The sequence below is a fragment of the Carassius gibelio genome, chromosome B20 (genome assembly GCF_023724105.1).
Source record: "Carassius gibelio isolate Cgi1373 ecotype wild population from Czech Republic chromosome B20, carGib1.2-hapl.c, whole genome shotgun sequence".
Lineage (NCBI taxonomy): Eukaryota > Metazoa > Chordata > Actinopteri > Cypriniformes > Cyprinidae > Carassius > Carassius gibelio.
Window position 1 is genome coordinate 8,458,751 of NC_068415.1, and position 117,157 is coordinate 8,575,907.

Consider the following 117,157-nt stretch of genomic DNA (forward strand, 5'->3'; position numbering starts at 1 on the left):
GAATAATAAATCCTAAAATGTTTTATTCATGGCAACCCTCAATCTTCTGTCCCGCAGAGAAAAAGGACACGGTGCTGCGGCAGGTACGTCTGGACCCCTGCGACCTGCAGCCCATCTTTGACGATATGTTGCACATTCTCAACCCCGAGGAGCTGCATGTTATTGAGGAGATTCCGATGGCGGAGGACAAGCTGGACCGCTTGTTTGAGATAGCAGGGGTGAAGAGTCAAGAAGCAAGCCAGACGCTGCTCGACTCAGTCTACAGTCACTTGCCTGACCTTCTTTAGATCTTTACAACATCTCACTATTGTCAGCTACAGAAACAAAGTGACGGACACACAGATGTGCACTCACTCTGTTCCATTGTGCCATTCGGTGACATGCGCGTAATATTAAAACCTCTTGAATGCTCAGACAGGAGTTTTTCTGCAATCGAAGCCGTTCCTTGCGCTAGAATTCACAAAGTGTGGATGAAGCGTTCTCTTGTTTGTGAGCTCTTGACCGGATACAGCTGGTGTCAATGCTATAACCTCTCTAACATGCAGCATATTCTTGCACACACCTCAGCATGATGTCTTACTCAAAGCTATATGATGTAATTTATGAACCGATTTTGTAAATTGTTAAATCAAGCATTTAGTCCTTTGATGTTATGTTCAAAATGTGTTTTTTTTATTACTACTTACAGATTAACGCATCCTAATCAGCAAAGTATTTTTGTTCCCTTTGTTTGTCTTTTTTATGTTTTCAAGTATTACCACTGTAGCTTTTTTAGGCACTAATTTAGTGTTCTATGTGATTTCAAGGGCATTGAAAACCATTCCAACTAGTTATGATACAAATCATGACTGTGGATTATGTGCATTCACTATACAACTCTCCAAATAAGCTCCATTCCCATGTGCTTTTCCGATAAAAGAGGACAAGAAGCAAGTATGATTGTGAAGTAATTTCACACAGTCTAGAGTACCAGTCTATTTCACATTTAAATGTAGCATTTCAGTATTGATATTGCAGATGATGATATGTAGTACAGAGAGAATGTCTCTGTTAAATCAAGTCACTCTGGTGCTAGACGTGAAACTATGGGATAGTGGTCAATTTTATCCCAATGACAGGGTGTTTATGGTCATATGACCACTGAACTTGAACTGAAAAATAAAAAGTTGGCCAAGACGAAACAGAAAGCTGCATCGACTCTTGGATCTGAGGAAGAACGTCAGATGAGTGGTTTGGAAACAAACAAGGACAGAATCATGGAGTGGAATGCTCATGTGTATTCTAATGGCTGTTTTAAAATGTAACACATGTAACCAAGACATTTATTATTATTGGTAATTATCATGTAACCTGGGAAATCAACAGATTAAAGTTTTTTGTCATAACTTGTGGTTGTATTCATGTTGTGTTTTTATAAACACATTGGTTATTGTGAATCTTCATTTTTGTTTTGTCCATACACTAATTTCTGAGTGACAAACGTGCTTGAGAATTAAGTTTGTGCAGACGTGCACATTTTATTTGAACATGGTTTCCTTCAGAGTAACTCATTTCTATCCATCTACCAATCTCAGGTAAGCATATCAGATGCATGGTAACTATCTGACATGAAACCCTTGTTGCTGATATGAAACATATAACAGTGTCCTTCTTCATTCTTATTTTACTTTTTGACAATATTTTGCACATTTTCAACTGGGGAGACTGAGTGTGCTGGAAGGGCTGCCCATATTTTGTGTTGGCTATTTAATAATCTTTTGAAACTTGGCAAACTAGCTCTTGACTTGTAGTAATGAAGATGAACGCTGAAAATGTATAAATCTTAATTAATAAAATGTTTAATAATAAGTTAAAAATAAATGTATACCTGTGCGATATTACTGTACCCATACTGGACCAGCAGTTTGGATGCAGAAAATGGAAGGATGTATGATTTAGCTACAGACGCCATCTTCTGGTGAGATGCGGTAATTCATTCCGCACGAAACCCACTGTGCAGCACTATGAATATTCTCTAGCTCAGTGGTTCTCAAACCTGTCCTGGAGGACCACTAGCCCTGCACATTTTGTATGACAAGGGGTCCTCCAGGACGGGTTTGAGAACCACTGCTATAGCCGTTGATTGTACATCAGTTGTACACAAGGACTTACTGTAATTAGCTGGATCAGGTGCGCTTAATTAAAGTCGAGTCTTCAAGAGATTTCCACCCCTGGTCTACAGCAGGAGTGTCAAAAAAATCGAATTTCGAATATTCGTAAAAAAAAAAAAAAAAAAGATAGCTGCGCTGTTTTGTTGCTTTGAAGAAACGTGCATAATATTTTACTCTATGCGCCCTCTTGTGGTCTCAAGAGAGAAGCCAAAAGTTTTTTTCCCATAACTGAAATTATACATTTTAAATTCCAATATAATTCGAATTTGAATAATATTTAAGTAGAAAATTCCAATTTAGATTTTCAGTCATTTTGACAGCCCTAGTCTATAGCCACTTGCCTGTCCTTTAGACAAATCTTAGCTACTATCATCAGCTACAGAAACCACGTGACGGACACAAAAATTGGCACTGACTCTGTTTCATTGTGTCATTCATAGATACGTACTGTAGGCTATGTAATTCTGGAAGCTTTGGAATGCTGACACAGTAGTTTATCTGCACATCAAAAGCCGCTCCTTGCATAAGATTTCACATAGCGTGAATGAAGCGTTTTCCTGATTCCACTGGAACTTGGTCTGATTCTATTTTGTGTTTTACTGCATTAATGTATTTATGTATGTCCAGTGTCAGCCATCATTTATTAATGTGTATTTAGTTAACAACTATTGGGAGTTAATAAATAATATGTTAGAGAACCCAATAATAATGAAAAAAAAAAATGATTAAGGCCATATATAGCACTTCTAAAGTAGGCCTATGGTTCTTTATAGAACTGTATAAATATGGTTAGTGTAGCACCAAGAAGGGCTCTTCTGCTACACACCTGAACCAGCTAATCCACCCTATGCTGTGTTTAATTGCCTCATATACCCTCATTCACTATTCCCTTCATTAATCCATTAATAAAGTCTACTTGAAGGAGTGAATGAAAACAAGTGAGCGAATCTGGAAACGGAAGGGCTGCTGTTTTTGCATATAGTTTGTGCTTGCTGTTTAATGATCATTTGAAACTTAGCAAACTAGCGCTGGTAGTAATGAAGAAATTTAAATTGAACTCTATCATGGAGACTAGCATAGATAAACGTTAATTAAACTTTAATAATCAAATATGATTATATTCTGTGCCCATAATGGGCAAGCTGTTTGGAAATGGATTCAGTTGCAGGCGTCATCTTCTGGCAAGATGCGGGAATTGATTCAGAATGAACTTAACAGTGCATTATAGGCATTCTCTAGCCGTTCAGTGTACTGTCCATTGGGGACCGTTCTTCTGGTTTCTTACTTGTGCATCCTCGTTTCGTTTCCTCGCGTCTAGCTCCACCCCCTAGGATGAGAGGGAAGGCACAGGATAGGAGGAAGCATGAGAAGCATCCTGGTGTACAATTGTTATTGCAGTGCATTGTGGGATTGATGAGTGATAACGGCCACTATAGTTTTAGACAACACCACAAATGGCTGTCCACAATAGTGCAGTATGATAGGCTATAGGGTACGATTTCAGACACAGCCTCTAGAACTTCTAAGCAGTTGTGTTGGCACTGATTGGAGCTAGGATCTGCAAGACAGTTTGGCCCTCCAGGGGAAGGATTGGACACCTTTCGTTTAGAACCATTTAGAACCATGCTTACTCCCTGCTGCATGCTCCAACTCATCCAAATACTAACCAACACACCTGCATTTCATCAATCTGCTCATCAGGACTCTCAGAAGCACTGCGCTCTCCCACAGTCAGGGTCTGGCCATGTTTAAAGATTCAAAGACTCTTGGTGTAATTTATCTGTTTTGTTAGACTAATGTCTCTAGTGTGTAATCTGGTTTCTCCTGAGGAATTACTTTATTTTACAGTATCTCCAGTATACGATCTGTGAAATCTGTTACTTACCTGCTACTTCTGCGAAAGAACAAAACTTACCACTATCCTGTTACACTTGTAATCAAGACATTTGTTATTGTTGATTACCACACAGTTGTTTTTTGTCATAATTTGTGGTTTTCATGTGGTGTTCTTACTGTACAAATAATTCATTGTACGTCTTAATTTTTATCTTTGTCCATGAGCTGCACTCATTTTTGAGTGACATAAAAACAGCAAAATATCAGTCAATTTAGTAGCAAATTTTCAACATTAAGAGTAAGTCATTTTTTCTACTCATCTCATGACATGTTTTTTGTTTTTTAAGGCACATTTGTCCCCTATCACATGGAAGGAGTAAGCCTATGACCATGATGATGACTAATAGATGCAAGCCTTGTTGCTGATATGTTGCATGTCCTTTACATTCTTATTTTAATATCTGAAAAAGGCATTTTTTATGTATTTCCCACATGCTTTTTTTTTTTTCAAAAAAAAAAGTAAATAAAAATTGGGCTCAAGCTCACAAGTGTGTCCGTTTTTTTTCCCCAAGATATTTTAATTGTTATTCCTAATTACGATGGTTATAAGATACATATTATTACACATAATATAGCTGATATGCTACCCTAAATATATTAATGTAATAAAACAGGAAAATAAATAGCTTATAAAAATACCTGCCTGGAGTATCAGATTCTTGAACCTTCACTTTCAACCTTAACAAACCCGAGAAAGAAAGAAAAAAAACATGCACAGAGGAATATAATCAGTCGAGAACTAAATCACTTGCCCGTTTTCTTCAGTTGTCACTTCTCTTTCTCGTGTTACATTTAAAGTCATCCTCTTATCAAAACACACAAATTTTACAAAGAAACAAACACTCTTACATGCTAAATCCACCCTGCTCAAAACTGCAAGGAATGCATTTATAAAGACACGGAAACCGGCTTATTTCTTTGCATCTTCATCAGACCTTTCAGACATGCACTTCAGCTTGGCCTCAGTGCCAGGCACGAGTCAAATGAGTACATAAAAGGTACAGCAGCAAAAATAGCTTCAGCAGAACAACACTGAACTGAAGTGTGATGAGATGTTGTTAGGCTGTATGTCTGTAAAACAAACTTTCCTGACCTGTCAACCATCTTACTGTGCTGACAGCTCACACTCCTCAACTGTATTTGTGTCATAAATAAGCGCACAAGAAACTATGAGCATACAACGTAGTTTTGTCATCAGTTAAGCCATGAAATTACCAAAAATGTGAAAAGCTGCACACTGCATGCATGTATGCATTACATTTCAGAACGTCTCTCAAATGTATTTACTAAAATATATTCTGCAATTCCAGATCACAATATAAGGCGCAAGCTGATATGTATTTTTTCATTAATGTGAAAAGTACAAATGAAAATGAAACCATTTAAAAGCACAAAATAACTCATTTTACATTCTGGTATTTATTTGTTGTTGACTTCCAGCCTTTCTCACATTCTTATCACTATCTGCATGTCTCATCCATGAGTATGCAATGCTGTAGAACAAGCTTTTGGGGGTTTTGAGAACCAGAACCATGCTGACTGAGCAATAAAGCTATAGTGAGCCCCTTTATTTAAATACCTGGAGGTGAGGAATAACACAAAAACACACTCAGTTTACTTGATATAATAATTCACAAATATCTCAATTACAATTAAATAGAAATGAATTGTATGCAGTTGTGTTTTAGTCACTAAAATAGTCTAGTACTTAGTCTAGTATAGTCAAAGACATTTTTATTTTGAAATAATTAAGATATGATTAACTGGTTGCTGGCCCCTCCCTCACCACCCCATTTGAAAACATCCTGGCTCCGCCACTGTACTCTCACTCTAAACTTAGCCTAATGTGAATAGAGTGACCTACCTTGGTAAATTAGTTGGCCAGGGCCAAGTGAGCCCTGTGCAAGCGAAGGTAGACACTATTGTAGAGTTTAAAAGTCCAAGTAACAAGCAGGAGTTATGCTGTTTTCTGGGGATGTTTGAATACTGTGGGTTTTATAAGAATTTTGATACTGTTGTCACACCCTTGACTGATATTCTTAAAGCAGAAGTTTGTTTGGAATGTTGAGTGTAAAGCTGCATTTAATTCTGCAAAAAATCTGTTATGTCATGCTCCTGTGTTGTCTGCTCCAAATTCTGATGTGCCTATTAAACTATAGGTGGATGCTAGTGAGGTGGCGGGACAATAGTGCTAGAGGACAACATGGCAATTGAACACCCAGTATGCTTCTTTTCAAAGAAATTCACCAGGTGCCAAATAAACTACAATTTTGAGGTCTACTTGTGTAACGGTAATATGGCCGCTATTAATATATATAGTGACCACAACCATTTCTCTCTCGCATGACAAACCAGAGATTAATGATATGGTCTCTGATTCTACAAGAGTTTATTCTTGATATAAAGTATAAAAAAGGAGTGGACAATGTAGTAGCAGATGCTTTGTTTTATTACAAACTAAGATTTTTTGCAAGTTCATAGTTCATACCCCCACTATGGGTGGGAGTGTTAGATCTAGAGATGCAGTCCTTATTGTTATGATTTATCAGAAAAGCTGTGTTCCTCTTCGGGAACTCGAGCTGCGTCGAGCGCTTTTGGGGAACGCCTTTGGCAAGAACAACTCTGAATATCGTGTGCAATCAGTCCAATGGAAGAGCGTGGCGTCACGGGCGGGGTGACGCAGCGACCAGGAAGCTATAAAGGCACTTGCCACACAGCTGACTTCAGCTTCGCGTCTTTCAGCAAGCGCTCTGTGTGTGCATGTCTAAAGTCTGTCTTGTGAGTCTTATTTATTGTTGTCTGTCCCAATAAACAACATAATGCCTAAGAGCAAAGCAAAGACACGACAATTGGAGGGCGATTCCAGATTGCGCTATGGATTGTTTGTTCCTCCCTGCCCACGTACATCACGAGTGGGGATACAAACAGTCTATGCGTGGTTTGCCTGGGATCGAAGCACGCTGAGTCGGCTCTCGAGGGAGCCGACTGCCCGGCCGTTGTGTACGCTTCGATCCCGGAGGGCTCTCTTCGAGGAGAGAGCCTTCGCCAGCGTTCCTCGCGATGCCGGTCCCGTTTTCGCCGAGGCGGAACGGCGCCGGCATTCGTTGGGTTCGCAGATCGATCTGTTGGAGGGAATGGAGACGGGCACGTCCTTATCTCCTACCTTACCCATCAGATCTGCCTGATTCCGGGATTCGGAAGCCCGAGCTTCGGTTCTTCCCCCCGAGCATCGGGCTTGACGCTCCACCTTTCTTTCTCCGAGGAGATTGATACGGAGGGCGTCGGCGAGCTTTTAGTTGCACAAACATAAAGTTGCATAAGCATATACAATAAACAGTGTTATGCCTAACATTATATAAGCAGCTATTTAAGTCTCCGAGGGGATTAATATTGTTTGTGTGACTAATTATTCGCGCGCTGTCGAGGCAACGCGTGTATTACATCATTTTCAGTTTTGATGTGAATTTTCCATACCCGACCGTTTGTCTGGTTGTTTAAACTCCGTTTAAAAAAAGTAGGAGTTAGTTCTATCACTTCAATGTGTACTTTGTCACAATCTAGACCGTGTTCACTTGTCTGATTGTTTAAAAATTCTAAGAAATATAATGACTTTGAGAAGTCAGCACTTCAATGTGTACTTTATCCCAATCTAGACCGTGTTTACTTGTCTGATTGTTTAAAATATAATGACTTTGAGAAGTCAGCACTTCAATGTGTACTTTATCTCAATCTAGACCGTGTTTACTTGTCTGATTGTTGAATTTCATTTGATTCTGAGGAATCTAATGACCGTTATCTAACTTCAAGAAGTTCAATATATCACTTCAATGTGAATTGTATCACAATCCAGACCGTGTTTACTTGTCTGATTGTTTGATTGCATTAAATTCTGAGGAATATAATGACAGTTATTGAACATGTGAAGTTAGATGTACTGGAGGGACTGCTGGGCGGGAGCTGCCCCTCCATGTACAGACAGAGCAAAGCTCTGGGCCGACGACTTCTCAGCCTAATCTAAGATGTCAGGCTGGGAGGTCCACGGCCAAGAAGTCATGACGCATTTCAGTCACGACTACAGAGGGCGGCCCCTACTGGGGTAGAGCGGTGTCCACCTCATTATACGGTGCCTGTCTCACCTCGGTGCCCTCGGGAGGTGGGTCTGCCAACCCTGCCAGAGTTTCAGGGTGCAGCCGCTTCCAGCGAGCACTGCTCTCAGTTATTTCCGCTCGTGAGCGTAGCGGAGCTGAGACGCTCGCCGCCCCTTCGGGGGCCTCTTACACCAGAGGTCAGTCTCGAGGGACTGATTCCCTTAGTACATCAGTTAGCAGCGTGAAAACTACTGCCAAATGTATCTCAATGGGTCCTGCACACGGTAGAAAGAGGCTATCGCATTCAGTTCGGCCATCCACCGCCGACATTCAATGGGGTTACATCGACAGTAGTCGGCCCCCAGCAGGCTCTGGTGATGGAACAAGAAGTGAATACCCTAATAAGGAAGGCGGCCATCGAGGTGGTCCCTCCTCTAGACAGGGAATCCGGGTTTTACAACCGGTATTTCATAGTTCCAAAGAAGGATGGGGGGTTGCGTCCGATCTTAGACTTACGTCATCTAAACCTCTCAGTTATGTCACTGAAGTTCAAAATGCTCACTGTCAAACAGGATGTAGCTCAAATCAGATCCGAGGACTGGTTTGTCACAATAGATCTCAAAGACGCATACTTCCACATATCCATCCTTCCACAACACAGGAAGTCTCTGAGGTTCGCTTTCAGGGGCAAAGCCTACCAATATCGAGTACTTCCCTTTGGCCTTGCACTTTCACCCCGCACGTTCACGTAATGTGTAGATGCGGCTCTGGTATCCCTCCGTATGCAGGGCATCCGCATTCTAAATTACATCGACGATTGGTTGATTCTAGCTCAATCAGAGCAGATGGCGGTTCGACATCGAGGTGTCGTTCTCGCCCATATGGGGGAGCTGGGTTTGAGACTGAATGCCAAGAAGAGTGTACTTTCTCCACTTTAGAGAACCACCTATCTAGGCGTAGTATGGGATTCGACCACGATGCAGGCACGTATGTCTCCTGCTCGGATCGAGTCGATCCTCACATCAGTCAAGAGAGTCAAAGAAGGCCAGTCACTCACTGTGAAGCAGTTTCAGAGACTGTTAGGGCTCATGGCAGCTGCGTCCAACGTGATACCTTTTGGTCTCCTGCACATGAGGCCCCTTCAGTGGTGGCTCAAGACCAAGGGGTTTTCCCCGAGGGGAAATCCTTTCCGAACTATTCAGGTCACGCGGCGATGCCTTCGTGCCTTAGACATATGGAAGAAACCTTGGTTCTTGAATCAGGGCCCGGTGTTGGGAGCTCTTGGTCGCCGTGTAACGCTAGCGACAGACGCGTCCCTCACCGGTTGGGGTGCGGTCATGAGTGGCCACCCTGCCCGCGGTCTGTGGAGCGGTCGCCATCTGACATGGCATACCAGTTGTCTAAAGATGCTACCTGTGCATCGATCATTGAAATATTTCCTCCCAGACCTGAGAGGTCACCATGTGTTGGTGCGCACCGACAACACATTGGCGATCTCTTATATCAGTCACCAGAGAGATCGGCATCCGTGCCCCTTGTACAAGCTGGCACACCAGATCCTTCTGTGGTCCCAGGACAAACTCCTCTCGTTCGGAGCAGTGTATATTCCTGGGAGATTGACTGTGGGAGCAGACATACTGTCGAGACAGGGGTCGAGACCCGGGGGCTTCACCCTAAGGTGAAGTAGATATGGAGAGTTTTTGGACCTCTTTGCGACTCAAGAGATATCGCAATGTCCCCTCTGTTTCTCTCTAGTTCATCCAGCTCCTTTGGGACTGGACGCTATGGTACAGACCTGGCCGAGGCTTCGTCCGTACGCTTTTCCCCCTATCGCTCTGCTCCCGGGAGTTCTGGCGAGAGTACGCCGGGACGGGGTCCGTCTGTTGTTAGTAGCCCCGTTCTGGCCGAGCCCAGTATGGCTCGCAGATCTAATCTCTCCTCGACGGCTCTCCATGGGTGATTCCGATCAGGACAGATCTGCTCTCTCAGGCGTAGGGCAAAATATTCACCCTCGCCCGGAGTTGTGGAAGTTGTCTGTGTAGCCCCTGAGGGGGCACAGCTCATAGTTTCCAGTCTCCCAACCGAGGTTGTTGAGACCCCCACACTCCAATCCAGAGCTCCCTCTACGAGGAAACTGTACGCCCTGAGGTTGAAACCCTTCTCCTCATGGTGCAGAGACCGCCAGCTTGACCCTGCTAACTGCCCAGTTGGTACAGTTCTGGAGTTTCTCCAAGCTAGGCTCTCTGCGGGGTTAACTCACTCCACCTTAAAGGTGTACGTGGCGGTCATAGCTGCTTACCACGTCCCTTTCAATGGTCAGTCAGTGGGTAGACACCCCCCTAGTTACACGTTTCCTCCACGGTGCGCTGAGGCTGAGACCTCCAGTACGGTCCCGTGTTCCCCCTGGGACTTGGTTGTGGTGTTAGAGGCTCTTTGTAAAGCTCCATTTGAGCCGATTCATGAATATTACTGTCAGGCCCCCTCGGTGGCCCCTACCTACTTAGACTTTGCCCCTGGTATGGCCAAAGCATTTTTATACCCTCGAGCGGGTTACATTCCTAAAGTTCCCTCTGTTACGCCACAACCCATAGTACTGCAGGCCTTCTGTCCTCCTCCCTTTCGGGAGCCAGACCAGGTGAAGCTAAACTGTATGAGTCCAGTTCGAGGACTGGACACATACGTCCACAGAGCTGCTGTGGAGAAAACCTGACCAATTGCTTGTTTGCTACGGTCCTCCTAAAAAGGGTTCCCCTGCCTCTAAGCAGACCCTTAGTCGTTGGATAGTCGAGGCTATCAACGAGTCCTATGAGTCCTCTGGTCTTCCCCTTTCTTTGGGAGCCAAGGCTCACTCTACACGGAGTATGGCTGCCTCTAAGGCCTTTCTAGCAGGTGTGTCCCTCTTGGACATCTGCAACGCTGCGGGGTGGTCCACGCCCTCTACATTCGCCAGATTTTACAATCTTGATATGCAGGCCGCTCCTGGCTCTTCTGTCCTCTCGCCTTAGCTGTGCTCTTCGGATACACACTAGGCAGGGGTTTGGTAGTCTGGCAGCGTTGGCACATCGTTCCCCAAAAGCGCTCGACGCAGCTCGAGTTCCCGAAGAGGAACGTCCCTAGGTTACGTATGTAACCCTAGTTCCTCGAGGGAACGAGACGCTGCGTCGCAGAGCCATACTCCCGGCACCCTGCCTGCGCTTGCTTCCCTACTCGAAGCTGAAGTCAGCTGTGTGGCAAGTGCCTTTATAGCTTCCTGGTCGCTGCGTCACCCCGCCCGTGACGCCACGCTCTTCCATTGGACTGATTGCACACGATATTCAGAGTTGTTCTTGCCAAAGGCGTTCCCCAAAAGCGCTCGACGCAGCGTCTCGTTCCCTCGAGGAACTAGGGTTACATACGTAACCTAGGGACGTTTTCTTTGATGTGTGTTTGTGCCTTTTCTGTTTCTTTCTGGGTTTCCCATTTGGCTCCTCCTACTCAGTCTGTCTGGCAGGTAGCTGATGGTCCCCAGCTGCAGCTGCTCACCAGTTAAGAGTGAGCCAGCGTAAAAGCAGAGCAGTAAATACCAAAGTTTGAGGAAATGTTCCCTCAAGTGTTTTCTTTAGAGAGCTGTCTTTGTCCTGCCCAGCCTGCTGCTGCAGTAGTTTATGAACTTCTTGTTGCATTTAACTGCTTAATATCTAACTCTGGTATCATATTATTTTGCTTAGTTTTGTTGTGAGTGTCTCTAATATTTATTTTTGCAGTTTAAGTGGGGAGCTCATACTACCCCTTCCCTTTATCAGTCTGGTGGTTTATCTTTTTGGGTTATTGTTGCTTCTGTGAACATCAAGCTTATGATTGTTTGGTTTATTTGTTTTATTTGGAAGTTTAAGGGAGGTGGGTGCCATTTTTTTTGAATCCGGTTTTCTCCTGTTTTGAGGCCAGGGAGGGAGTTGGGATACAATTGGTTTTCTTTTCTTTGTTAAATTTAGAGGCTTAAATCTATCCAGTTAGACTTGTTTAGTTTGTTATTGGCCTTGTCCTCTCCTGAAGCTATTGCTTCATGTGTGTGTGTAAAATTTTTGTATATGTTCCATGAGCTGTCAAACAAAGAATCTGTATGCTAATTTGTTGCTTGTGGCGCTGTGGCAGGACTCAGACCAGCATTCTTTAAAACTTTTGTTGGGTCCGCTTCTACCCCTGGATTCAGACTTACCCATTTATTTAAATTCCCCTCACACCCAATTGTTTCTTTTTTCACCAGACATTTTTCACTACAAAATAATCAGTTCACAATGTTGTTATAATTACAACATACCACACACACAAACTGGTGACATGAGCTGTGTTTCACATTTGAGGGAGGGCTGTTAAGATCTATCAGCATACAACATACAGTACTTATAGAATGGATAGTTATTAGATATGGAGCCAACACTCATATCATAACAAATAGGGAGGCATGATACTGGACTGTGTGAGGGTTGTCAGGAAGAGGAGTCAGTAGAATTTGTAGTTTTGAGATTCAATATGGAGCATAGAGAGAGATGATGAGGACTGATAAGTGACACATCACATTAAAAGTATTATTGAGCACAGGGCACAGACCAGAATTCTTTTAAGAGTTACTGTTTTTTTATATAAGATATGAAGAGTAAAAGGAATAGTGAGGAAGGTTAAAGTATTATTATTATTATTATTATTAATATAAAGCAGGGCAGGGATGAGGTGTGTGTGCGGGTATGTGTGTGTCAGGATGAAGGTGGGAGAACAGGTGATTTACGGTAGTCTGTAAACCTATTTTCTGATCCACACTCCGGAGCAGAAGGTGGCGGTAATGCACCAATTCGCTGGATGCCAACTGCAGGAAACATATAAGAAGAAGAAGAAGTAGATGAGGAGCCCAGAGCTGTTCCTGGTTTTGGTCTTGTTTAATCCCACCATGAAGAAAACCCTCTCAGCATAGGCATTTGAATGAGGGAGCACTAAAACCAATGCAGCTATTTTAGAAAGCCTCCCTGCTTATGTCCCTCACACCTTGATGGACACAGGAGTTCTCTTGTCTGCAGACTAAGCACCAGTAAAAAGAGCTAGTGGTTCCCTTTGTGATGAATGGCCATCGGTTGACCACTCTTTCTTAAAGGAACACCTATAGGTGGTTGCTCTACTTAACCCTCTCTTTTTCCCTGTTTCCAGTGGGTTCTCCACTGTTTCCTCAGTCTCTTCCATGGACCTATCCTCTACTGGCACCCTAATTGCCTCCTCCACTGTCTTCTCCACAGTCTTCTCCTCTGACCTAGCCACCTTTTTAGGGAGCTGATCTTAGAGCAAAGCATGAAAGAATGCTCCTTTGCCTCTTCCCTGACATCTTTGAAATAGACGAATGCAATAATCAATATTATACATTGGATAAAATATAATAAAATAGCTTAGGCAAAACGTTTTCAAAATGGGGACCAGTTGTGCAGTAAAAATAAAAGGAAAGAAAAAACTAAAAATAATTCAAACTACATGCCATACAAGTATTATGGATAGCCCTATTATAGAAGTCTCTTATATAAAACTGTCAGAGTAGCCCCGCATCCTCTTCAACGTATAACGTTAACTATAAAAATAATAGTGGGCTAATAATAGGCGCAAAAGCTACGGCTGACCACGTACGATGGCCAAAATTGCGTGGGGGTCGGGGTCATAATAACCATCAGACCAAAAAATATCTTAGACTGTTTTGAAAAAATAGAAAATTCATATATTGATTAAAAAAAAATCATATAACATTAGTGAAAATCGGGGTCATTGTCTTGTCAAGTCAATGGAGTTGGACAAAACTGGGGGGGGGGGGGGGGGGTCACATCATATATGTCTGAACACATATATTCCCCAGCAATGGTGAGATGACTTACTAGGATGCTTTCTGTTCTCTTCTGTAACCGTTACGTTACGTTGGTGGGCATTATTATCCTTGTAATGTCTCTGCGTGAGAAATACAAGGTGTGGCGTCGTGTGGACGAGTTGAAATGCGTGAGTCTCACGCCCAATGCGTGAGACTTGAGAGCCCTTTTTGCAATGCTTATATGTTCATAATAATTAAATGCTATTACAATAACGTGCTGAGAACCAAAATAAACACACATAAATAAGTTCATAATTATGTATTTATTATTTTTAGTATCTTGAAACTCGCTCAAGCAGCGTTTTGAGCTCAGATGAGCGTCCTCAGGCATCGTTAATTTTACAACAGAATACGCTACCTTTTATTAACGAAAAAATTTAAATTATGCACCAAATTATCATCAGTTTTGTAAGTTAACAACGATGCCACCTCAGTAAATTTGTCAAATATTAAACTGGGTTATTGCCTACATAACATATTTTAATATAAATAATGTAGGAAAAACGTTAAAACAGAAATAATAAAGATGTAAACTTAATCTCTCATTCAAACTCGCTTGGTCCCGCTCTCGCGTTCCAGCTTGACGCTACTCCGCATTGGATTGTGGGAAATAGTGCTTCAGCGAGTGTACATCGGTTGTACACTCGAAATCAGAATGAATTGTGGGTAAAAAGTAGTTCACTCGGAATTCGGACAGCACTACAAAATGGCTGACACCCCATATAGTGCACTATATAGTGGATAGGGAGCAGTTTCAGACACAGCACTGGACACTTCATCTACTGTTCAATTTAGAAAATTTGGTCTTCTTTTGCTCAACTGGAAAGGAAATTTCCAAAATACACATTAAGGTGTTTGTTTAAAGCCTACTACCCTCGTCTGTTTGTTTTGTAGATTTCTTCTAAATTGACCAAAACAAATACGTATATTTCATCATAATTTTTCAGGGGAAAAGACTCTTGATCTAAGACATTAAATTCACTTTAAATCATTTTTGAGGACAATCTCAATTTTATTACCACTGGAATAAAATACAAAGATAACAGAACAGATTAAATTGTTATTTTGGATTCTAAACTAGGAAATGTTCCTTTTTCAGAAATTTTGTCACCTATTCAGAGAATCATGAATATTTGTTTACAAAACAAACTGCCAATTTAAAATACACTTAACCTTTTCTTTTATTTTTATTTTTGGCAAACCTTCTTGCTCATTTGGGTTGGGCACATACTTTCCTTGGGAATTTTTAGGGGTTCAAGCACGCAGTGCTGAAACCCTATTGTAATTGTTAAGATTTTTATTATTAGGGGTTCAAGCACGCAGTGCTGAAACCCTATTGTAATTGTTAGGATTTTTATTATTATTATTATTATTATTCTTCCGCCCTAGAACTGAAAGTGCAGCCCAAACCGTAAGGCCTAGAGAGCTGAAATTTGGACAGATCATAGAGCTCATTTTGGGGAGAACTTATCAAAGTCTCAGCCCAATCGGCCATACGGGGGCGCTACAGCGCAAAAAACAAAAATTTTGGACATTTTTGGCCGTGAATCGTAAACCGTTAGCCATAAACTCAAAAACATGGCATCGTAGCAATCCTTGGGTTAGCCCGAACAAAAGTGTATGGCGCCTTTTTGGGGTCTACGACGCACCGTTTTCTCGCAAAATCGAGCTATATCCGAAACCTACTTTTGCGAACTAGTCCTAGGATTTTCAACCAATCAGAACCAAACCACTTCATAAATAATCCCTGGACACTCAATATCAATAATTATCAAAAAAAAGTTGAAATTTCAATTCTTACACGAAACAGCACGCCAAAAAGCGTCCATGCTAACGTTAGCCAAATGCTATTTTGACTATAACTCTTGAACGGAATGAGATATCTTCACCAAACTCGGTACACATATGTATGAGCTCAATCTTTGGTCAAATAAAAAAAATTGCGCATCTCTGCCACTTGGGGGCGCTATAAGATAGAAAAAACACATAAATTATTATAACTAGGCAACCGTTGGCTCGATCTACTTGAAAATCGGAATGCAGTGTCTTGGTCTGAAGGGGCACAAGTACTTATGAGGACATTTGCATATCTCAAAAAACATGGCCGCCATTGGCCAAACAAATTTAAGCACCTATTTGAAAGGGTTAACGGATGTTAATCGGAACGAAACTCGCTGGGTACGTTCGACTCATGAACCTTAAGGTCTGTAAGAATTTTGAAAGAAATCGGCCACTAGTTGGCGCTAACGAGTTTTATGGCTCTGTAATCACGTGGTGTTTCATATATCAACACAATATGCATATCATTTGATAGATCTCCTCGTAATGCACAACTTTGCCTAAAGAACCATTGCTGTCAATCAAATCGTTCAATTGTTATTCACAAATATGTTAAAAACCTACTTTTGCGAACTAGTCCTAGGTTTTTTGCCCGATCGGAACCAAACCACTGCAGTAATATTCTGTGGACTCTCTAGATCAATAATTATTAAAAACATGTTGAATTTTGTCCTTTGGTTAGCTGCAACGGGGTAATTTAGAAAAAGGGGTGTGGCCAAACATACCCCAAAGCCTATAAAACCTAAAGGAAAACTCAAAACTTTATGAAACTCAGTGAAATCATGTATCAGGTGACTCTTAACAAGCATGCAAGGTTTCATGGAGATCAGACCATAGGTGGCGCTATAACAGTAGAAAAGGTCTCAAAACACAAGATTTATATGGTAAATGGCCTCAAATTGTTTGAAAATGTTCATATATTCACTCAAAAACACTAAATCTTCATATCATATGATAAATCTCCTCATTCTGAACAACTTTGCCTCTGGGACCAATGTTGTCAATAAAGCTGTTAATTAAATATTCAAGATTATTTTAAAAAGTTACTTTGGCATACTTGTGATACGGTTTAAGATGAAAATCAATAAAACCACTGAAGTACAATTCTCTAGACTCTGAAGGTCAATAATTATCAAAAACATGTTGAACAATTGCATTTGGGCAACTATAAACCAATAATTTTATAATATGTTATTTGCATAGTGTACACAAAGGCCTATTTATACAAACAGAAAGCCCACAAATTATCAAAACTGTGTAAAATAATGCATGATTTCATTCTAAACAAGCATGCAAAATTTAAGAGAGATTGGGCAAAAAAAAATTACAACACTATAACAGTTATGTTTTAAAACACAGTGTTGTTTGAGTAAATGCGATTTATAACCACTAGATGGCAGCGGAAGACCACTAATGGGCTCATTCAGCTAGTTAAACAGTACTGTTTTCATGAATTCATGCCAAAACATTAATAAATTAACTGTTATAACATTTTAAATCTCATTGAATTGATGTTTTCCATTTTGTTTATACAGATGTATCAGTTTTTACAATTTTGCCACATTATGATTACAGTTTAACCTGAAAATGACATCTAAACTCTGAAAAAGAGAAGACTTGCAATAATTTTATGTCACCTATCACTTATTTCAAATACCTATATCTGCAACAAAATGTTTGTGCATGTATATGTGTGTCTTTGTGTGTGTGTGTGTGCATATGCTTATAGAGTATACATATATTAGTCTAATCATTTACTTTCAGTGTGTGTGTCTGTCTGTTAACCTGTTCTCCATTTTGGATGTGTTTAAATGTCATCCAAACATCCAGGTTGGCTCTGACCACCTCAGATGCCTTAAATGCTTGAACCCCGGTAAAATGCTGCTTGCAGCTTTAATTATTATTATTTTTCCGCCTTAAAACTGAACGTGCAGCCCAAACCGTAAGGCCTAGAGAGCTGAAACTTGGTCAGATGGTAGTAGTCTTGCTCGCTACTCAGATACAAAGAACCGGCCCAATCGGCCTAACGGGGGCGCTACAGCGCAAAAAACTAAAATTTTTGACATTTTTGGCCGCAGGTCGTAAACCGTTAGCCGTAGACTCAAAAACAAGGCATCGTTGCAATCCTTGGGTTAGCCCGAACAAAAGTGCACAGCTGCATTTTTTGCTCTACGACGCACCGTTTTCTCGCAAAATCGAGCTATATCCGAAACCTACTTTTGCGAACTAGTCCTAGGATTTTCAACCAATCGGAACGAAACCACTGCAGAAATATTCCCTGGACACTCAATATAAATAATTATCAAAAAAAAGTTGAAATTTCGATTCTTACGCGAAACAGTACGCCAAAAAGCGTCTATGCTAACGTTAGCCAAATGTTATTTTGACTATAACTCTTGAACGGAATGAGATATCTTGACCAAACTTGGTACACATATGTATGAGCTCAATCTTTGGTCAAATAAAAAAAATGCGCATCTCTGCCACTTGGGGGCGCAATAAGATTTAAAAAACACATAAATGGCTATAACTAGGCAACCGTTGGCTCGATCGACTTGAAAATTGGTATGCAGTGTCTTGGTCTGAAGGGGCACAAGTACCTATGAGGACATTTGCATATCTCAAAAAACATGGCTGCCATTGGCCAAACAATTTTAAGCACCTATTTGAAAGGGTTAACGGATGTTGTTCGGAACGAAACTCGCTGGGTACGTTCGACTCATGAACCTTAAGGTCTGTAAGAATTTTGAAAGAAATCGGCCACTAGTTGGCGCTAACGAGTTTTATGGCTCTGTAATCACGTGGTGTTTCACATATCAACACAATATGCATATCATTTGATAGATCTCCTCATAATGCACAACTTTGCCTCAAGAACCATTGCTGTCAATCAAATCGTTCAATTGTTATTCACAAATATGTTAAAAAACTACTTTTGCGAACTAGTCCTAGGTTTTTTGTCCGATCGGAACCAAACCACTGCAGTAATATTCTGTGGACTGTCTAGATCAATAATTATCAAAAAAATGTTCAATTTTGTACTTTGGTTAGCGTTAAATGGGTAATTAAGAAAAGGGGTGTGGCCAAACATACCCCAAAGCCTATAAAACCTAAACGAAAACTCAAAACTTTATGAAACGTGGTGAGAACATGTAACAGGTAACTCTTAACAAGCATGCAAAGTTTCATGGAGATCGCACCATAGGTGGCGCTATAACAGTAGAAAAGGTCTCAAAACACAAGATTTATATGGTAAATGGCCTCAAATTGTTTGAAAATGCTCATATATTCACTCAAAAACACTAGATCTTCATATCATATGATAGATCTCCTCATTCTGAACAACTTTGCCTCTGGGACCAATGTTGTCAATAAAGCTGTTAATTAAATATTCAAGATTATTTCAAAATTTACTTTGGCAAACTAGTGATAGGGTATAAGCTGAAAATCAATAAAACCACTGAAGTACAATTCTCTAGACTCTGAAGGTCAATAATTATCAAAAACATGTTGAACAGTTGCATTTGGACAACTTTAAACCAGTAATTTTATAATATGTTATTTGCATAGTGTACACTAAGGCCTATTAATACAAACAGAAAGCCCACAAATTATCAAAACTGTGTAAAATAATGCATAATTTCATTCTAAACAAGCATGCAAAATTTAAGAGAGATTGGTCAAAAAAAATAACAACACTATAACAGTTATATTTAAAAACACAGTGTTGCTTGAGTAAATGCAATTTAGAACCACTAGATGGCAGCGGGAGACCACTAATGGGCTCATTCAGCAAAGTTGAACAGTACTGTTGAAAGGATTCATTAATTCATGCCAAAACATAAAAAAAATTAACTGTTATAACATTTTAAATCTCATTGAGTCAATGTTTTCCATTTTGTTCATACAGATATATCAGTTTTTACAATTTTGCCACATTGTGATTACAGTTTAACCTGAAAATGACATCTAAACTGTTAAAAACTAGTTTAATCATTTAATTTCAGTGTTTGTGTCTGTCTGCCAGCCTATTCTTCATTTTGGATGTCTTTAACTGTCATCCATGCATCCAGGTTAGCCAAGACCACCTCAGAGGCCTTAAATGCTTGAACCCCGTAAAATGCTGCTTGCAGCTTTAATTCATTTTGTTCTTGCATGTTACAAAATCAAAGTTAAATCACTTTACAGTGTTTGTTGTGTTGTTATGCCAGTCAGTGCAGGCCTGCTTATTTTTGCTCTGCTATCTGGGAAATCAATTTCTTATAATTTTAGGTATTTAAGTTGATTTTAGGACCTTGTTATACCATTTCCCCTGTGTACAGACTGTATAGTCTTTATTTAAACACCTCACTACTTGAATTTCCCAGAAAAGCGTTGCGTTTTAAAACATAGATGCTACTTGGTGTCAGAAGAATATCCGTCAAGCTCTTTTCAGTCCACTGTTATAGAATGATTTTCTATTTTCTTGATATTTCACTGCATGAAAAAGAAAACAAATGCTATTGTGGTCTGCTCTGCATCTGTTAAAATAACAGAGAGCACTGGTCAATTTCTATCAATGATTCAGTTAATGATGGGACATAACTATTAAATAATATAGACGTAAATGAATTACATTAATAATTAACATGTGTAATATTTTTACTGCTCAAAAAAACTTTATTGTTATTCATGGTTATTCATGGTCTGTTGATAGCAATTTATTAATGGCATATGTAATTTTTAATAGTTATTGCATTTATAGAGCGAATCTTTAAACTTGTTGGCAGTTGACAGAAGACAACCCCTTAATTCGATATATAAAATTATATAATATGTGTGTTAGATATAAATAGTTTTCAGTGAGCTTACATTAATCTGATGAATCATAGGAAACAAATCTTAAACACTCCCATTCCGATTTTGAATAAAAGCTTTAAGGTGTGTTCATACGGTTATGCAATGACAATAATAATCACATGTTGTTATTGTTATACTCTGCCCATTGAAGTAGTGCATTTTATAAATATATACAAATGTATAAAATGTATACATTTTTAGCAATTTATATATAAAATGTAATGATATATGATTTGATAATGTGATCCACAGTGTTTCTGATCAAATGCAGCCCTTTTGTCTGTTCACACAAGAGAACATAATAGAGGGAACCAGACTTGTCTAGCAGGTGATCCAAAGACAATTGGTGACCCGGATAAAGACAAATCTATTCCAGTAAACTTTTAGAGGTGAATCATTTGACATAGAAACTAAATCTCAGATCATAAAGCTCAGCATCTCTTAACAGTTGTTTCCAGAGACACGGTAAGAGTGTTTATTCCTTTAAATGTGTAACTGCTGTAAACTGCCTTTCTGAAGTATGTACCTTGACTTTGAAATGTGCCATTAAAACATTTATAATAATAATTGTATATATATATCCTTATTTTTTTACTACATTTATACATTTAATTATATCATTGTTCTCCGATTCTATAAGAATTTCCAATTTTACAGAAGTACGGTGTCTGGATGAATCATATAATTGCCTTTTGTTCTGAAGAAATAGATTGAAGTTATTTTGACTGACAGTCATCAGTGAGAAACATGGCCGATCAAGGTATAATAAGATACAAATAAGCTTTTTTTTTTCTATCTGTCTTTCTTTACACCTGTTATCGTACCCTTGTCCTTCAAGTTAACTGTCAAAATATCTATTTACATGGGGGATGTTTGTTAGAATACTAGTGATAGAAAAGTAAAAATATCAGTACTCCTAAAAAGTACTGATTGAACCATTTATTTATTAAATCCATCTCTAATCAATAAATAAAGTTAATGAAGATGTTTATGTAAACATACAATTTACAGATGTTACATGGGACAGAATTTTGACATTTTATTAAGAATGTTATGCCAACATACTTTTTTCTATCATTTCCAACAGCTATGGCAGTGGGGTAGATAAATGGGTATTAATTATGGTTATTTTTTATGTTAATTAGAGCTTTTACCTAAATTACCTGCCAGTAACAGGCAAACTTGAAGTTGTCCACATTGAAGCATTTCATGCAATGGACAAAGACAGACAGTCCTAAGTTTTTGCACCATTAGTCACACGCCAAAAAGTTTTCCTGGTTGTTGGCTGTAGATTCAAGTTCAGATATTTGCATTGTAGAAGTCATGCAGCACTTATGTATACACATGTATTTTCTTTTCTGCGACCCTTAATTTCTGGACTAAATGTTAATGAATGATTTGTTTTCCTACTACTAGTATTTCCTCCTGTTGTTTAATTTCTCAATTCCCAAGATACAGGACAAATATTAAAGTACTTGATGTTAATCATCATGGCTGTCCTGCTGACCCATGGATGTGGAATGAGGAATGTATTTACGAATGCGCATTCTGATTTCCCAGAAACAAGTATCGAGGTACAGGTAGGGGAACTACTATAGGAACAAATACAGGAATTTTTTTACAAGAACAATTCATCCGATATGAAAAACAACAGATTTCTGTCATTATCAGAACTGTCAATAAGATATTCATTTACATTATGAATTAAATGTGTTGTACCCATTAAAATTACATTTAAAATATTTAACAAAATGATTATAGCAATAAAACATCACAATAAGAGGTTGCATAACTAATATGATACAATTTTATATGTAAAATAAATGTGTATTTGTGTTAATTTATTCCAGTTTAGCAACACAGATGGGCAACTGCATCATAGAAGACCAAGAAGCACAGGTACTGAATGTGTCACAGTTTGTCGTCTACTCATACACATTATTCTATTAAAGAAGTCATTATGATGCTTTTTTAAAGATAATTATTTTGTGTATTTGGTGTAACAGAATATGTAGACATGCTTCAATGTTCAAAAAACACATTCTTTTTCAAATACTGTCCATTATTGTAAGTCCTCTTTCAAACGCGTTGTTTTATACAAAGTCCTTCCTTCCAAGAAGTGCTGTCTGGTCTGATCGGCCAACTGACCCAGAGCCTTATTACTGGCCGATCACTTGTTGGAAATGTAATGCCCCTTTCCTTAATCGCGAGCGTCATCTTTCAAAATAAATGTAAAAACAGTTGATAATGTCCTTAGTTTTACCATCAGTTCCACCCAAAAGGTGAACAGAGTGAAGGAACAGACAGTGATTATGCTCCTATGTGTTTGCTCTCCCTCTCTCTCTCTCTCTCTCTCACACACACACACACACACACACACACACACATTCGCGTGGGCAAAACTCAGCATTTGAAAATTCAATAGCAAATATTTAAACTAATAACAAAACATACTTACAGTAGTTGATTCAATAGCACCAGATTGTGTTAGCAAAGTCAGAATTACCTAATCTCTAAGGTTCATGAAACACTCGTCCATAAAGTGCGTTGCTGTTCTCTTGTAAGTAATCTTAAAGATTTCTAAACAAATCTACTTTTGGAAGGCCAAATAAAGTGCTTTTGCTTTCACCTCGATACACACCGCATCTGCCTGACATGGCTGCTCCAACGCTAACTGCAGTTACTGAAACAATTGGGAGGCATTACGCACATATTTCCACATAGTGATGTAGACGTGTGGGGGCGTGTTTAAACGAGGCATTTTAGAAGAACTTTACAGATCTTCTTCATGTAACAAGAGCTTGTAGCACTACAAAGAAAAAGGAAAACTTGAAATTGCATCATATGACCCCTTTAAAAGAGTGTTGTTATTCATATTAAGAAGATACATTAACATAACATACTTTTACATTTTTGGTGGAAGGATTTTGTCTGTCAGTGGTTTTATTTTGCACTTTACTATCTGTCTGCATAATTATTAAAGTCACATTAATTTTCCTGTATCTATAGATCTATTTGAATACTTTACGGTTGTGGAAATGAATGTATCCCAAGTTGTGGTGATTGAACAGATCAAAACATCATTGGCCTTTATTATGTTGCCTTTTCAAATGGACAACAGCACTGAAATTACTTCTGCAAACATTACAACAGGTGAACCTGTTAAACTGGTAGTTAAAAGCCATTTATGTCATTCTTTCAGCTTAGTTTTCATCTTTAATGTTGTGTAAACATTCTATTGTTAACCAGTGTGCTATATTTATGTCAGTGTGTCAACCAAATGAGTCTGAATACCAGTGCGTTTGTGAAGATGGTTATGCATGGTCATACAACAACTGCCAGACATATGAGGCCTGCGGATACATAAAGTTTGGCTCATGTGGATGTATCAATGGTGTTCCCAGTGATGGAGAGATGTGTGTGCTGGAGAGTGGTAAGAATGATGACCAAACAAGCCAACACCAAAAGGCACTCAAAAACATGTAGAAGTGTTTGAAGTTTTAAAAGAAATATAATGTTAAAATGCTACAGTAAAAAAAAGTTAGCATAATGTATACAGTAAATTACAGTAAATTAACATGTAATTGTATAATCATCTTTTATACAAAAATTATTTTACATATTTAGAGTGAAAATTGATATATATATATTTAACAGCCTTATACTTTAATAAAAAATTATGAAACATAATTTGAACATTATTTAATATAAAAATGAAGAAAAATGTATAAAATCTTATAGAAAATTACAAATATAGTGAACAATATAGACTGCTATTTCTTGTTGTTTACTTGTTTTTATTAATATAATTAATTATATAGATGGATAAATTGTGGTAGAAATACATTGTAAAAAAAACAAAAAACAAAAACAATGAAAACACTGCATTTACCGTGATTGTAAGGTTGTTGATGCTGTTCCCAGAACTGCCCTTCACAGACATCTTGTCTGAAATTGAGTTGGAATCAACAAGCATCTCTGTGATCGATGAGATGAGGCGGTATCTGCAGACCATCACCTTTCCACTTCAATTAGATGAGGTGGTTGAAGTTTTAGATGTGAACATCACAACAGGTGAAGAATATCACACTGCCTTCTGAACACAAATACATTAGTCTTAATCTGATAAATATGAGCTTACATTTGCGCTATATCCTTTCTTAGTCTGCAATTTCAATGACAGTGGAGACAATTGTGTATGTGAGGACCAGTATTTCTGGCCATGTGATAAATGCAAAGAATATGGGAGCTGTGACGGCATCACTAACAACACATGCAGCTGCATCAATGATATTCCAAGTGACAGACAGTTCTGTCAAACAGTCAGTGAGATAACAAGTAAAATCATTTTATATATATATTTTTTTTGTTTGTAATCACATAAAAGACCTAAAAGACTGATACAAATTATATTTAATCTATGCTCATCTTTTTTTCCAGGTAATAACATAACATGTGCAGAACCAGCAACAGGTACATAAACACATCTAACTTAAAAGGATATTTCACCCAAAAATTAATAATCAGGTATCATTTACTCACCCTCAAGTCATTCCAATCGCGTATGACTTTCTGTCTTATGTGGGACATAAAGGAAGATATTATGAAGAATGTTGGTAACCAAACCTTCTTGGTTATCACTGACTTCCATTGCATGGCCCAAAAAAAAAAAAAAAAAAAAAAACATTTATCTGAATATGTCTTATGATCCACAGCATGTCATACAAGTTTGGAATGACATTTGCATAAGTAAATGATAATAGATTTCTTTAAAAAAAAAATAATAATAATATATTTTTTTGGTAAACTATACTTTTGAATCCTGAAGTCCACATCATCAACAGCAATTTCATAAATTAGTTATTGGTTTGTAAAAATATTTTACTAAACAAAACATTATATAATTCTACCTGTTGCTTGTGTTTTAGATCATTGTTTCATGAAAGACAAACTGTGTTTGTTGGGTAACAAACTTTGCTAGTGTTATGAAAGAATGACTTGATTTGACATGTGTGAAATGTTTGGTAGTATCTTTATAAAGGTTGTATAGGATTTAAAGAGTTTACAGTCACAGAAAGACATGCTGCATTTCTAACAACGTCATGTAATTTTTTCCAACAGTACCACCACCAACACAATCAGTATCAACAGAATCACTATCAACACCATCAATTACTCCACCAGCAACAGAATCACAATCAACAGCAACTCAATCAATGTCTACACCATCAACAGAATCACCATCATCAGCAATACCATCACCATCAACAGCATCACCATCAATGGTAACATCATCAACAGAATCACCATCATCAGCAATACCATCAACATCAACAGCAGCGCCATCACCATCAACAGCAGCGCCATCACCATCAATGGTAACATCATCAACAGAATCACCATCATCAGCAATACCATCACCATCAACAGAATCACCCTCATCATCAACAGCAGAACCATCATCAGCAATACCATCACCATCAACAGCATCACCATCACCATCAACAGCAGCGCCATCACCATCAATGGTAACATCATCAACAGAATCACCATCATCAGCAATGCAATCACCATCAACAGAATCACCCTCATCATCAACAGCAGAACCATCATCAGCAATGTCATCGCCATCAACAGAATCACCATCATCATCAACAGCAGCACCATCAACATCAATGGTAACATCATCAACAAAATCACCATCATCAGCAATGCCATCGCCATCAACAGAATCACCATCATCATCAACAGCAGCGCCATCAACATCAGTGGTAACACCATCAACAGAATCACCATCATCAGCAATGCCATCGCCATCAACAGAATCACCATCATCAACAGCAGCACCATCACCATCATTGGTAACATCATCAACAGAATCACCATCATCAGCAATGCCATCGCCATCAACAACAACACCAAACTCAACACAATCAAAATATACACCATCATCCCCATCAAACTCAACACCAACACCATCAATACAACCATCAACAACAAGAACAATTATGGAAAATATAGGTATGCCCAGTAAAAAAAATAATCTGAGATGAATCATGTGATGATGGTTAAGATTACTATTAGTATAGAGAGCTCTTGCTTAATTCTTGTGTTGTTGCTGCTGGTGTCCATACAGTCAGTAACAATCTGTATTTTGATACTGAGTGAGTTAGTTTATTTTAGATTTTGCTTCTAAAATTAAATAAATAGATTTATGAAATAACTGAATGAATGACAAATATAGATCCATAAACTGTTTGTTTTTTTACTTTTCAATTTAGTTTTTATTCAATAATAATAATATTTTAAAAAAAATGAAATTCATTTTTTGGTTTTACTAATTGTTTTTGTACGGTAATATTCAACAGTCTCAGCGACAACAGCTGCACATAAAGGTAAGTTTTGTAAAACTAAATTTAAAATATTGCACAAAATATTTCATGTCTGAATTACTGCAAAATGATCTTGGTATTGCATTTGGGGGGGGGGGGGGGGGGTAATTTCACCTACCTCCAGCAACTAGGTAGTATAAGTATTGAGGATTGTTATTTAAACCTGTCGTTACAATAGACAAAAATGTTCACTCATTTTACAGTTATTGTAATGTCAATGAAAATATCTGATAAGTCGTTTGACTTCAGTCTTACTAACCGTAATGGCAAGATCTACAAAGATTTATCTGGACAAATTGAGTCAGCAGTGAGTATTAAATGTTTCATATTTTAAATAAATATTTTATTTGTTGATTTATGATTATATTGTTTAAATACATCAAAATTTATATTCTATAACATTTTCAAGTACTCATTTTACTTTTTACAGATTGACACAAGTTATTCTAATAAGTTAACTGGCTACAGTGTTGGTTCTGCTAAAGTAACTGGTTTCAGGTATGATTTACAACATTTTTGGGGGGGGGCTTTTTCATTTATTCACACTTTTTCAAACAAATATAATGTTTATACAGAGTCTTCACACTGATGTGGTTTGTGTTTCACTCTAGGCCTGGTAGTGTTATAGCAGACTACACAATAAATGCAACATCCAACACACTTGAATTTGAATCAGCAAACACACAGGTTTTGGAATCTCTAAGAAGACAAGGATTATCTTTAGCTAATGATGCTTTTACTCTGAGTGGTAAGGGTACTCAGTGCCTAATCAAATGATCAAATTTATTTATCATTTTTTGTTCACTGTTGGGTTATTTGAGCTGTATGGTTTTTATTTACAGATCAAAGGGCCCTGACAACAGATCAGTTATATCCTCTGCAAAAGGTGGATCTGAAATGTGAACAGCCAGACTTTTTAAATGGACAAATAAAATGGATAGTGAAAAATGATACTGCACTAGAAAATACAAGATACTTAATTTCAAATGACAACAGAACTCTCACTGTAATAAATGCTACTGAAAATGACAGTGGTGAGTGAAATTATTATTATTTTTTGTATTGTAGATTGTAGATGGAGGAATTTGTTCGCAAAATGCATTTCCATCTCCATTTATTTGCATTAACACTTTTTCACACTAGTCAAAAACCACGTCAAGTGAGCATAAAACCTCTGCAAATAGCAAAAAAAAAAAAAATTATTGATTGAAATTTTTGTGTAATTAGATGGTTGAGCTCCAGGAATTCAATAGTGAGCTAGAGGTGTAATAGAGGTAAACGATGAACCATGTTTTTTAAACCATATATGGCATGGTGATGCACCAATCAACCAATGAAAATTAACCTACAACTGTATTGTTATACACTTTATTAGTATTATTTTGAGAGCAAATAAATATATACATAAATAGTAAGTATGAATCTTAATATAAATGTTCCTTAAATTGAAAGTAGTGGGTTTGTTTTATAAAATGATCTTTGATTTTTCTTATTTTTTTCGCCTTTTCCCCTCTACATGCAGGTCAATACTCATGCATCATACAAGGCAATGTACCGTATGTTCAATGGCAAAACATTGCTATTAAAAAACGGCCCATTATTAATGTGGGTGAAAAGGACCACTATTTTCTCTGTGATGGCAGCATTTTCCAACTAAAATGTTCTGTTGATGTTGGCTACAATATTGAATGGGTCCAGGGTGAAAAAGTATTAGAGTCAGGTTCGACATAATTTTTTTTTTAGTTCTAGAGTTTAGTCTAGAGAATATATATAAATGTTTTTCATACATTTCTTTTGTTTTACCCAATCAGGAAATGACAGTATCACATACATCCATAGAATGCAAAATGGAAATTGTTCAGAGGAAATCTTTACATGTCGTCTCAGGGATCAGCCACAACTACTGATCTATGGATATAGCCAGAGCAGCGTTACAGTTAGGATAATCACAGCACGTATGCCTTCAGTTTCTTATTCTTTTCCACATCAAAGTGCTTTTATCCAACTCTTGTGCAGTCAGATACCATTATTTCAGCTCTCTAATTTGTTTTGTTAATTTTAGTACACAGTAAAAAAAAATGTTTACAAAAAATGTTGGTTTTGAATGAGGTATATGAATTGTGATTGTTATTGAACAGTATTATATTGAATGGATTTATGGATATGAATTTGTTTTATGTTAACATTTATTCCTCAAATTTTCAATATAAGATATTTTGAGAGAAATCTAATTTCCTTATTTTAATCAGCTGCTTCGTCAGATGATTTGTGTCAAAATGGTGAACTTGGAGCTGGCAAAACAAATGATGTGAGGACAGGAGTCTGTGGAATTGGCCTGAAAGGCACCATAACTTACAAATGTGAATCACGTTTTTGGAAACAAATAGAGGACAACTGTGTAGTAGAAGTTATCAACAAACTTACAAGTAAAGTCGAGGTAATCTATTGATCATGTATATACTTAACAATCCCCTGTGCATTTTAAATGTTTCTAATACCTTCTACTAACATTTTTGTACTTTGCAATTTAGTCCTTGTTTGTGGAGGAGATTCCAGTGTTTCTGGCTAACCTCAGTGTTGCCACACAACAGCAAAATATTAGTATAACCCAGTCTGCTGCTACTGTCCAAGCAATTGTGGATATACTCTCTAAAATCGCTGATTTGTCACAATCAGTTGTTATCAATAAACCAGTAATGGAGGTATGTATTTTTTAAATTGAATTTAAAAAGGTGTTATCTTTTTCTCAAGTTGTACTGGAATTGGTGACTTGTAACTTGGAGTAATTTTCGCTGTAACGTATCTATACTTTTACCTACAACAGCCATTCTCTTTATTTTCATTATTTACATCTGCTGATTTTAGCATAGTGTAATACTGTATATTATAGTGTAGTATATTCCACATTTTGTGGGACAAATTTCATCATACATTTTTTTTTCAACTTTCAGGATTTCCTAAAAACGGTGGATATTATTGTATCAGATAATGCCAATGATACATGGAGCAAACTGATCAAAAACAACACCAGCATTAAACTTCTGCACGCTATTGAGGATATAAGTGACCGTCTCACAGATGATTTTAATATTTCTGAAATATCCATTCAGCTAACAAGAAAAACAGTTAATAATTCCTTCACTTTAAAATCAAGCCTGCCGAACTCAACTACGGAGATTGTGATACCACAGGTTCCTCAGATGACTAGCATAACCATCATAATCTTCACGACTCTTGACAATGTCTTACCTACACATGGTGGTAATGACAGCAGGGAATCAGATGTGAAAATCAATGGAGATGTGGTTGTTGTTAAGGTTAATAAGATGATTAACAACATTTCTTTTACATTTGACATTACTGATCAGTCTTTGGGAAATCCTCAGTGTGTCTTTTGGAATTTCACTCTCAACAATTGGGATTCCAATGGATGTGAAGTAAAGTGGAACAACAATGGCAACATTGCATGTGAATGCGACCACACAACCTCTTTTTCAATCCTAATGTCACCGTTTTCCATTGATAACCCAGCCTTAGCCTATATAACTTACATTGGTGTAGCTATTTCGCTGGCCAGCTTGATTATATGCCTGATTATTGAGACTATTGTGTGGAAGTCAATGACAAGAAACGACACATCCTACATGCGACATGTCTCCATAGTCAACATTGCCGTGTCTCTGCTGATAGCAAACGTCTGTTTTATCATTGGAGCCGCAGTCGCAGAAAGTGAGCAGCCAACTTCAGTGGGTCGCTGCAGTCCAGTGGTTTTCTTCATGCACTTCTTTTACCTGGCTCTTTTCTTCTGGATGTTAATGTCAGCGCTGTTGCTCTTTTACCGTACCGTCATGGTCTTGTCTCAAATGTCAAGGGCTAAAATGATGGCCATTGCCTTCATAGTTGGTTATGGTGCACCTTTGCTCATAGCGGCCATTACGGTTGCATCAACAGCTGGACCTCAAAATTATGTTTCCAAAAGAAATGCATGCTGGCTGAACTGGTATGAATCAAATGCCCTGCTGGCATTTGTGGTTCCAGCTCTCACTATTGTAGCCATAAACCTTTTGGTTTTGATTGTGGTTCTGTGCAAGATGTTGAGGAGAGGAGTTGGTGCCACAACTCAACCAGATGAGAAACATGCCCTGGTGGTCATTGCCAGATGTGTGGCCATTTTGACTCCTATCTTTGGTCTTACATGGGGATTTGGAATTGGAACCATGGTGTCACAGAAATTAGGCATTCATGTGGTGTTTGCACTCCTCAATTCTCTGCAGGTATTAATAATTTCAATTTTATAGCAAGATAATTGTATTTTATTATTGCAATTTAATTTATATGACATATACATTTTAATGCTGTACATTGATTCATTCTAAATGTCCATGGTCTTACGTATTTCATGTATTTGTAACACTTTCTTTATTAGGGATTCTTTATTTTGGTGTTTGGAACACTTTTAGACAGCAAGGTATGAGTTTACTTCACTTGCTTTGTAAAGAGCTTAAGTAATGCATTTAATGTTGTATTTAACCTAAAGATCCTGCATTATAGACAGACTGTATTAATGTATATTCCATTAGCCATAAATGTTCACATTTGACGTTTATTTAAACTGTTTTTTATTCTGCATTGCTTACCTTACCTTAGATCTTAATTGATATGTTCAAGTCTATTTGATTAGGGTTGAAGCAGATCTCCAAAAGCAAAATGACCAAAGCTGGCCACCCCTGACCAAAGAAACATCTCCCCTGCAAATATTTCATCAGCTATTTACACTGAAAGCTATGTTCATGTGCATGCAAGTTTAAAATATGACATTTCTTACATGACTTGAACTTGAACCACAGTGGTAATTAAGAGACTTAAAATTGTCTCATAGCTGCAGATTTCCAAGTTGGGTCCTTACAGTGAAAATACATGTCAGACACAATGGGTGTAGCGAGAAGGAGTGACTAGCAGGAAAGTTTCTAGATATGGGCAGAAGTATCATATAAAGCATTGCCAAGGACGACTGAATATTAGAAAATATCTGACCGCTGGGTGGCAAGATTGAAAAATCAGAATCAACTGTTGTGTATAATAGACAGACATTTAAGAGACTGTAAACAAATTTCTATAAGTTAACTAGAGATTTTTAATTGCAGGTTCGTGAGTCACTACCAGGAAAGATGTTGCTACAGAAACTCACTTCTAATCGTACCAATGTAAATGGCATTTTATAACATAACATAAATGTTTACTATACTTTGGCTCTTTGTGATGTACTTTGACTCATATCTCCATGCAGAACACCAGTGCAGGGACATCATCCACATCTGGATTGCCTTTCCTGCGGTGGCGGAGGAGTACGTAAATAACTTCAATAATAAGTAGTAAAAACTACAAAAAAAATGAATATATTATATTATTCTCAATATGAATATAGTTATTATTCAAAAGCTATATCTATAATTTGGTTAAACATTTGTTAAATTAAAACAGTAGACAGTTCTGTCAGTAATATACATTTAACTCTTTGCAGAGGTGTACAATGTGTCAGAAGCCAACCCTTCCTCGGCACTTCCATCTTCAGACAGCTCCAGTGGCTCATATGCTGTTTTGAACGACTAAAAGACACCCACAAAGTGTTTTCCCCAATGCAGTTTATTTTTTATTTTTTTGAGGAAATGTTTTTTCTCTCTCAGACATTAAGGTACAAAACTGTCACTGGGGCAGTATCCTTTCAAAATGTACTAAAATGTATTTTTAAAGTAGTAATGTATCACGTGGGTAAATAAGAATGGCCAAAATATGTCTCTCTTAGCTTTTGTACCTTAGGGTACCACAGCTTTGTACATTTTGTTTTTTGAGAGTGTTTACTGATAGGATTAGGCTAAAAATAAGGCTACTTGTTTTATTGTGTAGCCTTTATATGTTGTGAATGCAGGGTGTGGACTTTGTATTTGTATGCCTACTTTTCCAGTAATACAACTCATGAAGTGTTTTCTGTTTCACTTTTGTTTTATGTCAGACATTTACATAAGTTTTTTTTCCCCTTGTCTTTATTCTAAATGTTTCCAAAATTTCTAAATGTTACTGCATCACCAATAATTAAATACCAAATTATATTACATTTACTCAAGTACCGTATTTTCCGGACTATAAGTCGCACTTTTTTCATAGTTTGGCTGGTCCTGCGACTTATAGGCAGGTGCGAATTATTTATCAAAATTAATTTGACATGAACCAAGAGAAAACATTACCGTGTGCAGCCGCCAGAGGGCGCTCTAGGCTGCTCAGTGCTCCAAGAGGACCAACACTGAGCAGCATAGCATTGTAAAATAACCTCATTCAAAAATTAATGACTGTACAGATTTAAAATATTTGTCAAATGTTCAGCTGAGTAACTACAGGGAAAAAAGTACAGGATGTAAAATCACAGGGGTTGTGAATGAGTATTTAGTTTCTGGATCAGGATATCATATCATACGTTCACTGTTACGTAGCTCTGAGTGGACAGAAAGGGGGCAGCTACACCCTCATGTCATGCCATTTTGATTCATTTTCCTTTAGAGGTAGTTTGGGCTTAAATGTGTTGTTGATTAAGAAGAAAAAACTGTGGAACACACAGGTCTCATAAAGCTAATGCTGACGACTGCCTGTGAGTCTTCTTTTATAATGGCCTGCATCGAAGAACAGTTGAAATGCTGAACAAAGCAGAGTAGGCTTGAATTCAAAGCAGACAGGGTTTCACAGAGCTGCCGCTAGAGATAAATCAGATCAGGTTTCCTTTCCACTGTTATTTGAATATCTTTTGTCAAAAGTTGGCATTGTCATAACACTTAACGAAATACATTTTCTGTATTGTTGACTGATAGCTGTCTCCAATATAATATAATGTATCTTGCAAGTTTAGCTTACGAATTGTGTTCCGTTTTGTTTGGCTTTGTAAAGTGTTTGCTTGTGAGTTGGGTGTAATCCAAATTGTGTGCTGTTATCTGATCAGATTTGTTATTATTTAACATCATCTGTGAAATATATGAATATAACAATTGTGCATCCTAACCATAGGTAACATGCAAAATCCATGCCAGTTTAAACCAAAACCAACACACAAAAAACATCATTAAAAAAAAAATTGTAGTATTTTTATCTAGGTAAAATAGTTTTGAAATAAGAATGCTGTCAGTCAGTAGATTTGTCATTGTTACCGCTTACAGATAGCACAGATAGTTTATCTCTCCAAGGCTTCACCCCTGATAAAACACACCATAAGAATTTAATAAAGTCTACAGGATTAATTTACTTTTTGATGTGTAGACCTTATCCTCCTCTGACTTTAGTTTGACCCTCTCAGCACAAAGACAATGTTCCCGGGTCCTAGATTGTTAAGACATACCCGTATTTTCTGACTATAAGTCGCACCTGAGTATAAGTTGCATCAGTCCAAAAATACGTCATGACGAGGAAAAAAAAACATATAAGTCGCAGGACCAGCAAAACTATGAAAAAAGTGTGACTTATAGTCCGGAAAATACGGGAAATGATGTTTTCACTGAGAAAAAATAAATAAATCTGATGAATCCTGCATTACAACTCTTAAATGCTCCCTTTCACAGAGATTGTTAGGAGTGTACATAGAATTATGCAATGACGCTAATGATAGTAACTTAGCAAACTGCATTACAGACCAGAAGGCCTGCCCCAGACACGCACTGTTTACTCTTCTCCCATCTGCGAAACGTCATAGGAGTCTTTGCTGTCATGCCAGCACTCAGGAACAGTTTCTTTCCCACAGCGTTCAGCCTGCTAAACTCTTAATTTAAACTCTAAACACTTTATACTCTCCCCATCTAATACTATTTACAATAAAGCTGAATCTAATCAATACGTTTTATAGGTGCAGGAGACTTTCTTTCCTTTTGTTTATTTGTTTCATTTTAAATCCCTTCACCAATCCTTCCTTCTACTCAGTCTACTTAAAATGATTACATGAAAATGCTAATGAAAGTGAACTAACAGGTATCTCAGGTATCATTTGAAACATCTCCATGCTACTGGTACAATGATCTCAGTATCACAAAAGTAGAGACCATTGTACCACCTAAGAGTTAAGAGATATTTAGCTTACTGTAATGGGAGTGCTCTTTCCCAGGGTTTCCCATGTAAAGAACCTACTGTTCCCGCTGAGGTGTAAACTACCCCCGGTCTGGGACTTGGATTAATGCAAATTCCAATTGTTGTACATGCCTCCACTCGGGGGATGTTTTATTTTGGTTTTGGTCAGCAAAAGGGTCGGGGCCAGAATGAGTAGCCAGAATGAGCCTGTGTTCACACACTTCATTCTATGTATTTTTCTAAAGGTAAGGTATGTATCTTACTCTTAGACTCATTTTTGAGAATTTGATGTCTTGTATTGATTTGATATCTTTGAACTGGCTATGTAATTGGCATGATACATATTTACTGATAATAATGTAAATGTAGTTTGATTTTATTCTGTTTTACTCTGTACTTATTAACTCCAGTAGATTACGCTGTATCCTTGTTACTGCATTTCCTGCGTCAGGTTAGTAACAGACTAAAATTCAGTTGAGATGGAGCATAGGGTACACCAATGGTATCTTTAGAGATCCGGCTAACACTTGGTATTAGTTCAAGTGTACTTAGATTGTAAGGGCTTGTAGGGTATTTCCGTTTAGGTCAGCTGGATGTAGTTCGACCAACCTAAATAGGATGAGCCTAACCTCTGTTTATCGTAGTATTACTCTAAGCTAAGTGTACATGGGAAACCATGGCATGACCATACCAAAACTTCTATCAGGGAAAGTGATGTTGGTCGGCTTATATCTATAGTAGTGGTCGTGATCTCTGACTAAAAATAATGTTGCTTTATTCAAGTGTGTATTTACTCAAATCTATGGGGGTTAATTAAATACTTTTAAAATAAACAAGCATAGGAGCGGCGGTCTAAAGTAGTAGCCAATTACCTCTGTCTAATAACCAAGACTGACGAGAATGTGACCCGCAAGATATGCTTAGGGCAAAAGCAATATCTTTGAGCAACATGAACACACCCAAATGAGTATGAGCGAGTACAATAATTTTAAAGAATAAATAGAATAATCAAATGTCAGAATAGTAATGATTAGATACATACAAACAACCAATTTGCCTTTAAACCCAAATGCAAGGTCATAATAAAATGGTGTCAGATTAGAATTGACTTTAAATTAAAGAGCTTTGCGCACTGAAAAGTCTGAACACGTAAGAAACCTGCAGTCAGCACTGGATACCTCCGTTAGGCCAAGTGCGCAGACCTTACATATGTAATTTACTTTTTATAATGAAGCCCACAATGCCTTAAACTGTTTCTTTTGAAATGCTGCCAGAGAATTCTGCTCTGTTGTGTTCACTCAATAGAACAAGGAAGTAATAGAGAGAAATCAAACTTGTCTAGCAGGTGACCCACGCAGGCACATTATTGTGGTGACCTGCACAAAGGCATGCTAATTCCAGGAAGATTTTGTAGGCGGATCATTTGACACACAAAAAAAAAAAAAAAAAAAAAAAAATCAGACCCTGAGGAACAAGTTCGGCATCAAGGTTGTTTCCAGAAGCAAGGTAAGACTGACAAATCAGCCTGTTTATTCTTTAAAACATAAAACTGCTGTAAACTGCCTATCCGGATTACATTTATTGAAGGAGATGCTTACCTTATTATTGAAATGTGCTGTTCAGTGCTGAATGTTTTAAAGTTGTATGTGCTTGAAAACGACAAGAGCTTGACCTAAATTCAGGTGAGCGATTGCAGTTGACTGGAGTGCAACCTATAATTATTTATGCTTGCAGTTTCTGTCATTGTCATTTATTATTAAATAATCCTCAGTAAACTGTCTGATTGGTTACAATGGTCTTCCATAAAAGATTCAGCCCAAATGTAAATATCTGCTGTAAAAACAATAGACACTTTGTTTAAACATATAGTGCTTCAGATGTTTTAAGGTGTTGTATTTTGTGAGTCAGTGGAAAGTAGATTTTTATGAATTTCTGCTAATTTATGACAAACACCTTGAAAGTATGATGATTTTGAGGAGAGGTCATTACAAAAGACTTTAAACATCTTTAATCAAAATGTAATCGTGTTGATTAATTGAACTCTGATATGCATATGACAGAATTTCCAATTTTACAGATGTAAAGTGCCTGGATGAGCCATATAAATGCCTTTTGTTTTGAAGAAATAGATTGAAGTGATTTTCACGGACGTACATCAGTGAGAAACATGGCCGGTCAAGGTATAATAAACTACAAATTATCTTTAATTCAATATAAATACTTTTGTCCCAAAAATTCTATAATGGAAGACACTGTACTCATCTCAAAACACTTGAGTCTTGAAATGGTTTTAGTTATGATATAATGACAAATATTTGGTGGCTTGATTTACAACATCTTACTGAAATGGATCACATTTGGTTTTCTTGTCCTTCAAAAATGGTCACTGTCAGTTTAGTTGTTGTTGTTTTTTGCATTGAATAAGACAGAATTCCTTTTCCAAGACCTATAATTTCCAGATTAAGTGCTACTAATGTTTAATTTTATTTGTTCATATCTTGTCTGTTTAAACTTTCATTTTCTCAAATACAGGACAAATATTAAAGTACTGCATAGGAATTGTTATGGCTGTCCTGCTGACCCATGAATGTGTTGTGGAAACACTTGATTTTCCAGAAACAAGTATAGATTTAGAGGTAGGTAAAGGTTTATTTACATTGTAGGAACAGAAAAACAAACGATGAAAAACAAGATTCCTGTCTTTTTAGATGAACTTTCCACTGATATATTAATTTCAGTAAGAATTAAATATTTTGTATCCATTGAAAGCACATTTAAAATGTTCATCATTAGATTTATAGAAATATAACACAAATTTATGGTATGGAACCATGAATAGATTAACAACCCACATAATTAATGTTTATATGTAAATACATTTGTTTGTGTGTGTGTGTGTGTATTTTTAATTTCAGTTAAGCTACATAGATGGGCAACTGCGTCACAGAATACCAAGAAGCGCAGGTCTGATTCACAGTTACACACTTTCCTAATAAAAGTTTAATGTTATGGATATATAAATAAAGATGAATTAATATTATATTCTTTATTGTTTTTTTTCTTTCTTTCTGATTTTGTCTGTCAAAAGTTCAATCAGTTAAGCCTTCTTAAAATCTCATCCTTTTCCCCAAAGATTCGGAGCTGTTGGAGTTCATTGTGGTTATTGAGGTGAATGCATCTCAAGCTGTGGTGATTGAACAGATCAGAGCGTCGTTGGCCTCCATCACGTTTCCTCTTCAACTGGACAACAGCACTGAAGTTACTGCTGCAAACATTACAACAGGTGAGCCTGTTGAACTGGTGTTCAGAATTCAAATATGTCATTCTTACTTGTTAATTTTCTTAAATGTTGTGTCAATATTGTGTTGTGTTTACAAAAGTGTGCCAACCAAATGAGTCTGAATACCAGTGCGTTTGTGAAGATGGATATGCATGGTCATACAACAACTGCCAGACATATGTGCCCTGTGGTGACATCCGTTTTGGCTCATGTGGATGTATCAATGGTGTTCCCAGTGATGGAGAGATGTGTGTGCTGGAGAGTGGTAAGAAAGATGACCAAACAAGGCAACACCAAATGCACACACACACACACACACACACAAAAAACTTTGTAGAAAAGTTTGTAATGATTGAAAAAGTTAAAAAAGCTGCAGTAGGGTCTATAAATAAATACATACCCTAATTAAATAAATACACTTTAATTTGTTAACTGTAAGTTACCTTATACTCATAGCTAAAGTAAAAAGTATATTTATTTGCAGTTATAAAATGGTTAGTTCAGGTCCTTGATTCTGATTGGTCAACAAAATGTTGTATGCTTGATACAGCACAACTATGTTTCACCCAAAGGTTCATCATTGCAACACTATTAGCAACCATCCTTCGCAACATAAACAATCAATACAGGGTTAAAACTATTCCATTTATTACGTATTTCAGCAAAATTCACTGTTTAATATTTAATGAATTAGACTGAAAAAAAAACTGCATACTGGATTATTGAAAATGCACATTCATTCTCTGCCAGTAGGAGGTGTTTTTGGAACGTCAGAAATATAGTGGTTTCTCTGTAATGAGAAAAGAGTGAAAAAATATAGCCTATATTGATGAAGAAAAAAACACTGCTAAGTAACCAGCATAAGCCTACATTTAATTAGTCATTTTAACTTCGGGCTGTCTATCAATTAAAATATATAATCGCAATTTATCGCATGATTATCATGAGTAAACTTGTGAATAATCGCAATTTAATCACACATCTTTATCTGTGCTAAATGTACCTTAAATTAATACTTTGCCCCCCCCCCCCCCCCTCCCCCCCCCCCCCCCGTTTCACAGACAATGTTTAAGCTAGTTCAAGACTAAAATGCATGTTTGAGCTGTCTCAACTGAAACTATCTTGCTCTGACATCTCTTAAAATATGTCAGTGTCATTGTTCTGGGTCAAGATACACACCTTTAACATTTTTTGTAAAAATTGTTTAAATATCTTAATTTAATGAAGGCCTAGACCTGGCTTAAAATAAGACCCGTTTGTGAAACCAGGCCTTCAAGTTTTTAAACTAATCAACATGGACAAATGTGGAAGCTTTATTTAATACATTTTAATTAGTAGTGAAACCATAATAGCATGAAGGGTAGACGTTTCATAGGTCATAGATGTTTTTCAAAGAACTTGTTCATGTCTCTTAGACACATAAAAATGTGGACTTGCCTATAAGGTGACATGTCCGGTTCACTTAGTTTTGTTGTGGCCATGACATAATAACTTATGAGAACGTGATATTACAAGATCATTTTATCGGGGTAAATACATCCTTATCATGCCGTGACCTCGCAAGAACTTATGTTGAGGGACGAGTTTAATGCATAAACAAACCTGCGTGACCATAGCAACCCAGGATTGTCAGAGATGGATTCATTAATATTTTATTTTTAATTAAGAAATTATAATATTATTTATTATAGAAATTCTCACATTATTTTATTATTATATTAACCATAGGCATTGGCTACTGGGCTGTATTGCATGCGAAAGTCAGCATTCAAAGGAAGTTTACCATGAATCGATGTTACATAAAGTGCATAATATTAAATATGCTTACAATAAAACACATTTTTCCATCCTACAGTCTTTTAAGTCCATTAACTGATCACCTTTTTCCAGTAATATTGTTATATTATTATAATTATCATTAGCCTATTATTATTGGTTATATTTTAATATTAATTTATGTAATTTTTCCCCCTTAATTTCAATCTATTTACTTAATGTTCTGATTACTTTTGTAAATAATTGCCTGCTTGACATACAAATCAAGCTTTGATTATGCTGACTGGATTTTTTGCTGGAATGCAGTTTAAATTTAACATATATTATAATTTCATTTTATTTTAATGTAATAATAATAAGAATAATAATAATATACAAATATTAAATTAAATACTTAAATGTTAATAAAAATGTCTATCTAATCTATTTTTGTTAATCCCAGGTTGCTTTGGTCATGCGCAGGTTTGGTTATGCATTAAACTAGTCGCCAAGAGAAAAATATGTCATTCCCTCAACTTAGCATCTAGACATGATATCACGTTCACACAAGTTAATATGACATTCCTTCAAATTATTATCTCGTGGCCACAGCATATTATCATGTTCCCACTAGTTATTATGTTGTGGCCATGACAAAACTAAGTGAACCAGACATTTCACCCTATGGGCACCGTACAAAAAGCACACAATGAATGCTGATTTTCTATGAATGTTCAAGACTTCTGCTTCAGCTGCTGTTGGTAAATAACTAGAAGAAGAACTAAGTGCAGTAAATGGTAAACTGTTTAGCTGGAAGTAGATCATGCACCAGAAGCCAGTCTCATAAAATATACAAATGAGCGCAGGCGCAGGCGCTCTTACAGAAAAAGATGAAAACTAAAATATAAATGGGCATCAAAATTCCTCTAATATATTTTTGAAATGTTGGCAGTTAAATCCTAGCAACCACAGTCACCAGTTTTGCACAGCAAAGTTTTATTATTCGCTTATATTTTAACATCTGATTGACATACTAATGCGCAGTGTTTGTGATACGCATGCTTACCTTAGTTCTCATGTATTTACACATTATTGTTAGCATAATTAATTATAAACATATTTATTGTGACAAAAAAATGCAGTATTGTAAATGTAAACTCTAATATCAAATGCAATGAAAATACGAAGCTGATGATGTGCTTGTGGATGCTGTTCCCAGAACTGCCCTTCACAGACTTCTTGTTTGAAATCGAGTTGGAATCAACAAGCATCTCTGTGATCGATGAGATGAGGCGATTTCTGCAGAATATCAACCTTCCACTTCAATTAGATGAGGTGGTTGAAGTTTTAGATGTGGACATCACGACAGGTGAAGAATGACCACCTTCTGAACACAAATACATTAGTGCTGATCTGATAAATATGAGCTTACATTTGTGCTGTATCCTTTCTTAGTCTGCAATTTCAATGACAGTGGATACAAGTGTGTATGTGAGGACCAGTATCTCTGGCCATGTGAAAAATGCAAAGAATATGGGAGCTGTGACGGCATCACTAACAACACATGCAGCTGCATCAATGATATTCCAAGTGACAGACAGTTCTGTCAAACAGTCAGCGAGATAACAAGTAAAACATATTTCCTGTTTTTAATCATACAGAAGATCTCTCAGTCAGTGACTGTAACATGAACTGATTTGTTCTAATAAATTCTCTTCCTTTTCCTGGAATTTAACACAGACTGCGGGCAACAACCATCAGGTAGATAAAACAACTTACTTCAATCTCAGTGTCAAGACCACTACATTATTTCCTGCATTAAAAAAAGAAAGAAAAGAAAAAAGCAGTGAATATTCCTAACTCTTTTCATCTTTCCACATTGACTCCAGTTCCTGTCGAATATCTAACTGAAATTCAGATAGATGCAGAGAATCCTGCAATCATTGATCTGTTGAGGCAACGTCTGATGTTTTTCAGTTTGCCCTACACAGTCAGTGACAGCACTAACATTACAAAAATCAACATAACTACTGGTATGATCTCAGGCTCTGCGTTGTAATGTTGTACTTTATACCGGATAAATACTACCATGAACAGTTTATGATTTTGTTGATTCTGTTTTTCAGTGTGTTCTCTGAATGAAACTCAGTATCAGTGTAAGTGTGAGGGTCTGTTTGTTTGGCCGAATGACACGTGTCACTCATACGAGGCCTGTGATGACATCACTGATGGTTCATGTACATGTATCAATGCTCTTCCAATCGACGGACAGTTCTGCCAGTTAAAAGAAGGTAAGTGATAACATTCATAAATATAAAAAATAACAACTTCATTAAATCATTAAATCCAATAAATTATTTATAATTTATATTTGATATGTAGCACCCCAGTGCTCTATGCAAATAAAAATCCATGCAAATTAATTTTTTAAGTTCTTAGCTTTCTTTTTGAAAGCTCATTGGTTGTAATGAGCACTGAGCAATTAGGCATAGCAACCGGCAAAAACAAATATGAAAATTAATTTCAGACCATTTAGATGCAGAACTTGAAACCACAATTAGTTATCTTTTTATTATAACTTAAATAGTCATAATGGAGTTAATCATTTTACTGTTGTAGTCTGATGATCATTCAGTTTTTGTGTCAAATCCATATAATTGAAACTGGTTCAGCATATCAGTAATTGGACATTTGAATATAAAAATAATCTGAATAAGTATCAGCCGATCTCTGTTGCAGAGTAAGAGCTTTCATAAAAATCCAGCAACATATCAACATTCCAGAAAAAGGCATTGGCACCAAGAAAAACCTGTTTTTAACTATGAGGGTACATAGTTTTACTTTTGTTCTTACCTGAACGGCTTCTGTTTGTTCTTGCAGTGCAACCTTCTGACTACGTGATTGACCTTGATGTGAGATTCTTTGACTTGTTCCTGATAAGCTACTTACGAAATCTCTTCACAAACATCAGCCTTCCTCTCACTTTGAGCAACAGCATAAATATCACAGATATCGACGTGACTACTGGTGAGATCAGAAAGTGTCCGTGTTTGGTTATGAGTAAAAATTTTAATGAGATTATCATCACATTTTGGGGGAAGTCATGGCCAAGTGGGCCGGCAATACCACAACCGAGGTGCCCTTGAGCAAGGCACCAAACCCCCAATTGCTCCCCAGGTGCTGCAGCATAAATGGCTGCCACTGTGCATGTGTGTGTTCACTGCTGTGTGTGTGTGCACACTGCTGTGTGTGTGTACTTTGGATGGGTTAAATGCAGAACACAAATTCTGAGTATCCCTTACGCAAGGAAAATATATTTACCAATATATTTCTTAAAATATATTGTGATATATTGTAATACAGTATATTATTTTCCCTTTTTATATTCTAATATTTTATATATTTGAATATATTTAATAATATATTGATGATACATATATTTTATAATATATTGCAAAATATACAAATGATTGCCGCTTTCAATATATTGCAATATATTGGAAAAAATAAATATATATATAAGAATATATGCCTAATATATTGCATGATATTTTCCAATATACTGCAATATATTTTTGTTTCATAAGGGATGGGTCACCATACTTTGTTGTATGTAATATTGCTTTGTTTTTTTATTATTTATTCCATATTGCTTATCTTCTAAGTTGTAAGATTTCATTCAGTCATCAATTTTGGGGTCTTGGTCACACAAGAAGTGTACTCTGCCTTCTTTGTATTAACATGCAGATAAACACAAAGTTGCTCCTATAATAAATTTTTACAAACAGATGTAATGTTTCAAAAATACTTTCTTTATTTTCCGCATAATATGAGTAATTTAAGTGACTTCTATTGATTCTTTGAATATACGTTAGCCTAAAAGTCTGCTTTTTGTTATAGTGTGTGGGTTAAATGGAACAGAATATGAGTGCAACTGTGAGCAGAATCATGTTTGGCCCAGTGACACCTGCAGGGCCTATCAGGTGTGTGATAGCATTGTGGGAGGCAATTGTGGATGTATTCAAGCTCTTCCTTCAGAGGGGCCACTTTGCCAGAGAGGTGAGAAATCATATTGTTGAAACACTGCAAGCAAAAAATTAAGTATTGAATTTAATTCATGTTCACATACTTGATTCACTGTCAATGAATTAATTGTTCATTTTAAATTCCAATTATTATGTTATCGTTTATCATACTCTATGCAGTTCCATGTTTTATTCTATTTGAGCTGTCAATCAAACGAGTATGCAGAATTTATGACATCATTAGCGTATCGTTTTGAAAATGCTGAGTTGAACTGATTCTTGCGAAACAGAACAACGTTATCTTCTGATTAGGCTTAAAATAGTTTTATTCAAGATATAGTTGTAAGTATCTTTGATATTTTAAGTGTCTTATTAAGTGTTGCATGAGGGCAAAAAGCGAAAGCCAAACAAAGCTACATGAACTGATTAGAAAAGTCAGTACGTCTCCCCCTAGTGGACAAAACCGGTACAGCCTAGAAATCTGACGCACTTTGACCAAACTTGTGGTTTTGAAAACCTTTAAATAAAAAAAATAATAATTTAACATTAATATAATAATATATCGCTCTTTTTTCCCACAGACATCAATGAATGTAAAGATGCAGTGTCAGTGTGTGGTCAGTACTCAGATTGTATTAACATCATTGGGAGTCACATGTGTTCATGCTGGAGTGGATTTAATACCTTCAATAAAGACAGTCCTGTGAACCGCAACAACTCATGTCAGGGTAAGTGTTATTCATTTTGGGGGGGGGGGGGGGGGGGGGATTATTATCTTATGAACCAGAATGTACAAAGCTGATGTGTATTGAATATTATTGTGAGCTGTTGTTGTTCCTGCTTGTGGTGTAATATCACCAACATTTTTTTTTTGTCTTTTCGCCTTTTTGGAATAATTATTGTTGTTGGATGTCTTTAGATATTTGCCTAATTTAAAACCATAAAATAAAAATAGCATTTCATATATTATTTTAAAATGTCCTAATTTCGTGTTGGAGTCCACTACAACAGATTGAATTAAGAATCATTTGCCAATGATTTCGAAACGATTCGTTCAAAGCAACTTCGGAGCAAGCCCCTCCCTTCCATAATTGTAATCTGCTATGATTGGTCGGCTGGCATAATCAACACATTCTTAGAAAATAGTGGGTTCACACAGTTAATTATGAATTCTACTTCAGTAAGACAGTAATATTGTGCTTTAACGTACCTGGAAAGCTAAAACTGCACTACGTGTACATCACATTTTAGCACCAAATGTTTTTTTTTTTGAAGAAGCTCGCAAGCAATCTTGTATTGTCTATGAGGCAATCGGGGGGATGATTAATTTTAAATACTATGCAAAATGACAAAATAATTAATCAGAATATTTACCCAAATTTGCTCCTTTTCACGCTCGCCTTCTCTGCAAGGTTCGGTTGCTCACGTGACATCTACGTCATCAAGCTCAGTTTGAGTCTGCGCAGTTCGCTCGACCCCCCAGGAAGTTCGTGCTTTTAATTGACTTCACTTCTCTCCATTGAATCCAATGGGGTCGCTGTGTCCATTTCTTTTACTGTCTATCTATGGTAACAGGCAAAATATTTGAAAATAATGCGATTCAGATTCGGAACGACTCTCTCTTTTGAGGGACAATATTTTTATTTATCATGCACTGTTTTGATTAACAACTTTGCAGATTGTTTCATTTAAAGATATTTTTTTCATAGATATCAATGAATGTCTGTTCAGTCCATCTGTATGTGGTCCAAATTCAATCTGCACAAATCAGCTGGGAAGTTACAATTGCTCATGTCTGGATGGATTCACTGCAACAGTTTCAAGTTTCCCCATCAGCAACGATAACACATGTACAGGTAAATCCTACAATCATTTATATTGTAAATACAATCATTTTCTTAAATAAAAAGTCCCTGCTTATTTATACATGTAGTTTGCTTGTGCATTTTTCCCCATCACATTATATTTCACACAATTTATTGAAAAATCAACAATTAAACAGTACAAAAATCCTCCGTTTTAAATTTTAGCAGCCAAAGAGTAAGAAAAACTAGATTCAACTTATGGTGACTTCCATACTTGAGTGTATGGAAGCATATGGGTAGCATTATTCAATTTGGGATGTAATATGCAAAATGACAATGCAATATGTAAAATGGCAATGCATTTCTGTTTTTACATTTACATTTTTCAATACATCTGTGCAACGTTTGGTGCAAAATGAAAATGAAAATGAAATTACATAATTTTCATTTGCCATTTCCTACACCAGTTTTAATATGTAAAATGAATATTAATTTTAACGCTTTATAAGTTGCAAAATTAAAATTAAAATGTATTACAGAAATGATTAGATATGTCTAACATGTTCAAGCAAAAACTGTGGCAAAATGATCATTTAAATGCTATTTTTCTTAAATGCATTAACACTCACAGTCAAGACACTTACGATCGCATTTTCATTCAATGTCCCGCAATGAATGTAGCAAAATTCAATGTGCACATTGAAAATGCATTCCGAGCCGATCACGTGTCCCCGCCCTCGCGCCCTGTCAATCACTGCGTGAACAAGGCGGGGCTTACAGAAGGTCAGAGACTCAAATCTCAAGAAGAGGATTCAATCAAGTGAGAGAACATGGACAAGACAGTTGGTCCGTGTATGTTTTGATGATTTCGGTTTATGGCTTCAATATTTCATTCGCACTTGTGGGCGGAGCTGAAACGCTGCTTTCTTCTGATTGGTCGAATCTCTCCGCTTTCAGCTTGGTCTTTTTATTCTTTCAGGCAGAATAAGAGTCAGTTCGAGTGAAGCACTGTAATGTCTGAAACCACCGCTCACTGTTAATTAGCGTAATATTTGAATCAAATGTAGCTGGGCACATAATTTGTGCTGCTGAGACCTGCAAGAGACCCCATTAAATTATTGTATGAATATTAATTTGTCCCACTAATAAATACAGTGCAAATAGTTCTGCCTCCTTGGATAACAGAATATAGTTAAATATAGATAAATATAGTTACATTTATGAAATAAAATGAAATAGGATTTTTTGGGAAGGTAAGTCTGGCCAGTTATACAAGCAACACGAGTCAGACGAGTCTAAAGATATGAGCTGAATTGGGTGAAACATTTAAGTTCTAGTCTGTGTCAATTACTCTCATAATAAATAATAATAATAATGTTAACTGTATGTTAACTGTAAGTTGCATCAGTCCAAAAATACGCCATGACGAGGAAAAAAACATATATAAATTGCTCTGGATTATAAATCGCATTTATTCAGGACCAAGAGAAAACATTACCGTCTACAGCCGCGAGAGGGCGCTCTGGGGTAGGCTACAGGAGCACTGAGCAGCATAGAGCTAATTTTACTATTTTTATTTAGAAATGTAACTATATTCATTTTTACAATTATTTATTAATTTCACACACACACTTATGACTTAAAAGATGAGAGTGGTAAATGTTACAGACATGGAACTGTTCAGTCTATTATTGATTTTTATTTCCACTTCACTTTTATCCAAAGAGAGAGAACTATTTGCACTGTATTTATCAGTGGGACAATATTCATACAATACTACAACCTAGAAATAATTTGCAGGTCTCAGCAGCACAAAGTATGTGCCCAGCTACATCTGATTCAAATATTATGCTAATTAACAGTGAGCGGTGGTTTCAGACATTACAGTGCTTCACTCGAACTGACTCTTATTCTGCCTGAAAGAATAAAAAGACCAAGCTGAAAGCGGAGAGATTTGACCAATCAGATGAAAGCAGCGTTTCAGCTCCGCCCACAAGTGCGAATGAAATATTGAAGCCATAAACCGAAATCATCAAAACATACACGGACCAACTGTCTTGTCCATGTTCTCTCACTTGATTGAATCCTCTTCTTGAGATTTGAGTCTCTGACCTTCTGTAAGCCCCGCCTTGTTCACGCAGTGATTGACGTGGCGCGAGGGCGGGGACACGTGATCGGCTCGGAATGCATTTTCAATGTGCACATTGAATTTTGCTACATTCATTGCGGGTCATTGATTGAAAATGCAATCGTAAGTGTCTTGACTGTGAGTGTTAATGCATTTAAGAAAAATAGCATTTAAATGATCATTTTGCCACAGTTTTTGCTTGAACATGTTAGACATATCTAATCATTTCTGTAATACATTTTAATTTTAATTTTGCAACTTATAAAGCGTTAAAATTAATATTCATTTTACATATTAAAACTGGTGTAGGAAATGGCAAATAAAAATTATGTAATTTAATTTTCATTTTCATTTTGCACCAAACGTTGCACAAATGTATTGGAAAATGGAAATGTATGTACAGAAATGCATTGCCATTTTACATATTGCATTGTCATTTTGCATATTACATCCCAAATTGAATAATGCTACCCATATGCTTCCATATGAGTGTTCCTAATAGTAACCATATGCATATTTTTATATCTTCTTAATAAAGATGTGCATGAATGTCTTAATACATTGGAGGTCTGTGGTCCAAACTCTTATTGCACGAACTCAATTGGGGGTTACAACTGTTCCTGCTTGAGTGGATTTACTGTAACAAATAGCAGTGAACCAGTCAGCACCAGTAACCCATGCAATGGTGAGCATGTAGAAGATATATTTCATCATATTTAAAAAAAAATAATAGAAGTATTAAAATATTGTATTCATCTGTTGAAATCAATATGAATTGCAGTATGCTTCAGATACTGACTGAAGCATAATTTCCTTCTATGAACCTGGATTATTTTTACTTTGCTGGTATAGAGGCATAGTCGTCATTTCTGGATGTTTTTTCCACTTTTTCTACAGTGACTCTCCCTTTGACTGAGTATCTGATTGAAATCCAGATCAATAGCATGGACAGTAGCATCACTGATCAGCTGAGGAACCTTCTGATGTTTTTCAGTTTGCCCTACACAATCAGTGACAGCACTAACATTACAGAAATCAACATAACTACTGGTATGATCTCAGGCTCTGCGTTGTAATGTATAGCTAAGAGAAAATGTATACATCATTAATAATGCCAGAAATTATGAGATTTGGATTTGTTTTTCTCTTCCTCTGTTTTTCAGTGTGTTCTCTGAATGAAACTCAGTATCAGTGTAAGTGTGAGGGTCTGTTTGTTTGGCCGAATGACACGTGTCACTCATACGAGGCCTGTGATGACATCACTGATGGTTCATGTACATGTATCAATGTTCTTCCAATCGACGGACAGTTCTGCCAAGGTGAGACACTGACATCATTCTGTGACAACATCAGTTTTCTCGATTTAATTGTTTTAATCTGTTTTCCTTTGATTTTACTGCTGGGTTTGACAGACCGATCATATGCAGGTTTTTTTTTTTTTTTTGTTACATGCTCTATTACAGTATATTGAGTTTTGTCATTAAAGTATTTACAACACAGTAATGTTCTTTTAATATAAAGCTCAGTCTTTGAAGACAGTTATATAAGATACCTACAATTTTGTCATTATGCGGATCATACTGAATGTTCTGCTAAACCTGTTTCTGTTTGTTCTTTCAGTTCTACCTTCTAACTACGTGATTGACATTGATGTGAGATTCTTTGACTCGTTCCTGGTGCACTACTTACGGAATATCGTCAGAAATATCAACCTGCCTTTGACTCTGAGAAATAGCATTAATATCACAGATATCGACATGACTACTGGTGAGATCAGAATATTTCATCATGTCACACGTTAAGATTAATTCAGAATTAGGAGAAACTGACAGTTTGAACACAAATAAATGAATCCATTCTTTTTCAGTGTGTGGGTTAAATGGAACAGAATATGAGTGCAACTGTGAGCAGAATCATGTTTGGCCCAGTGACACCTGCAGGGCCTATCAGGTGTGTGATAGCATTGTGGGAGGCACTTGTGGATGTATTCAAGCTCTTCCTTCAGAGGGGTCACTTTGCCAGAGAGGTGAGAAATCACTTGAGATCACGAATGTACTGATTGTAATTGTATTAACATGACCAGTATTCATTTATTTGGTTGAAACTACATATTATTTGGAAACATTTAATTGTAACATTTATGCAACATCTTCTCAATCTTGTTTTCAGACATCAATGAATGTAAAGATGCAGTGTCAGTGTGTGGTCAGTATTCAGATTGTATTAACATCATTGGGAGTCATATGTGTTCATGCTGGAGTGGATTTAATACCTCCAATAAAGACAGTCCTGTGAGCCGCAACAACTCATGTCAGGGTAAGTGTTATTAACTTTTTTTTATCTTATGAATCTGAGTGTAAAGAGCTGATTTGTCTTTACAATTTCAATACTATTGTTAGCTATAGCTGTTCCTGCTTGAGGTGTTATATAACCCAACAATTTCTTTTTTTTTTAATCTTTTTGGCATCCTATAATAATGATTGTGGTTGAATGTCTTTAGATACCAGAGGTCTTTGATGTCTTTAGGTGTTTTCCTAATTTAAAACTGTAAAATCTAATATTTGTTTTTTGTTTTGTTTTGTTTTTTATTAGATATAGATGAATGTCTGTTCAGTCCATCTGTATGTGGTCCAAATTCCATCTGCACAAATCAGCTGGGAAGTTACAATTGCTCATGTCTGGATGGATTCACTGCAACAGTTTCAAGTTTCCCCATCAGCAACGATAACACATGTACAGGTAAATCCTACAATCATATTATATTGTAAATACAATCATTTTCTTAAATAACCCAGCTTGTGTTTTATATGCATTTTACTTTTGTATTTTTTGCCATCTCATCATATTGAACACAATGTATTGCAAAACCAACTATTAATAAGAAACAAAAAAAGTTTCTTCCTGCTGTCTACATAATTTTTTTCATCCTCCAATAAAAATTTAGCAGCCAAAGAGTAAGAAAAACTAGATTCAACTTATGGTGACTTCCATACTTGAGTGTTCCTAATAGTAACAATATGCATATTTTTATATCTTCTTAATAAAGATGTGCATGAATGTCTTAATACATTGGAGGTCTGTGGTCCAAACTCTTATTGCACGAACTCAATTGGGGGTTACAACTGTTCCTGCTTGAGTGGATTTACTGTAACAAATAGCAGTGAACCAGTCAGCACCAGTAACCCATGCAATGGTGAGCATGTAGAAGATACATTTCATCATTTTAAAATAAAAAAAATTGAACAGGAATTTTTAAATACCAGAATCATCTGCCATATGAATTGGTGTATGCTATCTTTCATCTTTTATCTATGACCGAAGCTGGTTAAATTGATACTGGAGTGGTTAAAATAACTGTTCTATTAAATCTTACAGACTGAAACATCACAATCCATTCATAATTTCCTTCTGTGAACCTGGGTTATGTTTATTTTGCTGGTAAAAGGCATAGGCATCATTTCTGGATGTTTTTCTCCACTCTTTTTCTACAGTGACTCTCCCTTTGACTGAGTATCTGATTGAAATCCAGATCAATAGCATGGACAGTAGCATCACTGATCAGCTGAGGAACCTTCTGATGTTTTTCAGTTTGCCCTACACAATCAGTGACAGCACTAACATTACAGAAATCAACATAACTACTGGTATGATCTCAGGCTCTGCGTTGTAATGTATAGCTAAGAGAAAATGTATACATCATTAATACTGCCAGAAATTATGAGATTTGGATTTGTTTTTCCCTTCCTCTGTTTTTCAGTGTGTTCTCTGAATGAAACTCAATATCAGTGTAAGTGTGAGGGTCTGTTTGTTTGGCCGAATGACACGTGTCACTCATACGAGGCCTGTGATGTCATCACTGATGGTTCATGTACATGTATCAATGTTCTTCCAATCGACGGACAGTTCTGCCAAGGTGAGACACTGACATCATTCTGTGACGACATCAGTTTTCTCGATTTAATTGTTTTAATCTGTTTTCCATTGATTTTACTGCTGGGCTTGACAGACCGATCATATGCTGTTTTTTTTTTTGTTACATGCTCTATTACAGTATATTGAGTTTTGTCATTAAAGTATTTACAACACAGTAATGTTCTTTTAATATAAAGCTCATTCATTGAAGACAATTCTATAAAATATCTAAATTTTTATCATTATGAGGATATAATCATACTGAATGTTTTGCTAAACCTGCTTCTGTTCATTCTTTCAGTTCTACCTTCTAACTACGTGATTGACATTGATGTGAGATTCTTTGACTCGTTCCTGGTGGACTACTTACGGAATATCGTCAGAAATATCAACCTGCCTTTGACTCTGAGAAACAGCATTAATATCACAGATATCGACATGACTACTGGTGAGATCAGAATATTTCATCATGTCACGCGCTAAGATTAGTTCAGAATTAGGAGAAACTGACAGTTTGAACACAAATAAATGAATCCCATTCTTTTTCAGTGTGTGGGTTAAATGGAACAGAATATGAGTGCAACTGTGAGCAGAATCATGTTTGGCCCAGTGACACCTGCAGGGCCTATCAGGTGTGTGATAGCATTGTGGGAGGCACTTGTGGATGTATTCAAGCTCTTCCTTCAGAGGGGTCACTTTGCCAGAGAGGTGAGAAATCACTTGAGATCACGAATGTACTGATTGTAATTGTATTAACATGACCAGTATTCATTTATTTGGTTGAAACTACATATTATTTGGAAACCTTTAATTGTAACATTTATGCAACATCTTCTGAATCTTGTTTTCAGACATCAATGAATGTAAAGATGCAGTGTCAGTGTGTGGTCAGTATTCAGATTGTATTAACATCATTGGGAGTCACATGTGTTCATGCTGGAGTGGATTTAATACCTCCAATAAAGACAGTCCTGTGAGCCGCAACAACTCATGTCAGGGTAAGTGTTATTACCTTTTTTTTTATCTTATGAATCTGAGTGTAAAGAGCTGATTTGTCTTTACAATTTCAATACTACTGTTAGCTATAGCTGTTCCTGCTTGAGGTGTTATATAACCCAACAAATTCTTTTTTTTTTTTTATCTTTTTGGCATCCTATAATAATGATTGTGGTTGAATGTCTTTAGATACCAGAGGTCTTTGATGTCTTTAGCTGTCTTCCTAATTTAAAACTGTAAAATCTAATATTTGTTGTTTTTATTTCTATAATTTTTTTTTATTAGATATAGATGAATGTCTGTTCAGTCCATCTGTATGTGGTCCAAATTCCATCTGCACAAATCAGCTGGGAAGTTACAATTGCTCATGTCTGGATGGATTCACTGCAACAGTTTCAAGTTTCCCCATCAGCAACGATAACACATGTACAGGTAAATCCTACAATCATATTATATTGTAAATACAATCATTTTCTTAAATAACCCAGCTTATTTTTGATATGCATTTTACTTTTGTATTTTTTTGCCATCTCATCATATTGAACACAATGTATTGCAAAACCAACTATTAATAAGAAACAAAAGAAATTTCTTCCTGTTGCCTACATAATTTTTTCATCCTCCAGTTAAAATTTTAGCAGCCAAAGAGTAAGAAAAACTAGATTCAACTTATTGTGACTTCCATACTTGAGTGTTCCTAATAGTAACAATATGCATATTTTTATATCTTCTTAATAAAGATGTGCATGAATGTCTTAATACATTGGAGGTCTGTGGTCCAAACTCTTATTGCACGAACTCAATTGGGGGTTACAACTGTTCCTGCTTGAGTGGATTTACTGTAACAAATAGCAGTGAACCAGTCAGCACCAGTAACCCATGCAATGGTGAGCATGTAGAAGATACATTTCATCATTTTAAAATAAAAAAAAATTGAACATAAATATTTAAATACCATAATCATCTGCCATATGAATTGCTGTATGCTATCTTTCATCTTTCATCTATGACTGAAGCTGGTTAAATTGATACTGGAGTGGTTAAAATAACTGTTCTATTAAGTCTTACAGACTGAAACATCACAATCCATTCATAATTTCCTTCTGTGAACCTGGGTTATGTTTATTTTGCTGGTAAAAGGCATAGGCATCATTTCTGGATGTTTTTTCTCCACTCTTTCTACAGTGACTCTACCTTTGACTGAGTATCTGATTGAAATCCAGATCAATAGCATGGACAGTAGCATCACTGATCAGCTGAGGAACCTTCTGATGTTTTTCAGTTTGCCCTACACAATCAGTGACAGCACTAACATTACAGAAATCAACATAACTACTGGTATGATCTCAGGCTCTGCGTTGTAATGTATAGCTAAGAGAAAATGTATACATCATTAATACTGCCAGAAATTATGAGATTTGGATTTGTTTTTCTCTTCCTCTGTTTTTCAGTGTGTTCTCTGAATGAAACTCAGTATCAGTGTAAGTGTGAGGGTCTGTTTGTTTGGCCGAATGACACGTGTCACTCATACGAGGCCTGTGATGTCATCACTGATGGTTCATGTACATGTATCAATGTTCTTCCAATCGACGGACAGTTCTGCCAAGGTGAGACACTAACATCATTCTGTGACGACATCAGTTTTCTCGATTTAATTGTTTTAATCTGTTTTCCATTGATTTTACTGCTGGGCTTGACAGACCGATCATATGCTGTTTTTTTTTTTGTTACATGCTCTATTACAGTATATTGAGTTTTGTCATTAAAGTATTTACAACACAGTAATGTTCTTTTAATATAAAGCTCATTCATTGAAGACAATTCTATAAAATACCTAAATTTTTATCATTATGAGGATATAATCATACTGAATGTTTTGCTAAACCTGCTTCTGTTCGTTCTTTCAGTTCTACCTTCTAACTACGTGATTGACATTGATGTGAGATTCTTTGACTCGTTCCTGGTGCACTACTTACGGAATATCGTCAGAAATATCAACCTGCCTTTGACTCTGAGAAACAGCATTAATATCACAGATATCGACATGACTACTGGTGAGATCAGAATATTTCATCATGTCACGCGCTAAGATTAGTTCAGAATTAGGAGAAACTGACAGTTTGAACACAAATAAATGAATCCCATTCTTTTTCAGTGTGTGGGTTAAATGGAACAGAATATAAGTGCAACTGTGAGCAGAATCATGTTTGGCCCAGTGACACCTGCAGGGCCTATCAGGTGTGTGATAGCATTGTGGGAGGCACTTGTGGATGTATTCAAGCTCTTCCTTCAGAGGGGTCACTTTGCCAGAGAGGTGAGAAATCACTTGAGATCACGAATGTACTGATTGTAATTGTATTAACATGACCAGTATTCATTTATTTGGTTGAAACTACATATTATTTGGAAACCTTTAATTGTAACATTTATGCAACATCTTCTGAATCTTGTTTTCAGACATCAATGAATGTAAAGATGCAGTGTCAGTGTGTGGTCAGTATTCAGATTGTATTAACATCATTGGGAGTCACATGTGTTCATGCTGGAGTGGATTTAATACCTCCAATAAAGACAGTCCTGTGAGCCGCAACAACTCATGTCAGGGTAAGTGTTATTACCTTTTTTTTTATCTTATGAATCTGAGTGTAAAGAGCTGATTTGTCTTTACAATTTCAATACTACTGTTAGCTATAGCTGTTCCTGCTTGAGGTGTTATATAACCCAACAAATTCTTTTTTTTTTTTATCTTTTTGGCATCCTATAATAATGATTGTGGTTGAATGTCTTTAGATACCAGAGGTCTTTGATGTCTTTAGCTGTCTTCCTAATTTAAAACTGTAAAATCTAATATTTGTTGTTTTTATTTCTATAATTTTTTTTTATTAGATATAGATGAATGTCTGTTCAGTCCATCTGTATGTGGTCCAAATTCCATCTGCACAAATCAGCTGGGAAGTTACAATTGCTCATGTCTGGATGGATTCACTGCAACAGTTTCAAGTTTCCCCATCAGCAACGATAACACATGTACAGGTAAATCCTACAATCATATTATATTGTAAATACAATCATTTTCTTAAATAACCCAGCTTATTTTTGATATGCATTTTACTTTTGTATTTTTTTGCCATCTCATCATATTGAACACAATGTATTGCAAAACCAACTATTAATAAGAAACAAAAGAAATTTCTTCCTGTTGCCTACATAATTTTTTCATCCTCCAGTTAAAATTTTAGCAGCCAAAGAGTAAGAAAAACTAGATTCAACTTATTGTGACTTCCATACTTGAGTGTTCCTAATAGTAACAATATGCATATTTTTATATCTTCTTAATAAAGATGTGCATGAATGTCTTAATACATTGGAGGTCTGTGGTCCAAACTCTTATTGCACGAACTCAATTGGGGGTTACAACTGTTCCTGCTTGAGTGGATTTACTGTAACAAATAGCAGTGAACCAGTCAGCACCAGTAACCCATGCAATGGTGAGCATGTAGAAGATACATTTCATCATTTTAAAATAAAAAAAAATTGAACATAAATATTTAAATACCATAATCATCTGCCATATGAATTGCTGTATGCTATCTTTCATCTTTCATCTATGACTGAAGCTGGTTAAATTGATACTGGAGTGGTTAAAATAACTGTTCTATTAAGTCTTACAGACTGAAACATCACAATCCATTCATAATTTCCTTCTGTGAACCTGGGTTATGTTTATTTTGCTGGTAAAAGGCATAGGCATCATTTCTGGATGTTTTTTCTCCACTCTTTCTACAGTGACTGTACCTTTGACTGAGTATCTGATTGAAATCCAGATCAATAGCATGGACAGTAGCATCACTGATCAGCTGAGGAACCTTCTGATGTTTTTCAGTTTGCCCTACACAATCAGTGACAGCACTAACATTACAGAAATCAACATAACTACTGGTATGATCTCAGGCTCTGCGTTGTAATGTATAGCTAAGAGAAAATGTATACATCATTAATACTGCCAGAAATTATGAGATTTGGATTTGTTTTTCTCTTCCTCTGTTTTTCAGTGTGTTCTCTGAATGAAACTCAGTATCAGTGTAAGTGTGAGGGTCTGTTTGTTTGGCCGAATGACACGTGTCACTCATACGAGGCCTGTGATGACATCACTGATGGTTCATGTACATGTATCAATGCTCTTCCAATCGACGGACAGTTCTGCCAAGGTGAGACACTGACATCATTCTGTGACGACATCAGTTTTCTCGATTTAATTGTTTTAATCTGTTTTCCTTTGATTTTACTGCTGGGTTTGACAGACCGATCATATGCAGTTTTTTTGTTACATGCTCTATTACAGTTTATTGAGTTTTGTCTAGGGGTGCTCCGATCACGATCGGCCGATCATTAATGCGCATCTCGTCAGTAAAGCCGGTTTTCTAATCAGCGGTTAATTCCATCAGGTGCTTGCTTTCACATAGAGCAGCCGTTACTACACAGAGCCGTTGTTAACTGAGAAGATGCGCCAATAAACGCTGAAAATTAACGTGATTTGCGCATCTTCTCTATTAACAACGGCTCTGTGTAGTAACGGCTGCTCTATGTGAAAGCAAGCACCTGATGGAATTAACCTCTGATTAGAAAACCGGTTTTACTGATGAGATGCGCATAACGATCGGCCGATCGTGATCGGAGCACCCCTAGTTTTGTCATTAAAGTATTTACAACACAGTAATGTTCTTTTAATATAAAGCTCAGTCATTGAAGACAATTCTATAAAATACCTACATTTTTGTCATTATGCAGATAATACTGATTGTTTTGCTAAACCTGCTTCTGTTCGTTCTTTCAGTTCTACCTTCTAAGTACGTGATTGACATTGATGTGAGATTCTTTGACTCGTTCCTGGTGCACTACTTACGGAATATCGTCAGAAATATCAGCCTGCCTTTGACTCTGAGAAGCAGCATTAATATCACAGATATCGACATGACTACTGGTGAGATCAGAATATTTCATCATGTCACACACTACGATTAGTTCAGAATTAGAAGAAACTGACAGTTTGAACACAAATAAATGAATCCCATTCTTTTTCAGTGTGTGGGTTAAATGGAACAGAATATGAGTGCAACTGTGAGCAGAATCATGTTTGGCCCAGTGACACCTGCAGGGCCTATCAGGTGTGTGATAGCATCGTGGGAGGCACTTGTGGATGTATTCAAGCTCTTCCTTCAGAGGGGTCACTTTGCCAGAGAGGTGAGAAATCACTTGAGATCACGAATGTACTGATTGTAATTGTATTAACATGACCAGTATTCATTTATTTGGTTGAAACTACATATTATTTGGAAACCTTTAATTGTAACATTTATGCAACATCTTCTGAATCTTGTTTTCAGACATCAATGAATGTAAAGATGCAGTGTCAGTGTGTGGTCAGTATTCAGATTGTATTAACATCATTGGGAGTCACATGTGTTCATGCTGGAGTGGATTTAATACCTCCAATAAAGACAGTCCTGTGAGCCACAACAACTCATGTCAAGGTAAGTGTTATTACCTTTTTTTTTATCTTATGAATCTGAGTGTAAAGAGCTGATTTGTCTTTACAATTTCAATACTACTGTTAGCTATAGCTGTTCCTGCTTGAGGTGTTATATAACCCAACAAATTATTATTTTTTTTTTATCTTTTTGGCATCCTATAATAATGATTGTGGTTGAATGTCTTTAGATACCAGAGGTCTTTGATGTCTTTAGCTGTCTTCCTAATTTAAAACTGTAAAATCTAATATTTGTTGTTTTTATTTCTATAATTTTTTTTTATTAGATATAGATGAATGTCTGTTCAGTCCATCTGTATGTGGTCCAAATTCCATCTGCACAAATCAGCTGGGAAGTTACAATTGCTCATGTCTGGATGGATTCACTGCAACAGTTTCAAGTTTCCCCATTAGCAATGATAACACATGTACAGGTAAATCCTACAATCATATATATTGTAAATACAATCATTTTCTTAAATAACCCAGCTTATTTTTTATATGCATTTTACTTTTGTATTTTTTTGCCATCTCATCATATTGAACACAATGTATTGCAAAACCAACTTTTAATAAGAAACAAAATAAATTTCTTCCTGTTGCCTACATAATTTTTTCATCCTCCAGTTAAAAATTTAGCAGCCAAAGAGTAAGAAAAACTAGATTCAACTTATTGTGACTTCCATACTTGAGTGTTCCTAATAGTAACAATATGCATATTTTTATATCTTCTTAATAAAGATGTGCATGAATGTCTTAATACATTGGAGGTCTGTGGTCCAAACTCTTATTGCACGAACTCAATTGGGGGTTACAACTGTTCCTGCTTGAGTGGATTTACTGTAACAAATAGCAGTGAACCAGTCAGCACCAGTAACCCATGCAATGGTGAGTATGTAGAAGATACATTTCATCATTTTAAAATAAAAAAAAATTGAACATAAATATTTAAATACCATAATAATCTGCCATATGAATTGCTGTATGCTATCTTTCATCTTTCATCTATGACTGAAGCTGGTTAAATTGATACTGGAGTGGTTAAAATAACTGTTCTATTAAGTCTTACAGACTGAAACATAACAATCCATTCATAATTTCCTTCTGTGAACCTGGATTATGTTTATTTTGCTGGTAAAAGGCATAAGCATCATTTCTGGATGTTTTTTCTCCACTCTTTCTACAGTGACTCTACCTTTGACTGAGTATCTGATTGAAATCCAGATCAATAGCATGGACAGTAGCATCACTGATCAGCTGAGGAACCTTCTGATGTTTTTCAGTTTGCCCTACACAATCAGTGACAGCACTAACATTACAGAAATCAACATAACTACTGGTATGATCTCAGGCTCTGCGTTGTAATGTATAGCTAAGAGAAAATGTATACATCATTAATACTGCCAGAAATTATGAGATTTGGATTTGTTTTTACTCTTCCTCTGTTTTATAGTGTGTTCTCTGAATGAAACTCAGTATCAGTGTAAGTGTGAGGGTCTGTTTGTTTGGCCGAATGACACGTGTCACTCATACGAGGCCTGTGATGACATCACTGATGGTTCATGTACATGTATCAATGTTCTTCCAATCGACGGACAGTTCTGCCAAGGTGAGACACTGACATCATTCTGTGACAACATCAGTTTTCTCGATTTAATTGTTTTAATCTGTTTTCCTTTGATTTTACTGCTGGGTTTGACAGACCGATCATATGCAGTTTTTTTGTTACATGCTCTATTACAGTTTATTGAGTTTTGTCTAGGGGTGCTCCGATCACGATCGGCCGATCATTAATGCGCATCTCGTCAGTAAAGCCGGTTTTCTAACCAGCGGTTAATTCCATCAGGTGCTTGCTTTCACATAGAGCAGCAGTTACTACACAGAGCCGTTGTTAACTGAGAAGATGCGCCAATAAACGCTGAAAATTAAAGTGATTTGCGCATCTTCTCTATTAACAACGGCTCTGTGTAGTAACGGCTGCTCTATGTGAAAGCAAGCACCTGATGGAATTAACCTCTGATTAGAAAACCGGTTTTACTGATGAGATGCGCATAACGATCGGCCGATCGTGATCGGAGCACCCCTAGTTTTGTCATTAAAGTATTTACAACACAGTAATGTTCTTTTAATATAAAGCTCAGTCATTGAAGACAATTCTATAAAATACCTACATTTTTGTCATTATGCAGATAATACTGATTGTTTTGCTAAACCTGCTTCTGTTCGTTCTTTCAGTTCTACCTTCTAAGTACGTGATTGACATTGATGTGAGATTCTTTGACTCGTTCCTGGTGCACTACTTACGGAATATCGTCAGAAATATCAGCCTGCCTTTGACTCTGAGAAACAGCATTAATATCACAGATATCGACATGACTACTGGTGAGATCAGAATATTTCATCATGTCACACACTACGATTAATTCAGAATTAGAAGAAACTGACAGTTTGAACACAAATAAATGAATCCATTCTTTTTCAGTGTGTGGGTTAAATGGAACAGAATATGAGTGCAACTGTGAGCAGAATCATGTTTGGCCCAGTGACACCTGCAGGGCCTATCAGGTGTGTGATAGCATCGTGGGAGGCACTTGTGGATGTATTCAAGCTCTTCCTTCAGAGGGGTCACTTTGCCAGAGAGGTGAGAAATCACTTGAGATCACGAATGTACTGATTGTAATTGTATTAACATGACCAGTATTCATTTATTTGGTTGAAACTACATATTATTTGGAAACCTTTAATTGTAACATTTATGCAACATCTTCTGAATCTTGTTTTCAGACATCAATGAATGTAAAGATGCAGTGTCAGTGTGTGGTCAGTATTCAGATTGTATTAACATCATTGGGAGTCATATGTGTTCATGCTGGAGTGGATTTAATACCTCCAATAAAGACAGTCCTGTGAACCGCAACAACTCATGTCAGGGTAAGTGTTATTACCTTTTTTTTATCTTATGAATCTGAGTGTAAAGAGCTAATTTGTCTTTACAATTTCAATACTACTGTTAGCTATAGCTGTTCCTGCTTGAGGTGTTATATAACCCAACAAATTATTATTATTTTTTATCTTTTTGGCATCCTATAATAATGATTGTGGTTGAATGTCTTTAGATACCAGAGGTCTTTGATGTCTTTAGCTGTCTTCCTAATTTAAAACTGTAAAATCTAATATTTGTTGTTTTTATTTCTATAATTTTTTTTATTAGATATAGATGAATGTCTGTTCAGTCCATCTGTATGTGGTCCAAATTCCATCTGCACAAATCAGCTGGGAAGTTACAATTGCTCATGTCTGGATGGATTCACTGCAACAGTTTCAAGTTTCCCCATCAGCAACGATAACACATGTACAGGTAAATCCTACAATCATATTATATTGTAAATACAATCATTTTCTTAAATAACCCAGCTTATGTTTTATATGCATTTTACTTTTGTATTTTTTTGCCATCTCATCATATTGAACACAATGTATTGCAAAACCAACTATTAATAAGAAACAAAAGAAATTTCTTCCTGTTGCCTACATAATTTTTTCATCCTCCAGTTAAAATTTTAGCAGCCAAAGAGTAAGAAAAACTAGATTCAACTTATTGTGACTTCCATACTTGAGTGTTCCTAATAGTAACAATATGCATATTTTTATATCTTCTTAATAAAGATGTGCATGAATGTCTTAATACATTGGAGGTCTGTGGTCCAAACTCTTATTGCACGAACTCAATTGGGGGTTACAACTGTTCCTGCTTGAGTGGATTTACTGTAACAAATAGCAGTGAACCAGTCAGCACCAGTAACCCATGCAATGGTGAGCATGTAGAAGATACATTTCATCATTTTAAAATAAAAAAATTGAACATAAATATTTAAATACCATAATAATCTGCCATATGAATTGCTGTATGCTATCTTTCATCTTTCATCTATGACTGAAGCTGGTTAAATTGATACTGGAGTGGTTAAAATAACTGTTCTATTAAGTCTTACAGACTGAAACATCACAATCCATTCATAATTTCCTTCTGTGAACCTGGGTTATGTTTATTTTGCTGGTAAAAGGCATAGGCATCATTTCTGGATGTTTTTCTCCACTCTTTCTACAGTGACTCTCCCTTTGACTGAGTATCTGATTGAAATCCAGATCAATAGCATGGACAGTAGCATCACTGATCAGCTGAGGAACCTTCTGATGTTTTTCAGTTTGCCCTACACAATCAGTGACAGCACTAACATTACAGAAATCAACATAACTACTGGTATGATCTCAGGCTCTGCGTTGTAATGTATAGCTAAGAGAAAATGTATACATCATTAATACTGCCAGAAATTATGAGATTTGGATTTGTTTTTCTCTTCCTCTGTTTTTCAGTGTGTTCTCTGAATGAAACTCAGTATCAGTGTAAGTGTGAGGGTCTGTTTGTTTGGCCGAATGACACGTGTCACTCATACGAGGCCTGTGATGACATCACTGATGGTTCATGTACATGTATCAATGCTCTTCCAATCGACGGACAGTTCTGCCAAGGTGAGACACTGACATCATTCTGTGACAACATCAGTTTTCTCGATTTAATTGTTTTAATCTGTTTTCCTTTGATTTTACTGCTGGGTTTGACAGACCGATCATATGCAGTTTTTTTGTTACATGCTCTATTACAGTTTATTGAGTTTTGTCTAGGGGTGCTCCGATCACGATCGGCCGATCATTAATGCGCATCTCGTCAGTAAAGCCGGTTTTCTAACCAGCGGTTAATTCCATCAGGTGCTTGCTTTCACATAGAGCAGCAGTTACTACACAGAGCCGTTGTTAACTGAGAAGATGCGCCAATAAACGCTGAAAATTAAAGTGATTTGCGCATCTTCTCTATTAACAACGGCTCTGTGTAGTAACGGCTGCTCTATGTGAAAGCAAGCACCTGATGGAATTAACCTCTGATTAGAAAACCGGTTTTACTGATGAGATGCGCATAACGATCGGCCGATCGTGATCGGAGCACCCCTAGTTTTGTCATTAAAGTATTTACAACACAGTAATGTTCTTTTAATATAAAGCTCAGTCATTGAAGACAATTCTATAAAATACCTACATTTTTGTCATTATGCAGATAATACTGATTGTTTTGCTAAACCTGCTTCTGTTCGTTCTTTCAGTTCTACCTTCTAAGTACGTGATTGACATTGATGTGAGATTCTTTGACTCGTTCCTGGTGCACTACTTACGGAATATCGTCAGAAATATCAGCCTGCCTTTGACTCTGAGAAACAGCATTAATATCACAGATATCGACATGACTACTGGTGAGATCAGAATATTTCATCATGTCACACACTACGATTAATTCAGAATTAGAAGAAACTGACAGTTTGAACACAAATAAATGAATCCATTCTTTTTCAGTGTGTGGGTTAAATGGAACAGAATATGAGTGCAACTGTGAGCAGAATCATGTTTGGCCCAGTGACACCTGCAGGGCCTATCAGGTGTGTGATAGCATCGTGGGAGGCACTTGTGGATGTATTCAAGCTCTTCCTTCAGAGGGGTCACTTTGCCAGAGAGGTGAGAAATCACTTGAGATCACGAATGTACTGATTGTAATTGTATTAACATGACCAGTATTCATTTATTTGGTTGAAACTACATATTATTTGGAAACCTTTAATTGTAACATTTATGCAACATCTTCTGAATCTTGTTTTCAGACATCAATGAATGTAAAGATGCAGTGTCAGTGTGTGGTCAGTATTCAGATTGTATTAACATCATTGGGAGTCACATGTGTTCATGCTGGAGTGGATTTAATACCTCCAATAAAGACAGTCCTGTGAACCGCAACAACTCATGTCAGGGTAAGTGTTATTACCTTTTTTTTATCTTATGAATCTGAGTGTAAAGAGCTAATTTGTCTTTACAATTTCAATACTACTGTTAGCTATAGCTGTTCCTGCTTGAGGTGTTATATAACCCAACAAATTATTATTATTTTTTATCTTTTTGGCATCCTATAATAATGATTGTGGTTGAATGTCTTTAGATACCAGAGGTCTTTGATGTCTTTAGCTGTCTTCCTAATTTAAAACTGTAAAATCTAATATTTGTTGTTTTTATTTCTATAATTTTTTTTATTAGATATAGATGAATGTCTGTTCAGTCCATCTGTATGTGGTCCAAATTCCATCTGCACAAATCAGCTGGGAAGTTACAATTGCTCATGTCTGGATGGATTCACTGCAACAGTTTCAAGTTTCCCCATCAGCAACGATAACACATGTACAGGTAAATCCTACAATCATATTATATTGTAAATACAATCATTTTCTTAAATAACCCAGCTTATTTTTGATATGCATTTTACTTTTGTATTTTTTTGCCATCTCATCATATTGAACACAATGTATTGCAAAACCAACTATTAATAAGAAACAAAAGAAATTTCTTCCTGTTGCCTACATAATTTTTTCATCCTCCAGTTAAAATTTTAGCAGCCAAAGAGTAAGAAAAACTAGATTCAACTTATTGTGACTTCCATACTTGAGTGTTCCTAATAGTAACAATATGCATATTTTTATATCTTCTTAATAAAGATGTGCATGAATGTCTTAATACATTGGAGGTCTGTGGTCCAAACTCTTATTGCACGAACTCAATTGGGGGTTACAACTGTTCCTGCTTGAGTGGATTTACTGTAACAAATAGCAGTGAACCAGTCAGCACCAGTAACCCATGCAATGGTGAGCATGTAGAAGATACATTTCATCATTTTAAAATAAAAAAATTTAACATAAATATTTAAATACCATAATAATCTGCCATATGAATTGCTGTATGCTATCTTTCATCTTTCATCTATGACTGAAGCTGGTTAAATTGATACTGGAGTGGTTAAAATAACTGTTCTATTAAGTCTTACAGACTGAAACATCACAATCCATTCATAATTTCCTTCTGTGAACCTGGATTATGTTTATTTTGCTGGTAAAAGGCATAGGCATCATTTCTGGATGTTTTTCTCCACTCTTTCTACAGTGACTCTACCTTTGACTGAGTATCTGATTGAAATCCAGATCAATAGCATGGACAGTAGCATCACTGATCAGCTGAGGAACCTTCTGATGTTTTTCAGTTTGCCCTACACAATCAGTGACAGCACTAACATTACAGAAATCAACATAACTACTGGTATGATCTCAGGCTCTGCGTTGTAATGTATAGCTAAGAGAAAATGTATACATCATTAATACTGCCAGAAATTATGAGATTTGGATTTGTTTTTACTCTTCCTCTGTTTTTCAGTGTGTTCTCTGAATGAAACTCAGTATCAGTGTAAGTGTGAGGGTCTGTTTGTTTGGCCGAATGACACGTGTCACTCATACGAGGCCTGTGATGACATCACTGATGGTTCATGTACATGTATCAATGCTCTTCCAATCGACGGACAGTTCTGCCAAGGTGAGACACTGACATCATTCTGTGACAACATCAGTTTTCTCGATTTAATTGTTTTAATCTGTTTTCCTTTGATTTTACTACATTTCACAACTGGGTTTGACGGACTGATTATGTACAGAGTTTTTATTTGCAAATAAATCTTTATAAGACACATGGGGCCAGATATACTAACAGACTGTGCCAGTGCAAACTGTCTTTTGTTATTGAAATAGTACTGTCAGGATTGACTAAAGATGCGCAGTGAAAAATTAATACAAAAAAATCATGAACATTTACTTTCGTGCCTGACATTGAATATGCATTTGTAGGTGTTTCCTTTCCAAATGCAAAATTGATGGGAAGAGAGTATTGCAATGAATTACTCAATGCAATTCACTAATGTTTGTGTTCGTTTAATTACTGGTATTTGAGCCATTATTTAAAGCCTAAAAAAATCATGTCTTAAAGCAGGTGCTAATTTGTGGTGCTCTTGGTAGATTGTGCAGGTCATTATGGAAATGATCTGGTTGCGTCTGTGTTTTTTAATGTCCGCATTGTCAGTAAATCACACGCATAATTTTCCCCATAGGCACCTTTATGACATTATGCTATAATACCAATTTGCACTGTTTAGTAAATTGGGCTCATGGTCTGTTACATTGTATGGGGTTTTATCATTAAAATATATACAACAATGTTCTTTTAATAAAATGTTTAGGCTTTGAAGAAGATAATTCTTCAATATACTGACATTTTTGTCATTATGCGGATCATACTGAATGTTCTGCTAAACCTGCTTCTGTTTGTTCTTTCAGTTCTACCTTCTAACTACGTGATTGACATTGATGTGAGATTCTTTGACTCGTTCCTGGTGCACTACTTACGGAATATCGTGAGAAATATCAGCCTGCCTTTGACTCTGAGAAACAGCATTAATATCACAGATATCGACATGACTACTGGTGAGATCAGAATATTTCATCATGTCACACGCTACGATTAATTCAGAATTAGAAGAAACTGACAGTTTGAACACAAATAAATGAATCCCATTCTTTTTCAGTGTGTGGGTTAAATGGAACAGAATATGAGTGCAACTGTGAGCAGAATCATGTTTGGCCCAGTGACACCTGCAGGGCCTATCAGGTGTGTGATAGCATCGTGGGAGGCACTTGTGGATGTATTCAAGCTCTTCCTTCAGAGGGGTCACTTTGCCAGAGAGGTGAGAAATCACTTGAGATCACGAATGTACTGATTGTAATTGTATTAACATGACCAGTATTCATTTATTTGGTTGAAACTACATATTATTTGGAAACCTTTAATTGTAACATTTATGCAACATCTTCTCAATCTTGTTTTCAGACATCAATGAATGTAAAGATGCAGTGTCAGTGTGTGGTCAGTATTCAGATTGTATTAACATCATTGGGAGTCACATGTGTTCATGCTGGAGTGGATTTAATACCTCCAATAAAGACAGTCCTGTGAGCCACAACAACTCATGTCAAGGTAAGTGTTATTAACTTTTTTTTATCTTATGAATCTGAGTGTAAAGAGCTGATTTGTCTTTACAATTTCAATACTACTGTTAGCTATAGCTGTTCCTGCTTGAGGTGTTATATAACCCAACAAATTATTATTTTTTTTTATCTTTTTGGCATCCTATAATAATGATTGTGGTTGAATGTCTTTAGATACCAGAGGTCTTTGATGTCTTTAGGTGTCTTCCTAATTTAAAACTGTAAAATCTAATATTTGTTGTTTTTATTTTTTTATTAGATATAGATGAATGTCTGTTCAGTCCATCTGTATGTGGTCCAAATTCCATCTGCACAAATCAGCTGGGAAGTTACAATTGCTCATGTCTGGATGGATTCACTGCAACAGTTTCAAGTTTCCCCATCAGCAACGATAACACATGTACAGGTAAATCCTACAATCATATTATATTGTAAATACAATCATTTTCTTAAATAACCCAGCTTATTTTTGATATGCATTTTACTTTTGTATTTTTTTGCCATCTCATCATATTGAACACAATGTATTGCAAAACCAACTATTAATAAGAAACAAAAGAAATTTAATCCTGCTGCCTACATCATTTTTTCATCCTCCGTTTAAAATTTTAGCAGCCAAAGAGTAAGAAAAACTAGATTTAACTTATTGTGACTTCCATAATTGAGTGTTCCTAATAGTAACAATATGCATATTTTTATATCTTCTTAATAAAGATGTGCATGAATGTCTTAATACATTGGAGGTCTGTGGTCCAAACTCTTATTGCACGAACTCAATTGGGGGTTACAACTGTTCCTGCTTGAGTGGATTTACTGTAACAAATAGCAGTGAACCAGTCAGCACCAGTAATCCATGCAATGGTGAGCATGTAGAAGATACATTTCATCATTTTAAAATAAAAAAATTGAACATAAATATTTAAATACCATAATAATCTGCCATATGAATTGCTGTATGCTATCTTTCATCTTTCATCTATGACTGAAGCTGGTTAAATTGATACTGGAGTGGTTAAAATAACTGTTCTATTAAGTCTTACAGACTGAAACATCACAATCCATTCATAATTTCCCTTTGTGAACCTGGATTATGTTTATTTTGCTGGTAAAAGGCATAGGCATCATTTCTGGATGTTTTTCTCCACTCTTTCTACAGTGACTCTACCTTTGACTGAGTATCTGATTGAAATCCAGATCAATAGCATGGACAGTAGCATCACTGATCAGCTGAGGAACCTTCTGATGTTTTTCAGTTTGCCCTACACAATCAGTGAATGCACTAACATTACAGAAATCAACATAACTACTGGTATGATCTCAGGCTCTGCGTTGTAATGTATAGCTAAGAGAAAATGTATACATCATTAATACTGCCAGAAATTATGAGATTTGGATTTGTTTTTACTCTTCCTCTGTTTTATAGTGTGTTCTCTGAATGAAACTCAGTATCAGTGTAAGTGTGAGGGTCTGTTTGTTTGGCCGAATGACACGTGTCACTCATACGAGGCCTGTGATGACATCACTGATGGTTCATGTACATGTATCAATGCTCTTCCAATCGACGGACAGTTCTGCCAAGGTGAGACACTGACATCATTCTGTGACAACATCGATTCTCTCACTTGAATTATTTTTGTTTAGTCATATTAGTTTTCCTGCTTTGATATTATGGCATTTTACCACTAGATTAGACTTTATATAAGGCACATGGTCTATTATATGAAGTTTTGTTGAAATGTGAACAACTCTGTAAGATACTTTCGACATTAAAATCAGGAGTGGTGGTATATAATATCTGAGAAAGAAGTTAATTTAGATTTGAAATAAATGGAAATTGTACAGAATATAATCATACTGATTGTTCTGCTAAACCTGCTTCTGTTCGTTCTTTCAGTTCTACCTTCTAACTACTTGATTGACATTGATGTGAGATTCTTTGACTCGTTCCTGGTGGACTACTTACGGAATATCGTCAGAAATATCAACCTGCCTTTGACTCTGAGAAACAGCATTAATATCACAGATATCGACATGACTACTGGTGAGATCAGAATATTTCATCATGTCACGCGCTAAGATTAGTTCAGAATTAGGAGAAACTGACAGTTTGAACACAAATAAATGAATCCCATTCTTTTTCAGTGTGTGGGTTAAATGGAACAGAATATGAGTGCAACTGTGAGCAGAATCATGTTTGGCCCAGTGACACCTGCAGGGCCTATCAGGTGTGTGATAGCATCGTGGGAGGCACTTGTGGATGTATTCAAGCTCTTCCTTCAGAGGGGTCACTTTGCCAGAGAGGTGAGAAATCACTTGAGATCACGAATGTACTGATTGTAATTGTTGTAACCAGTATGAGTTTACTCATTGCAACACTTGAAACGTTTAGTTGTTTGGAATTTACTATAAACTATAAACTATATTTGTAACTTTTTTCAGACATCAACGAATGTGAAGATGCATTCTCAAATTAATCATTTTTGTAATTTTGTGTATTCTGTAATATTTTGTTTGTGCATGTCTTTAGATACCAGATGAATTTCTTTTAAGATCTTTGCCTAATTTTTAATCTGTAAAACTAAATATGCTTCTTTTTTTTTTCTTTTCTTCCTTCCATAGATATAAATGAATGTCTGTTCAGTCCATCTGTATGCGGTCCAAATGCCAACTGCACAAATGAAAAGGGAAGTTACAGTTGCTCATGTTTGGATGGATTCACTGCAACCATTATACATCTTTCTATCAGCATCAATAACAAATGCAGAGGTAAATTCTTAATTGAGATCATTATGTTTTTTAACCTTGAATTAGACATTAAATGTTTTGGAAGGTTTACATTTTTATCTACCTTTTTCATACATTTTAAAATAAAAGTTAGTTGTCAAACTCTTCACATTTATTGTTTTTTCAATTCTAATTTACTACTTCTACAATCATTCATTTTTCTTGATTTGCCTTACTTGAAATTTCTGCCATATCAAACCTATGATCTTTACCAAAACTAGCTGGTATCATCTCCAAAAAGAACTCTAGAGTCACTTATTACATTTCTAGTCTTCGACATAGTTCTTTAGAAAAACTATGAAATTTGTTTGTGGTGGCATCGTGCAGGAATGGTTTTCTTTGCAGTGGTTTAGCATACTTTGCATGCATTTTTTTGTTTATTTCTTATTTGTATATTTTTCCTTTAATTGTAATGTCCATAGTTTCAGTATTTCATCTTTTTTTTTTTTTTTTTTTTTTTTACTTCACATATGATTCAAACTCCTCTTTTGCCTCTAACTTCCTTTTAATCTAGATGTGGATGAATGTGTTGAGATACCAGACATCTGTGGTCCAAACTCAATCTGTAACAACACTGTTGGGAGTCACAATTGTTCATGCAAGAGTGGATATAATGTAACAGATCCAAACCTTCCTATAAACAGCAATAACACATGTGAAGGTATGATTGACAGCTGAAGCCCTGAACAGTTTGTTAGTGTTTTTACTGCCTGAATCTTCTTTCAACTGTAAACTTTCACTTTATTACTTATTTTATTTCAGATATTTATGACTCACCGTTGGTGTTTAATCCAACCCATGTTACAATTAAACTTAAAATGAATTTTAATTGCATAAAATTAAACTTATTTTTAAAAAAATCTTTATTTCAATAATATTTTCCCCCATAGATATAGATGAATGTCTGTTCAGTCCATCTGTATGTGGTCCAAATGCCAACTGCACAAATGAAAAGGGAAGTTACAATTGCTCATGTCTGGATGGATTCACTGAAACAAATTTAAGTTTCCCCATCAGCAACGATAACACATGTAGAGGTACAGTCTTGTAATCATTTATTTTTCCTTGAATAATTTAGCTTGCATTTATACTTTGAATTTTGGATATTTGTAAAATGAAGTAGTCTATTGTAAAGATGTCAAAGATTGAGTTGACCTTAAGATTGAGTGACCCAAACTCTTTTTTTCCCCGTAACTTCCTTTTAATGCAGATGTGGATGAATGTGTTGAGATATCCAACATCTGTGGTCCAAACTCAATCTGTAACAACACTGTTGGGAGTCACAATTGTTCATGCATGAGTGGATATAATGTAACAGATCCAAACCTTCCTATAAACAGCAGTAACTTATGCACAGGTATGATTGACAGATAATTAATGAGAGGCTCATCGTTAATTATTTTTCATTTCAGAAAAAAGAAATCATGGAGAAGCTATGCAGGTTTTATATGTGCATTGTCTAGAATTCTTGTTTAAAGCCAGGTCATTTTCTTTAAAAAGATTTTAGACGTAAATAAAACTATTTTGTATATTAACACATACAAATTATTATTATTTTGATGTGCAATTTGTACTTTTTATAGACTTATTTTTTCTTCAGGACATTTTTTCAAATTGTATTTATCTTTAAATGTTGAAATTGTACTTTCTCAGTTCTTATTAATTTTGTATAGATGTAGATGAATGCAAAAGATACCAGATGTCTTTCATGTTTTAGGTGATTAAATTTGTACTTATTCATTAAAATATTTTTTTTTTCTCCTCTAGATATAAATGAATGTCTGTTCAGTCCATCTGTATGTGGTCCAAATGCCAACTGCACAAATGAAATGGGAAGTTACAATTGCTCATGTCTGGATGGATTCACTGTAACAAATTTAAGTTTCCCCATCAGCAACGATAACACATGTAGAGGTACATTCTTGTATTCAATTACTCTTTTTCTTGAATAAATTAGCTAGAGTTTATACTTTGGATTGAGTTGACCTCCACATATGTATGATTGACCCAAACTCCTCTTTTGCCTCTAACTTTCTTTTATTATAGATGTGGATGAATGTGTTGATTAGATTATATAGATGAATGAAAATAGATACCAGGGGGCTGTTTCATAAAAGACACTAAGAAAAGCGGGGATTAAAGTTCAAAACCTGACTTGAAATAACCTAACAAATCAATCGGGACTAAAGTGATTTCATAAACAACAAGTTAAGTTAACGCAATCTCACTAATGTTTTAATGTTCTACTGATAACCATAAAGTACAGCTGTCATAAAACCATAGAGAAAGGCTGCATGGCTAGAAACTGATGGTCGACTGAATGCGCATGTAGCAGCATATTAAAAGGGTTTCAAATATCTTAAATTCCACATGAAATCAAAATTGACTTTATTTACTTTACCAGTGCACATTGTTAGTCTTGAAGTAAACAATTAATCTGTGCAAATTAATCTGCTGAAAAAAAATTGTCAACCATTAGATTGCAGTGAGTGACCGACAGAGAGGAGGAGCGCAAACATAAAACATGCCCTCTAGTCAATAGTCAGTTTCAGATGGAAATATGTCATTACACTGAAATAAAGTTGGCAGCAACTTCTGGTTCACGCAGACTTTAAAACAAAGTCATTTTTGAGCTCAGTTTAGCCTGACAGTTAATCTGCTCTGGACCAGGGCCGTGTTTCCCTGCATAAATTGCCAGAGTGATTGAGCTTGAGCTATGGTAATTTTGCTTTATGGAACCAAATCAAGTGAAAATAAGTCAAACTAACCTAAAAAGCCTGGCTTATTTAGTAAATTTGTTTTATGAAAAAGCCCCCAGATGTCTTTCGTGTTTATATTTTAGTTTTCCTTCACGAAAATTGTTTCAAAATCTTATTTTTCTTTAGTGTTTTAAAATGATATTACTTTGTCAGACATTATTTTCTGTCTATCCACCTTTTTCCTCAACGCGGAAGTAAGCCTATGGTTGAGACTTCCGTTTCATTAGCTGCTATAGGTAAATAATGAGTAAAATAACAAGGTGCAGTAAATGGTAAAACTGTTTGCAGTACAAACCAGTGTGTTCTTAATTATGATAACCGATTAAAATAATATGGTAGGACACACCAATTGTCAGTATCAAGCAGCAAAACAAACTGTTTTTTACAGCTTAAAATACAGTAGCTGGATGCAAATGAGACCAGAAGCTAGACCCATAGAATTTACAAATGGTGGCACCCATTTTTATGTCAGGAAAAAAGGTGGATAGATGTAGATGAATATAAAGAGGTACCAGATTTATTTTATGTTTTTAATTGGTGTATATTTGTATGTATACATTACCATCAGCATCAATAACACATGTAGATGAATATTTGATAACCAGAATTGTTATAACTTTTTTATTAAACTGTAATACATTTTTTAAGACCACTACCATCATATATTTTCCAAGGTTAACCTTAGTCCTTTCATCCATTTTCAGTGGATCTGAATAGTTTTCAAACTAAACTATCTGTAAGTTTATGTAGTCTTAAACGAAACTGGCTCTCAACATCTTGAATCAAACTGTATAAACTCACTCACTAGATTTCAGTGTTGGCATTATTCTCCAGGATAATTGTAAGAAATTTGCTGATAAAAACACCATACAGGAAGTTAGTCTTTATCAAGGCAACAGTTTTGCTCAAGGAATTATATAACCTCCAGATATGTATCTAGATGTATGATTGTTTTTCTTTATTACAGATGTGGATGAATGTGTTGAGATACCAGACGTCTGTGGTCCAAACTCAATCTGTAACAACACTGTTGGGAGTCACAATTGTTCATGCATGAGTGGATATAATGTAACAGATCCAGACCTCCCTATAAACAGCAGTAACATATGCACAGGTATGATTGACAGATAATTAATGAGAGGCTCATCATTAATTATTTTTCATCTCAGAGCAAGAAATCATGGAGAAGCTATGCAGGTTTTATATGTGCATTCTCTAGAATTCTTCTTTAAAGCCAGGTCATTTTCATTAAAAAGATTTTAGACGCATATACAACTATTTTATGTTTTAACACATACAGATTATTATTATTTTGATGTGCAATTTGGAAATTTTATAGACTTATTTTTTTCTTCAGGAAAATTGTATTTATCTTTAGTGTTTAAAAATGTTGAAATTGTACCTTCTCCGTTCTTATTCATTTTGTATAGATGTAGATGAATGCAAAAGATACCAGATGTCTTTCATGTTTTAGGTGATTAAATTTGTACTTATTCATTAAAAGATTTTTTTCTCCTCTAGATATAAATGAATGTCTGTTCAGTCCATCTGTATGTGGTCCAAATGCCAACTGCACAAATGAAAAAGGAAGTTACAATTGCTCATGTCTGGATGGATTCACTGAAACAAATTTAAGTTTCCCCATCAGCAACGATAACACATGTAGAGGTACAGTCTTGTATTCAGTTACTCTTTCATTTAATGATTAACTAGAGTTTATACTTTGGATTTGATTATTGTAAATTAATCATTCTCTTGAGTTGACCTTCACATATGAATGAGCGACTCTTTTCCTCTTTTTCCTGTAACTTTCTTTTAATCTAGATGTTGATGAATGTGTTGAGATACCAGACATCTGTGGTCCAAACTCAATCTGTAACAACACTGTTGGGAGTCACAATTGTTCGTGCATGAGTGGATATAATATAACAGATCCAAACCTCCCTATAAACAGCAATAACACATGTGAAGGTATGATTGACAGCTGAAGCCCTGAACAGTTTGTTACTCTTGGTTCCATACACTGTAGATATGAATAGATGCCCTAATAGACTACTCCAGATACGTTGCCATGTCCAGCATTTTAGAAACGGTCAACATGACGTCATTCACCATAATAATCAATGAGTATTCAAAGATATACAAGCGCATAACTTAATGTTGTAGACGCACACAGTCAATGCGCTCAAAACTTCGCAGACCGTTCAAAAATGCCTGTTGGCTCACACATTGTGTGTCCTATAGAAACAGTCGCTAATGAGGCATCTACGTATATATCTATGGTCGGTACTGTCAGAATTCTCTTTCTACTATAACATCACTTTATCAGTTATATTATTTGAGATATCCATGAGTATCTTAAAGGGACACTAAGTAGGAATTACTCCCATCTAGTGGTGAAATTGTATTTTGCATTCAAACTAATTTTGCTCTCCAGCGCCTCGCTTTTTCAAATGCGCGTTGCATCTACGGTAGGCGATATGTACCAAAAAGCTTTGACGGGATGTCTTCTAATAGCACTTCGTCGAGTTTTCCTTCAGGTGAACAGGTGTGTTATTTCAAACAAACAGCAACATGACCATAAACAAACGAATGTTACAGTATGAATTACTGACTGTGGAAAACATTAAATATTGTAATTAGTAGTTATGTCTAATTTATTCGTTATATTTTCTGAATAATGTGCATTGTTAGATATAAAAAAATATTGTAATATAGATTGTAACACTGACTTACCTGTCGAGAAGAAAACTGGCCACTTCAGCGTCTCTTTTGAAATCTTTATCCAGCATTAGCTCTTTCCACCTAGAAAAAGCTTCCCCGACATTAACTCTTGTTTTCTGTAATCTACGGTCACGTTTCCTTTTACGTTCTATTGTTGACTGTTTTGGCGACGATGTTTTCTTCTCCTGTGGCGCGGCATATGTATGGTCCATAATAAGAATGCAATCCAGACTTTTAAACTTGCCGGTGCAGTTTCAAGCGCCTCTCACTGCTCTGCACCTGCGTTTCTGGCTCTGACCGAAAACGCGTTGTGGAAACGCGTTGGCTTAGTACTTTTTGTCCCTCTCTGCTATTATAGTTTTGCAAGATGGCGGAACTACATGGAAGCCTCCGTCGACCTACCCGTCCCATGTATATAAAGATAATAAATTCTTCATTTACGAGGATTAATTTAAACATCGGCATAGGTATTTGTACACCATTGAGGGCACATTTATGAATAAAAATATTGATTTTAGATAATAAAATACCTAAAAAGTTACTTATTGTCCCTTTAATTCACTCTGTGTGAGTTGAACTCTCGATTACAATGGAAACTTCAATTGCTGTTGTAATTGTAATTGCATGAATTGAAACATTAATAAAACTGACAATTTCAAAACTGTACTTTTCTCATAGATATCAATGAATGTCTGTTCAGTCCATCTGTATGTGGTCCAAATGCCAACTGCACAAATGAAAAGGGAAGTTACAATTGCTCATGTCTGGATGGATTCACTGCATCAAACTCAAGTCTCTCCATCAGCAACGATAACACATGTTCAGGTACATCCTTTGTTGAGTTGAATCTAAAGTAATGCAGAGGTTTTGTTGTTGTTTTTAATAACCTAATGGTTTTCCTTTTTTTAATCCTCTCATGTAATGCAGCTAGTGTTTTCAGAATTACACCACTTTTTTCAGTCATTAAAAACAAACGCTAGTATAACAATGATCATTTTAAGGTGTCAATGAATTGCACTGGGTCAGAGCAAACAGAAGCAGTTTGGTGAAAATAATGGTTACTTTTTTAAAGTGTCATAAAAAATCATTTTAATAACTTTGAACACATTTCCCCTAAATTCAAGTGCCATGCCTCTGTTTTGCTGTAGATTACTACTATGATAATTAATTTTTCATAGGTTAACTTTACTCTTTTCTGCCTTTTCAGTAGATCTGTATTTTCACTAAATTATTTCTAAGTTTGTGTGATCTTTAATTGACTCATAATATCTTCAATCGTTCTCCATACTAGATGATAGTCATCTAAATTTTTGTTTGCATACTGACACCAATACTTTCAAGTATCATTGCCATATTCTGCCATTCACAAAAGAAAGACATTTTGTGACAGTGTCGCTTACTGGTCAAATGTAATAAAGATAAAAAAAAAAAAAATTAACTATTGCATTCTTGATCATTTTCAGTTTTTTTTTTTTTTTTTTTGTATCTACAAATAATAGTTTCAGTAGTTCAGTTTTTTTTTTTTTTTTTTGTAAATGTGGCGTAAGATAAACATAGCAGCTCAGAGAATAGGTTGACCTTTTAGATATGTACTGTATGTGTCACCAAAAGTTTCTGCTTTTCTTTTAATCTAGATGTGGATGAATGTGTTGAGATACCAGACATCTGTGGTCCAAACTCAATCTGTAACAACACTGTTGGGAGTCACAATTGTTCATGCATGAGTGGATATAATGTAACAGATCCAAACCTCCCTATAAACAGCAATAACACATGTGAAGGTATGAGTGACAGCTAATATTTATAGTACAAAATCATGACAATAAAAGTCGCAAGATGCTTATTTGTTTTTCTTTTTTCTTTTTTCTTTTTTTATGTTTCTTCCCCCATAAAAACAACAACAATTTTCACAAGATCTTGTACTAATGTTAACAATTTGATTTTAATGTACAGTTTGGACTTGCAAATCTAAGCCTAAAATATACCCGTTTTTCTTTAGTGTTTCAAAATATTTATATTGTACATTCTCAGTTCTTAGTCTCTTTGTGTAGATGTCGATAAATGATTAGAGAAACTACATGTATTTTCATGTTCTTAGGTGTTTTTATTTGTATGTTAAACATTACATTTGTCTCTCTACAGATATAAATGAATGTCTGTTCAGTCCATCTGTATGTGGTCCAAATGCCAACTGCACAAATGAAAAGGGAAGTTACAATTGCTCATGTCTGGATGGATTCACTTCAACAAACTCAAGTCTCCCCATCAGCAATGATAACACATGTAGAGGTACATTTTATATTTGTTTACCATTACCTTTAATAATAAGATAGAATTTATCAATATGTTTTATACTTTGTATTTTTTTTTTTTTTTTTTAAATCAAGCATACTGTTCAACAGATGTCATAGATTGAGTTGACCTTCAAATACAGTATATACGAGTGAACCAAACTCTTCTTTTTCTTATAACTTTTTAAAATGTAGATGTGGATGAATGTGTTGAGATATTAGACATCTGTGGTCCAAACTCAATCTGTAACAACACTGTTGGGAGTCACAATTGTTCATGCATGAGTGGATATAATGTAACAGATCCAAACCTCCCTATAAACAGCAAAAACACATGTGAAGGTATGATTGAGAGCTAAAACCCTGAACAGTTTTTAATTATTTGTACTGTTTGAGTCCTCCATCAACTGTAATCTTTCACTTTACCAGTTATTTTATTTCAAATATTTATCTTGACTCACCATCAGTGTTAGACGAACTCTCTAAAATTAAACCTTCTAGAAATAATTGCTTATTGTTATATCTCTTTTTCCATAGATGTAGATGAATGTCTGTTCAGTTCTTCTGTATGTGGTCCAAATTCCATCTGCATGAATGAAATAGGAAGTTTTAATTGCTCATGTTTGTATGGATTCACTGTGACAAACTCAAGTCTCCCCATCAGTACTGATAACTCATGTAGAGGTACATTCTTTATATAATCAGATCTTAAATACTGCAGTTTTGAAATAATTAAGTTTTATTTATTTTATTTTTTTTACTTCATGGTTTTCTTATAATCAGTATTTTTCTCATGTAATCAGGACACCTAGTCGTTTTAGGTTCTTGCCATTTTGCATGCTTCTCAAAAGTTCTTATAAAGATTAAACTTTTTAAAGGTATCATTGGGTCATTCCAAATAATGAGCTAAATTCATGATTCATGCCTTCATATTGTTGAAGAATAGTACAATGATTTTTTCAAGGGTTAACTTTGCTACTTTCTGCCATTTTAAGTGAATTTGTATTTTTTGTTTGTTTGTTTGTTTGTTTTTTCACTACACTATCTGTAAGTTTGTATAATCTTTACCACAACTGGCTCATAACATCTTTAAACAAATTCTATAAACTAAGATTTAAGTATTAACCCTGTTTTTCTAATAAATTTGCTGGTGAAGACCATACAGTCAGGTAATAATTATCTGTCCTGCCCACTGACACCAACATTTTTTAGTATCATCGACATATATATACATATAAAATGTAATTAAGATGAATTTATTTAAGAACATTTATGTTCATAATGTTAACTTTTTTCTTTTGAGATAACAGAATTGACCTTCATATATGCATACTCCTCTTTTACTCCTTTTAATGTAGATGTGGATGAATGCGATGAGAAATCAGACATCTGTGGTCCGAACTCAATCTGCAACAATACTGTTGGAAGTCACAATTGCTCATGCATGAGTGGATATAATGTAACTGATCCGAACCTCCCTATAAACAGCAGTAACACATGTGAAGGTATGATTGACAGCTAATGCTCATAGTACAAATACATGACAAAGGAGTAATTCTGTTGTTCTAATTCTATTCTTTTTTTGGTATTCTAAAACTAAATCTGAGCTGTTGCACAAAGATTTAAATATAACCATATTGAGGCCTGGTGTTTATATGTTTTAAAAATGTGAGATTTTAGACATAAATAAACTTCTTTTTTATTTGAAATAAAATTTGGACTTGTGTACGCAGACCTAAAATGCATTTTTATACACCTTAAAAAAACAGACCTTTTTCTGCAGTTTGCGTTTGAAGGACCGGGCATATCAGTACAAGGTCCTGCCCTTCAGGCTGTACCTGTCTCCCCGTGTCTTCATGAAAGTCGCGAAGGGGGCTCTTGTTCCCCTCAGAGAACAGGGTGTTGGCATTCTCAACTATCTAGGCAATTGGCTGATACTAGCACAATCTCGGGATCAGTTGTGCGAGGACAGGGACTTGGTGCTCTGGCACCTTAGCCTGTTGGGCCTTCGGGTTAACTGGGAAAAGAGCAAACTCACATCGATGCAGAAGATCTCTTTTCTCGTTATGGAGTTAGATAAGGTTAAACAGACAGCACTCTTAACAGAGGAATGTGCACGGTCAGTGCTAGCCTGCTTGACTACATTCAAGGGCAGGACAGTGGTCCCACTGAAACCCTTTCAGAGGCTTACGGGGCATATGGTGGCATCGGCGGCACTTACACCACTTGGTCTGTTGCCTATAAGACCGCTCCAGCAATTGCTTCATGGCCGAGTCCCGAGGTGGGCGTGGAAGCGGGGCACTCACCAGGTCCAAGTTACACCAGCCTGTCGCCAAACCCTCACCCCGTGGTGAGATCTTACTTTCTTCCGGGCAGGGGTGCCCCTAGAACAGATATCCAGGCATGCTGTGGTTTGCACGGATGCCTCCACCACCGGCTGGGGTGCCATGTACAAAGGGCTTGCAGTCTCTGGGGTTTGGACGGACCCGCAGCTGCATTGGCACATCAATTGCCTAGAGTTGTTAGCAGTGTGCCTTGCCTTGATCCGTCTCAAAGGTCACTTACGAGGCAAGCACCTGCTGGTCCGAACTGACAACACAGCGACCATGGCGTACATCAATCGACAAGGAGGTCTGCGCTCCCGACGCATGTCGCAACTCGCCACCTCCTCCTTTGGAGTCAGAAGGTTCTGAGGTCACTTCGTGCTGTTCACATTCTGGTCTCCCTCCAACCTCAAAGTCCAGGTTGCCGCTATTGCTGCATACCATGACCCCGTGAATGGGAGGTCTTTAAGTAGGCATGACCTCATCATCAGGTTCCTTAGAGGGGCCAGGAGGTTGAATCCTTCCTGCCCCCCCCCCCCCCCTATACTTTCTTGGAACCTGATTCTAGTGCTTAAATCACTACAGCAGGGCCCATTTGAGACTTTGTATTCAGGTGAGCTAAAGTTTTTTTCATTGAAAACTCTGCTTTTGCTTGCACTGGCCTCCATCAAGAGGGTAGGGGACCTGCATTCATTTTAGGTCGACGATTCGTGACTAGAGTTTGGGCCTGCTGACTCTCAGGTAATCCTGGGGCCCCAGCCCGGCTACGTGCCCAAGATTCCCACTACACCCTTCAAAGACCAAGTGGTGAACCTGCAACCTTGCTCTGTCCCATCCGAGCATTGAGATGCTATAAAGACTTGACACAAATCTTCAGGACCTCAGACGGTTACAGAAGCCAGCAGAAGGGGAATGCCGTCTCTAAGCAGAGGATGCCCCACTGGATTGTGGATTCCATAACCCAGTCTTATCAGGCACAGGATGTGCTCTGCCCATTTAGCTTGCGAGCTCACTCAACTAGACATGTTGCATCCTTCTGGGCGCTGCCTCGTGGCGCCTGGCTGACAGATATTTGAAAAGCTGTGGGCTTGGCGACCCCTAACACGTTCGCAAAGTTATATAGTCTATAGTCGGATAGTAGCACTGAGAGGCCCTGGTTAGTGTCAGCTTGCTTAAACTGCTCCAGAGTGTCTTTACTGTAGACCCTGTTGAGATCCTCCATCACCCTAGGCAGTTGGACGCTGCGAAACTTCTGGTGCCAGGCCTTCATGATGAATCTATGACAACCATGGAATGCTGGGTTCCATATTGAGACCTAACCGTGTTTCCCCAGCAGACTTCTGCCTTCCCAAGAGGGTTTTAATCACCTCATATTTCTCCATATACACCTAAACGGATGCTATATGTGTATTTGCTCCCGAAAACTCTTTGGGAAGGATGGGGACTCCACAGTATTCCTGTTCCAAGAGGAACAGGTATGTATTCCCAGTGTTATCCAGTGCTTTGACAATGGTGAGTGGAACTACTTGTTCCGAGCCCCGTCCTACACCTAATAGGGGTGCAGGTGGCTTGCACAGGGCACTGGAAGGGGCGGCACCCATGGCGCTTTGGTATGGATCCCAATTCCGTTGGTCGATTCCAACTCTCAACATCATGTCGGTACATGATGTTGAGAGTGACCAACTGAAAGGGAACGTCTCGTAAGGTAACCCTCGTTCCCTGAAGGAGGGAACGGAGACGCCATGGTTGCTGGCATGGCTCATCAGCGAAAACCTGGTATGCATTGCACCTGCTGCCTTATTATACTCACGCTGTGATCAGCGGCAGCTGGATGTAATAATTGCATGCCATTGTGCATTGGCTCGTTTAGTTTACACTCTAAGTAGATTGGTCTATCGAAGTGATATTCCAATTTTGTCTGTTGGCCTCATTCAGGGAACGAGGGTTACCATACGTAACCGAGATGTTTTCTGTTTTTTTCTGTTTAAAAATGTTAATATTGTATGTTCTCAGTTCTTCATGTATGGATGTAGATGAATGTTTTGAGATACCAGATCGCTTTGATGATTTTAGGGATTTACATGTACTATCTGAATAGATTTGTTTTTCTCCTCTAGATATAGATGAATGTCTGCTCAGTCCATCTGTATGTGGTCCAAATGCCAACTGCACAAATGAAAAGGGAAGTTACAATTGCTCATGTTTGAATGGATTCACTGCAACAAACTCAAGTCTATCCATCAGTATTAATAACACATGTAGAGGTACGTTTTTATATTTAGATTTGTTTTTACTCTAACCATGAATAATAACCTAGAGTTTATCCATGTAATCTTTGTTTTGGTTGTCATTTTTGTAAATCAAGCATTAATATTCTCAGTATTCACATGTATTTACATATGTATGAGTCACCCAAACTGTTCTTTTCCCCATAAGATGTGGATGAATGTGAGACACCAGACATCTGTGGTCCAAACTCAATCTGCTACAACACTGTTGGGAGTTACAATTGTTCATGCATGAGTGGATATAATGTAACAGACCCAAACCTCCCTATAAACAGCAATAACACATGCAAAGGTATTATTGACAGCTAAGTTTTTGAACGGTAACTGTTTATACTGCATTAATACTCTGTCAACTGTAACCTGTCCCCTTATCAATTATTTTACTTCAGATATTTATGAATGTCTTGACTCAGTATCAGTGTGTGGACTGAACTCTTACTGTTACAATTACAACGGAAGCTTCTCGTGCTTTTGTTGGGAAGGATATAATGCTTCAGATGTAAATAAAGAAGTTTCCAAAAGTAACCCATGCATTGGTAAGTTTTCTCTGCTTAATGTTCTCGGTCATGATCTTCAAGTACTATTTATTGGAAACTGCTCTAAAAGATGAGCAGTTGTGCTTTTAATATAAATATATTCCTTTTTATAGTTGACTGCTGTAAGATAACAAATGTCTTTCATGTATTAAGGTGTTTGTTAATGAAAACTGTTGATGACTAAAAAATTCACTTAACTTTTTATCATAGATATAAATGAATGTCTGTTCAGTCCATCTGTATGTGGTCCAAATGCCAACTGCACGAATGAAATAGGAAGTTACAATTGCTCATGTCTGGATGGATTCACTGCAACAAATTCAAGTCTCTCCATCAGCATCAATAACACTTGTAGAGGTATGTTCAGCTATATAAATAAAAAACTATGTTTTTACACGCCATTAGTCCAATCAGTATGAAGTTTGAGTGTTTATTTTCCTACTTTGGACATAATATTCTAAATGGAACATTGGATTATAGTAATACTCAAAGTATGTGTTGACCATCTTATATGAATGTGTGACCATGTTTTTTCCTTGTAATGTATTTTAATCTAGATGTGGATGAATGTGTTGAGATATCAGATGTCTGTGGTCCAAACTCAATCTGTAACAACACTGTTGGGAGTCACAATTGTTCGTGCATGAATGGATATAATGTAACAGATCCAAACTTTCCTATAAACAGCTATAACCCATGCAAAGGTATGAGTGACAACTAATAATTAAAACAATTAATTATTTGTTATTATTTGTTCTGCACAAATCTCCCTTCAGCTATAACCTTTAGTTTATCAAATTTAATTTTATTTCAGATATTTATGAATGTCTTGATTCAGTATCAGTGTGTGGGCCAAACTCTTACTGTTACAATTACAACGGAAGCTTCTCGTGCTTTTGTTGGGATGGATATAATGTCAGTGATGGAAATACAACAATTAGGGAAGACAACCCATGCACTGGTCAGTTTTTCATTATATGATATTCTGCATCACAGTTTGAAAGTAATTTTCAAGTTTTGGTTATTAAGTAATTTACAAATTTCTTTCATCATTATTTTGATAATTTCTGAAGATTCTCATTAAGGATATAACATTTCAGGATCCAGCTATTATTATTGGAAATGCTGACATTTCAACCTAATTTATGTACTACTTCTATAGAGATATTTTTTGATTTTATAAGTAAACACTTTTTCAAACATATATATTTTTCGTAGATATAAATGAATGTCTGCTCAGTCCATCTGTATGTGGTCCAAATGCCAACTGCACAAATGAAAAGGGAAGTTACAATTGCTCATGTCTGGATGGATTCACTGCAACAAACTCAAGTCTCACCATCAGCATCAATAACAAATGCACAGGTACATTGTGTTTTCAGATCTGTGAATATAATTTTTTGCATGGGTAGTTCTTGTCTTGACTTCTTATTGGCCATTACAGTGTTTAGTCATGCTGAAATCTATGTATTCCATATGTGATTTTTGTTGCATTGCCGCATTCTGTTGTGTCATGTAAATTGTTATTGTAAAGATACACAGATTCATATAGTTCTGTGTGTGTATACTTGTAAATACTACATTGTGGACCAAATGTCCCTTCAAGGATGGTAAAGTCTGAAGGGACACTATGTGTGTGTGTGTGTGTGTGTGTGTGTGTGTGTTTAGAAATGTGTAGCTAAAGTATTAGATTGTAAGGATAGCCACAGAAATAATATGTTGACATTCATATTGTCACAAATGACTAAAGGTGTTGTTGTTGTTTTCTTCTTTTTTAAATCTAGATGTGGATGAATGTGTTGAGATACCAGACGTCTGTGGTCCAAACTCAATCTGTAACAACACTGTTGGGAGTCACAATTGTTCATGCATGAATGGATATAATGTAACAGATCCAAACCTCCCTATAAACAGCAATAACACATGTGAAGGTATGATTGACAGCTGAAGCCCTGAACAGCTTGTTACTATTTTTACTGTCTGAATTCTGTCAACTGTAATCTTCCACTTTATCAATTATTTGATTTTAGATATTCACAAAAGTTCTGACTCATCACTGTTACAATTACATTACTATTACAATGAAAGCTTCTTGTACTCTGTTGTAATTACATTAAATTGAAGTATATTTGTATATTTCTTAATTGTTTCCTCCCCATAGATATAAATGAATGTCTGTTCAGTCCATCTGTATGTGGTCCAAATTCAAACTGCACAAATGAAAAAGGAAGTTACAATTGCTCATGTCTGGATGGATTCACTGCAACAAACTCAAGTCTCACCATCAGCATCAAAAATCAATGTAGAGGTACATTTTACATTTAGATCTGTGTGTACTTTCACCATGAATAATTAGATAGACTTTATTGTTGTGATTTTTACTTTGTGTTTCAATTTTGTGACTAAAGCATTTTATTGTCAAGATTTTAAAGAATGAGTTGATCTTATATGGGTGACACATACTGTTATTTTTCCTGTAACTTCCTTTTAATCTAGATGTGGATGAATGTTTTGAGATACCAGACATCTGTGGTCCAAACTCAATCTGTAACAACACTGTTGGGAGTCACAATTGTTCATGCATGAGTGGATATAATGTAACAGATCCAAACCTCCCTATAAATCACAGTAACATATGCAAAGGTAAGACTGACAGCTATTGCTCATAGTACAAATACGGGACAAAGATAGTGAGGAATGAGAGGCAAAACATGTATTTCTTGTTAAATCCAAAATCTTGGATTTCTAGTCTTTTGCGTTAAAAAAAGTTGATCGATCTTAGTTCCGATTTGTTGTTGCTTGACGTATGAATGATTTTCACTCACTTCCATGACAAGCATAAGTGATGCACTGTAAGCAGGTAGATTTTGATTTTGATTTGTGCGTACTTTAAGCATTAATAATTAACTTGAGCTTGTTGTTGTGATTTTTACTTTGGATTTCATTTTTGTAAATGACGTATACTATTGTAAAGATGTCAAAGAATGACTTGACCTCCACATATGAGTGACACTGACTTTTCTTTTCCCTGTAACTTTCTTTTAATGCAGATGTGAATGAATGTGTTGAGATACCAGACATCTGTGGTCCAAACTCAATCTGTAACAACACTGTTGGGAGTCACAATTGTTCATGCATGAGTGGATATAATGTAACAGATCCAAACCTCCCTATAAACAGCAATAACACATGTAAAGGTATGATTGACAGCTGAATCTCTGAAGCTCTTACTGTTTTACTATTACTGTTTGAATAATAAGATAATTCCCTCCATGTTCATGTTTTATTAGATTGTGCTGGTTTTTACTTTGTGAGATAATTTTTAGTAAGTTAATTATTTTGAATGGATATTTAACAGAGTTAAACCAAATACAGTTTTTAGCACAAATAAATGGTAAAATAATGATCAAATTCATCCATATATTTTCTCGCCATAAAAGTAGCCAAAGAAGCTGACATGGCAGTAAACACAAACAATCATCTAACTTATTTTATGTATTGCCTTAAACTTCTGTCAACTGAGACTCACCATCAGTGTGTGTTGGCCAGAGTCCTTCTGTTATAATTCCATGAAATTAAACTATTTTTAAATAATTTATTGTAAAAGTATTGTGTTCTTCCTTACAGATATAGATGAATGTCTGTTCAGTCCATCTGTATGCGGTCCAAATGCCAACTGCACAAATGAAAAGGGAAGTTACAATTGCTCATGTCTGGATGGATTCACTGAAACAAACTCAAGCCTCAAAATCAGCATCAATAACACTTGTAGAGGTACATTTTACAGTTAGATCTGTGTGTACTTTCACCATAAATAATTAGCTAGACTTTTATTGATGTGATTTTTATTTTGGTAAATGAAGCATTCTGTTGAAAGATATCAAAGAATGAGTTGACCTTTACATATGAGTGTCACAAACTGTTTTTTTTCCTGTAACGTCCTTTTAATCTAGACGTTGATGAATGTGTTGAGATATCCAACATCTGTGGTCCAAACTCAATCTGTAACAACACTGTTGGGAGTCACAATTGTTCATGCATGAGTGGATATAATGTAACAGATCCAAACCTCCCTATAAACAGCAGTAACATATGCAAAGGTATGATTGACAGCTGAAGTTTTGAAGCTCTTACTGTTTTACTGTCATTGTTTGTGTTCCCTTAATCTTCTGTCAACTAACCATTCACTATCAATTATTTTATAAAAGATATTCGTAAATTTTTTGATTCACCATCAGTCTGCAGGCCGGAGTCCTCTGGTTATAATTCCCAGAATGTTTAACTGTTTTTAAATAATTACCTATTGTAAAAATATTGTGTTCTTCCATACAGATATAATTGAATGTCTGTTCAGTCCATCTGTATGTGGTCCAAATGCAAACTGCACAAATGAAAAGGGAAGTTATAATTGCTCATGTCTGGATGGATTCACTGCAACAAACTCAAGTCTATCCATCAGTATTAATAACACATGTAGAGGTACATTTTACATTTAGATCTGTGTGTACTTTCACCATGAATAATTAGCTAGACTTTATTGTTGTGATTTTTACTTTGTTTTTCAACTTTGTGACTAAAGCATTCTATTGTCAAGATTTTAAAGAATGAGCTGATCTTATATGGGTGACACATACTGTTATTTTTCCTGTAACTTCCTTTTAATCTAGATGTGGATGAATGTGTTGAGATACCAGACATCTGTGGTCCAAACTCAATCTGTAACAACACTGTTGGGAGTCACAATTGTTCGTGCAAGAGTGGATATAATGTAACAGATCCAAACCTCCCTATAAACAGCAGTAACACATGCAAAGGTAAGACTGACAGCTATTGCTCGTAGTACAAATACGGGACAAAGATAGTGAGGAATGAGAAGCAAAATGTATTTCTTGTTAAATCCAAAATCTTGGATTTCTAGTCTTTTGCGTTAAAAAAAGTTGATCGATCTTAGTTCCAATTTGTTGTTGCTTGACGTATTAATGTTTTCACTCACTTCCATGACAAGCTTAAGTGATGCACTGTAAGCAGGTAGATTTTGATCCTGATTTGTGCGTACTTTAAACATTAATAATTAACTAGAGCTTGTTGTGATTTTTACTTTGGATTACATTTTTGTAAATGACGTATACTATTGTAAAGATGTCAAAGAATGACTTGACCTCCACATATGAGTGACACTGACTGTTCTTTTCCCTGTAACTTTCTTTTAATGCAGATGTGAATGAATGTGTTGAAATACCAGACATCTGTGGTCCAAACTCAATCTGTAACAACACTGTTGGGAGTCACAATTGTTCGTGCATGAGTGGATATAATGTAACAGATCCAAACCTCCCTATAAACAGCAATAACACATGTGAAGGTATGATTGGCAGCTGAATCTCTGAAGCTCTCACTGTTTTACTATTACTGTTTGATTTGCCTTAATCCTCCGTCAACTGTAACCGTTCATTATCAATTATTTTATAATAGATATTAATTTATGTTTTAATTCACCACTAGTCTGCAGGCATAAATTATACTGTTTTAAAATAATTGCTTAACTTTAAAAATATTGTGTTCTTCCATACAGATATAATTGAATGTCTGTTCAGTCCATCTGTATGTGGTCCAAATGCAAACTGCACAAATGAAAAGGGAAGTTACAATTGCTCATGTCTGGATGGATTCACTGCAACAAACTCAAGTCTATCCATCAGCATCAAAAATCTATGTAGAGGTACATTTTACATTTAGATCTGTGTGTACTTTCACCATGAATAATTAGCTAGACTTTATTGTTGTGATTTTTACTTTGTTTTTCAATTTTGTGACTAAAGCATACTATTGTCAAGATTTTAAAGAACGAGTTGATCTTATATGGGTGACACATACTGTTATTTTTCCTGTAACTTCCTTTTAACCTAGATGTGGATGAATGTTTTGAGATACCAGACATCTGTGGTCCAAACTCAATCTGTAACAACACTGTTGGGAGTCACAATTGTTCATGCATGAGTGGATATAATGTAACAGATCCAAACCTCCCTATAAACAGCAGTAACATATGCAAAGGTAAGACTGATAGCTATTGCTCATAGTACAAATACGTGACAAAGAAGTGAGGAATGAGAAGCAAAACATGTATTTCTTGTTAAATCCAAAATCTTGGATTTCTAGTCTTTTGCGTTAAAAAAAGTTGATCGATCTTAGTTCCAATTTGTTGTTGCTTGACATATGAATGATTTTCACTCACTTCCATGACAAGCTTAAGTGATGCACTGTAAGCAGGTAGATTTTGATTCTGATTTATGTGTACTTTAAACATTAATACTTAATTAGAGCTTGTTGTTGTGATTTTTACTTTGGATTTCATTTTTGTAAATGACGTATACTATTGTAAAGATGTCAAAGAATGACTTGACCTACACATATGAGTGACACTGACTGTTCTTTTCTCTGTAACTTTCTTTTAATGCAGACGTTGATGAATGTGTTGAGATACCAGACATCTGTGGTCCAAACTCAATCTGTAACAACACTGTTGGGAGTCACAATTGTTCATGCAAGAGTGGATATAATGTAACAGATCCAAACCTCCCTATAAACAGCAATAACACATGTAAAGGTATGATTGACAGCTGAAGCAATAAACAGGGTGTTACTGTGTGTAATGCCTTGGGGGCCATTCACATATCACGCCTAAAAACGCACACTAAAAATCACTTAGCAGTAGCTCTGCTACTAAATTAATTGGTAACACTTTAGAATACTGTTTCTTACTTACTATATATCTTATAAGGAATTATTGAAGAACTAACAGGTGATTATTCATTAACACTTAACTCCCTACTGTTAACTAATAAGTAAGATGTGTTAATTAATCAGTATGTAATATAATTTTATGATTATGTTAAGTAACAGTTAGCTAATCAATAACTAATGTATTCTGTCATACCTCCTGAAGAACTACTATTGATTATCTACTAGTTAGGGTTTAAGAAAAATAACTATGAAGTAACTACTAATGAACAGTTTTACACAATTACATTGAATTGTGACCCTTTCATATAAATGCTATTAGCAATAATAGTAGTAGTATGAAAATGCAATATTAATAAATGCAATACATTTTATAGAGGTTTTGCCTATGTAGTAAATTGTTTTGTGAGTGTGTTTTGTAAGAGATCACCTTCCAGTAGGAACCCCACTCCAGTGCCTTGTGATAACTTACCTTAGTTTTTATATTTTATATACAGTACTGTATGTGTGCCTCCTCAGCATATACCACATTATATATATATATATATATATATATATACCAGGAAAAGTGAAAATACAGGTACCCAATTTGTAATTAATAAAGAATTATGCAGGACTTATTTTGAACCTGAAACATTAGGCCTATTCTACAGTGAAAATATTGGGAACCCATTAGTAATTAATAAAGAATTATCAGATAATTCCTGAAGAATTACTTAGAATCTGAAACAGTATTCTAAAGTGAAAACATAGGCAACCCATTATTAATTAATAATTAATTATCAAATAATTCTGCAGGACTTATTTTGAACCTGAAACATTAAACCTATTCTAAAGTAGAAATGTTGGGAACCCATTAGTAATTAATAAATAATTATTAGATAATTCCTCAATAATTACTTAGAATCTGAAACAGTATTCTAAAGTGAAAACATAGGGAACCCATTAGTAATTAATAATTAATGATCAAATAATTCTGAATGACTTATTTTGAACCTGAAACATTTTGCAATATTTTGCTGTGCGATTTTCTCCTATCCAATGAGTAGCATTACAACCATAGATACACAAAAGCACAGCATAAAATTACAAATCACATCCATTTTATTTGTTTGCTGTACTCCATATCTTTAGAATCCAGATGTTTGCAAGGAACATATCCAAATTCAGCCCTTTATCAATCGATCTTCATCTTCATTCTCAGTAACATCGACCGTCACATAGTCAAAGCCCGCACTCGTTATGATATGATTTGAATGTGAAAATAGCGCCAGTGCGCCACCCTTGAGAAACGTTACGACACTGTTTACGGCACTGATATCGAACTCTCATTGGTTCTCACCTAATTCGTCACAGATTGCGACATGCCGTGTTTCAGTTGATAGATATTTGAAATCAGTAATGCACCAGTGCGCCTTCACGGAAAGAAGAAAGATTCATAATTTCATGGATTAATAAATTAAATTCTGCTCTGTACTTTATAAAAACTATTACCTCCAGAGAGGACTGCGACTGGAACTCATTATCATTTGAACTACTTTTGGTACCACTTAGTAGTTTTAAGAAATGGTTATTGGTAGGTTTAGGAGTAGGTGTAGAATTAACATTAGTGGCTCAAAATAACGTTTTAATGTTATATTTTTACTAAAATTGTGTTTTATTATGTTTTATTCTTTTAACATTCTGTATAAATTGGGTAGGTTTAGGTTCGGGTGGGTTTAGGCATTTTTCTATGGATAACTGACTGGTCAGAGAACACGTTCTATCTGTATGTATTTTAGGTTGTTTTTATGTAAATTTAGTAACGTATCAAAACTGTAATTACGTCCAGATAATACGTAAACAACACTGTAAATACGTAAAGGCACATACGTATTGGAGAGTTTTAATTTACGTCTAAATATGTACGTTTTGATTGTGAGATCAGGCTGAATTATTAGATAATTCCTGAAGAATTACTTCGAATCTGAAACAGCATTCTAAAGTGAAAACATAGGGAACCCATTAGTAATTAATAATTAATTATCAAATAATTCCTGAAGAATTTCTTAGAATCTGAAACAGTATTCTAAAGTGAAAACATAGGGAACCTATTAGTAATTAATAAAGAATTATCAGATAATTTTGCAGGACTTACAGAATTCTAAAGTGAACCTAGTAAATAATAAACTACATCATTTTGACTAAGAACAACCTATAAAAGTAATCATAAACTTTGTAAAAAAAACTCTCATCTGTTTATTTCAGATGAGAAAATTTTTAATACAGCATATTTTAATCAATTTTAGCATGTATACTGCCCACATTTTAACTAATTTAACAAAAATGTCATAATCAAAAGTTAAACATTTAGAAGCAAACAAAATCCATATTTCATTTCCATTATAGGCTAATAATTGGGCTGTAACAAAGTTGCTACTGTAGTAGTACTTTGTACTTGTCCTTTTACTCAAGTAATTTTGAAAATTAACAAGCCTACTTATAATTTTACTGGAGTAATATTTTATTGGGGTATCTGTACTTTTACTCAAGTACTTGATTTGTGGGACACATCCTGATTATTATAGTGTTTTTTGCGTATAACTGTTCAGAAGTAGTTATTTCATAGTTAACACATCTTTCTTAGTAGTTAACAGTAGTGAGTTAAGTGTTAGTGAATAATCACCTGTTAGTTCTTCAATAATTCCTAATTAGTTATGTAGTAAGTAAGAAACAGTATTCTAAAGTGTTACCAATTAATTTAAAATGGCCATCCATATACAGCTATGACCAGCTGTTCCTTCATCTTGGCGGAGCTTTCAACGTTGTTACGGGAAAGGATGAAGCGGATTGTTTGGATCTTCTCACATGTCCTGCGATGCGCTTGCGGCATTCTGAAAAGTCGAGATGTTTTTACGCCGATGCAGCCTGGAAAAAAACGAGCGCGTTGCACGTCGTGCGCGTCGCTTCCATTCCATACCGCAGGCGACCACATTTGAAATAACGAACTTGAGCGTGCAAAAGACACGATATGTGAATGGCCCCTTAGTCTTCTGTCAGCTCTTACCTTTCACTATCAATTATTTTATATTAGATATTCATAAAGGTTTTGACTCACCATCAGTCTGCGGGCAGGAGTCCTACTGTTATAATTTCATTAAATTAGACCGTCGCTTATTGTAAAAATCTTGTTCTTGTTGTTCTTCCCTATAGATATAATTGAATGTCTGTTCAGTGCATCTGTATGTGGTCCAAATGCCAACTGCACAAATGAAAAGGGAAGTTACAATTGCTCATGTTTGGATGGATTCACTGCATCAAACTCAAGTCTCCCCATCAGCAACAATAACACATGTACAGGTAGATATTTTATTCAGAATTGTGTTTACTGTGTGTTCAATGTGATTGTGGATTTTGTTTTTGTAAATGAAGCACTTTATTGTAAAAATGAAATGCAAAGAATGAGTTAAAGCTAATGCTTATAGGAGCCAAGCCTTGACAAAGAAATAGTAGCATGAGAGGTTTGTTTTTGCTTTTGGTTAATTCAGTTTCAGCAATAACATTAACAATATGTGTTTTCAAAAAAAGTTCTGAAGTGTTGCTCAAAAATGTAAATGTTAGTATTAAGTCTATTAAGGTTTGATGCTTAAAGATGCTAATTATTTTCAAAATTTTGCATTTTTCCATTAATTGTTTTTAATTTAAGCGTTGTATCATGAAAAAGCTTTACAAGTGTTTATTTTTATGTAGAGCCAAATAAAATACTAATGACCAGTAACCATTAAAAACAGGGTTGGTTACATTCTCCTTTTTGACCATCTTTGCATTGGTTTTTAAACCAGTCAGAGAAATACTTAATTCAGTATTAACTTGTGTAACGTAATGTAATATGTAATAACATTTATGTTATAAATGTAATAAAAATTGCAATTATGTAATACATTTAACAGTGAGCATCAAACACTTCAAGTATTTATAATAGACACATACTATGACACTCTTTTTCTGCCTGTGTCTTGTATAAAATAATGTTGAGAAATATGAGATATCTTTTTATTTTGGGTGTTTCCATACATCAAAAATAAATAAACAAAGTTTTTTTTTTATTATTATCATTTGGATTTTCTGCTAGATGAATGTCTGTTCATCCATCTGCCATTGTGATACTAATGTTAAGTGTTCATATGAAACAATATTCTTTTCTTGTTTGTTTTGATTGATTTGATCGTTTTTGTTTTCATTGCCAGCAGAACCACCAACACCAACTACCACAACCACTACGGCTGCAACACCTAATGCAACAATCATTACATCTGCGACACCTAATACAACAATCATTACATCTGCAACACCTAATGCAACAAACACTACATCTGCAGCACCTAATACAACAATCATTACAGCTGCAACACCTAATACAACAAACACTACATCTGCAACACCTACTACAACAAACACTACAGCTGCAACACCTAATACAACAAACACTACATCTGCAGCACCTAATACAACAAGCATTACAGCTGCAACACCTAATACAACAGACACTACATCTGCAGCACCTAATACAACAAACACTACATCTGCAGCACCTAATACAACAATCATTACAGCTGCAACACCTAATACAACAAACACTACATCTGCAGCACCTAATACAACAAGCATTACAGCTGCAACACCTAATACAACAAACACTTCATCTGCAACACCTAATACAACAAGCATTACAGTTGCAACACCTAATGCAACAAGCATTACAGCTGCAACACCTAATGCAACAATCATTACAGCTGCAACACCTACTACAACAACCACTACTGCTGCAACACCTACTACAACAACCACTACTGCTGCAACACCTACTACTACTCCAAAAACTACAGGTATGTACTGTTAAAAAATGATATACCACAAAATGTATTTATTTAGGAGGACAATACAGTGCACAGCAAAAATGAGTACACCTCCTCTGATTAAATATAAAAGATGTATTTTCTTAATGATCGCTAATATAATTAATAGAATAAATGTTAAAATATAAATTTATTAGACCTATTCATAATAAAAACAGAGAAATATATGCCATTAATATCTGTTAAACAAGTAATTTAGTCAATTTTGTTTAAATGAGCGATTGCAGAAATGAGTACAGATTTAATTAAACAAATTGTAATATTCTAGTACATGTCCTCCATAACTCTGTACACTGCTCTTTACACTTAAATAAAAAAATAAAAAAAATGATTTGCTACAGCATTTTGCTGCAAATTTGCCACAGGCCTTTATTCTCCTCCTGGAGCCATGTGAGACACATTTTAATATGGATTGGAAGCACTTTATTTGACTGCACTTGGACTTTTGAACAAAAACACCCACTCATGTCTATATGGTTAATTTTCATTTTTGGGCGAACTATCCCTTTAAAGTGAAGACCTAATTATTTCAAGGGCCTTTTCAGAAGACCATTGTTTTTTTTTTTTTTTATATGTTACTTTTGCTATATTTTAACACCTTAAACAATAATTTGGTATTCCTCTTGTACCATTGTCCTCTTTTATAAATCTCCTGACAGTTCTCTCTCAAATTAAGTCTGAATATGATTTAGTGGGCTATATAACACTTTTAATTGTAAAGAAATTACTATCTTTAACAGTTTTGGTTCAACATACTGTACTTCTCTGTTGATCAAAACTTGCCCTACCTTTACACCAGAAATGTTTATTAAGTAACTTTCAGGAGGCAGTAGTCATTTGTGCACCCGCCAAAGCCTGGAGCTCTAAGAGTGAAGGTCTCAGCATAATGACTCTCTAAACTGAGAGGAGACCTAGCCTCCTTTTTTGTTTCATGGGGTGGGGGGGATTTTCATGGGGTGGGGGGGATTTACAGTTCTTCTAATCTCAATGAAAATCGATGCCGTTTTTGATACCAGTCTCAACAACCAAAATAATGAGAAGTTCAAAATCCTTGCCAGACAAATTGAGTCAGCAGTAAGTACTGTCATATTTTGTTAATGAAAAGTACTGATTGTTTATGCTTAACTTAAAAAAATACTGTTCAAATGATAAATATGTTTTTTAATACCGATTGTACCTTTTCAGTATTTATTTATTTATTTTTTGGAAAATGTGTTTATTTTACTGAAAATTACTTCAGTATATTTGGTTCTTGCCATAGAGTCTTGAAAATGAAATGTTGGTAAAGTATGATAAACTTCCTAATTTATATTTGGTACTTTGTACAGATTGAACAAATTTACAAAAATGTGCTTGCCTACAAAAAAGGTTCAATAAAAGTATTTCGTTTCAGGTAAGGTCTACAACTGAGAGGAGACCTAGCTACACTCAATGGCAGAGGCAGTTACCAAGGCTCAAAATAAAATAAAAGAACCTTCACTCCTTTTACTGTCTAGGCGGAGCTCTGGGGAGCGGAGGCTTCAGCAGAATAACCCTAAGAGGAAGCCTAACAATGCTTAGTCCTTGTAGTGGTTTATCAAGGCGGCCTCGAGAGGCCGAACACTTGATTACACTATCTAGCTAGCGCTGATGAGCGGAGGCCTCAAGAATGACTCTCTCAAGTGAGAGGAGGCCAAACCTACTCAACAAGAATCTCAATCAAGTTGGCCCCACAGAGGGCCGAACACTTGATTACAAGTTTACAGTAGCTAGAGCTCAGGTGAGCGAAAGCCTCAGCAGAATGACTCTCTTAAATGAGAGGAAACTTACACACTAAATCCTAGTTTGAGCTCTTAAGAGTGGAGGCCTTAGCATAACGACTCTCTAAACCAAGAGGAGGCCTGACAACACTCAGCGCCAAAGGCAGTTAGCGAGGGTCACAAAGAGGAGCCTACATACCAATAGTAGCTCTGGGAATCTCCGGTGTCATGCTCCTAATTGTCGTAGTCAGCATGAAGGCCCTCAGGTGAGGGGAGTTACTCGCCTCCAGGAGGCCCACAAGAGCCCAACAACCTAGTAGGCACAGAGCTCAGTTGAAAGAATTAGGAACTGTGATCTCAGCACAGCAACCCCAACGGAGGGGAGCAACAGGCTCAAGAACAGCTGAGAGGATGAGGAGTCTCAGAGGAGGCTCATACAAGAGCCTAACAATTGTATTTTAAAAACTTTTCTGTTCAGCCTGCTCTATTAAAACACTTATAATTTTATAATTTATAAAAGTCATAGTTAAGAAGTAATATAAGGTTTATAATTTATTTATTTATTTTATTTTGCTGAATTATTAAAGACTTGCAACACCAAGTATGTACAGCAAGTCTTAAATATTTTATATTGAGTTATTATTAATATGCTGTATTATTATAAATTGTTCTATAAAACCATTACATTCATATGACTTTTCCATACATTCTTTTCCATTCCGACATATTTATGAAAATAAGCAAAGCAAAATAATGGCAGTGAATTCAGTAATACAAACATAAATGCAAAAAAAAAAAAAATCATATCTACCTTACACCACTTGTTGCTCATAAATTATTTATTAAAAAAATTAATAAATGTACTTGTTTTGTTTGTTTGTTTCATGGGGTGGGGGGGATTTACAGTTCTTCTAATCTCAATGAAAATCGATGCCGTTTTTGATACCAGTCTCAACAACCAAAATAATGAGAAGTTCAAAATCCTTGCCAGACAAATTGAGTCAGCAGTAAGTACTGTCATATTTTGTTAATGAAAAGTACTGATTGTTTATGCTTAACTTAAAAAAATACTGTTCAAATGATAAATATGTTTTTTAATACCGATTGTACCTTTTCAGTATTTATTTATTTATTTTTTGGAAAATGTGTTTATTTTACTGAAAATTACTTCAGTATATTTGGTTCTTGCCATAGAGTCTTGAAAATGAAATGTTGGTAAAGTATGATAAACTTCCTAATTTATATTTGGTACTTTGTACAGATTGAACAAATTTACAAAAATGTGCTTGCCTACAAAAAAGGTTCAATAAAAGTATTTCGTTTCAGGTAAGGTCTACAATATAAATATTCACTCCAAAGGTCCATTTTGATTTTTCTCATGTGTTCAAACAGTGTGAACTCATTTTTGTGGTTTTTGTGTTGCTCCATAGGCCTGGTAGCATTATAGCAGACTATCAGATTGAATCAACAGACAGCAGCCCCAACAGCCCTGCATTTGCAGAAGCAAACACACAGCTCATCAGCGTTCTCAAAGATCAAGGAATCACTGTAGCTCCGAATGCTTTTGCTCAGAGTGGTAAGAGTAGTCAGTATCTAATCATAAAAACATTTGACCTTAATTTTATTATTATTATTATTATTATTATTATTATTATTATTAATGATTGATTACAGTCTGTTGCTTAAAAAATACTGGTTTGTATTTCTTGTAAAAAATGTTGAAAGGACCAGCAAAGCCATGTTAAATATAAAAAAGGTACAATAAGGTTTGTGAACTTCACTTTCAGAACAAAAGAACTTGTCCACAGCAAAAAACTGGTATCCAGAGCAAAATATGGTGCTGAAATGCGAACGCCTAGACTCAGGTACAATGAGATGGACAGTGAATGACCAAGATCCTGCACAAAACAAAGTTAAATACGTCATTTCAGATGACAGTACCACTCTCACTGTGAACAACGTCAATGAGAATGACAAAGGTGAGCAACAAAGTTATTTGGTAAATACGCAAAGCTATGTGTCGACCTTATTCATATTCATTGTCTATTGTATATATAATTAGTATTACTTCATATTTGATTAAATCTGTTTGGTTACTCAGTGTAATGTTGATTAGTTTATTTCTTTATTTGTTATTCCTTTTTTGGGGGGGGGTAGATAGATAGATAGATAGATAGATAGATAGATAGATAGATAGATAGATAGATAGATAGATAGATAGATAGATAGATAGATAGATAGATAGATAGATAGAAAGAACTGTGCAGATTTCGCTCAGATTGTGTGATGCTTATAGGGGTACAATAATCTGTTGTGGCTATAATGGATAATATTTGCGTAGGCAGAACTGAGCAAAAACAGACAATTAGAGTCTAAATATAACAGAATATTAAGTTCTGTTAACTGTTGTATTTAATCAGTGCATTAATTGCTAAAAAAATATATAATAATTTTTTTCCATTAACTAATTAATTACAATGACATGTTAAATCGACAGCCCTAAAAATATGATATATACAGTATATAAATAGAGAGAGAAATTTTACAATTAAAATATACAATTATTTTAAATATTATTTTAAATTATATAAAAATATTAAACAAAATTATATTTTATATTAAATATGACCCAAAGGTGTGATTGAAATAAAAAGAGAAAAGAGATAAGGAAATTTTGTTGCATGAAATAAATTAAGCTTTGTGTGATGAGCAGAAGAAAATGTAAGGACTTCAATTAAATGAGATCAGCACTGGGTAGGAATTTTAGAATATAGTACATTGGTCATTGGGACTACTTTGATTAAAATGTAATAGTCTCTATTGTGACATTTTGGATTACATTCACTTTCTTTTTATGGAAAAGTGTGGCCTGGCCAGTAATTTTTTATTTTTTTTGTATGTTTGCTATTATTAAGCTATAGCATGACTGCGTATGTGTACATAAACTTGTGTATGCTTTTTTTTTTCTTTTTTTTTTCTTGCAGCTCGATATGCATGTATCATAGACAGGACAATACCTTACATTCAATGGCAAGATATAGTTATTGAAACACTTCCCAATATCATAGTGGGTGAAAATGTAAGAAAGTTTCAGTGTGTTGACCAGACTGTTTCACTGAAATGCTGTGAAGAGAAGTACAGTGTGGAGTGGACCCAGATAACCTCTGATGATGTAGTGACTTCAGGTTGTACAAACTGACTGGCAATACATTCTTACAAAATTTACTCACTGGAGTTTTCACTTGCAATGAATTGCAATGAATTTTCACCATGTTTTAATATGTTTTTAATGATTTGTATTTACTTGTTTCATGCAATCAGAGGACAAATGCATCACATTAAGACATACAATCAAAACTGGAAATTGTGGGAGTAAAACCTTTACATGTCGACTCAAGGACCCGGTGCTTCAAGGTTTCACCTACAGCAGTAAAAGTGTTATTGTTAATAAAGTGAACGCAGGTAAATCTTTTTTTTTTTTTTTTTTATCCTTTGATGTAGCCACGTGTGTGTTTTTGTTGTTGTTGTTGTTGTTGTTGTTTTCGTCTGTCTAAAATAGAACAGTTTTTCTATTTTTCTGAAACTCAATCAAATATTTACTCTAGTGTTCAGCTGTAAAGATGCAACATTTGGGGATGGACAGGAAGGTGATACTTTGACAGGACCCTGTGAAAAAGGCAAGGAAGGCACAATAAAATATAGATGTAGTTCAGGTAGATGGGTGCCTCAGGAGACAAACTGTATACTTCAAGTTATCAAAGGCCTTGAAAAGGATGCTGCGGTAATTGCCATCATCTGTTTATAAAAATAAATAATCATCTGTCTGTTTAAAATATTCCTGATATTCACATTTCTTCTCTACTTTGTAATTTAGGTCTTGGTGGTGCAGGACATACCAGAATTTGTGGCTCAGCTGAGTACTGCTACAGAGAATAATACACAAGTGATAACACAGTCTGCTGTGACTGTCCAAACCATTGTTGGAATACTTGTGAAAGTTTCTGGTGTTTCACAAAACATTATCATCAATCAGCCGGTGATGGAGGTATGTACAATACAGTGTATGTCTATATGCATAGTTAAATTGTGGCTTATCAAAACTTTATCAAGATACAATATTTGTACATTATCTTTTCCCATCTGATGAAAATAGTTTCTGCTAAACATTATGTTCTGTGTCATTTCCAGGATTTCCTTAAAACAGTGGATATCATTGTTTCGACATCTGCCATTGAAACCTGGAAAAATTTAAACAATAACAACAAGACAGATAACACCAGCACAGCACTTCTGAAAGCTATTGAGGATATAAGTAACCGTCTCACAAATGCCAATTTTAGGATTAATGCAACATCTATTGAGTTGAATAGAACTATAACAAACACCACCTTTTATAGTGGAATATCGAATCTGCCAAACTCAACTACTGAGATCCAGATACCAGAGATTTCTTTATCCACTGCTATAACCATCATAGTCTTCACAACTCTTGACAGCATCCTACCTACTCGAGATACTAGAAGTAACGGCAGTAGCAAATCAGATATGCGCATCAATGGAGATGTGGTTGTGGTAAAAGTTGACAACAAAACGATTAACAACATATCTTTTGCGTTTGACATTACTAATAAGTCTTTGGGAAATCCTCAGTGTGTCTTTTGGAACTTTTATCTCGATGCATGGGATTCCACTGGATGTAAATCAAAGTCCTATAAAAGTGAAGGGAACAGAACTGGCAAGATTACATGTGAATGCAACCATACAACCTCTTTTTCAATCCTAATGTCACCGTTTTCCATTGATAACATTGCCTTAGCCTATATAACTTACATTGGCGTAGCCATTTCGATGGCCAGCTTGATTATATGCCTGATTATTGAGACTATTGTGTGGAGGTCAATGACAAGAAACGACACATCCTACATGCGACATGTCTCCATAGTCAACATTGCCGTGTCTCTGCTGATAGCAAATGTCTGTTTTATCATTGGAGCCGCAGTCGCAGAAAGTGAGCAGCCAACTTCAGTGGGTCGCTGCAGTCCAGTGGTTTTCTTCATGCACTTCTTTTACCTGGCTCTTTTCTTCTGGATGTTAATGTCAGCGCTGTTGCTCTTTTACCGTACCGTCATGGTCTTGTCTCAAATGTCAAGGGCTAAAATGATGGCCATTGCCTTCATAGTTGGTTATGGTGCACCTTTGCTCATAGCGGCCATTACGGTTGCATCAACAGCTGGACCTCAAAATTATGTTTCCAAAAGAAATGCATGCTGGCTGAACTGGTTAGAATCAAAGGCCCTGCTGGCATTTGTGGTTCCAGCTCTCACTATTGTAGCCATAAACCTTTTGGTTTTGATTGTGGTTCTGTACAAGATGTTGAGGAGAGGAGTTGGTGCCACAACTCAACCAGATGAGAAACATGCCCTGGTGGTCATTGCCAGATGTGTGGCCATTTTGACTCCTATCTTTGGTCTTACATGGGGATTTGGAATTGGAACCATGGTGTCACAGGAATTAGGCATTCATGTGGTGTTTGCACTCCTCAATTCACTGCAGGTACTACTTTACTTTACTTTACTTACTACTTCACTTTTTATTTTGACTTTGTCATGTTTTTATTTTGTGTGCTTTATTTAAGTGCAGTAATTGTAATGCAAATAATGCAATAATTATGATAGAATAACTATCATTGTAACAATACATTATAAAACCTTACAACATATTATCATGCACAATAAGTTACTTCCTTTGTTGTTATTAAAAGTTGAACACCAACTAGTATTTTAACCATAACATTTTCCTCATGTATGTATTTCATTTGTGCAGGGGTTCTTTATTTTGGTGTTTGGAACACTTTTAGACAGCAAGGTATACATTTATTTTTGTCCTCTTATATCATGAAAACAATTGTCAGAATAATTTTATTAATAGATTTAGAGTCATTCAGCACTTCTTCAGTGCTTTAACTCATTTTGTCATACATGGTTACAGATCCGTGAGGCTCTGGCAGGAAGACTGTCACTAAGGAACCTTACCAGCTCTAACCGAACCAGGGTAAGTGACAGCAAAACAATGCATATGATCCATGAGATCTTACATGTGGCTTTTACTCTTTCAGTTATGTTACCAGATGATAGATGTCCTCAGTTTACAGCTGATATCTTAAATCTTTAAATTACAGAGTACTAGTGCAGGACCGTCATCTTCAGGCATACAGAGTTTATTTCAAAGGATGCGGAGAAGAAGTAAGCCTTCCTATTTAAATGATTACAATTGCTTACATATTTTGATGTACAGCATTTTTGATAAAAGACCAATATTTTAAATAATGTGCGAATATCTATTTGCAGATGTGTACAACGTTTCTGAAGCTTTCTCAGCAGCTACATCTTCACACAATTCCAGTGGCACAGATACTTTTGTGAATGCATAATCAGCTAACTTCATTAAAACTATAGTCTACTTTATTAAATGTTAAACAGCCTTTTCCAAACAAGTTTTCTACCTTGCTAGTATATGTAAACCGTATTATCAGTTACTGATTTCTGGGAAGAAGTATTTCTATGTTCTGACATATTAATAACAATTTCTTACAATCAACAGATCTAATATTTAATCAAGAATATGTTTAATATGATGGTGCAGTAGGCATGATTGCATAAATTTCTGAAAAAATATATATATATATACATTTGCCTTTTGTCATACTGTTCTGTACTGATTATTTAAATAAATAAATATAAAAATAGTTTTACAGCTTCACCGAAAATGAAAAGCATTTTTATTTTACATTTATTTGATAGTAGTAATCATATCCAACTACAGAGAGTGGATCTCCCATCCAATGTTTTAATGCAAATATAATTGACTTTACATTTATATATGGCCAGATATTGAGTAAGCAAGCCCAGTCCATGTTTCACTGCCTGAAAGTCCATTTATTTCTGTAAACTGAATTGATTCATTTGCTTCTCTTGCTTCTTTAAAGAGCCACACAGATGGGAAATCAAAAATTACCTGTATTACAGTGTATGATGTAGCTGTCCATCAGTGTAAACAATGTGCAAACTAATTAAACCAAAAAGGACACGATTTATAAAGTTATTGGCTTCTAAAGTAAGGAGTTGACTCTGAATCGCTGAAACGAGTCGTTATAGATTTCAAATCTTTTGCCCATCTCTATGTATGTCACTAGAACACTTTGCATAATAATCTCCGCCTACCGTCTTGGGAGAAACAAAACTCTGACCTGCCCCACCCCTCCACACAGATGGTGGTGTGATAGCATCTACAACAAATCCCTTTTGTTGTGTTCACAACATTTCACTGATGACTGCTTTTCTAATCTCGGTGAGTTCAAGGCAGGATTTTCAGAGCGTGTGGCCATAAAAGAGGGTTCATTACCAACTTTATTTGGACCAACAAGCATCTCCGAATCACAACCTGTAAGTTGTTTTCTCCTGAGCGTCTTATCAGTATGTGTGCTGTCTGCAGCCTTTGTCTGTGCTGATCTTCATTTACAAACACGTCATTAAAATGAAGTGTAACTCCGTGAATACTCAACTAAGAGACATGAGAGAGATATCTATAGAAAGCTTGACATGTCTACTTTAAAACAACAAGTGCTGACGAAAATATCACAGATATTCTGTGATAAAGTAATCCATCTGAAAACAATGCAATGTCCGTTTTTTCAAGTCTGCCTTCATTATATCTAATGTGACCACGCCCCCGCGCTAAACGCGCTATTCAAAATTCAAACTGAAGCGTGCGGCTTGAATACGACCACACAGAAGAAAAAGCTGCGAGACTGTTCAAGTTTTTTATTTTACTGTTTGCTTCGCGATGAGAGGAATAAGACATAATTCACCCCAAAAAGATGCTAATGCATTGTTTACCGTGAAGTGGTGTGCGAAACCACCAATGAAAACTGACTATGTCAGTTGACCAATCAGAACACAGTATGCTACCGAAAGGTGGGGTTTAAGGAAACTGAATCTTTTGAACAACTTCACGTGAACCGTTTGGGGATCTCTGAGAATTGAGGTAATTTTAAAATGATATTTTGACAAAATGACAATGTTTTTTAACCTTGTATGGATTTAAACCTGTTGTACAGGACTTATAAACAGTGATAGGAAGCTTAGAATTTTCATCTTACTGGCTCTTTGACTTTGAGTAGTCTATATAAATATCAGATTTCTTGGCAAATCTATTTCTCGTTAATATGTGTTTTTGTGTGTTCTGTCACAACTAGTGTCTTTCGTGAACGAATTGTTCTTTTTGAACATTTGTTCTCGTTCACGTAATCCACTGACTCATTTCTCATTCACTGAAATTCCTCTCTCCACAGAAGTGCGGAGCTACAAGCAGCGCATGCGCAGCTCGGTGAACCGGGTATCTGAAATGTTTCAACCTGTCAAAGCATTACTCAACCTCGTGCCAATAGCCTTCGAGTATGAGATGTGATGGAGCATGTGATTTTTTTTAATGTAGTGAATGAATACGCCCTTCACTGAATGCATTCATACGAGTCTGAACAAGATCTAGAGATCTTGTCGTTCATGAACGAAATGACTGAACTGGTACACATGTCGTTTGAGTTGAATGAAATGACACATGTCGTTTGTGAATGAAATGACTGATCTGATACCCATGTCATTCGTGAACAAGCTGAATGATTTAGTAAATCTTGTTCGTGAATGAAATGACTGAACTGGTACACATGTCGTTTGTGAATTAAATGAACTGGTACATATCTCGTTCGAGAGCGAAATGAATGAGAGTAAACTGGGTCAGTTGGCAAATTAGCATGTCAGTCTCTCAAAATGCAGAGCACAGTTATAGGTACTGTCAGGGGCGCAGGACTGGGGGTAAAACCAGTACTGATTACCAGGGCCCCAAAGGAAGAGAGGGCCCTTGAAAAGTCTGGAATATATATTTTCAGGGGGGGTGGGGGGCATTAGGACTTAGGATCTTGTGCAGCGCCCCTGGGTACTGTGCACAAACGCTTGTTTTCATATTTAGCATACAGAACATAACTAAACGTTTAATCCCCGATTTATGAATGTGAATATATAATATACGAACTGTCTGACCAAACAATTAAAATGCTAATTATGCAAGAAAACCTCCTGCTTTGTTCATCTGAACAACTTAATTAGACTTTATATAATGAATGCGATTATGCACACATTTTAATAAAGCCAAATCAGTTTTTGTCACAAGTGATAATGTTCGTTGACTTAAGACATAACACATAAGCCATACGAATCTGAACGAATCATTTTGGTGAACGAACTGACAATTAACTAATCTCTTGTAAGAATCATAATTTCCACCACTAGTCGAAAACCAGTGCTGCCACTCAGTGGCTGGAGCCGCAGTCACTCCAGCTCACGGTGACGTTGCGTGCTGGAGCACATTCCAAGGTGAGGAGACTGGCATTTCTGCACGTGCACTAGGCAGTTTAGTGAATCACAACACAGTGGGCCAGCTAACTAATCTGAACCAATTACGTATTTCTAATGGAGGGCTTCATAAAAACAGGAAAACTGCAGAGAGTTTATCGGAGAAGGGACAGAGTGGTGTAGATTTGAGGTCTTTACGGGTCCAAAAATTTGTGCCGAACCCGAAAGAGACCCGTAATGTACTACACCGAACCGACCCGGACCTGTCTAATATTTCAAAAGCTGGACCCGGACCTGTGTAGATCCGAGAAATGCCTACCAGGACCCGACCCAGACCTGTATATTATTTGAAATCTGGACCCGAACCCGCTGGGAAGACACAGACCCGACTGGACCCGACATTCACATATTCCACCTTAAATTGCTATTACAAGTCAATAAACCTGTTGTGAAAAATAAAGCTTTTTGTCTTACTTAACATAGAGCATAGGCCGTAATTTTTATATATTTTTGAGATGGAAAAATGCAGTTATACAAATGCTAGAAATGTGGCTTTCTAAGGAAAGATTGCGATCAAATAGCACACCTAGGTTCCTAACTGATAACGAAGAATTGACAGAGCAACCATCAAGTCTAAGACAGTGTTCTAGGTTATTACAAGCAGAGTTTTTAGGTCCTATAATTAACACCTCTGTGTTTTTTTTTCAGAATTTAGCAATAAGAAATTACTCGTCATCCAGTTTTTTATATCGACTATGCATTCCATTAGTTTTTCAAATTGGTGTGTTTCACCGGGCCGTGAATAAATATAGAGCTGAGTATCATCAGCATATCATCTTCATTCACTGCTACGAACTGATAGTGGTCATATAAGTATGATTTAAACCATGAAACCAAAAGAATGTTGTGGTCAATTGTGTCAAACGCAGCACTAAGACCCAATAAAACTAATAGAGAAATACACCCACGATCAGATGATGAGTAGATAATTTCTAACTCTAAGGAGAGCAGTCTCAGTACTATGATATGGTCTAAATCCTGACTGGAAATCCTCACATATACCATTTTTCTCTAAAAAGGAATATAATTGTGAGGATACCACCTTTTCTAGTATCTTGGACAGAAAAGGGAGATTCGAGATTGGTCTATAATTAACTAGTTCTTCGGGGTCAAGTTGTGTTTTTTTCATGAGAGGCTTAATAACAGCCAGTTTGAAGGTTTTGGGGATATATCCTAATGACAATGAAGAATTAATAATAGTCAGAAGAGGATCTATGACTTCAGGAAACACCTCTTTCAGGAGCTTAGATGGTATAGGCTCTAACATACATGTTGTTGGTTTAGATGATTTAACAAGTTTATACAATTCTTCCTCTCCCATAGTAGAGAATGAGTGGAACTGTTCCTCAGGGGGTCTATAGTGCACTGTCTGATGCAATACTGTAGCTGATGGTTGAATGGTTACAATTTTATCTCTAATAGTATTGATTTTAGAAGTAAAGTAGTTCATAAAGTCATATTACTGCTGTGGTGTTGGGAAATGTCAACACTTGTTGAAGCTTTATTTTTCGTTAATTTAGCCACTGTATTGAATAAATACCTGGGGTTATGTTTGTTTTCCTTAACCTTCCTTAAGCATAGAGGAGCAACTGTATTTAAAGTGCTAGAAAAGAGATAGTCCATAGTTTCTGTTACATCATCAAGTTGTTCTGAGGTTTTGGATATGCTAAGGAATTTGGATACATCAGGAAGATAACTTAATAAGCAGTCTTTTGTGGTAGAAGTGATGGTTCTTCCATACTTGTGACAAGAAGTAGAATTTACAATTTTGGCTATATGAAGTTTGCACAAAACAAAATTTAACAATCTTACTGTATTTACGTTTAGCATTAGCCAGCACTTTTAAATTTGCCAAGATGTCAGGCGCTCTGACTCCCGGTAAACATTTGACTATGGTGGCTGGTGTCTCTATATTCACGTTCCATACAATAGAATCACCAATAACTAGAGCATTTTCATCTGGTTTCTCAGTGGGTGCATCACTGAGTGGGGAGAACCTGTTTAATGTTTTGATCGGAACAGAAGAGCGGTGTTTTGACCCACGACTACGCTGCCTCACTGTCACCCAGTTGCCCTGCTGCAGGGGTTCTGTTGCCGGAACCGAACAATGTACAGGAATCCCTGAGCTAGACGCATCCAAAGCCGTATCTAGAGCCCTAACATTCTTACTGTCCTCAATTAGAGTTTGAATGCGTGTCTCTAATTCTGAAATCTTCTCTGTCAGCCTAACTATTTCCCTGCACTTATCACATGTGAATCCCTCATCTGCGACAGAGATGGATAAACTGTACATGTGGCAAGAGCTGCAAATAACAATAGCAGGAGAAGCCATTACTCGCCGTGCTTGATGAAATATTTTTACTGCGGTTGTTTGATGAACTTGTGAAAAACTGGAGCGAGAGAGAGGAGAGGAGAAAAGAAAAGAAAACAGCAATAGGTTCGAATGAAAACGCTAATGACAAGCTAACAAGTGTTAACGCATTGCAGGTGTACTGCACTCACTGATATAAAATAAAAGTGAACGATCAAAATTAATTTGATAAGACAATATCATAAATCGATAATATCAGAAATATGGTGTGAATTAAGTTATATTTTATCACTTTAAAAAACAGAGAGTGATAGTAAGATAAAGATTCTAGAGAAAAAATAAAAACAGCTACACTGAGCTACAATTAGCTACAGAAGGCCAACGGGAAGTATAGAAAACACTGTCCAACAGTGACACCCGCAGTCAGGGAGTGACAAAAAAATGTCATTGACAAAAAAATGTAAAAAAGTCCAATGGGACCTGACTGGACTCTGGAAAGTCAACAGGGATCTGATCAACGGGGACCTGACTTGACTCTGGAGCATCCACTGGGACCTGACTTGACTCTTGAAAGTCAACGGGGACCTGATCAACTCGCGCTGTCGATGAATTTTACCACACCAGACTGCGTTTACTAGTTTGGTTGCTTGGATCCATTTAATAATGAGGAATTACGTGAGTCATTTATCTAACTACGAGAAGTTAGATATATAATTTTTTATTCTTGATATGAATCTTACCATGTTAGACCGTGTATGCTTGTCTGCTTGTTTACCTGCATTTAATTCTGAGGAATTAAATTCAGTATTAATCGGAATATGAGAAGTTAGGTTTATCACTTCGATATGAATTGTATCACAAGTCAGACCGTGTTTACTCATCTGATTGTTTGATGGCATTTCATTCTGAGGAATATAATGACACTTATCTCACTTTGAAAAGTCAGATATACAAGAGCTCATGGGATGTAAAATTTAAATAAGAGCACGTGTTTACCTCTCTTCCACTAAGGAGGTTGAGGCAGTCAGCAGGGGCTACTGGGCGGAGCAGTCCAAACCATATCATGTTCCAGCTCCTCATTCTGGGGGTATCACTTCTCGTACTCTGCCGCAGAGTCTAGAGTCAGAGTGGCGCTCCCAGCCCAAAGGCTTCAAGCGGTTCTGACCCTGCATCCTGCCAAGTGTGCTTCATTGGGTCCTGCCCCTGAGCAGGCTCTGGTCAATCAAGTTTTCCTTGCAGTTGACATCGGTCTGAGGACCATCGTTTTTAATAGGAGACTTTAGCTTTGAGAGTCCTGATACTGTGGCTCAGGACCTCGGAGGGCAGGCCCCTCTGGGGAAGAGCGGGGCACACCACATTAACCTGTTATACTGTATTATGACCACTTTTGAAAACAAAATTTCAATACCGTGATAATACCGTATACCGTGATAAAAGCATTATCAATTAACCGCAACAGGAAAATTTGATACCGGCATATCCCTAGTCCCAGGTTACGTATGTAAACATGGTTCCCCAAAGGGAACGAGACACTGCGTCTCAAAGCCATACTTCCGGCATCCCTGCCAGAGTTCGCTTCATTCCTAGAAGCTTACGCTCATTCCACCTCACATGCTTTTTTTTATAGCTTCCTGGTTGCTACATCACCCGCCTATGATGTCACGCCCATTCATTAGACTGATTTCACATATTAATCAGAGCTTGTCACGCTGAAGGGCGTTCCCATAGCGTTTTCAGACGCAGTGTCTCGTTCCCTTCGGGGAACCATGGTTACATACGTAACCTGGGACGTTTTCACTGGTATAGGTACCAAATACTGAAACTTTGGTACCATGAAAACACTTTGCAAAACCAAGCTCCACTGCAGCACATATTTACCACAGTAAATAAACCAGTTTCCTAGACAAGATGTTCCTTTCTTTCTTTCTTCAGTCAAAAATAAATTACTGTATTTTCCACACTATAATGCGCACCGTATTATAAGGCGCACCTTCAATGAATGGCCTATTTTAGAACTATATCTCACCGGATTATAAGGTGCATAGAATAGAAGATACTGCAGTCAAACATTTGACTGGGTTCGTGTTATTCATCCACTAGATGGAGCTGTGCTAAAGGGAATGTCTACAAAACCTTCATATCCATATATAAGGTGCTCCGGATTATAGGGCGCACTGTTGTTTTTTGAGAAAATTAAAGGCTTTTAAGTGTGCCTTAAAGTGCGGAAAATACGGTAATACATTTTTCCATATAGTAGACTTCAATGGTGGCCAATGGGTTGGAAGACCAAATTACAGTTTCAGTGCTGCTTCAAAGGGCTCTATACGATCCCAGCCAAGGAAAAGGGGTCTTATCTAGTGTAAAAATTGGTTATTTAAAAAAATAAATATATATATATTATATATTATTTTTAACCCTTACATAATCATGCAGGTGGATGTACAAACCCAGTCTTACAAAGCAAAAGTGCAAAGTGCTTTTAAAAACTAAAGATAAAACAATGTTGTGTGACAATTTTGAAGTTGGAGGAGAAACTTAGATTGAAGTTTTTCGGCCTACCCTACCTTTTTGAACACAAAGAACTAACCACGCTATTTTTTAATGACCGACCATTTCACTAGATAAGACCCTTGGATTCCTCGGCTGGGATCGTGTAGTCTTTTGAAATTGCACTGAAACTGCAGTTTGAACCTTCCACCTGTTGGCCACCATTGCAGTCCACTATGGAGTAAAAGCCTGGAATCCTTTCCTCAAAAAAACCTTGATTTCCTTTCAACTGAAGAAAGAAATGCATGAAGATATTAAATGACATGGGGGGTAAATTATAGAAACTATTCCTTTAAGATTCTGTATTTCTTTATATACATGTTGTGTGACTGCACCACTTGATTATCAAAAGCAATTTTAATTCTGTTTCTTCATTTATAACAGAATTTTCTGCTGCATATAAAAAGTACTTGCCTCTTTTTAGCAGTACTTTTTATGGATATTTCTGAAGTCATTGCACCTTTAGCATAGCAGATTATGACGCAGCAACCACCTTAAATCATGCTCGAATTGATTTGTTTTGACACAATATTTACTGAAGCTGGCAGGCGGCTATGGTAAGGGGCATGACATTTCTCGAGTGTTGCCAATCATAACACACACTAGCCCAATTAACCAATAACAGCACATTTCGTATTTTAGATGGCGGGCAATTCATTTGATACAGGAACTATTCAAGCCAAGTGTGGGATTAATAAAGTATCAAATCAAAACCATATATAAGGAGAGGTATTGTAATAATGTAAAATATGAGAAAAATAAACTGTAATGAGAGTATGTTCTAGTAAACCCCCAAAACAAAATCAAGACTTTGTTAAAAGCCATAATAATAGGACCACTTTACAAGTTTGACTGAATTTACTAGGATGTCTTTCCTTGAAAATTAATCACTCCATATTTTTGCATAGCATTTGACTGAGATCAATTTTTCTTGCTGTAAACCAATAGATATTCTCCAGTTGTACTGCCTTTTTATTTAACAAACAAACTACCCTTTCCATTAAATTCTGAATCTGCCTTCTGCATTGAAGCAATATCAAAGTGTGCTTCTATAAACACGTTATAGTAAATGTTTTACTGTAAACATTAGTGCCACCTAAACAAGTGTGTCGAAGTGTGTCCAAAGTAACTAAAACAAATCATGACTTTGAGGGTCTAAGACCAAGACCAGAACAGCATTTCTCAGATTTAATTGAAGGGAAATCTTGATAAAATAATAATGTCATTTACACTGCAATTACAATTGCATAAACTACGTTATGAGATTAATGTTTTAAATGTAAAATTTTTAACAAAGATATATGATGGAGAAAAAATATACAAATAAAATAAAACTTTCAAATATGAAACTAAAACCACCAGTAGGTGGTGGCAAAGAGAATGAGCGAGTCCCAGAACCACTTATACAAGCAATTATACAAGCAAAAGGAAGCAGCTATGCTGCTCATGAATGCAGAACAGTTCTTATAGGGAATCGTGTTGAAAAGTATGTGTAAAATGTAAGTAACTTATTATCAAGTGTTATTCTGTATTGCTAATACATTGTAACTTATTAATTTGACCCAATTTCCCAAACCATTCATTCAGTTATTAAAAAAGACTTTTTTCAAAACTTTGACTTCATTTTTATCTGTTTTCACACAGTCCAACTTTCAGAAAACCAAGTAGCCTACACAAATAATTACCTCAAGCATCACAATATGAACGCAAATATAACTTATTTATTCATGTGTAAACATTAAGCAACCAAACTGATGACACACTAATCGTTGGATAATATAAACAGGAGCACGGGTGATTATGGACTGTGAAAAATGGATGCTAGTGGTGGGAGACAAAGTGGAAGAGGAGGGGGAAAGAAAAATGAAGAGGAAAGGATCAAAGGACATTAGTTCCTCATGAACTTCAAAGCACTGACCATGATGCATGAAATTACCATAAAGAAAGGTGGCATACATGCTCTTACAGGGTTTCTATAACTTACATACAGTATAATTACAGTAAAGAGTAGCAGTGCTTTGATGAGAGCACTTTTATTACTTTATGTACATTAAATACTGGCACACATATTGTACACCCTCAAACTCATCAAACCATTGATGAACTTCTGTATTTTTGTAGTACAACTGTCAAGAGGAGGTAGAGAAAGTCTTTTGTCAGAAAACTAAGAAACTGCTATAGTATATGTTTGTAGTTGTGTGGAAATTATTTCATTAACTGTCTGCTAGCAATCAAGAAAATCTGTATTTAATGCATTTTCCTAACATGTAAACAAATACACCCAAAATTGAAAATATGCTGTTAATTTATGCACCCTCAGGCCATCCAAGATGTAGGTAATTTTTTTTTTCCCATGAATACTAAAGATTCAAGATTTCAGCCCCCCTAAAAAAGTCACGTACACCTTTTGAAGCAAATGTTCATTTTTGGTGAACTACTCCTTTTAAATGTATAATTTCTGTGAAGATATAGTACTGTTTTGCTTTTTGCTCTGTATAAATTTCAGAGACAAGTCTGATAATGAGTCTATTATAACAGGCCTGCTCCATATACCAATGAGTGATTTATTTTATTAATATAGCCTATATATAATTTCTAATTTACACTAAGTCCTTACACTATTTCTTTTGAATTACTGTACTGCCATCTTCTCTGTTCTCATCTTACAAGTGTACAAGGAAATAATGACGAGAATTAAAACTTGTTTAGCAGGTTTAGCAGTCACATTATTTTCGTGAACGGAACAAAGACATGTTAATTCCAGGAAGATTTTGTAGGCAGATCATCTGAGAATGAAAACAAAATCTCAGACACTGAAAAACAAGACATCTCTTCATGGTTATTTCCAGAACGGTAAAATAGAAGGTAAAAATGTGTTCATTCTTTTTGAATATGAAACAGTTGCAAAGTAATGTTTGCAGTGAAAATAATAGAAAGAAATTCTTACTTTTTAAATTGAAATGTGCTGTCCAATTTCTATACTTTTAAAGTTGACCTTTCTCGTCATAAATGAAGTGAAAAATGTGCAGGAATTGACCTAAATGGTTGCAGTTGACTAGTGTGCTATTTTTGTTTGTGCTTTCAGTTTGTGGCATTGCAATTTATTATGAAACAATCCCATTTTATTTTCTTGACCCTAATGTTCCCTAATATTTGTTTTTAAAAATGAATGGCTGTAGTGTTCAAACAAATGGATAAAAGATAAATGGATGCATGGATCGATGGAAGGTCTGAACACGTTTCATTTGTGGCAGGCTACTTCAACAGCAACAAAACAGCTAAACAAAAAAAGTTATCAAACAGAATAAACTAACAATTATTAGGCTATGCACAATTGCCTTTGTGTGTGCGTGTTTGTGTGTGTTGACACAAACACACACAATAGTCGAAAACGGGAATATCTGAGTTGAAATGTCATACTTTCGAATCCAGTCAGTTCCAGTAAATCATGTGATGTTAACACATTGACCACATATTGTCGCCATTTGTGTCAATTATGGCAAAAAGGGGAAGAAAAACAAAAAAGACAACTGCCATTCAATAATTATGGTAAAATTGTTTAAACTTCATGTTTTAAGTTTGACATTAGCTCCACACTATTGCTGCGTTCCAGAAAAACGACCTGATGGCAATTGAATGGACTGCTCCTTTTATTTTATTTTTTGTTGCATGATGCTTTTTTCCTCCTTGTTGACCGACAAGATAATTTGCCTTAATCATCAGCTGTTTATAACAATTCTACAATTTTTCAACAATTTTATCATTGTTTTGAAAGAATTTCATTGTTGTAACATACTGTTTTTCCAGATTTAATGTCTAGAGGAGCCATATAGTTGCCTTTTGTTCTGAAGAAATATGTTGAAGTGATTTTAATTGACATAAATCAGTGAGAAACATGGCTGGTCAAGGTACAATAAAATCACATTTTTCTACTTACTCATTCATCTCAAACCACTTAAACCCTAAAAAAGGTTTTGGTTCTAAAACGGTGACAAATATTTTCTGCATTTGTATACCTAACTTATACCTATAAAATAAATTTGTTTATACTGAGACCTTTAATTTCTATAATAAATGCTAATAGATGTGTGGTTTTCCTGATATCTGTTTATATTATAGTATGTTTATATGTATAGGCCTTTAATCTTTAATTTCTAATCTTCTTAGATACAGGACAAATATTAAGTTTCTGCATAGCAATCATCACGGTTGTCCTGCTGACTGAAAGTGTTGTGGAAACACTTGATTCCCCAGAAACAAGTGTAGATTTACAGGTAGTTGAAGGTTTATTTATACTGAAGGAAGATAATAACAAAAAAAAATACCTGTCTTTTTTTATTTAAGTTCTAATATAGAATATAATGTCGCCTTGATCACATTATCACCTAACATAATAAAATAAATGAATGAATTTTTGTCTTCATTTATTTCAGTTTAGCAACATAAATGTGCACCTGCATCAAAGAAGAAAAACAATCACGGGTAAGAAATGTCACAGTTTTGTCCTCTAACTTTTCAGCTAAATGTCCTAATAATAGTCTGTCACATTAACTTAATATACTTTATTTATTTATATTTTTTTATTGATTTATTTAGGAGGACAATACAGTGCACAGCAAAAATGAGTACACATCCTCTGATAAAAAATTAAAAGATGTATTTTCTTAATGACCACTAATATAATTCATATGGTAAAATTTAAATGTATTAAACATATTCTTAATAAAAACAGAGACATATATGCCAGTAATATTTGTTAAACAAGTAATTTAACTTTAAACTTTGTTTAAATAAAGGATTGCAGAAATTAGTACATATTTAATTAAACAAATCGTCCCCTTGGAATTATAAGGTTCTATCTGACATTTTTTTCTGACATTTTTGTCTAAATTGAGTTATTCCCATATTGTTATTCTGTGACAATTTATTTTTCATTATGTAACATATTCTTTTTTTTATGTTGTATACATTATGGGATTAAAAAAAAAACAATAAGGTGCTATCTACACAGTCGAATCGAATGCAAAAACTTTGAAGCTCAATAGCTCAAAACTACTCGGAATCCAGATAGAACCTTATAATTCCAAGGGGACGAAATTGTATTTTCTTGGCACTCAGTGTACGAGATTGTGACAATTTGTCACATCTGTCCTGTTTAACTCCTGGAGGATGACCTCCTTAAATGCCCTGGTCTTTAGTGCGGAGTGTTGCTCCGCTCATCTCTACAGAATCCCCTACAGCTGCTCAAGAGTGTTAAGATTGGGTTAAATACATGTGCACTGATTTATTTTCACCTTGGGAAAATTAATACCTTAATTTTCATGTATCCATCACACCGTTTTGTATAAATCGATGAAAACATTGATAAAGTGAGAGGCCAAAAATAAAAATTAGTTTATATTATTTACATATTTACATCCCCCGTGTCCCCGCTTAATCTACGCCTAAATTCTGATATCAGTCCCATCTACAGTAATGCAGTGTAGTACTAATTTATGATTTTAGCGGTCTAAAACAGTGTTTTTGTTGTTGTTGTTGTTGTTGTTGTTTTAAGAAATTCTCTGCAAAAACTACATTCGGTATGTACTGTAAAACGTTTCTGTTCAGTGTGCTTTATTAACGCACTTATAACCAGAGCTGCTGACTGTGGTAGATGCTAGTGTGTACCTCAGCTCATTCAGGTTGGTGCAAGGATGCCCATCTTGGTGCCTCTTCTTTGTCTTTCAAGATCTTTGATTGAGTGTTGGTGGTCATATCTATCAAACACTATAACGACAAAGCTGTTACCTTCCTTTCCCATTAATGTTGCGATCTTTTTCCAGACACACTCACCCAGGTCATTAAATGTTTGAAAGGCTGAATCATTGAGACTTTGAAGAAGATCCATGCCATCAATGGTATATACTGATGCTTCTTTAACATTTGGCAGCTGCTGTGTCTCTTCAACAACAGCCTCGAGTTTCTTGGCCAGGTCAGCTTTTGTTGTCTTCTTCATGCTTCCATCATCAAAAAACAAAGAGGGTGGGACAGCTGTGAGTTGGGAGACATCACAGTCTCCATGGACACCTCTCTTTGTTTGGAGACATCCAGTAATCTTCGAAAGAGCATGTCTGAGTCCATGTGGACCTTTCTAGATATGCTGACTCCAACTGATGTTTTCATGTCCTTGAAGGTTGCACACTGGTTTCTTTTCTCT

At 36.0% G+C, this 117,157-nt stretch overlaps 3 protein-coding genes across 52 annotated transcripts in view; all 3 read left to right on the forward strand.

The window, feature by feature from the left end:
- The window catches only part of LOC127984241 (tumor necrosis factor receptor superfamily member 21), a 20,128-nt gene extending 18,743 nt beyond the window's left edge, over positions 1 to 1,385 (forward strand). The window contains exon 6 of the mRNA XM_052586801.1: positions 58 to 1,385. Coding sequence (XP_052442761.1) covers positions 58 to 287 — 230 coding nt within the window. The 3' untranslated portion in view covers positions 288 to 1,385. The remainder of the gene's footprint in view (positions 1 to 57) is intronic.
- A 20,046-nt stretch (positions 1,386 to 21,431) lies between these two features.
- On the forward strand, positions 21,432 to 33,059 carry LOC127983507 (adhesion G protein-coupled receptor F5-like). The gene is made up of 11 exons (XM_052585708.1): positions 21,432 to 21,444; positions 23,953 to 24,117; positions 24,609 to 24,758; positions 24,849 to 24,993; positions 25,806 to 26,705; positions 27,688 to 27,824; positions 30,062 to 31,350; positions 31,503 to 31,544; positions 32,221 to 32,280; positions 32,364 to 32,421; positions 32,598 to 33,059. The coding sequence occupies exons 1-11, from the start codon at positions 21,432 to 21,434 to the stop codon at positions 32,684 to 32,686; spliced, it is 3,048 nt and encodes a 1,015-aa protein (XP_052441668.1). The 3' UTR covers positions 32,687 to 33,059.
- A 3,314-nt stretch (positions 33,060 to 36,373) lies between these two features.
- Positions 36,374 to 103,411, forward strand: adgrf6 (adhesion G protein-coupled receptor F6). Of its 50 annotated transcripts, none has more exons than XM_052587206.1 (70): positions 36,377 to 36,679; positions 37,251 to 37,353; positions 37,706 to 37,809; positions 38,089 to 38,137; positions 38,307 to 38,456; positions 38,554 to 38,718; positions 41,428 to 41,577; positions 41,664 to 41,837; positions 41,949 to 41,969; positions 42,098 to 42,241; positions 42,335 to 42,499; positions 43,089 to 43,235; positions 44,109 to 44,267; positions 44,815 to 44,961; positions 45,943 to 46,089; positions 48,705 to 48,851; positions 49,064 to 49,216; positions 49,330 to 49,485; positions 49,787 to 49,933; positions 55,230 to 55,388; positions 58,459 to 58,605; positions 61,813 to 61,959; positions 62,268 to 62,414; positions 62,710 to 62,862; positions 62,976 to 63,131; positions 69,450 to 69,596; positions 69,698 to 69,856; positions 70,175 to 70,321; positions 74,066 to 74,212; positions 74,620 to 74,766; positions 74,923 to 75,069; positions 76,501 to 76,647; positions 77,457 to 77,603; positions 77,965 to 78,111; positions 78,651 to 78,797; positions 79,472 to 79,618; positions 82,555 to 82,701; positions 82,874 to 83,017; positions 83,115 to 83,261; positions 83,472 to 83,618; positions 83,819 to 83,965; positions 84,076 to 84,222; positions 84,480 to 84,626; positions 85,046 to 85,192; positions 85,423 to 85,569; positions 85,758 to 85,904; positions 86,312 to 86,458; positions 86,889 to 87,035; positions 87,215 to 87,361; positions 87,594 to 87,740; positions 87,929 to 88,075; positions 88,477 to 88,623; positions 88,834 to 88,980; positions 89,169 to 89,315; positions 89,722 to 89,868; positions 93,195 to 93,341; positions 94,229 to 94,867; positions 97,543 to 97,643; positions 97,898 to 97,962; positions 98,067 to 98,212; positions 98,424 to 98,615; positions 99,621 to 99,821; positions 99,958 to 100,098; positions 100,242 to 100,417; positions 100,511 to 100,681; positions 100,825 to 102,189; positions 102,460 to 102,501; positions 102,625 to 102,687; positions 102,815 to 102,878; positions 102,984 to 103,407. In XM_052587206.1, the coding sequence occupies exons 2-70, from the start codon at positions 37,341 to 37,343 to the stop codon at positions 103,064 to 103,066; spliced, it is 11,262 nt and encodes a 3,753-aa protein (XP_052443166.1). In that variant the 5' UTR covers positions 36,377 to 36,679; positions 37,251 to 37,340; the 3' UTR covers positions 103,067 to 103,407. The 50 variants fall into 50 exon arrangements, with proteins under 50 accessions (XP_052443181.1, XP_052443180.1, XP_052443184.1 ...); XM_052587204.1 differs by lacking the exons at positions 48,705 to 48,851; positions 49,064 to 49,216; positions 49,330 to 49,485; ... (3 more) ...; positions 61,813 to 61,959; positions 62,268 to 62,414 and adding exons at positions 51,213 to 51,359; positions 51,658 to 51,810; positions 51,924 to 52,079; ... (3 more) ...; positions 53,360 to 53,506; positions 53,815 to 53,961; XM_052587205.1 differs by lacking the exons at positions 48,705 to 48,851; positions 49,064 to 49,216; positions 49,330 to 49,485; ... (3 more) ...; positions 61,813 to 61,959; positions 62,268 to 62,414 and adding exons at positions 51,213 to 51,359; positions 51,658 to 51,810; positions 51,924 to 52,079; ... (3 more) ...; positions 53,360 to 53,506; positions 56,416 to 56,562.
- Positions 103,412 to 117,157: the final 13,746 nt, after the last annotated feature.

Bases quoted from the DNA above. Each gene is read 5' to 3' on its own strand.
- LOC127983507 (XM_052585708.1), top strand. The intron at 27,825-30,061 runs GTAAGGGTACTC...TTATTGTATCAG, and splicing joins TGATGCTTTTACTCTGAGTG to ATAATGCCAATGATACATGG. The intron at 31,545-32,220 runs GTATGAGTTTAC...TTTTAATTGCAG, and splicing joins GAACACTTTTAGACAGCAAG to GTTCGTGAGTCACTACCAGG.
- adgrf6 (XM_052587206.1), top strand. The intron at 55,389-58,458 runs GTGAGAAATCAC...TCTTGTTTTCAG, and splicing joins GGGGTCACTTTGCCAGAGAG to ACATCAATGAATGTAAAGAT. The intron at 70,322-74,065 runs GTAAATTCTTAA...TCTTTATTACAG, and splicing joins CATCAATAACAAATGCAGAG to ATGTGGATGAATGTGTTGAG.